A 144,179-nucleotide genomic window follows, 5' to 3' on the forward strand; every position below is an offset into this window, starting at 1 on the left:
GTATCGGCACTATGAGTATAGAAACGGGTCGTTCACATCTGGAATTCATTGGAACCAGGGTGGTTCTAAAAGTAGTCTCGTGAAATGATCAGAAGGTATTTTGGTTGTGAAGTGGATTATTTGGGAATACTGGATGTGTGGTTGTTCGGTGGCAGGGAATGTGTGAAAGATGTCCTGAACTTCAACGCATACATCTAGTAGGTGTATACTTCAAAAGTATGTTCCTATACTTTACTTTCGAGCACCGATTCGACAATTGCGCTTTCACTGATTGATGCAAAAGGCAACCTGAAAGGTTTTTATTCTTGTATTGGCACGTACGACTTGTTTAAAGAAGATTTGACAGGAGTGTGCGGAGCTTGTGACCCTTTAAGCTGTTCCATTTTGTGACCCGACTATAAACTGTTGGACTGGTGCTTTGCAGGTAGGGCGTTGCATCGCAAGTGTCACCTTCCCTCAGATGCATGTTAAAGCGGTTCTCCAGTCTGTCGGCATGATTTGGTGGATGTCAAAGATCGCACGACGTCTTTCCTGAAGTGGGCGAGTTATCGCCGGCACCCTGAACATGTTACAAATTTCTGTTCAAATCGGTGCCAGCCAAACTACAGGCTCAGCCAGCTAGTTTGTGAAAGAATTGGGCCACAAACCTCCCCTGGCCGACCCCACATGAAGGTCGAATTGTCATCAAGAAGTGGTAGTTTCACGGAAAGAAGTGTAACAGATTTGATGAATTGGGGAAATGGGAGCACAAAGGCATGGGTGTGGTGCAGCAGTAAAAATTGCTATCACCCAAGTAAGTGAGACTGCCATTTAAAGATGGAATTGGAATGAATTTGGGTTACTTATGGGCGTTGATTCCTGAAGGAACACCAAAAGTGTGTTTGGCTGTCGATAAATGAGTGAGTCCGAATTGAATTAGATATACAGTCGTGGCCAAAAATATTGGCACGCTTGCACCTTTTTCGAACAATGCACCATTTCTTCCAGAAAATTGTTGAAATTAAAAATATTTTTGTATCTTTATATGTATTTTTTTGGTTTGCAGTGGAACAAAACAAAAGAGCTGAAAAATTACTAAATCTTAGCTTATTCTACACACAAATCCTAAAATGGCCTGGACAATATTGTTATGGTTTTCCGCCGCCCTTCCCACCCTTACCAAGGGGAGATTAAGCCCCTTGTTCTTTCTGGGCCGGCGTAACCGAGACTTGAAATGCCCCTCCCGGGCAAACGCAAGGTAGGGTTTCGGGACAAGTCTCGCACGTATCTAAATACCCGTGCCGCCACGGAAGCGGGGAACCAAGCCTCGCACGAGCCACGTGTAATTTGGTTACACCGAGCGGATTGCGTACCACGTGGTCCGTGCAGTTACCGTTAATATTGGAACCCGATTAGAGCGGTGCTATTCGTACCACGCTTAGTCAATGATGGAAAACATGAGACGGTCGAATAAAAGAAATAACAGGTTTAATTATTATTTACACAAGTATGTACAAGTCGGTAGAAAGCAGACACAGAGCAGAACTTAAGCAGTCTTATACTTAAACCCAGACACGGTCCCGATCACACTCGCAAAGGGGAAATGCAGGTAGGATGGTGTTCACGCGCTGCCTTGGTCGTCCAGGAACGGCTTCACCCGGCGTGGCTCTCCACAGTCACAGCACGTCTCGCAATGAAGGCAAGCAGGTGGTGGAAGGGATACTTTTAGCGCGTCTCTCGAACAAAGGGCAGATGAGGCAGGAGGGAAATGTACGCGTCTCTCAGCGTGGAACAAAGTAAGACAAATGATGAATTGCGAAAGATGATGGGAATGGAGCCTGTGATGGATGCTGTGAAGAGAAACAGGTTAAGATGGTTTGGTCATATGTTGAGGAAGGATGAAAGTGACTGGTTGAGAAGAGTGATGGAAATGAATGTAGAAGGAAGTGGAGGATGGGGAAGACCGAGAAAGACTTGGCTAAAGATGGTCGAAGAAGAAATGCGTGGAAGGGGGTTAACAAGGGGAGATGCAGAAAATAGGGCAAAATGGAGAACATTGTCATGGGGACCGCAAGGCTAACCCCCACTCTTGCAGGGAAAATGGCCTTAAAATGCCTGTTGTCTCAGTGTGGCTGGGCGGTTTTCCACAGCGCGTTTAGTTGCCGGCGCGCTATCACTCGCGTAACCCAATTGAGGCTCTGCCTCAAGCTCAACCGAGCATCCACTTTGGTACGAGCGCTTATATTTAGTTCATGCGCGTCTTTTCTCCAAACTCGTAACTCTCATCAATACTCAGTCAAGCGCCTCCCTTCGCAGAACTGCAAGCTCACCTCTCCACAGAAGGACTCCTCTACTGCTCATAACTGACTGAACTGCTGGTGGGGGCTTCGTGCAACGGGTTTTATTGCCACGCCCTGAGCCCTCTCGAACGTTCCAGCCACTCCCTTTGAGCCCTGATTGGCGGCTCGCGCTTACCGTCAGCTTCTCTGCCGCCCTCATTCGGTCCCTGCTCGATTTGCCAGGCCTGCCTCGTGTTCATTCGTGCCAAAAAGCCAAAGGCAGCATAAAGAGGCATGAGGCGGCATAAGGCAATGGAGGTGGCATAAGGCAATGAAAGTAATGAAAAGGACCTAACTCTCATTATTCTACTCAACGCAAAACTAACACAGGAAAAGGACTATGCTCACAAATACTAAGAAATAACTGCACTATCGCGAGGCTACGTGTTGTTTGTGTGACTAAACTATGAGGGGGGAAATTAACCTTTATTGTACAAAACTCAAAACCGCAACAATATTATTGGCCCCTTTTCGAAGTTGATAGAAATACATTTCAAGCAGGTGATTCTCCTTTACTCTGGAATTGAACTCACCTGTGGTGAGTTGCAGGTGCCTATAATATAAAAATCACATTCAACCAGTTTGAATCGAGAAAAGGAGTCATTCTGCAGTTTTGTGTCACTGTGTGTATCGCAATGAGCATGGAGAAAAGAAAGTAAACCAGAGAATTGTCTGAGGAGGTCAGACACAAGATTGTAGCCAAGCATGGACAATCTCAAGGCTAAAAGTCCATCTCCAGAGACCTTGATGTTCCTGTGTCCACCATATGCAATGTTATCAGGAAGGTTTAGGCCCATGGCACTGTCGCCAATGTCCCTGGACGTGGCCGCAAGAGAAAACTTGAAAGATTGTAGTGAAGGATTGTTTGAATGGTGAAGAAAGCACCTCGATCAACTGCCAAACAGATTCAAGCTGACCTTCAGACACAAGGTACGACAGTTTCAACTCACACCATCCGTTGTCAATTCAATGAAAGGGGTATCTATGGTAGGAGACCCAGGAGGACCCCACTGCTGAGAGAGACAAAAGAAAGCCTGACTGGAGTCTGCCAAAACATACCTGAACAAGCCAAATTCCTTCTGGGAGAATGATTTGAGGACAGATGAGACAATTAGAGCTTTTTGATGAAGCACGTCATCTCTATATTTACAGAAAACAAAATGAAGCCTTCATAGAAAATAACACCTTCCCCACAGTCAAACATGGAGAAGGTTCAGTGCTGTTTTGGGGTTGCTGTGCTGCCTCTGGCACTGGCTGCCTTTAATGTGTGCATGGCATCATGAAATCAGGAGATTACCAAGGCATTTTGGAGTGCAATGTTCAACCCAGTGTCGCAAAGCTGGGTCTCCGTTGAAGGTCATGGGTCTTGCAGCAGGACAATGACCCAAAACACACTTCAAAAAACACCCAGAAATGCTTCAAGACAAAACGATGGACTGTTCTGAAGTGGCCAGAAATGAGTCCAGATCTAAATCCCATTGAACATCTGTGGGGAGATCTGAAAGCAGCAGTTGGGAGAAGGCACTCTTCAAATCTGGGAGAACTGGAGCAGTTTGCACAAGGAGTGTGGTCCAAACTGCCAGTAGAGAGGTGTAGGAAGCTCATTCATGGCTAAAGGAAGCACTTGACCAGTTATTTTGTCCAAAGGCTGTTACCAAATATTAAGTCTCGGATGTCAATAATTTTGTCAATGCCATTTCTTTGTATTTGTTGATTTAAAAGGATTTATTAAGTGCTGAATCTAAAACAAAGGTTCTCTAATATTAACGGTGAAATAAAAAATTGTGGAGACCAAATACTTTTGTCAATTTCAAATTATTTTTAGAGAAAATTGGGAGTTATTTGAAAAAAGTGCGAGGGTGCCAATATTTTTGGCCGTGACTATATTATTTCCCTCCCCCAGAGTAAGTGAGAAAAGAAACGGGACAAATACAGCAATTTATAAGGGGAAATCGAAGCCCAAAGCTAATCAGGAAAATCCAAAAAATAAAAAATAAATATATAATTGGAAACAAAGACCTAGAGGTCATGACTGCTGAAAGCAATCTCAAAATGGAGATGATCGCCAGAAAGATTTAAAAAAACGATGAAGTCAACAAAGGGAGAAAACAATTCCATGTTTGAAAACCCAAAAGGATTCCACTGCTAACTCGGGAAACACAAAACGTGTCAAATCCCCTTGAGAAAGATCAACTTGAAAATTTCTAGAAAGGAATTTGAGGACCCAAAATAACACAACAAAGAGGTGGATTGCACACAAAATCAATGACTGACCTTTGCTCAACTCTTTGGTGACCCCAGTCATCCAGCCATTGTGATGCGTTCCACTCATTCTTTGTGATGAAGCATCTGCTGAACTCGAGCTCCTGTTGGAAACTGGAATTATCAAACCGGTCAATGTGGTCCCTTGGGTCTCCAACTTGGCGGTGCCAGGAAAAGTGTAGAGGGCTGCGTATCTGTGTGAGCCTTCGTGCAGCAAACAGGGCTGTCATCCCAGACAAATACACCCTGCCCACACCTGGGGACAAATACAACCTGCCCACATCCCGATACTCTACCATGACGGCACCGCTCCGACAGCTGCTCAGAAAGGACGAGCCCCATGTTTGGATGCCAGCCTGTGCTGAGGCGTTCCCCCTCTTGAAGTCTTGGCTTGCCACACCAGCTGTCCTGGTTCACTTCAACCTCACCAGCCCCACCCTCATCACCTGCGATGTTTCGGCCGCTGCCGTTGGGGCTGTGCTTTTGCAGCTGCTGGATGGCATGGAGAAGCCTGTCACCTTTGCCTCTCGGGCTCTGACCCCTACAGAACAAAGGTATTCTGTGGGTGAACGCGAAGCGCTGGCCTGCATCTGGGCTTGTGAGCAGTGGCCTATGTATCCATATGGCTGAGCATTTACCCTCCGATCCTACCACCAAGCCCTCAAAGTCCTGTCTACCTTGGACATGGGCCACAGACCACTCCGAATGCACTGGTGGTCCGGAAGCGTCCACCAATACAACTTTCAGCTTAAGTTCACGCCCGGGAGGGACAATGTGGTGGCAGACCTATGTCTGTGACATCAGCAGCCATTTCTCCGGCGCTATCAAAAGCATTAATGGAATTTAGCCGATGGCCTCATCGACAGTAGAAGCACGGAAAGCTTTATTCAACCACACCTCGTCAGGCGAGATTTGCTAAAGTTTTACCAGTCGGGCGAAGCTATCTCTATTGTCTCAGCATCGCTTTCAATAAAGACACTTTGATTCTGCGTGGTCAATTTAACCCTGAAAGGACGAAGCTACCAAGACGTGCAACTGTCCGTACTCCCTGAGCTCTGCGTAGACGTTATCCTCGGGCTAGAGTTCCAGAAACGGCATGACAGCGTCACACTGAAATTCGGCGGTAACCTGCCACCTTTAGTTCTCTGTGGACTGACCACACCGCGTTGACCCCCCCCCTCCCCCCCCAACCCCTCCTCCTCCCAGAACTGTTTGCCAATCTGATGGCGGAATGTTGGCCTATTGCCACGAGGTCGCGTCTGTACAGCTTCCACAACCGCAAATTCATCGAGAAAGAAACACCTGGGCGCGCCCAGGTCGTGGTAACTAAAGACAAAAACCACAAGAAACGGCTCACGGTTGACTATTCTGAGACCATCAACCGATTTACGATACTCGACGGGTACCCGCTACCACGTATCGATGACACAGTGAATAAGATCGCCCAGTATCACGTCTTCAGCACCATTTACCTGTGTAGTGCTTACCATCAGGTACCCATAAGGAACCAAGATAAACCCTATACGGCTTTCGAATCAAGCGGAAGTCTTTACCAGTTCACGCGAGTCCCATTTGGCGTCACGAACGGTGTAACTTGCTTCCAACGTATCATGGACTCATTTATCAAGGAAGAGAAACTCGCTGGAACGTTCGCTTACCTAGACAATCCGACTGTCTGTGGCATGACACAAACCGAGCACGACGTCAACCTGAAGCAGTTCCTCAAAGCAGCCGAAAGGAAGAACATCGGCTTTAATGAGGATAAGTGTGTGTTTTCGACCACTAAACTCAGTATACTGGGCTATGTAGTAGAGGATGGTCAAATGCGGCCAGACGCTGAGCGTCTTCGGCCCCTGCGAGAGCTACCCGTGCCGCATAACATGAAGTCCCTCCGCCGGATCCTCAGACTTTTTGTCTACTACTCTCAGTGGATTCACAACTATTCAAGCAAAATTTCCTCCCCCCCCCAGTGCCAAAAAACCTTTCCCCATCTTGAAGGAGGCTGAAACCACATTCCACCAACTCAAACGGGACATTGAAGAGTCAGTGGTCAACACAATCGGCGAGTCAGTACCCTTTGAAGTTGAGACCGACACATCCGAGTTTGCTATTGCCGCAACGCTTAACCAGGCAGGGCATCCAGTAGCCTTCTTCTCCCGCACACTCCAAGGATCCGAAAAACGTCATGCATTGGTTGAAAAGGAAGCTAAGGCTATCATCGAAACTGTCTGCCACTGGAGACACTACCTGACGGGAAGGCACTTTACACTGAAGACTGACCAATGCTCTGTCAGCTACATGTTTGACAGAGGACAGAAAGGCAAGATAAAGAACGACAATATCATGCGTTGGCGCATGGAGTTACCTTGCTTCGATTATGAGATTATCTACCATCCGGGGAAAGAAAATGTACCTCCTGACAAATTCTCAAGGTCATACTGCTCATCTACATGCCTGGACCATCGTTCACAATACGACCTCCACCAGTCCCTATGTCACCCAGGAATCACATGCATGTACCACTTCGTGAAATCTCGAAACATACCTTATTCCATGGAAGATGTTCGACGGATGACCGTCTTGTGCAGAACCTGTGCAGAGTGCAAACCCTGGTTCTATCGGCCAGAAAGGGCCCACCTCATAAAAGCCTCCTAGCCATTCAAACGCCTTAACATTGATTTTAAGGGACCTTTGCCAAGCACTGACAAAAAACAGTACTTCCTCACTATCATCGATGAGTACTTGAGATTCCCCTTTGTGTTCCCATGTGCGAACATGACAAGTTATACGGTGATCAACTGCCTTTGCCAACTTTTCGCCCTTTTTGGAATGCCCTCCTACATCCATTCGGACCGGGGACCGTCGTTCATGAGCCGAGACCTCGGTGAATTCCTCAAAAGTAAAGGCATCTCTAGCAGCAGAACCACTAGCTACAACCCGCAGGGTAACGGCCGGCTGAACGTTACAACGGAACAGTCTGGAAGGCTATCACCATGGCCCTGAGGTAATGCCAACTGCCTACCCAGTGTTGGCAAACTGTCTTGCCTGACGCCTTCCACTCGGTCCGTTCTCTCGTCAACAGCAACTAACGCTACCCCACACAAAAGACTGCTAAGTTTTGCTCGCCGCTCCGTGACCGGTAGCTCGGTACCGACTTGGCTATCCACGCCTGGACCTGCCCTACTCAAAAATCATGTGCGCCAGAGTAAGACAGAACCACTGGTCGACCAAGTGGAACTCCTGCAGGCGAATCCGCAGTACGCCCAGGTCCGCTATCCAGACAGCAAGAAAATCACTATCCATCCGGCATTTGGCCCCGACTGGAGACACAAAGGGATGGGAGCAACAGAACGAGGCACAGTGCAATTGGAGAATGGGGTTGGCAGAGATTCGACTGCAGCGGACGATCCTAGCTCTGCGCCCACTAAAGTCTCTGGAGATGCTACTGAACAACAGCCGCTACGATGATCACAATGTGCCCAGCGGGCCCCCGACCGTCTTGGAGGCCTCTGAGTAGTGTTTTTCCAAGCAAGGGGAGAATGACATAAATCCAGTTTTCTTGATGCCTCACTTCCTGTGTACCTCACTTCCTGTGTACCTCACTTCCTGTGTACCCCACTTCCTGTGGCCTCACTTCCTGTGTCCTCACTTCCTGTGTACCTCACTTCCTGTGTCCTCACTTCCTGTCTTCTGGGATCGTTATTGCATAAAAGCGGGTCAGCCGACGGCATGCAGCCTGCCTACAATCCGCTCCATGCTACGTTCCCTCCTAAGAATTTCAAGCCCTGCTTCGGCCTCTTCTTGTGCACCTGGCCACCATTGTGTTGATTAAAGCCTACCTAAAGGCCAACTTGTCTTTTCTGCTCTGCCACAACACTTACTCTCCCACTCCGTTGACACCCCGGCCTCGACCATCTGCTCTGATATTGGGGAGCACAATGTCATTTAGCTGCCTCACTCTCTTCTCTAAACCATGGTGTCTCTCCCAGAGCTCCAGCAAGCCTCTGAGCAGGACACCACCCTCTGAACGCTCTGCACCTACATCAGGACAGGATGGCCATCCCGTGTGCCCGAGGAGCTGTTGCCATTTGCCCGGGTCAAAGAGGACCCGTCATGCTGGAACATTGTGGTCCCAAGAGTCCTGTATGCGTGTGTTTTGGGGATTGTGCATGAGGGTCATTTGGGCAGAGTAAAGCTCAAACAGAGGTGTTGGGACCTAGTGTGGTGGCCAGGGATTTACCGGGATATTGAAACAATGGTAAAGGGCTGCGCCGCCTGCCTGGTCAGTGGCAAAGGTGGCCCTCCAGCCATGCCTCCCCTGCAGCCACCCATCTGGCCAACCCAGCCATGGGAACATATACAATTAGACTTTTGTTGTGAAATCCACAGTGTTCCTCATTACCAGAACTTTCAGGTGGTGGTCTATGCCCTAGACTCCAAATGGCTGGAGGTAACTCCCATGGGGACAGTCACTACTAGAGTAATGGTGGGCATTCTGGACATGCTTTTTGCACCATGGGGCTGTTCTATGCATTTAGTTCCCTATTCCAAGCGAACTCGTCATTTAGCTGCCTCAGGCCATCACCACTGACAATGGGCCTCAATTCTCCTCAGCAGAGTTTTCTTCGTTCCTGGAGGGCCGTGAGATTTGTCACATCTGCACAGCGTTCTACCATCCCCAGGCTAATGGGGGAGTAGAGTGTTTCAAGCAATCACGAAAGAACAGCATCCGAGCACACCTGGCCCAGGGCTGCACTTTTCAAATGGCTTTGCTCCAGACAGTTATACAGGCACTTCCTTGGACTTAATGGTGGAGTTTCTGCTCTGACATGCATTGCCAACTGTGGTACCTTGTATAGAAAGGTGTGTTTCTTTCTAAATCATGTCCAATCATTTGAATTGGCCACAGGTGGACTCCAATCAAGTTGTAGAGACATCTCAAGGATACAACAACAGGCATTTTAAGGCCATTTTCCCTGCTAGAGTGGGGGTTAGCCTTGCGGGCCCCATGACGATCTTCTCCATTTTGCCCTATTTTCTGCATCTCCCCTTGTTAACCCCCTTGCCCGCATTTCTTCTACCACCACCTTTAGCCAAGTCTTTCTCGGTCTTCCCCGTCCTCTACTTCCTTCTACATTCATTTCCATCACTCTTCTCAACCAGTCACTTTCATCCTTCCTCAACACATGACCAAACCATCTCAACCTGTTTCTCTTCACAGCATCCATCACAGGCTCCATTCCCATCATCTTTCGCAATTCATCATTTCATTTTCGCAATTCATCATTCATCATTTGTCTCCCTCTCTCTCAACGATACTCCGCACATCCACCGAACCATTCGCATTTCCACCCTTTCCAGCCTTCGTTGCTACTCTACATTCATTACCCATGTCTCGCTCCCATAAATCATAACGCTTCTCACACATGCAGCATACACCTTTCCCTTCAGTTTCAACGACACTCCCCTCCTCGTCAGCACGCCACTCAGTTCCCGAAACTTCTTCCATGCACATCTCACTCCAGCAACCGTTGCCGAATCTGATCCACCTTCTCCATTCAGCATGTCTCCTAGGTAGCAAAATGTTTCCACACCTTCCAACTTCACGCCGTCTCCAAGATCCAACTCAACATTTCCTCCATCTGCAGCTCTCTCTGTGCACACCTTACACTTGAATGCAGCTGCCACACTGGTTATTGACCCTCTCAGACCACTACATTTTTGATGAACCCACTCAGCGCACATTGTACATTGAATGGAGTTCACTCCGACACCCTTCCTGCACACAGCACACGGCCACTTCCCAGTTCTTTCCACCTCACCACATGCTTTACCACTTGCCATCACCTTCATTTTTCTGATATTCACCTTCAGACCTTCAGACATCTCAAGGATGATCAAAGGAAATTGGATGCACGTGAGCTCAATTTGGAGTGTCACAGCAAAGGGGCGTTGAATACTTATTGACTCGAGAAATTTCAGCTTTTCATTTTGAACTAATTTGTAAAAACATATACTTTAAATATTCCACTTTGTCATTATGGAGTATTATGTTTGGATCAGTGATAAAAATCTCAATTTAATCCATTTTAAATTCAGGCTGTAACACAATAAAAGGTGTAAAAAGTGAAGGCGTGAATACTTTCTGAAGGCACTGCAGGTAAATTTCACGAGAAGGGGGTTGCTGGTGGACTATGTGAGCCCTGCAGAAACCTGGGGGAGATTGGGTGGGAGGACAAAGCACGGAAATAGCAGGAGCAGAGGATGCAAGACCAGAAATGAGGAGGTATAAGACAGAGAGACAACCGACCTTTGATGTGAAAGTCATCGGCTCAGAGACTTGGCTTCATCGCAGGAGATTCCAATAATCTTGAAGGCCTTGGTTTCCATGGCGTCAAGTTGAGCAAGGTGTGAGCCAGCCCAGAGGGGAGAGTTGTGGATGAAGGCCTTGTAGGTGGAGAAGAGTTCAGGTATGCCAAGGAAGGACTTTGCACAGATGGAGGATGCCCAGTCGGAGGCTGGCTTTGGAGACCAACTTTTAAATGTGGTTTGGCAAAGAAAGATCATGGCTGATAGTGAGACCCAAGAGTTTGAATGACAACTTTCTCAAGAGGATTGTTAAGAAAGTAGATAGGAGGGTTTTCCAGATGGTCCTTTCGGAGAGAGGGGTGGGTGTGTGGGATTTCTCAGGATTGAAAGATATATTTTGTGTTTGACCAGTTTGTGATTCCATCAAGGTCTGCAGAGGGGGAATATGTTGCCTGCCTCTCTGATGGATGAGGGATGTCACAGCGAAGGCTGGAGTCATCAGCAAAGTGAAAAGAGGATTTTCTCGACAGTCATAGATCATGTATGAAGATTAGGAAAAGTTCTGGACCCAGAAACTGCCTTAACAGGGAAAGGAGATGAAAGGATCCAGCTGAGAGCCAGATGTTGGTTACAAGAGTAGAGGAAATCAGTACCCCAAGAATGGAGTTGGCCTTGGATTCCATAGGCAGAAGGTTTGGAGAGCAGAACAGGGTGCTAGACTGTATTGAAAACATGAGATATGTCCAGAGAGACTGCTCTGATCCCATGTCTGACATTGAGTGCCTCCATCCATTGTTGGGGGAGCAGAGGCAGCAGGTCCGAGGTGGAGTGACCTGGTCCGAAATGATGATTGGAAGTCATTGGAGAAAAGGAAGGATTTCATATCAACTGCGATGATGGATTCCATGACTTTGCTCATGATTGGAAGTAAGCTAATAGGTCTGTATTTTGAAGGGATCTGTTTTTGCACCTTTTTATGTAATGCAGTGATGTTGACTGGATTCCAAACAGATGGAAGATGTCCTAGGCCCTCGGGCAAAGTATAGGGTGAAAAGGGCAGAAATAGGAAGTGCAAGAGCAGTAGATCAGGTGTTTAGGTCACGTGAGCTGATGCCTGCTTGTGCATTTGCAGAATCAAAGTTAAAGGTTGTCAAACACGTCTCAGGTGCAAAACAAACTTCCAGGAGGAGATGATGACATCAGCACGGGTTTCGGCAAAGCTGTCGAGCTAGATCAGCCAATTCTTCCTGATCGTTTGCAGTGATTACAATTCTGTGTCACAACAATTATTTGCAGGTGCTTGAGGTTTGGTTTTCAAAAATGTACATTTTTTAGCACAGTATATTCAAAATACAGCCCACTCTTAATCTGGAGGAGGAATGCTTTGTGGTTTTGTCGGAATGTGTTTTGGCGATTACACAACAAACTTTGAGGAAGTTTCTACTTCTTACTTTAAATGACAAACTCAGTTCTTTGTCACAGTTGGAGTTCTTGTGGAGCAACTTCACCATCAATCCGTGTGACTGGTTCAACTCGTCATGACAAACCTGCAGTCGACTCGTCATCTCTTCTCTTTTCTCCTGCTATCGTTGCTGCTGCTTCTACTACTTCGTCCAAACTCCGCGACAAACCCAGGTTTTAAAGTTCGAATCACCAACGCAGGACTCCAGTATGGTAAGCACCTTATAAAGGTCTTCTTTCCGGTCTCCTTGTAGCAATTAATTATAATGCATTCAATTTTGGAGACTTGAACTTTATGATTTCATTGCTGCATGTTTTGTTGCACCCTTTTGGGTACACCTGCAAAGTTTGTTCGTTGTAACGTTGAGAGAAGATAAAGCAGTCAGGTGTAAAGGATCCGTTGTGTGAGGGAGCAAAGCGATTGACGGGAAGGTTTGCAAAGGGGTGTCCCCAATGCCATGGCATGGGAATTTTGTAATTTTAACCTAAAATTTATACATTCTATGAACTTTTTTATGCACAATTAAAGCCCTTTCCCTGAAAATGTCTGCTGCTCTTCTTCTGCTCCGATCGGAACATCTGATCATGTCCTTGTTAAAGTGGACATCTCTCTGACCATCCTCAGGGAGCCTGCTCAGCGTCGACGAGTCTGGCATTTCACTCAGGCCAACTGGCACGGTCTTCAAGCAGCCATCAATCATCTGGACTGGTCTCCCATCTCTACCACCTCTGACATCAACTCATCCTGGGAATTCTTCCAAAGTAAATTGCTCTCTCTCATGCACAGATTTATCCCATCTCGTCTTCAGTTGTCATACCCTTCCTCCCGTCCATGGTACACGGAATCTTGTGGTGAGGCTGTTGCCCAGAAACAACTTGCCTTCGTCTCCTGGAAAGCAAATCCAACGGAAGGAAATCTCATTTCCTTTCACAAAGCCCGAAACAAGTGTGTGTCCACCCTCAGGAGAGCCAGGAAACAATATCTCTCCGTTCTCAAGACCGAACTCTCTTATCTGTCTCCCTCTTCCAAATCCTGGTGGCGTCTGGTCAAATCCGTTTCTGGTGTTTGTTCCCCCTCCATCCCCTCCCTTACCTCAAACGGCTACACAGCTGACTCCGCACGTGAAAAAGCTGAATGCCTCAACTCTGTGTTTGCCTCTAAATCTTGTGTCCCAAACCCATCCCTCTCTGTACCCACCATACCCAGTCGTACCCTGCTGCTCCTGGACTCCGTGTCCTTTCCTCCTGACAAGGTGGAAAAGTTTCTGTCAACCCTCGACTCTGATTCTGCAACTGGACCCGACGGCATCAGCCCACGGGTCCTAAAATCCTGCTCTGCTGCTCTATCTCACCCTCTCTCTGTTCTCTTCACCCTCTCTTTTGCTCAAGGTCAACTGCCATCTGCTTGGAAATCAGCCAACATCACCGCTTTGCACAAAAAAGGTGCAAAAACAGATCCTAGCAACTACAGACCAATCAGCCTTCTCCCAATTATCAGCAAAGTCATGGAATCCATCATTGCTTCTGATATGAAATCTTTCCTCTTCTCCAATGGCTTGATCTCTGATCATCAATTTGGTTTCAGACCAGGTCACTCTACTCTGGACATGCTGCTTCTGCTGTCTCAACAATGGATGGAGGTCCTCAATGCCAAACAGGAAATTAGAGCTGTCTCCCTCGACATATCACGTGCCTTCGACACGGTCTGGCACCCCGCTCTGCTCACCAAACTCTCCTCCTTTGGTATCCATGGAAATCTCCACGCATGGCTGGCGGACTTCCTCTCTAGTCGTCGTCAACGTGTGGCCCTGAATGGGTTTCTCTCATCTCCTCTTCCTGTTCAGGCTGGAGTTCCCCAAGGCAGTGTTCTGGGCCCCGTGCTTTTTCTGGTCTTCATCAATGATCTCTCTGACTCTCTCGAAAATCCTCTCTATCTCTTTGCTGATGACTCCACTCTCTGCCGCTCCATTCCTCTTCCCTCAGATCGGCAGTCTGCTGCCTCCTCACTCTCTGAAGACCTGGACAAAATCACAGACTGGTCAAACAAGTGGAACATGTCTTTCAATCCTGACAAATCTCACACTCTTACTATGTCTCTCCGAAAAGATCGACTGGACAACCCTCCCATCTACTTTCTCAACAATCCTCTCCAAGAAGTTCTGTCGCTCAAGATTTTGGGTCTCACTATCTGCCATGATCTTTCTTGGGAAAACCACATTTCCAAGCTGGCCTCCAAAGCCAGTCGCCGACTGGGCATCCTCCGTCGTGCGAAGTCCTTCCTCGGCACACCTGAGCTCCTCACCACATACAAGGCTTTCATCCGCAGCTCAATGGAATACTGTTCTCCCCTATGGGCCGGTGCTCCTGCCTCACACCTAGCTCGGCTTCACGCTGTTGAAACCAAAGCTTTCAGAATTATTGGAATCTCCCGCGATGAAGCTATCTCTGAGGGCCTTTCACTCACTCACCGCAGGCAGGTAGGTGGTCTTTCTGTCTTCTACCGACTCCTCTCCGGCCTTGCACCCCCAGCTCTCTCTGTGCTCTGTCCCCCAAATATTCCTACAGGTCGCACAAGATCTGCCAGCAACCCTCTGATGGTTAAACTGCCGAAATCTCGGCTCTCCGCTCACCTTCACTCTTTCATTCCTCTTTTCTCCCGCCTCTGGAACAAACTCCCTCACTCCCTTCAATCCCACTCCTCCCTCCAGGTCTTTAAAACAGCTGTTCACCACCATCTCTTATCTTCCCCCATCCAAAACCTTGATCTTTTCTACCCCCGCTAATTCACCCCAGATCCACCTTGTTTGAAATTCCAACTTCTTTCCTGGAAGTCCTGGCAGTGTCCATATGTTTTATACCTCTCCCACTGCCCCCTTCCCACGCCCCCCCCCTCCCCCCAAAGCCCTCGCCCTCTCTCAGATCTCTCGATGTCTCCATGTCTCTCGGTCCCTGCTCTCAAATGTTGTGTTTGTGTCCTTCCCCCTCTCTCCCCATCTTGTCTACCGCTCCCTATGTTATATGTTTTATGTGTCGGTTTGTCTTTCTGTGTGATTAATGTTCGCTCTTTCACGAGCCTCGATATTGTATACAAAAAAAAAAAAAAAAAAAAAAAAAAAAAAAAAAAAAAAAAAAAAAAAAAAAAGCAGAATAATCATGTTTTCTTGATGAATTTAAGGTTTTTTTTAAACATGTAACTCCTGAATATACAGACTTGGCATTTAATATGGAATATTTTTTTTGTGGGGGTGAACTTACTTTTCAAGATGACTTAGAACCAAAAGTTCATTGGAATTATGTTGAAATTATTCTAGATTTTGTTAATGTGACCTTTAAAAGAAACAAAAACCACATTTGACATTTCGAAGCAAATAAATTGATCCTTGAAAGTGATGTAAACTGATATCGAACTCAATTCACGGACAGTACTGTGTTAAACTTCTGTACGTTTTCCAGAAGTAGCTCTTTATTTTGCACATTAGCCAAAAAAAATTTCAACAAAAACAAAAGCTAAATTATGATTGGGATTACGGACAGTAAAATTACAGTTCAGTACTTCATGTAACCCCCACGAGCATTCAGGAGAGCACATACACGTCGAGGCATGCTGTTCACGAGATTTGCCAAGGTTTGGACAGGAATCGCTTGCCATGCAGTGACAATAGCCTGCTGCAATTCACGCACAGAGGTCGGCTGCTGGTCCAAGTGGTCGATTTGACGCGTTAATTCTGCCCACAAGTTCTCTATCGGATCATATCCGGGGACATGGCAGGCCACTCCATATGCTCTACACCATGGTCAGCAAGAAAGTGTTGGATCATGCAAGCACGATGAGGCCGTGCATTGTCATCTTGGAAGACAAAGTTTCCTCGAAAGGCTGCACGAGCAAATGGAAGCAATGTTTCTTTCAGAATGACCCTGTACTTGAACTGGTTCAGGTTTCCATTCAGAACAACCAGGTCAGTTTTGCCCCCTGCATGAAAAGCAGCCCAAACGGTCACCCCACCACCTCCAGCTTGGACTCTTGGCACTATACAATCTTCGTTGTGGGCTTCATGCACTTGTCTGCACACCTGGGCGTGGCCATCTTGACGATAGACCAGAAATCTAGACTCGTCACTGAAGGTCACGTGATTCCAGTGTCCTGGCAGCCATTGACGGTGCTCTCTGGCCCACTGCAATCGGCGCTGGCTATGTTGTCTGGTCACTGGTCAGGCGTGGCTTTCTCAGGGGACGCCTGGCACGATAGCCTGCTTGAACCAGTCATTGGTTGACTAGCCTTCTGGATACAGGCACATTTGTCAGTTGCTGCCACTAAGCCCTAAGCCGATTAGCTGACCTTTTACAGCCATGGTGGACTAACCGGTGCAGCTGGCGATCATCTCTCCTTGTGGATCTGCGTGGACGTCCTGGCCTCTGTATTGGAGTAGGGACACCCCTCTGAGCATTTCGTTTCAGGATCGTTGACACCTGACCTTGAGTGATGCCATACTGCCGAGCAATAGCACGCTGTTTCATGCCAGAATTTCGTAAAGCCACCACTCCATGACAAACAGCATTGTCAAGTTGACGGACCATCTCCAGAGGAAGCGGCAATAACTTTTGTAGACGTGCAGCAGTTGTTTTCCACTAATACAGAACGCAACAACCCTTATATACCCGATTGTGAAGCCAATCGTCAAATGTACCTGTCCTTACATTTTGTCACGCCACCTGTGATATAATCCTGTTATTGACTTCTTGCTGTGAAAGACAATCAGTGACATGGTTCTTTCAACAAAGACATCACCGAAGGGTAAAATAAACTCACCAGATTGATATACTGAGTTCAGAAAGTAAACCCGTCAAGAAAAAAAAAATATTCCATATTAAATGCCAAGTCTGTATTTTGGACTTTATATTGCATGCATATAGCACATGTTGTAACGATAAAATATAAACTCACATTTTAAGATAAATTTCGACTGAAGCAGCTGAAGTGAGGCCATGTCTTACTCAGAAATTCAGACTTGAGGTAGATCGACTGCAATGACCTCATGCGATGGTTGGCACGTAGCATGAAGATTTCGGTATGTCGGTGTCCTCGCCCTGGCCAACAGCTTATTTATTTGCGTGCGACTCGTGCATGCGGCTGACGATGTTTGGCTCTGAGCAGGGTTTCCAGATCTGAAAAGTTGAAATATTGTATTGGAACCTCGAAAATATCGTATTTTCATAAACTAGGGCATGCCCGTACTATATCTATATCTAAAATTATATCCCCCCCTCTATTTACATGAAATGGTTTGGTCCATGAAATGTTTTGGTCCATTCGCAACGCCAAAGCGAACGGCGAACGCTTTACATGAAATGGTTTGGTGCATGAAATGTTTTGGTCCATTCGCAACGCCAAAGCGAACGGCGAACGGCTTGCGAGTACAGTGACAATCCCCCCGGGGTTTTTATTAGTTTTAAAACATAGTTTAACGCCAACATAGCGCCAACATAGTTTGCAAACGTGAAATAAATGAATACGCTCTCAAATGTGCCATCCGAGGCAGAGTGTGTCCGCCACGTTCGGCACACGCGATAGTTCGCTGCTCTCTGATTGGTTGAATCGTTTTTTGGACATAGCTCGGTAAGTAATTGTCCGATTAATATGAAACCTTGAAAAGGCACATCCTCGGGTCCCCAGCAATATACCTGGCAAGTTAAAAGTATATCGGACCCGTGGTTGTCGAGAAACAGCGGTCACAGACAAACAAACGTACAAACGTACAAACAAACAGAGATTACTGGAATTATAGATAGATAACGAGAACAATGCAACTGTGTCGCCAATATGCCTCCGCATCGTCCCACAACGGGTAGATGCCATCACTCTGCATTAGTATGGGTAGGTGGTAGGGGATCACGTTTGTGAAGTTTATGTGTTCGGATAAGTTTCGTTTTTCTATCCAAGATGGCTGAGTAACTGTGACAGGTGACTCGCTTTTTTTAATAGCGCATATTGACACACATTTCCCAAACGGCCCGACTAACAGGCTTGTTCCAATTCTCTCTGCACTATTGAGTTCCCGTTCACCGATAATTTATTGTCGATGTTATAACACATAGAAAATAGATATATACTGTCAATTCAACATAAACTAGAACAGTGCGACTGTGTTTCCAATATGCCTCTGCATCGTCCCACAACGGGTAGATGCCATCACTCTGCATTAGTATGGGTAGGTGGTGGTAGGGGATTACGTTTGTGAAGTTTATGTGTTGATCAGATAAGGTTCGTTTTTCTATCCAAGATGGCTGCCATACCACGTGACCTATGACATCATCATTTTCAAACTATATGCAACAGTGCTGTTAGATATTTGTAAAATTTCGCATCGATAAGGTGAGTGGTTTCAGAGATATAATTATTTAATATTTTCCTTAAATCCAATATGGCTGCCAAACCATGTGACCTATGATGTCATAAATTTATTATTTCAATACAAATGGGTCATAGATCATGTGCATGCAATTTCAGATTTTTAGGATAAGGAATTTGATTAAAACATTTTGGCTGGTATACCACTTCACCTATGATGTCATCATTGTCATGCTTTTGTTCCCCGTTGGGAGTACTTGACAATGTGCCAAGTTTCAAATTTTTCCATTCAGCGGTTTCCGAGAAATAATATTTTAATTATTTGCTTTTAATCCAAGATGGCTGCCATATCACGTGACCTATGATATAACAATTATCATAAAAACATTCTGCATGGGCGTCACTCCTACCCTGAAAGTTTTGTCTCAATCGGACATATGGTTGCTGAGAAAAACGAGGTTTAGCCCGTATCGACGGGCGGACGGACGGACAACTCAAAAACATAACGCCTCCGGCGACTTTGTCGGTGGAGACATGAAAATTATCGTAAGTTCAAAAAAGAGCCGAGCGTTGCGGGCCATTGCAAGCATGAAAACCACACGCGGTGAAGTTCAGAGTACTGTTTTATTCAGAGTCAAATGTCAAGATCACCTGAAATATGTAAACTACCGATTAAAACGACTACCCTTACTGCTTGCCAGTGGGGAGGGTGACTGTGACCATTGGAGGACTAAAATCAATACCCGTTAAAGGGTGGATGAGCTCCCTTCGGGAGCCAATGGCTGTCCAGTAAGGAGATGGTGTCTCTTAAAAAACACCTATCCGGTTGGACTGTTTTTTTAGGTAGTAGATTGTAGACAGCACCCGCTCTGGGTGGTACTACCGTTCTGACTTAGGAGCGTTAAAGTGGTGCCCAGAACCATCTTTCACTCTCCTTGTCAGGATTGCTGCTCTTACTTTCTGTCTCACTCAAACTATAGCTACCTGGCTATAAAGTGGTGCTAGCTTCAACCTCTTCCTTGCAAACAAACATCACACACTTTTCATCATACACTTTCATTCTCTTTTATTTAAGGCCCGGCCTTGTTGAAGACTATATAGTCCATGACTGGAGCCTTCAACATAAAAAGAGGAAAAAAAACATTTATGAAGTCAGAGTGAAAAATTTTAGACTAAGTTGTTTTTCATCTATCTATAATTCCAGTAATCTCTGTGTGTATGTATGTATGTATGTATGTATGTATGTATGTATGTATGTATGTATGTATGTATGTCTGTGACCGCTGTTTCTCGACAACCACGGGTCCGATATACTTGAAACTTGCCAGGTATATTGCTGGGGACCCGAGGATGTGCCTTTTCAAGGTTTCATATTAATCGGACAAGTAGTTACCGAGCTATGTCCAAAAAACGATTCAACCAATCAGAGAGCAGCGAGCTATCACGTGTGCCGAACGTGGCGAACAGACTCTGCCTCGGACGGCACATTTGAGAGCGTATTCATTTATTTCACGTTGGCAAACTATGTTGCCGCTATGTTGGCGTTAAACGATGTTTTAAAACTAATTAAAACTAATTTGCGATTCTTTCGCTTTCCTGCGCGTTTGTGCATGCTATGGCGATTTCTTTACCAAACTCCGCAAGCCGTTCGCTTTGGACCAAACCATTTCATGTAAATAGAGGGGGGGGGATTGTCACCGTACTCGCAAGCCGTTCGCTTTGGACCAAACCATTTCATGTAAATAGAGGGGGGGGGATATAATTTTAGATATAGATATAGTACGGGCATGCCCTAGTTAATTCAATGATGTCAAGCAGTTGTGGTTGTGTTTACTTGCTAAATCGAAGGTTTTTCAAGTATATTGGTTTGTCTTGTGCATTATTCTGTCCATCTGTTTGTCTGTCTGCTATTCTGTCTGTTTGTCTGTCTGTCTGTTATTCTGTCTGTTTGTCTGTCTGTTTGTTATTACTTGGCCAAAATTTTTTTTTGGACAAGTATGTTGATCACTCCTGTTTGTGTGTGTGTTTGTTTGTTTGGCCGCTCACTTATACTTGCGTACAGGTCACAATTTTAAATCGATCTTCACGAAACTTAATGGTAGATTTCGTGATCCGACAAAATCCTTTATTTTTGAGGTCAAAAGGTCAACATAGGCCAAAGGTCAACCACTTTTCTCAAATTACTAAAATCCTCAATTTTCATCTGATTGACTTGAAATTTGAATAGGATTTTCATATCAGCGAACTGAATTCAACCACCAACTATTTCTGAGATCAACATAGGTCAAAAGGTCAACATAGGCCAACGGTCAACAACCATTTACAATTTCTAAAATCCTCAATTTTCATCCAATTGACTTGAAATTTGAATGGGATTTTCATATCAGCGAACTGAATTCAACCACTTTTCTCGAATTTCTAAAATACTCAATTTTCATCCGATTGACTTGAAATTTGAATAGGATTTTCATGTCAGCTAACGGAATTCAATCACCAACTATTTTTGAGGTCAACATAGGCCAAAAGGTCAACATAGGCCAAATTTCTAAAATTGTCAATTTTCATCCGATTAACTTAAAATTTGAAGACGATTTGCATATCTGTTCACTGAATTCAACCACCAACTCTTTTTGAGATCAAAATAGGCTAAAAAGTCAACATAGGCCTAAGGTCAACCACTTTTCTCAAATTTCTAAAATCCTCAATTTTCATCCGATTGACTTGAAATTTGAATAGGATTTTCATATCAGCTAACTGAATTCAATCACCAACTATTTTTGAGGTCAATCTAGGCCAAAAGGTCAACGTAGGCCGAATTTCTAAAATCGTCAATTTTTATCCGATTAACTTAAAATTTGAAGACAATTTGCATATCTGGTCACTGAATTCAATGACCAACTATTTTTTAGGTCAACCTATGCCAAAAAGGTCAACATAGGCCAGATTTCTAAAATCCTCAATTTTCATCCAATTGACTTGAAATTTGAATGGGATTTTCATATCAGCAAACTGAATTCAACCACCAACTATTTTTGAGATCAAAATAGGCCAAAAGGTCTACATAGGCCAGTAGTGTAATAATGTTGATCCTGGGACACCTCCAAATTCCCATTGACTTACATGTTAATTACGTGTACTCATGTTTCAGTCATAGCACTTTAATCCTGGGACACCTCCAAATTACCATTGACTTACATGTTAATTACGTGTACTCATGTTTCAGTCATAGCACTTTAATCCTGGGACACCTCCAAATTCCCATTGACTTACATGTTAATTTTCCTCTCTCCTCATTAACCCAAAGCACCTCTATTTCTCTCACCCTGTTCTTTACGAACCTTCTCACCTTTTGACATGCTATCCTTATTCATTAGACCACTTAAACACCTGTGATCCTTCTGACCTTATGGACCTTTTAACCTTTTACTCTTGGTTCTTTTTCAAGATATTTTAACTGAGCTAAGATAAAATGGTAAACCTCCCTCAATGTTCTTGCACACCAGTTTTTCATTATAAACAGAGACTCAACGAACATGAATGTTTTACCTGAGAAACCAGTTTTACTCTTCTCTTGCCTGAAGCAAAAATATTATGTCTTAGTCAAGTGATATTTTTAAACATTAAATCCCATAAAGAATGTTAATTCCCTTCCTTGAAGGGACACACCCGGAATTTTCAAGAAACTCATTGCCTCCATAAAACCACCTTTAGAGGCCATTTTTCCCCGCAAGCGGAACACGTAATTAGAGGTTGGCCTTTTTCGGGAACTGTGGTTGTTGTTGGTTTTCGGTCCCCTTTTTGAAGCAATGTTTTACGGCCGGATGCCCTTCCTGACGCCAACCCTTTTTGCCGCCTTTAACGACAAGCAGGGAATTACCAGTGAACTGGTACTCAATGATGTCATTAAATTTCCCCATTCCAGCTATATTAACGGAACCCCACTTGAGGTGGCTTCATTTGAAAAATGTTTTCCAACGTTGAAGATGGCATTGAGTTTGAAGCTTTTTCGCAAGACAGGTAAGTTTTTTTGGTTTTAACGATTAATTATTCATTGTTTTATATAGAACATGATTAACAATTTATTGTCGTTTTTAACAGCCTCTCAATAATTACTGTTTTTTCTCTTTTTTTAACAGCCTCCCATAATAAGATGGCTGGGTGTTTGGACAGCCTCTGTTCTGGACAGTTTGTCTCAACAACAGAACAAATGACTGACAACGAATTTCACAACCTTGAAGTTCCAAGGAGTGCTAATTCATTCCCTACCCATGTGAGTTTAAAATTTTCATCTTGATAAACTCTATTTCTCTGTTAGATTCAACTTTACGTATTGCAAATTTTACAGTTTCTCGCTTTGTTTTCCAACAGAACATTACTTCAATCGCTGAGATGATAGTTGAGATCGATGATCACAATCACGACCACGACCATGATCACAACTCTGATTGGGGTTATTTTGAGATACCTGCGACCTGTGATACCCTAAATTTTCATCTCAGCAGCATTTACACCAAACTCAACTTTTTGGAGGTATGTGTATGTGTGTGTGCGATTCATAATACTCATAATATTCATTATTTTAAATCGTTGAGGTATATAACATATTTTTCTCCTTGTCCCTTGTATTTAATAGAAAGAGATTCAAAACCTGAAGACATCTGTTGAACCAACCTTTGACTTGTGCTGGGAAGAAATTGATGACTTGTGCTGGGGAGATGTTGAATGTATACCTCAAGAAAAATGTTTTGTGAATATAAAGATTTTGTTTTCAATATTATATGAATATATTTGCTTTGTATACAACTATTTAATAATTAATTACAAAACGAGAATAAAGGAAAAAGGAGGAGGGAGGTGCGTTCCCCACCCTTGATTCCCCCCATCCCACCCCTCCCCTCCCCTTGTGTGTGTGGGGAAGGTGGGGGTGGGATGAGGGGGGATCAAGGGTGGGGGACGCACTGGGGGTGGGGGATGATGGGTGTGGTCTGTGTGGGCGGGGTCTGTGTGGGCGGGGTCGGTGTGGGCGGGGTCTGTGTGGGCGGGGTCTGTGTGGGCGTGGCTTATGATTTTTAATTTATTTAATTTTTTTTTTTTTTTTTTTACCACTAATTAAATTAGCTAATCTGGGTGGGGTGAATAGAAATGTTGTTTAATGAATTATTAGCTTTGTTTTATGTAATTCTTGTGAATAAAATGCCCCTAATATTTCTTCCCCATTCATATCATTTAATTTGTAAGTCCAAGGAACTGTATCCATTACATCAATGATTTTAAATAATTCACGAGTCCATTTTTGTGTATAACCTTTTTCAAAATGGCTTTTCCATTTGTATATTCTTACCATATCACCAACTTTGAACTTGGGTTTTTTCAAATTAATCTCCATTTCATATTTTAATTTTGTGAATGTTTCTGATGGTTTTGATTTTGTTGATGAATGAACTGTATTATTGTATTTATCAACAATATCCTGAATTAAATACACCCATTTTTGAGAACCGAGTTGTGTGAATTTTTTATATAATTTTTCTTTTAAAGTACGATTAAAACACTCAATAACAACTGCCTTTCCTTCATTAAAGGTACTGTATAATTTAATACCCTCCCCCTTAAGAAATTTCATGAATATTTTGTTGTAGAACTCTGTTCCCTCGTCAGTCCATAACTTCTTTGGTTTTCTTTTACTTTTATTAAATATCTGTTGGAAGGCTAACATCAGAGTATAACCTCTCTTGTTTTTCAAAGGAACAACCCAAGCAAATCTACTCCTCAAATCAATTACGGTTAAAGCATACCTGTATCCCTTATCATTATTCAATTCAATTAAATCAGCGGACCAGATGTGGTCTGTGTCTTTTGAATAAACTTTCCTTCTTTTAAACTTTGTGATTATAGGTTTGTGTAATTCATTAACCAAAAGCTCCTCAGTCTTGATGACATCATTAGAGCTTAATAGTTTTTTGAGGAATAACCAAGACCAAGTTTCAATTTGACACTTATCATTTTTTTTACAATAAACCGATCAACTTTCTCTCTCAATGTAGGATTTCGTATCAAGGACAAATTATACAACATTTCTCTGTCTTCTTCATGTTTTTCATCCAATGTAGTGGTATTCCCATAAGCAATATCATGCTTCATACACACTTCATCAACCCTATTTATAGGTTTAGACCAAGGTTTAGGATTGTCAGCCACATCTAATCTTTTATCCAGGTTTGTTCCTGGACCACAGAAAGAATACCCTGGAAGGTGTAGTTCCCCTGGAATTCCAGTTGTTGTAAATTTGCTACCTGACAAAAACTTTTGTATGTCTCCTCCACTTTTAGGAGAGATGAATTGACACTTTTTAGAGCCACACACTTGACATATTCCTTTTTGATAAACTCTATTATTTTTAGCTTTAACATACAATACACTTTTAGATTTAGTTTTCTTTTTACATTTAAGACAATAACTCATATTTATTTATCAGAAAAATTCCGACAGAGTATCAAAACCTCTTTGGTTTTCAACATATTGTTGAGGATATGGGATTTGGCCTCCATCCATATCCGCTTGTAAATATTCCCCTATTTCCCCAATACTCCCCAACTATCCCCAATCCCCCATTCCCTAGTCCCATTGTCTGTAAACAACACTCTGTAGAACCGAACTTCCCCTATTTCCCCCATTAAATGTCGCACCCAGGTTCACCGCATCTCACGTAGACAACTATAGGACATCTTGCTAGTTATTCTTAGTCTATGTCAGTTAAGGACTCGTTTCCATTAATTCTGACTCTTCGTTGCACCAGAATGTGATTGTATGGCACCATTAGTAAGTTTAGGACCTCCCAATACCTCCCCGCATCTCTTCCTCATGGAACAACAACACCAACAACAACAACAGCGGCGGCGGCGCGGGGAGTGCGCGTCCTCACTCCGGCTTGGTTAGCCGCCATTGAACATGTGCTCCGACGGGGTTACCACGCAGGGGCTCACTGTCAGCTCCTCGTCAAGGGCGGAGCCCGGTAACCCCCCGCACCCAATAAGAAGCGGCGGACCGATTCCATCTGGGGCGGAGCTAATCAGCCGAGGGCGTGTCACTCCCCGCTGGACATGCGCAGGAAGACGGAGGTGACGTCAGATGCGCCTCAGCTTGGAGAGAAAAGGACGCCACCTCCAGCGCGACGATACCTCCCCGCATCTCTAGACCGGACCGGGTCGATTCTGCCCCTGAGCCAAGGTGCACCTTGAGCTATCGACTGCCTGCCCTTCCTTGCCATCAATCCCTGTGTGAGCAAGTCTTGTCCCGTTTGTCTGTGGTCTGTCGGGAATAAGATAAGACTGTGTCTAAGTGCCCATCTTGCTGTGCTTTACCTCTTGCCGTGTAATCTAACCGTTCTGCATAACCAATATTATATCCTCCTCCGGAGGTCTTGAGAACTGTACCCCTTGTGTCGTTGCCTTAATCCCAGCTGTTGTGTCCTTTCCTTCATTGATTTAGCATAGCGCGATTCGGCCAACGTTCGAGTGTAATCGGGTAAACTGCGAACACGGCGGCCATTCCGCTCGGCCCATCATAACATCTAAGTCGTGTCGGTAACAATTGGTGTCGGGAAGTGGGATTGGACCCGAAGCGCGGTTAACGCGCTCAAAATTAAAAGTGACCGAAATTTGATTGTGTTTTACAAAAATAAAAACCCGAATTTTGAAAGTCGCGCTATGGCGGATCAAGACGGCTGGGTTCCGGTAGAGGAGAGTGAGGCAGGGTCGATCCAGGACCAAATTGAGGGACATGAGGAGAGCGAAGCAGTGAGGGTTGCAGGGTCGCAAAATGGCGTCGTCGCGCACGAGGTTGCGGGCGCGCAAAATGGCGCCTCGCACATAGCTACGGCGGCCGCACCCGCTGCACAAGTGGGAGAGATGGCCCAAATGCAGGCCCTCATGGAGCAATTTATGGCGCAAATGCAGGCGTCCCTCAAACTGCAGAGTGAGCAATTGGGGGTAATGGGAAACCAAATGGGGGTCATGGGGGGCGAAATGGGGTCCAATAGCGAGAAATTAAGGAATGACATGGGAAACCAGATCGGGGGTTTAAGGAATGACATGGGGGCCCAGATCGGAGGGTTAGGGAGTAGAATAGAGGGATTAGACAATAGATTAGGGGAAATACAGGAGGGGTTAATGGGGGTAGAAAACAGAATGGCCGTTCAGGAGAATCAAATGGAAGGGATGAAAAAGGGGTTAGAGGGGTTAGAAAACAGTATGGAAGGCAAATTGAGGGACATGAGGGACCAAGCGGAAAGGGAAGTTAAACAAATGGGGCAGCAGATAGAGGGGGTCAGAATGGGGGTAGAAACTAAACTGGATGCTCACAGGGAGGAAATGGAGCAGATGAGGGTGGCATCTGGGCAGGAGATGCAAGTGATGGGAGAAGAGATCAGAAGAGGGGTGAGTGACGAGGTCGGAGGAGTGCACGAGGAGGTGAGGCACTGTAAGGAGCACATGGAGAAGGAGGTGAGAAAGGGGACTGTAAAGTTACAAGGGGGCATAGAGGACCTGACGCAGGAGGTGGAACAGCTGATGGAGGGACAAAAAGGACTAACGGAGCAGGTTCAAAGGAACACTGCGGTATTAGGAGGGTTAAAAGCGACACAGAAAGAACTAAAAGACGACTTGATAGCGACGAAGAGGGAATGTCAGATGGTACGTGAGGGACTGACAACGAGGTTGGACGAGGTGACAGAGGTAATGGAGACGAAGGACCGGCAGGTGAGGACGCACATGGAAACAGTCAAGGTAGCCTTAGGGGACGAACTTGAGGAGACGTACCGGGAAATAAAAGAGGTAAAGCAGAAATTAGAAGAAGTGGAAGAAGGGGTGAGCGAAATTAAGAAGCGACGGAGAGGGGATAAGAAAGAGATAAAAGAGGAGGTAAAAGAATTGGTCCAAAGTCTGTGTTTGGATCGTGATGATGTGCTCATTAACCGGATGAGGGATTCGCAGGTGATGGAGGAGAACCGAAGAGGAAGAGGACCCGGTGTAAGTGGTGACCAATATGGTCGTGCGTATGATGCGCCAGGTGATTTAATGAGCCTGGGGGTCGAGATGGATCCGGGTGTTCGTGAGAGGCCGTTGGTGAAGTGTGCGACAGGTCTGGTGTGCGAAAAAGGAGGTGTGCGAGAAAGTTCGACTCTGGGGTGTGTGAGGAAAAAGTGCGTGCCAAAGAGTGAGGGTGCTGGCGAGAGTGAGTCGGTCGTAGCGCGTGTGCGAGGGAGCACATGGAAGCGCGGTGTGGTAAGTGTTACAGAGGGTGTGACGGGAGAGTGTGCGCAAGAGTGTGCGCGAGAGAGGTGTGTAACGGACGGGTGCATGAGGAAAGAGTGCGCTGTCAAGAGTAAGGGTGAGTGCGCTGTCAAGAGTGGAGGTGAGAGTAGTAAGAGTGACACGGAGCGTGAGTTGGTTGTGACAGGTGAGAAAGGAAGCACACCTGGAATGGTAGAGCGTGAGTGGGAATGCACGCTGGAATTGGTAGTGAGGCACGTGGTTGGGTGTGCGAGTGAGAGCACACCTGTGATTGTCACAGAGGAGGTGACCGAGGAGGGGGCGCGAAGAGGTGTGTTGGTGAGGTGTGCGAGCGACGAATGTGTGCCAAGGTGTTCGGTGGTCAGGTGTGTGACCAAGTCGGTGAGCGGAATGGGTGTACCGAGGTGTGTAAGGAAAGGTACGAGGAGCATGGGGACAGCAGGAGGTATGAGCAAGAAAGGGGTAGCGTATGCTTGTGAGCATGCAGGTGAAGCATCGACGGTAACCGGGTTAGAGGTTAGAACGACTTATAGCCGACTCGGGCCCTCGGTGCGCGTCGGGCAGCTTCGCGTGCCGCGAGGACCAGCGGGGATCCGAACCACGGCGGTTTCGAAAGAACCGCCGTACGCGATCCACGCTGGGCCTCGCTTTGAACGGCCGCGTCCGTGCTCCACTAGGCGGAGCGGCCAGCCCGATAGGAAGGGTTGTCATGGCGACCACTTTTTGTTGAGGCATTCCGGCAGGTCGAGATCGGGCCATGGGATGGCTCCACGCCGAGGTGGTGCGTGGGATCTCGGCCCGGGTAAACCTCCTTCCCTGCACCGAATGCGGGACGTATCCAGCCGCTGGCACCAAACAACCCGCATTCATTGCTCGGCTTTACGAAGCCGGGCTTTGGACAGGAATTGGCGCACCGAGAGGCATTAGTGAGTAGACTGTGTGATGAGGTTAGTGTTTTGGCCCCAAAATTAGAAAAAAACAAAATTTGATGATTGGCAAAGGATTGGCAGTAATGATTGGCAGATGATGGGTAGTGATTGGCAAATTTTTGATTTGTTGAAATTTGATGTGCAAAATTGGTAGTGGGAGATGCCCGATGTGGTGGGATGGCAACTCTGTCATCCCTCAGAAATATGGGGCAAATGCGCACTAGCTTATGGGGTTTATGGCAGTGAAAACTAGCCCGGGTGGGTTAGGTTATATTGTTAGGGATCTAGCGAAGATGACATTAGGTGACGTTAAGATTAGTTAGTGACTGATACCTGTAGTGGGGACGCAGGTAGTTTAGTGTGGATGATAATGACGAGGGAGCGCAATAGTTTAAAGGGACGACTGGGAAGCGCAAGTTTCAGAGGGGAGTAGTTAGATGAGATGATGCCGTGTGGTTGAGAATTGAACAGGTGTGATTGCACAGGTGTGCAACTGGACAGGTGTGTGGAGCAGTGTATGAGTAGTGAGTGTTGTGGATCAGCGCGAATGCGCTTGGGGAGAGAAGGGTGCAGGTGGCACCAGGTGTGAGAGCACAGGTGTGCAAGTACAGGTGTGTGGAATATATGGAGCAGAGAATGAGTGGTGTGGAGAGAGTTGGAGTAAGTGGTACGGAGTGGTGTGCATGGTGCGAAGGTGTGAATGGGGGAAGAGTGGACCCCTTTCACGAGTACCCGGGGCGGGTAGTGTAAGTGTTAGGTAGAGGGTATAGGTAAATTGTGGTTGGATATTGGCATTTGTGGTGCGGTTGCAGAATGGTATTGTGGATGGGTGCATTAGTGTTGTGGAAATGGCTGGGCGTGTAGCCTGTTAGTGTGTGTAGTTGGTTTGGGCACTCCACCACTGTGAGGATGTCGGCCAGGTGAGGCCGCAGGTGGGCTCTGGGAGCCGTTAGTGTCAGTGGGTGCCTGAGGATCCCGGTTGTGGATCGGGCAGCCCGTGCCAGAGAGGGCACTGAGGGGGTGAGAGAGCGAGAGGGCCTTCCCCAGTTAGTTAGGTTAGGGTGAGGAGCAGGTAAGCTCGGGTGGCAACTACAGTGGTGGAGGTGTGCAGGTGGGTAGACCTGCTGGGAGAGCTACACGTCACAGCCCAGAAATTGTGCGAGGGCACCGGGAGATGAATCGGGGGAGTGAGACCCCAAATTGAAAAGCACCACTGTTTGGTCAATGGGAATTGGTTTTTAGAACCCATAGTGTAAGAGGGCCAATGGTTTGGCAGGAGAAAGACCCCGGGTAATGTAAAGTTGTTAAAGTCATTTAGGAAATAGTTAGGATTGATGAACCTGTCGCAACATACGCAGCCACTTACCTGAGGTGATGATGATGACTCCACACCTGTGTTCCTTTGTTCTGTGTTGCAGGAAATGAGAATTGCTGTTGGATTTGTGAGACGCATCACGACGTGGATGAGACATTGGGGTGATTCCATCTCTCCCTCCTTAGGAGGGACTGATGATGAATTGGTGATGGCAAATTTTGATGTTGAGTTGGAGATGGCAAATTTGATTGGTTAGGAGGGAGAGAAGACGAATTTGGTTTATGGGAGGAACGGGGAAGACAGTAGGGACGTTTGTTGATTTGTAAAGTAGATGTTTATGGGTAGTGTTGTGTTTTGTGGATACAGTAAGGGGTAAGGGAGGGGCAATGTAGGTTACCTGGTGGGGGTGGGGCGTACGGTAGGAACGTACCTGTCTCACCTGGTTCCCATGTGCCCCCAGTGTGCATTACCTTATATTGCGTGCACTTTTGCGCCCTTACCACCTTACTCACTTGTCTTTTCTTTTGTCTCCCACCTCCGAGGATCTGGCTTTGGGGCAGAGAGAGAGGAGAGAGAGGTGCTGGCTCCGCAGTTGTGGGCCTGTACTTTCGCTGCTTGCTGCCTGGATCGATACACCATATGGACCGCAATTTTTGTGGCCGCCCACCATGGACCGCAGTTCTCTTGCGGGCAAGCACCACCCGTTGATGGACCTATGGGTCAACGTGGCACCTATGCCATACAGGTGAACCACTTTTAGTTGGCCCCCTGACACCACAATACAGAAATGGACGCGGTTGGCGCCTTTCTTTATTTTTGAAAGAAGCCAGAAGGCCAAGTGCACTTCAGGAAGGCAAGACCAGCGGCAGAACATCGGCCGGCTGCGACACCACCGGTGACGTTGAACACTTTATTGGTGCACCGGATGGTGCTGACTGTACATGATGGGGTGGTGCTTTTGGTGCTTGGATGGGGTGCTCTGCACATTATTAAAGGCCATAAGGCCACAGGGCACTCGTGGGTTGGTGTATCGATGCTGGCATGCGTGCTCTCTCTATGCATAACATCTGCATGTGTTCCTCCAAAAACAGGTCCTGGATCGTAGTGTAAATATCAGTGTAGTCTTGTGTAAATAATGCTCCCTACCGGCTGTATGTTTAGTTTGAGGATTCTTTCCGCGATTCGGTTATCCTGTGGGTGTGTTTCTGTGAGGAGAAGGGTGCAACGTCGCAGGGGGACATATTTACTCATTTGTGAACATCTGTAAAACTGTCGCACTCAGGGTTGAGTTAATAGTAGAGGGAACTACATCTGAGTGCCACACTAAAGTAAGTAAAAATTTATCGGGTCGGGACGCCCCGAGGTAGAGAAGGGTGCAATGTTGCGGATATGGGATTTGGCCTCCATCCATATCCGCTTGTAAATATTCCCCTATTTCCCCAATACTCCCCAACTATCCCCAATCCCCCATTCCCTAGTCCCATTGTCTGTAAACAACACTCTGTAGAACCGACCTTCCCCTATTTCCCCCATTAAATGTCGCACCCAGGTTCACCGCATCTCACGTAGACAACTATAGGACATCTTGCTAGTTATTCTTAGTCTATGTCAGTTAAGGACTCGTTTCCATTAATTCTGACTCTTCGTTGCACCAGAATGTGATTGTATGGCACCATTAGTAAGTTTAGGACCTCCCAATACCTCCCCGCATCTCTTCCTCATGGAACAACAACACCAACAACAACAACAGCGGCGGCGGCGGCGCGGGGAGTGTGCGTCCTCACTCCGGCTTGGTTAGCCGCCATTGAACATGTGCTCCGACGGGGTTACCACGCAGGGGCTCACTGTCAGCTCCTCGTCAAGGGCGGAGCCCGGTAACCCCCCGCACCCAATAAGAAGCGGCGGACCGATTCCATCTGGGGCGGAGCTAACGAGCCGAGGGCATGTCACTCCCCGCTGGACATGCGCAGGAAGACGGAGGTGACGTCAGATGCGCCTCAGCTTGGAGAGAAAAGGACTCCACCTCCAGCGCGACGATACCTCCCCGCATCTCTCGACCGGACCGGGTCGATTCTGCCCCTGAGCCAAGGTGCACCTTGAGCTATCGACTGCCTGCCCTTCCTTGCCATCAATCCCTGTGTGAGTCAGTCTTGTCCCGTTTGTCTGTGGTCTGTCGGGAATAAGATAAGACTGTGTCTAAGTGCCCATCTTGCTGTGCTTTACCTCTTGCCGTGTAATCTAACCGTTCTGCATAACCAATATTATATCCTCCTCCGGAGGTCTTGAGAACTGTACCCCTTGTGTCGTTGCCTTAATCCCAGCCGTTGTGTCCTTTCCTTCATTGATTTAGCATAGCGCGATTCGGCCAACGTTCGAGTGTAATCGGGTAAACTGTGTGAACACGGCGGCCATTCCGCTCGGCCCATCATAACATCTAAGTCGTGTCCGTAACAATATACATTTCTATCTTAATTTTTAAAACACAAAGAATCCTCAGGAATGCCTTCACTCTCTCCTCCATTTATTTACAAATAAAAACTAACTAAAGTCAATAGCATCATCAACCACATAATCTTTTCCTTCTTCTTCTTCTTCCCCACTTTCTCGTGTAAATCTCCTCCCTGAAATTGAACTCATCTCAGCCGTTTTTAAAACCAATATCTTCACAAGAGTCATTCTTTCTTTATTTTCCTCTTCGGTGCGTTGAGATTGATTTATTTGCTGTAATACATTCAATCTTTTACGAATCTCACTGATTTCCATCTTTTTATACTTTTCCTCCCTGTCCTCCTTCTCCTCCTTCTCCTTCTCTCTTTCCTCCTTCTCTTCTTCAACTCCTTCCCTTGCTACCCTTGAGCTTGAGCCCCAAAGAATATTATACATGTACTCATCTGGATTTTCAGATATTCTTGTATCTATAATTATTTTTTTCATAATAGGATACCAATAAGATTTGTTGACGATTTCTAAAAGAGTTTTATATTTCATAACTTTGAGAAGTTCATTTTTATTTAATATTTTTAACAAGTCTCTATTTGTGGGTTTGACAATATCAGTATAAGGCCAGTTTTTAATAACAAAATGTCCATGGATATGTTACAATTCGTATGGTATGTAAAACCGAGCCCCCTTTTCTTGTAGGTATCCCTGAATACAAAAATTATAATTCTCTTGTAGTCTTCTTCCTGCCATTTATGTATCAGAAATATATGTGAGATTAATATTATGACAGGTAATACCACCCCATCTTCCCACTACCAAATCGGTTTGTATTCCTCGGCTTTCTATCCTTATCTCATTACCATCCTTCTTTGTTATATAAACTATTGTTTTGCTGTCATATGATTTTTTATTCTTAAAATCATGTATTCGTTGTTTACTAATTGTACTTCCACATAACTCCTCATCCTCACCAAGTGGATAATATTCTTCTTTACGAGACTGATTCAAATCATGTAGGTCTTCTAAGTTTATTGAAAAATACCAATTATACCCGAAATCAGACATATCATACCCCCATTTATTAATTCTCATATTAACTATATGTCCTTCTTTATAAAATTCAATTGTAAGTCGGTGGTTAAATTCAATGAGGAAAGGTGTATGGTTAGTATAACCAGGTGTTGTGGTTGTAAATTTTACTTGTTTCACAAAACGTGCTGTTTTCTTTAAAGATATATATTGTGATAAATCACTGAATCTAATCAAGTCATTCGCATCTGTAGGGTTTGGATAATTGATTAATTTATAAGTATTCTTCATATTAATATTTTTACTTATACTATATTTTTGTCGTTCAGCCTGTGCCTTTGTATAATAATTTGATAAATCAATATCCTGAGAGGATTTTCCAAAGATAGAACCATCTTTTCCAACATAGGTCATTTATATTAGATAAAAAATGATATCATAAAAATTTTCATTATTGTTGAGTTGAAATAATACATATAAACATAATTGACCACAACATTTAGAATTAATTTCTTGAACTTGGAATGTTTGATAAACACCATTCTGTAAGAATTGTATTACTTCAACAGGTGGTGGAATACCATAACTATCAAAATAATATTTATCCTGACCATTATGAATACAAACCCAATGAGTACCATTCTGTGTGTCTAAATTCATAATAATATTCTTTGTATTCTTATTTATATGTATTAATTCATCTCTCATACAAATAACCACATTATCAATTTTTAGTATTTTACAATACTTAGCTAGTTCTATATTTGACGTTGTATTCTTTCCAAATTGTTTAAACCATTCATCCATTTATTTATGAGAAAGATACAATCCATTACCCCGTTTAGTTAGTTTAACACCCGCTTGAGCGATAGAGGAAAGCATTTCTCCAACCAACAATCTAACTTTATCAGGCAGTGGGTGAGTAAAATCCACAATTACACCACTTCCACTAATTTGTTTCTCCAACTCCTTGTTATGTCTTTCCAATTCTTTTTGAGCTTTTAGTTGTGCCTTCCTTTCGTTAGCAGTTTTTACCGCTGTTGAAATACCACCAGTCAATGCTCCCGCCGCACTTAAACCAGCAAGTAAAGGAATTAGAAACGGGAGAAATCCTCCACTCGTTTCCCGTGTTGAATATTTCTTCAACATAGGTTTTGTCATTTTAATTTTAAGTGAACCAGTATCATTTAGTGTTTTTACTTGTGTGTGTGTGAGTAAAACATCAATTCTTACAGCTCCTTTTCTTTGAATTGTATTAACATTAATAATACAAGGCTTTTGATTTTGAATACAAGATGTTAATTTATTAAGATTGATTTGATTAACATATACCCCAACCATTTATTTATGAGAAAAAACCTATGTGATATTAATCATAACACCATTATCTGTATTAATCTGCAATTCTGTTTCCTCCAAAAGTAAACAATAAGCATCAACTTCTTCATTCTCTCCTCTTTCAATGTACAGAGAAGTATCTACTCTATTAGACTTTATAGTTTCCTTTTGAGAACTCAGGTCAATTGAGTAGATTGTATAAAGTTTTTGAAACGCAACCATATCCAAAATAGGATCATTATTACCATTACTTTCACACACCTTTTGGTAGGACTTGTAGGCTTCCCCATAATCATTTTTTTCCCAATCAATTTCCAATCTATCTCGTGGGTAAAATGTGCCATCAAGAGAAACCCGAAGTTGTTTCACCTTGGCATTATCACACAACGCATTATTCTTATCAGTACCTCCATCTCCATCTGGTTTCTTAAAAATGAGCCATAGGTATCGTGGTTTTCCTTCCAGTACACCCAAATTCCAAGTGTAGGTAGTGTGTTCCAGTTTAACGTGTTGACATCTTCTTTTAAGGTATGATACATTCAGTGGTTTCTTTGAGTTAAGTCTTCTATTTAACATCTCTTCCGTTTTAAGATTAGGAGTATATTCACTGATATACCAACACAAATCATTAATAACAAATTTATTGTTGTCTCCAAAAGCATTTTCAACCCCAAAAAGCAACCTATTTACATTATCATTCCTTTGTAGTTGAAATCTAATTTTAAGACCATACAAAACTTTGTCATAATCACAAAATCCAAATATACCTTTCAGAGGTACTGCTACGGTAAAACTATTCTCTGGTTTTGTGTCATCATTATACATTGCCTTCCTTTGACTATAACCAGGGTCAGCATTTGTTCCCGTTGACATATCAGGAATAAAACCTTCAACAGCTCCCTTACCCATTCTATCACTAAACGAATATAGTGTAAATTTCATCATTTCAGATGTAGCAGCGACATAATCAACTGCTTCAACCTCTTGTGTTCCAATATAGAGACGGACACTATCAAACATTTTCCAGAAGAAATCATTTACGAGTGTAGCATTAGTATTATTCGCAGCCTTAGTGAATTTAAATTTACACAGCAAGAAACTATCAGCTATATTCAAGTAAGTTTGTTGATTATTTATTTCAAAACTTTTTGTTCCATTTGAATTCCAGTCGATTCCTGTTATAGCATTCACCTTAAAATAATCTTCCTTTTTAGTGGAGTTTGAAATGATAATCGTATCATCCAAATCATAGATACTATCAATCGCTTCCATACTTGTATTTATATAGCATTAAAATTGTTGAAACCCTGACCCAAGTATTTTAATGATTTTTTGTCGTTCTTGTGAAGATAGTTGAGTTTTACCTTTTTTTATTTCTTTGATTGTTTGTAATTTATGAGACTCCTTTTGAGCATCTTTTATACTCTTTATAGCACCCGCAACTGAACCCACGGCAGAAGCAGTTGAACCAATTAGATCTTTATGTTTAAGGATGGTTGAACCAATACCCATTAGAGTATCAATTATCCCATCTCCTTTATTTCGAAATTGATGACCTACACCTCGTTGTCTCTTAGGTTTATAGTATCCTTTACCCACATACCTTGTATAGTATGGTGAAAGGAACATGCCCTCCCCTGTAATTATTTTATATTTTCCCAACTCGTGTTTTCTCACAATAACCATTATTTATTTATTGAAAAACTTCACGTAGGTGAATTCTGATGGATATAATTTCATCATTAAAGGATATCATACGATTATCTTGGTCGGTTATCCTAAAATTTACTCTGTATATGGTTTTTCCTGACACAGGTAAATAGACAAGATTTTTTGGTTCCATATTAAATTTATAACCAATCGGGGTTGAGTATGCACTGAATGAAAATATTGTATTTGTTCTTATTCCATCGTTAAAAGCACCATCAATCAAATCACTATGAATTAATACTGAATTTATACCAGAGGATATTTGAATGACATTATCACTGTAAAACGTCCCGTTAGTTTCAATCTTTTTTGAAGAGAAACCCAATAGCTCTCTGAACGAATTTTCAATCGTGAAATCAACTTTATAATTATTTTTAAGTTTAATAGTTGATTTTGAAGTGTGTTTTTGAATAGTTATTACAATATTTTTTGGTTCATCACCTTGTTCTTTCATAAGGCGGGAGACTTCTGAAGATATTTGAGAAATCTCGTAAGCTCCGGGCGAAACGGTTATAGTTTTATATCCACTTCCTGGATTATAACTAAACTTGTTGTTTTTCTCTGTGATATTAAACAAGGTATTATAAGTTTCCATCGACAATAAAGATGCCTCATATTCTTTTGTGTGGTCAAGTTGTAGTGGGTAAGGGAATGATGCTGTGTAATCACTCGTTGTAAAATCAAAACTAAGAATTGTGCTTCTCATCTTATTTAATATCTAATAAAATATCTTTGTATTGACATTTATTAATTATTTTCATGTTCATCAACTGGTCTAAAATGGCTGAGGCTTCATTAAAACAATTGTTGTTTCCAGCCTTCTTACTACCCAACAGTAATAATAGTCTATTAACTAATTGCGATGGGTCATTTGGAAGAAAGCTAACACCCGAACCAAGCTTACTTAAAGCATCAATAATATGTTTCTCCTTCTCATTCTTCTTCCTTTTACCAGCAACAGAAACTCCATAATCAAGTGTGTTTAGTAAATCAATATATCCCCTATCTTCCTCTCTTTCCATATCAAGTGGTTCCTCAAAATATTTTGAACCATTTAATCCAGAGTTTGTTAGAAGAAACATTAATCTTGGAGTTAATTCAACATTTGGTTGAGTAGAACTTAAGAATACCAATTTATCATTAAATATCAATACCTTTTCTTTCACAATATAAAACTGTGCTGGTTCTTCTGTTGGAATGAGACCTGCTCTGGTTTTTGAACCCACCGAATATTCATTGTTTTGAAGAGCTTCCACAACATAATTAGGGGGTTGATTTACCTCCTCAAGTTTCTGAAATAATCCTTCATCATCATATTCTAATTCTCCAAGTTCTTGCTCTGTCATTTGACTAAAATCTTTGATCATTTGAAGTTTTTTTGGAGTAAATTCTACTGTGGGAACTGCAGGTGAGTGTTGAGTTTTCAAAAGTGGTTTAAAGAATTTCTCTTGTTTTCTTTCAAAGGCTTCTTCACCAGTTAGTTTCTGTCTCCGTTTCTTCTTTATCTCTTCCTGTTGTTTAACAACTTTTGAAACCAACTCTTGATGTTCTTTAAACTTTCTTGCTCTTTCTTCGGTATTCATTTTCTGTATTTATTTATTGAAAAATATCATTTAGTATCTCATCTTGTTTCACAACAATATATTTATATTTTCCAATCGTGTGTTTCATATAATTTTCAAATTCCTTCTTACTACATAATGTAGAGCAATTATCTCTCCAAAAATTATTTACATCTATTGAATTTAACTTAAATAAAATAAAAGTATTGGCATTGTTTCTTATTGAACGTCGAGGGAGTTGAAAATATGACTGACTAAGATAAATACAATTACAAGAAGAATGTCTCCCTCTTGTATAGTAGCTGTCCATTACTGTTTGGTTTCTCTCATTAACACAATCATCAAAGATGACGAGGTTCTTTTTTGATTTATCTAAATCTTGAGGTGAAGGTATATCATCCGTATTATCACTGAGAATACAAGTTATGGGTTTCGATTTTGATTTCTGTGTATCACAAAATAATTGTATTATATCTTCAATATTATAATCATTTAGTTTGTTTTGAAGTTTAAATAAACCGATAATGTCTTCCTTTTTAAGACCCGCATTAAAACCCTGTGAGAGTAGTTGATACTCGGGTTGAAAACTTGACTTTGTAAAAATTATTAAATTATCATAATCTAAAAAATTAGGACCAAGGAGCATCTTTATAAGTAAACAGGTTTTTCCACATCCGCTTGAACCAACTATTAGACATCTCAATGAATTTGGAATGTTTTTATGGTTATTAAATTTTATCTTATTTTCCCAAACGGGTAAAAAATCATTCATTTATATATTTGAAAAACAAGTCATCTAACTTTTTTTGAGCTATTTTAGAAGCTGCATATTTTATCCTGAGTTCAGGTTTAATTTTAAGATAATCCATTATTTTATTTATAAAGTATCTTGCATTAACATTTCCATTAAAATTATTTTGAATCATAAATAACAATAAACCCTTATACATTTCCCCAATACAAATAGTCTCTTCCCTTGTAAGAAATGGTGTATTATCACCATAATACTTAACATTCATCTCTCTTATTAATCCTATAAAGTATTTCATTTTTGGTTCTAATTTAAAAGAGTTATATATTTTTCTATATATTTTTTTATCATCAATTAAAATTAAATCACAGAAAATACATTGTTTATATGAATCCTCATTATTAAGCCCTCTTCTATCACAAGCCGGACAATTCTCTAATTTATCATACTAGGGCATTGCCCGTACTATATCTATATCTAAAATTATATCCCCCCCCTCTATTTACATGAAATGGTTTGGTCCAAAGCGAACGGCTTGCGAGTACGGTGACAATCCCCCCCCTCTATTTACATGCAATGGTTTGGTCCAAAGCGAACGGCTTCCGGAGTTTGGTAAAGAAATCGCCATCGCGTGCACAAACGCGCAGGAAAGCGAATGAATCGCAAATTCGGTTTTATTAGTTTTAAAACATAGTTTAACGCCAACATAGTTTGCAAACGTGAAATAAATGAATACGCTCTCAAATGTGCCATCCGAGGCAGAGTGTGTCCTCCACGTTCGGCACACGCGATCGTTCGCTGCTCTCTGATTGGTTGAATCGTTTTTTGGACATAGCTCGGTAAGTAATTGTCCGATTAATATGAAACCTTGAAAAGGCACATCCTCGGGTCCCCAGCAATATACCTGGCAAGTTAAAAGTATATCGGACCCGTGGTTGTCGAGAAACAGCGGTCACAGACAAACAGACGTACAGACGTACAAACGTACAGAGATTACTGGAATTATAGATAGATGGAGAGTCTGGAAATTCTAAATATCCTTCTATCATATTTATATAGTTAATTTTTACTTAAACTAAACGCAAGTTTTTTTTAACTAATAAATACAATGTTTCAAAACACAAAAGACAAATTTCAATCAATCTCTACTTCGGTGGAAGATATAGAAAAAATATGTCAAAGATGTTAAATTGAACAAAGATAAATATGGAAATTTTTGGGTAAAACCAGTTATGGAAAATAACATGAGTCCCTCTATTTCATTTAAAGGAAGAGCTCTAATTATACCTGGAAAGACATCCATTAAAGTAAATCTAACAAAAGTTTCTCCTCTACTCCTGGCAATTTATTCAAAGCTTGAAAAAGTGATCGATAGTGATACTTTGAAAAAGAATGACAAGACCATTAATAATTCTAGAGGAGACATTTGTATTTTCTTTAATAATCCAAAGGGTGTAGATCTAAGTAAAATGAATGATGTTAATATTTCTGGTGAAATGTCATTTCGTTCTATGATAGTTAGAGATTATTTAAAGATAACTTTTGATATAAAAATTGTAGAGATTGAATCTGTTAATGAAAGAAAGTATATAGATATTGATGGGAATATTTTTCTTGCTAATTAAATATGAGTCAATACAGCAGTGAAGATTTTATTATTTCATTGGAAGATTTTATCATGACAAAGATAAAGGCCAATAAATTGACAGAATGTGTTTGTACTCCTTATAATGAAAAAATGATCACAACAAGTGTTGTAAACCAGATTAACAATATACTGGATGAAGACCTTCTTCCTTTGTTTAATCCAATGACAACATATAGTGTTAAAGAAGCTGCGGTTGAAGAAATAAAAAAGGAACTTCCAAGTTCAATTCGACATAGTATTGTATGGCTTTTGTATCTTAAAAAAATTGTTAAGAATGTTGAATCATCAGCGAGTTTGGATCTCATAATCAAGACTGAAGTTCTTAAAACAATTGAAATAGAGACGTTCAAGCTTAAAGATGCCAAACTAATTTGTTATCCACAGCCACAACCGCCACCTAAAAGTACTTCATTGAACTCAGATGATAGTTATGAGAGTAGCTTTATTGATGACTCTGAGTATGATTCTGAGTATTCATGTGATAGTTATGGCTCAGATGATTCTGAGTATTCATGTGATAGTTATGGCTCAGATGATTCTGAGTGAAAAAGTGTTTTAGTTTAAGTACAGCGATATATAAAAAGGAGCTGTAAAGCTCAAAAGTGTTTTACTTTAAGTACAGTGATATATATAAAACACCACGTTTTCTCACGCTATAAATATGGTTTATTGTGATACTTGCGAGAAGGAAGTAAAATATTATAAACAACATATTCTCACCGCAAAACATACATACAACATTTTTAACAAACTTTCCCCTCTTCCACCTGAAACAAAACACTGTTCTACATGTAATAAAAATATCCTCAAGAAAGGCTTCAAAATACATCTTAAAACAAATCTACATTTATCAAATTTTATCACAACTAAAAACTCTGATGGAGCATTCAAAGGACATATTAAAATAAGAGTCTTTAACTTCAAACCTCCTGAACCAGAGTCTATAGTTGATGCTGTAGAAATAGTTAAACCTGCTGTTCAAACGTTGATTGAAAAAACACTAAAGGAAATGAAACCACTTAAATTTTATATGGGAGTAAAATTAGAAATGACAAAGGATGAAGGAGTTATAGATGCACCATACATGAGAACTGAGCCACACTTTATATCTTCATATCAAGATTTTAAAACATCAGGAGTCTATGATGAACTTATTAAACAAGAGCAAGATGTGGATAATTCAATCGTAGGAAGTGGATTCAATATAGGAAAGATTATTTACATAGACATTCATATTCTTAAATCAGATCCTCTAAAAGCTTCTTCTTACATTGATTTACCCAGTGTTATCAAAAATAGAAAAGCAGTTATCAATATCAAAAATAAAGATAATAAATGTTTTCTCTGGTCTATTCTAGCACACTTACATCCTCCACATTTTCATGGTGAAAGAGTATCTCATTATAAAAAATATGAGAATACATTAAATACGAAAGATCTAAAGTTTCCTATGGCTTTAAATGATATTCCTAAATTTGAAAAGATGAATAATTTATCAGTTAATGTTTATGGTCAAACAGAAACAAACAACATTCAGGTTTTAAAGCTTTCTGACAATTGTAAACAAACTCATATTAATCTTCTATATTTTAATTCAGAGGAAAATTCACATTATACATACATCAAAGATCTTTCTAAATTGGTTCGTACACAAGTATGTGAAAGAACAAATAAAATATATATTTGTACACGTTGTCTTAACTTCTTCAATACACAAGAAAGATTGGATAAACACTCAAATTATTGTGGTGAACATAAATCAACGGTAATTAAAATGCCGAAAGAAGGCTCAAAGATTTCATTCAAAGATGAAAAGAAAACAATAAAACATCCATTTGTTATATATGCTGATTTTGAAAGTATTCTAGAAAAAATAGATACTGCTTCTCCAGATCCAAAACAATCATACACAAATAAATATCAAAAACATACTCCTTGCGGTTTTTGTTATTATATCAAATCATCCGTTGGTGATGAATATTACAAGTTAGAGGAGTATAGAGGCTCAAATACCCCAGAGGAGTTTGTGAAACGACTAGAAAAAGACTGTGTTCGATTAACCAAGATAATGAGAGAAACCAATAAACCAATGTCCTTAACAAGTAAAGAAAAAAGAGAATTTAGACATCCAAAGGCTGCCTGTCATATTTGTGAGAAGAAAATTGGTAAAGGTCTAAAGGTTAGAGACCATTGTCATCTCACTGGTAAATATAGAGGTCCGGCTCATCAAAGTTGTAATATTAATTATCAACTCCCCTCTTTCATTCCTGTCTTTCTTCATAACAACGCTCATTATGATACACATCTATTTATCAAGGAACTCTCAAAGACTTCTGGAAGTATCTCAGCAATTCCAAACACGGATCAGAAATACATTTCATTCACAAAAACAATTCACACATCTCCTATTACTCATATCAGATTTCTTGATACATTTAAATTCATGGCAAGTCCATTGGCTAACTTGGTTCAAAATCTAAAAGAGTTTCCATGTCTTTCAAAGTATTTTTCAGACAAAGATTTACTAACACAAAAGGGAATTTATCCCTATGACTATATGGACTCATTTGAGAGATTCAATGAAACACAAATTCCTTCAAAAGAAAATTTATATAATAAATTAAATAATAGTCATATACCTGATAAAGATTATGTACACGCACAAAATGTTTGGAAAAAATATAACATCAAGAATCTTGGTGAGTATCATGATTTGTATCTCAAAACTGATGTTCTTCTTCTAGCTGATGTCTTTGAGGCTTTCAGAACAATCTGTCATTCTGGATATGGATTGGATCCTGCTCACTATTACACTGCTCCTGGTCTTGCTTGGAGCGCGATGTTGAAAATGACAAAACAAATTTGGATTTAATAACAGATGTTGACATGCTCTTGATGATTGAAAAGTCAAAAAGAGGTGGAATTTCACAAGTCTGTTCAAAGAGATATACAAAAGTAAATAACAAATATCTTCCAAATTATGATTCAACAAAAGAGAGTTCTTACTTAATGTACTATGACTCAAATAACTTGTATGGTTGGGCAATGTCTCAGGCTCTTCCTTATGGAAAACTTAGATGGGTAAAGGAAAAAGACTACAAAAAGGTTTTACAAGATGTATGTATCTCTACACAAAAAGAATTGGATGATTCAAAGGTTGGTTATTATTTTGAAGTTGATTTGAAATATCCAGAGGAACTCCATAACCTACACAAAGATCTCCCATTTGCTTGTGAAAAGGAAATTCCAAAGAATGAGTGGTTAAGTGATTATCAACAATCATTTAATGTAAAGGGTAAAGCGTCAGAGAAGCTTCTAACAACACTATACAACAAGAAAAATTATGTTCTTCATCAAAGAAATTTGAGACAATGTCTTTCAAAGGGTCTCCGTGTTGAAAAGATACATAGGATTCTAAAGTTCAATCAAAGTTATTGGTTAAAAGGGTACATTGATTTTAATACACAAAGAAGAACAGAGTCAAAAACAGATTTTGAGAAAGACTTTTATAAATTGATGAATAATGCGGTCTTTGGTAAGACCATGGAAAATGTGAGGAAAAGACAAAATATCAGACTATCAACATCTTGGAAACAAGCATCAAAATTAATTAATAGACCGAGTTTTACGAGAGTTGAGGTCTTTACTGAGAACTTTTGTGCGATCCATTTGATTAAAGAGAGTATTGAAATGGACAAACCTATTTATATTGGAACATCAATTCTTGATTTGTCAAAGTCATTAATGTATGATTACTTTTATAATAACTTGAGGAAGAAATATCAAAATGATGTTAATCTACTTTATATGGATACAGATAGTTTTATTTTGAAAATTAATACTGATGATGTTTATTCAGACATGAAAAAGGACATTAATATCTATGATACAAGTAATTATAGTCCAGAGAGTGAGTTGTTCTCTTCTAAAAATAAAAAGGTGATTGGAAAGTTCAAGGATGAATTAGGAGGAAATGTTATGAGTGAATTTGTGGGATTGAGGTCCAAGGCTTATGCTTATAAATATATTGTGAATAACGTTGAAAAGACTGATAAGAAGTTAAAAGGTGTAAAGAAAAATGTTATCAAAGAAACAATAAACTTTAAGGATTATTATAACTGTTTAACAACAAAGAAAGAAGAGTTTAGAAAGATTAATGGAATAAGAAGTTTTAACATCAATTATATACAGAAGAGATAAATAAGAAAGCATTAGGAGCTTTTGATGATAAGAGGTTTATTTTAGAAAATGGGATTGATAGTCTCCCTTATGGTTATATAAGTATATAAGTGATAAGATATATATAAGTGATAAGATCTATATAAGTGATATATATATTAGTGATAAGATATATATAAGTGATAAGATATATATAAGTGATAAGATATATATAAGTGATAAGCTAATGGGGTTAGGGATTTTAAGGGCTACCGCCGCCTTTTTTATTAATATATAAATGATAGAACCAAGTATCAACCAGACTAAAGAGTGGAGGTGTAATCAACCTTGGTATATAAATGGAAAACATAATGAATGTGAAAAATATCAAATAGGTATAATTGAAAAGGCAACTGGTAAAAAAGTTCACAAAACAAATAAGAGAATTAATTTAAATACTGGTGAGTTGGGTAAAAAAGATGGAAATATTTTTGAGTGGACGGAAAACTTTAATGGTTGTCAGGAAAATATATACTTTAATTTAAAAATGGTATGTGGCACTGGAGGCACCCAAACAAGAACATTGAGGGAGGTTCATCATTTTATTTTAACTCAGTTAAAATATCTTGAAAAAGAACCAAACTCAAACATATACTTTGTCAATATATTAGACGGTGAAGAGAGTTGTAGGAGAATTAAATTATTTCCCACACATAAACAAATATTTGTCGGGTCGATGTTTGAGTGGGTTATATTCACCAGATGATATTAAGAGTAAAAGGTTAAAAGGTCCATAAGGTCAGAAGGATCACAGGTGTTTAAGTGGTCTAATGAATAAGGATAGCATGTCAAAAGGTGAGAAGGTTCGTAAAGAACAGGGTGAGAGAAATAGAGGTGCTTTGGGTTAATGAGGAGAGAGGAAAATTAACATGTAAGTCAATGGGAATTTGGAGGTGTCCCAGGATTAAAGTGCTATGACTGAAACATGAGTACACGTAATTAACATGTAAGTCAATGGGAATTTGGAGGTGTCCCAGGATCAACATTATTACACTACTTAGGCCAAATTTCTAAAATTGTCAATTTTCTTCCGATTCACTTAATTTGAAGACGATTTGCTTATCTGGTCACATAATTCAACCACTAATTATTTGTGAGGTCAAAAGGATGCTCTACCGACTGTCATTCTACTTTGTTCTATTTTGCCAAGTGTCGTTCTATGAGTTATTTTTCATTACTTGGCAAAAAAAAAAAAAAATTTTTGCAAGTATGTTGATCACTCCCGTTTGTGTTTGTTACTTGGCAAAAAAAAAAAAAAAAAAAATTGCAAGTATGTTGATTACACCGTTTTGTGTATTTGTTTGTGTTTGTTTGTTTTTTTGGGGGTTTTTTTGTATACATGTTTGTTTGTTGGTTTGTGTGTTTGTCTGTCCGCTCACTTATACTTGCCTACAGGTCACAGTTTTTAACCGATCTTCACAAAACTTCACCAAACGGTAGAGTTTGTGGTCGGAGAAAATCCTATATATCTTTGAGGTCAAAAGGTCAACATAGGCCAAAGGCCAACCACTTTTTTTCAAATATCTAAAATCCTCAATTTTCATCCGATTGGCTTGAAATTTGAATAGGATTTACATATCGGCGAACTGAATTCTTTTACATATCGGCGAACTGAATTCTCATATCGGCGAATTTGCATATCGGCATATCGGCGAACCAACTCTTTTTGAGATCAGCTTAGACGAAAAGGTCAACATAGGCCAAAGGTCAACCACATTTTTTTGAATTTCTAAAATCCTCAATTTTCATCCGATTGACTTGAAATTTGAATAGTATTTTCATATCAACTAGCTGAATTCAACCACCAACTATTTTTGCGATCACCATAGGTCATTAGGTCAACATAGGCCAAAGGTCGACCAATTTTTTTCGAATTTCTAAAATCCTCAATTTTCATCCGATTGACTTGAAATGTGAAAAGGATTTTCATATCAGGTTAGTGAAACCAACCACCAACTATTTTTGAGTTTAACATAGGCCAAAAGGTCAACACAGGCCGAATTTCTAAAATTGTCAATTTTCATCCGATTAACTTAAACTTTGAAGACGATTTGCATATCAGGTCACTGAATTCAACTACGAATTATTTTTGAGGTCAAAAGCATCTAACCCCTGACTATCTCCTCTCCTTCTCCCTCCTTTGTGCTTTGAATATTTCCCTATTGATTCTTCTTTTTTTGCAATTGTTTTTATGTTTTGCTATGCATTATGTTTTGCACTCTGTCAAAGCGTCTTTGGGCTTCCTGAAAAGCGCTATATAAAATAAATGCATTATTATTATTATTATTATTAAAAGGATGGTCTACTGAGTGCCATTCTACTTTGTTCTGTTTTGCCAAATGTCGCTCCATGAGGGATTTTTCCTTCTGTCTGTTTGTCTGTCTGTCAATCGTCTACAGGTCACAATTTTAACCCAATCTTCACAAAACTTCAGCAAATGGTAGAGTTGTTCATAAGGAAGAAGCCCATTGCTTTTGAGGTCAAAGGTCATCCTAAGGTCAAATTTCTAAAATTGTCATTTTTCATCTGATTGATTTGAAAATGAAACAGCAATTGCATAGTGCCTTATTGAATTGGGAAAGCAACTGTTTTAGGTCAAAATGATGAGAACATTCCGATGTTCTCATCCCAGCATCCAGTGTTTTCATGGGTGAAACTGCACACCAGAGTAAGAAAAACTTTGTGAAATGTAAACTGGAAATCGAAGGTCCAGTACTTTTTGGACTTGTCAGAATTTATCGTTTATTTATCGTTTACAATAATTATCTTACGTCTGGAAATCCTGGTTCTAAGTTATATCATGTCAGTCAACCAATGAGAAACATCCAACGTTTCGTGGGACAATGCTTGTAAATGGGACAGCATTTGTCATTGGCTGCCACGTACTTTGAATAGCGGCTGTCGCCAATCAAACGCAATGAGATAACGGTTATGATTTTTCATGCAGGATCGACGGAAACTGTCCAAAGGCCGACAGAAACCTTGTCATAACATGAAAATCTATGAAAAACTTCGACGAGATATTATTTGGTGAAAGCGGTATTTTTTGAAGGTGGATGGAGGTTATGTTTTCACCACTATCTGTCTGTCTGTTTTTCTGTGAGCACTATATCTCAAATAGTTGTGGACGGATTCTGGTAAAACTTGTTGGACAGGTTGGGTGAATGCCAAGGGCGAATTGATTCAATTTTCGTTAAAATCCGGATCCGGATGCGAGAAACTTTTAATTTTTCAAGTGACTCTTCACCATTGAAAGATGGGGCCAAAATCGATTTATAGCATGATACTTCAAAAGGTTGTGGATGAGCTATGACAAAACTAGGTGGATGAGTTGGTTACTGGACAAGAACAAGCCCATTTGATTTTGGTTAAGTTTCGGATCCAGATCTGGCCTATCAGTGGGATACAAAACGTAAACTGTTCAGCCTGGCGGAGGTTTGCTCTCTACCGAGTGTTGTTCCAGGTAGTAATACAATTGGTAGGCTGTTCAAGTATACAAAAAGCGATAGTTTACCGCCAAAAGTAGTATAAAGTTGGCAACTAACTAAGCCTTGACACTCAATTGTGATGGCCATATTACGCAAGGTATTAGGTTAAGGAAAGCATGGAGAAATAAAAAAAAAGGAAGTGTAATGTGCAAGAAGGGAAAACGTGCAAGACTTGTGGGTCAAAAGTTTCATTATTTTTCATGTAGAACATGAGTGATGGGTCAATTTGGCTTACAGGATGGCCTCGACCCTATAGTCTAGACTGTAGAGGTATGTGCACTCACCTCTAAGCTGTCTAACCTGGGTTCAAACCTCAACCTAACAATAAACCATCGGCCCGGTGTTTCACAGGCAGATTGATTCATCATTGTGTGTGCTGTCCCTTGGGTGGGGGTTAACCTGGGTGTCTCATCTCGCGGCCTTAGTTGGTGAGTTGGTGGAGGTCAAAGATCCCACGGTGTCCTTCGCGAAGCTACAAATTATAAATTGAACAAAAGCCGAACTTCGCAAAAAAAAGAAAAGCCGACACCTTGAACAAATTATAAATTCCTTCTCTGACCACTTAGTCAAACGTCAGGCCTGACAAGCCAAATAATTCTGACGAGCTAAATAATGGGCCAAATAATTCTCCTGGCCAACCCCTCAAGAACATGGGAATAATTGTGGCTGTTAAAAAAAGATAAAGAAGAAGATTATGGTTCGATTCATTGTTATGAAATGGAGGTTATTTGGCTGGAGGAAATGGCATCTGTTAGCTTATTTCGACTTACCTCCATTCCCATTTCCATGCACCTTTCCATTGCAATGCAAACCATGGTGACTGTCCATGTATTCGTATGTTCTGCTGTCTCGCGTTTCCTGCGGCCGCTTCCCGCACTGCGTTTGAAAAGCTCCATACGCAGGCAATGCTTAACATTCAACCAGAAGGATCCCTGGAGGCTGTCGGATGAATTACATCCCGGGACTGTCACAAGATGCTGAGGAACTCCATATAAGCTGAGGAACTCCAACTGCTTCCAGACGAATTCCTTTGAGACTGATACCTTGGAATCTGGAGAGCTTGATCAATGCCATAACCATGAAGCAGCTAAATAAGTCGCAAGAGCTGATTGCATCTACAACTAGAACGGCACTCAGTAGAGAGCATACCTCCACCAGGTGAACAGTTTCTGGTTTTTTATCATGGAGTAGACCAGAAAATCACAATACAGAATCACATTTAATCAAAATCATCCGTCCACATCTTTTTGAGATATCCTGCTACGTATAGTTTTTGGCCCTATCTCCCAATGGTGAAGAATCACTTAAAAAATTGTAAGAAAATAAAAACGTCTTTTGAGATTTTTCTGTCTCAATCCCACAACAAATAAAATACACAATTACAACAACCTATACTACAAATCTACAACTATCCCGAATATATACATCTTCATACAATAATTGTTACTATTGCCACATAACAAAAATGTCGAAATATGTCGTGATGGCAATCCGCAAAAGGATTGTGGTGTTGTGTTGTGGTGTCATTCCTGCCTTGTCGTTCCTTCCTACCTTGCTTGATTGTTTTTTGGGGGATTCCATTCCTTGTTTTTTTTTTTACATGTTTGTTTCTGACTTGTATCACCTGAAAGACGATAAGATTATATGTTTACCATCATTGGTAGGGAGGTACGAATACGAGTCGAAGCTCAAATTCTAATGTTACAGCCTAATACAAAATAAACAAGAAAGAGCAATCAGAGATTGCAGACCCTCACCAGGACATGCTTTTGGTGTTTTTTAAAGCTTTTGCGTTAAAACAAATATGGCGGCAGAACCACGTGACTGATGACGTAATCGGTTGTTTTTTTTCTCCACCAATTTATCCCGAGATGACGTTCAATAAATTTCATCTTGATCGGATGAAGTTTTCTACTTGTCGAATTATGACGTCATAATGGAGGACCCTGCGACATCATCATTAACATATGTTATTCCCCATGGAAAGTTCTTTACAATGAGCCATGTCTAAATTTTTTCTATGCAGAGCTTTCGGAGAAATAGAGGTGCAACATTTTTTGGTTTTTCTAAGATGGCGCCCGTACCACGTGACCTATGACATCATAATTATCATTACATTTTTTCTCAGGAGGAGGTGCAACTATGGTGAAAATCTCCTGTTAATGGGACCAATGGTTGCAGAGAAAATCATATTTATTCTGTGCGGACAAACAGACAAACAAACAAGATATATGTCATGCATAGCACAATACTTGCGAAATCCCTAAAATAAGTTGTTGGCCTATGATGACCTCAAGAATAATTGGTGATTGAATTCAATGACCTGCTATGCAAATCCTCTTCAAATTTCAAGTTAATCGGATAATAATTGAGGATTTTAGAAATTTGGCCTATGTTTACCTTTTGGCCTACGTTGGCCTACGTTGACCTTTTGGCCGATGTTGACCTCAAAAATACTTGGAGGTTGAATTTAGTGACTAGATATGCAAATACTCTTCAAATTTCAATTCAATCGGATTAAAATTGAGGATTTTCGAAATTTGACAAAGTTGGTGACCTTTTGACCCCCAAAACAATGGGCTTCTTGTTTATGACCATCTCAACCATTTGGTGAAGTTTCTTGAAGGTTGGTTGAAAATTGTGACCTGTAGGCGACTGACATAAAGACAAACAGACAGACAGAAAAATGGACAAACAGACAGAATAACGCACAAGACCAACCAATATACTTGAAAAATCTTCGATTCGACAAACAGACAAACAGACAGGCAGACAGACAGACAAACAAACTCAAATGCAATACCCTGTCCTCTGGTGGGGGTAATAAAAACACTGCTTTATCACAAAGACATCAAACAAAATGTGAAATGCATGTAGTACACACAACCCTCACTTGTAACAATAAAAAAAATGTAATTCATTGCCTGTGTGTGTCTTTTTTTCTTTTTTTTTTGACTGCTCAGCTAAAGACACTGGGGTTTCCGTCCTGTCTCAAAAATTGAAGACTCTGCATATCCCAGACATGAGTGGAAAAAAGGGCGTGTTCTCCTATAAAGTATACCAGTAAGTACAAGCACTCCTTCACAAGGATATCATGAATTTTTGGCTAAAATGATCAAAATCGATTTATTTGGAGAAAAATGATGATACGAAATGGAAACAGTCCACCCCTCCATCGATGACTCTTTAGAATTCTTTAGAAGTATTTATTACTAGCTGAAGTACCTGGTGTTGTCCAGCTATATTCAATGAAATGTGTATTTAAATATCTCCTGCATGACAAATTGGGGAATGAACAGATTCCGTTAATAGCTTGCATACATATGACCTCAACATATGATCTTCACCAAACATATTACTCGATCAACAACAACAACAACATGCATTTTAAGGCCATTTTCCCTGCTAGAGCGGGGGTTAGCGTTGCGGTCCCTATGACAATCTTCTCCATTTTGCCCTATTTTCTGCATCTCTCCTTGTTAACCCCCTTGCCCGCATTTCTTCTTCCACCATCTTCAGCCAAGTCTTTCTCGGTCTTCCCCGTCCTCCACTTCCTTCTACATTCATTTCCATCACTCTTCTCAACCAGTCACTTTCATCCTTCCTCAACACATGACCAAACCATCTCAACCTGTTCCTCTTCACAGCATCAATCACAGGCAATATTCCCATTATCTTTCGCAATTCATCATTTGTCTTCCTCTCTCTCAACGATACTCCGCACATCCATCGAACCATTCGCATTTCCACCCTTTCCAGCCTTCGTTGCTACTCTACGTTCATTACCCATGTCTCGCTCCCATAAATCATAACACTTCTCACACATGCAGCATACACCTTTCCCTTCAGCTTCAACGACACTCCCCTCCTCATCAGCACGCCACTCAGTTCCCGAAACTTCTTCCATGCACAACTCACTCGAGCAACCGTTGCCGAGTCTGATCCACCTTCTCCATTCAGCATGTCTCCGAGGTAGCAAAATGGTTTCACACCTTCCAGCCTCACGCCGTCTCCAAGATCCAACTCAACATTTCCTCCATCTGCAACTCCCTCTGTGCACACCTTACATTTGAATGTAGCTGCCACACTGGTTAATGACCCTCTCAGATCACTACAATTTTGATGAACCCACTCAGCGCACATTGCACATTGAATGTAGTTCACTCCGACACCCTTCCTGCACACAGCACATGGCCACTTCCCAGTTCTTTCCACCTCATCACATGCTTTACCACTTGCCATCACCTTCGTCTTTCCGATATTCACCTTCAGACCTTTTGTCTCCATACATTCCTTCCACTTGTTCATCTTTTCCTTCAGTCCATCCATACTTTCCGCAATCAACACCAGATCATCTGCATACAACAACTCTCACGGTAAACCCTCCTTTACATTCTGAGCCAGCACCTCCATCACAGCTACAAATAGTAGTGGACTTAGTACCGACCCCCTGATGCACTCCCACCTTCACCTCAAACTCACCACTGTTCCCGTCCTTCGTCCTTACAGCTGTGCGCGCTCTTTTGTACATTGCCATCACTACTCTGATCAACCATTCCTCCACTCCTAACTTCCTCAATGCCCATGTCAATACTTCACGTGGAACCCTATCGAATGCTTTCTCCAGATCAACAAACCCAAGAAACAGCTTCTTTCTCTTCTCCATGTACTTCTCCTGCAAGTGCCTCACAATAAAAAGCGCATCTGTTGTGCTCTTGCTGGCATAAATCCAAACTGCATTTCGTCGATCTTCACTTTCTTCCTTAACCTCCTCTCCACCACCCTTTCCTATACCTTCATTCCATGCTCCAACAACTTTATCGCTCGGTGCGAGCCACACTCCAGAGGGTCACCTTTCCCCTTGTATCGAGGGACGAGGGTACTCAGTTCCCAAATCACTGGAATGCGGCCTTCTTTCACCACCAGATTACAGATCTCTGTCATTCTCTTCACACTCGATCGCTCCCGGGAAAAACCCAGGCTGTGTAAGTAACATATTCACTTGATGCCTGAACACAGAAGTGTTTTAATAAGCCTGTGTAAAGCAATCTTTTTAATAACAGGTGCACATGTAAACACTGACATGATTAAATTTGTGTTGTTGACAACAAATCATGACAACCTTAACATACGATCTTCACAATACATATTACTCAATCGCTCCCAAGAAAAAAACGCAGGCAGTGTATAAGCACAAGATCCTATTGAGGCCTGAAGGCCAATTATCTGGTTTTATTATATATCTGGCCAATTATCTGGTCAATTTTTTTTTATCCAAACATAGCCCGAGACCTTCCTCTGGATGAAAGAGGAGGCCATGCAAATGCATACAAGTTCATACAGGTACAAGTTCAGTCACCTGTACCGAGTAAAGTAAATCATGTTTAAAATTCTGTTGGGCGCACCAAATTGAACCATGGCCACAGACCTCTGCAATGGATCTTGGAATGAAAACATCTGGACTCGTTTGACGCCGGATCCCAGACTGATCTTGGAGCTGGGATAATAAATGGTGGGCAGCTCGCCTGGCAGCTTCAGGAGAGGGTGAGATGTGAAACCAGAAGGAACTGCTGCGTGCTGAGGCACATTTCATTTTTAAACCAGCATCCAGTAACGAGGGAATTGAGACTGCTGCATGCGAATCGGGACTGTTTCCATGCATCCAAAGCCCTGACTGAAGAACCAGCTTCGACCTGTGATGAGCTGGTCATTTTTATCTACTGGCTGGATACCCGATGAATGCTGCCTTGCTGGTGTCTCGGAGACGACATCCAAGCAGCCATCACCTCTCTGGTGCATCGAGACAGTAAGCCGCCTGTTCATTTCATTGTCTCTCTCTCTCTCTCTCTCTCTCTCTCTGTCTCCCTCTCTCTTTCTCCCTCTCTCTCTCTCCCTCTCTCTCTCTCTCTCTCTGTCTCTCTCTCCCTCTCTCTTTCTCTCTCCCCCTCCCTCTCTCTCTCCCCCTCCCTCTCTCTCCCTCTATCTCTCTCTCCCTCTCTCTTTCTCTCTCCCCCTCCCTCTCTCCCCCTCCCTCTCTCTCTCTCCCTCTCTCTCTCTCTCACTCTCTCTCTCTCTCTCTCTCTCTCTCTCTCTCTCTCTCTCCTCTCTCTCCTCACTTCAGCTGCTGGTATGCATTTTTGGTTCTTAACAGCAGGCAGTTTCCGAATTCAAAGTGATTCAGTTTGATCTGTGGACTCGGATTCATCTGTTTCCTTCGGTGATACCAAGTTCACCATGAGAATTTGCAACGAGACTGGCACGGCCGGATTTCGATCTGTACACACCTGCTGGACAAGACCGTTTGAACGTGTGAACAACCGACCCCTCAATCATTTGCAACCTGCTGAAGTTTAATTTAATTAAGGAACTGGTTACCTGAGATAGGTTACCACCCTTGAAAGTCTTGAGTTAACTCATAGCAGCATTGATATCTGTGATGTATGCTTTATAATCTCGGGATTTTAAATTATTGTGTGTTTCTTTTAATCAGTATTAATAACAGTTATAAAGGTAGATAGGCGGGATTAATATATGTTACTTTTAAAATCTCATTCTGTCTCATGCCGTACGTTGGTTTCACCTGTATAGCAACAGACAGGACATATTATTGTCCGAAAATCTTTTCTACTGTGCCACCCTCCGGGTAACTGGTGCACTTGCATCGGTGCATCGAGGAAGCGCATAACAGTACGCGCACTCACCTTTGGGCAATCTTGCCTGAGTTCAAATCTTGGCCCAGCTACAAACTATCATCCCAGTGTTTCGCAGGAAGGGGGTGATTTATCAATGTGTACCATCCCTCCTATGGATGTTAAACTGGGCGTCCCATCTGACGGTATTAGTGGGGAGATGTTAAAGATCCCACGGTGTCCTTCATGAAGGGTAGCTATAGCTATCCTACAGGGGCATTACATCGGTAATTTTAATTTATTTATTTGTATACCGGCCTTTAGAGCCCTTCCGCTGTTGTACAACAAGGGCGGGCATTATATATAAGTGCTGGATAATAACCCAGTGCACATGTTTTATGTTCGTCCCGTGTTGACGTCCCGTTGGGATGATGTCGGTTTTGTCTGTAGCAATTTATTAATTCCAAATTATTTTTAAGCGGTGAAGCCACTTCAATATTTGGTATGTCTGTCCACCCTCAAAAGTGGACGCCCGTAAAAAATGAAGAACAACCTTTCTCATCCACCGTGTTTAATTCTAAAGAGTTCTAAAGGGTAATTCTGAAGGGTAATCCTAGAGCGTTCTAAAGGGTAATTATATGGGGTTCTAAAGGGTAATTTTAGAGGGTTCAAAAGGGTAATTATATGTGGTTCTAAAGGGTAATTTTCGAGAGTTCTAGAGACTAATTCTAAGGGGTTCGAAAGGCTAATTCCAGTGCCGTGTATATTGAGAGTCTGACCAACTGAAATACTGGCGCCATGTTGCATACCTAACTTCGCGCGCTGGCACTGCGAGATGTATGTCAGCTGTGGCAATCCTGTAGTTCTGTGACGAGGGAATCGATGTTATTACTGTTTGGTCGCAGATTTAATGAGGAACAACTAATTCAAGTTAAAGTGACGTGTTGTTTGTTATTGGAATAATAAAATCTGCAAGCGGCGTCATTTATTCACACGAATTGTTTGCCTGTCGCGGCACACGATTTATTGTCCGCTGCATACAGCATACTGATAAATTTTATTTCTCTTGGCATGAAATTGTAATTTGATAAAATGGAGCTTGTATACTAGTTTTCATCTATTATCTGGAAACGTAACATACAATATTCCCATAATGCTACGAAAGTACAATGTCTATTATTTTATTCATTAGCTTGGGTTCACAAATGTTGTTATAACTTGACTCGCACCATAATCAGCAATAAAAAAAGTAAACAGACTCAGAGGTGCATTGTTTATTTGTTATTCTTGAAGAAATCCACCATTAAACATTATAACCTTGGTGATATATTTAGATAAAATAGATATATATATCAAATGTGTACGTGCATATACATATATCCAGTGCCGTTAATACACAGCACTGCATATATCCTATTTCAATTTCTTGACAAGCGCTCGCATTGCCATACTTTTGCTGCTATGCTCTCCGGTTGTAACTTTACGTTGCGTTTTACGGCTGTGTGCTTGTCCTCTTGCAAAAATATACAAGCGGACAGTGAAGAATCTCGTCGAACAGGCGGTTTTTGACATCATGACATTTGGGAACGTCAATATCTGACACGAGGTCATTGCATTGCTTGACAAGTCGCTGCACTAAATTCTTACCACTGAGGCTTTCTCTGGCTTTTCTGAAGAATTGTTCTGCATGTAGAAAAAGTGCCATTCCGAGGTCAGTGCAACGCATAAGAAAAATGTAACGTTTTCAAAGAACACTTTACTCAGGAAACTGACACAAACAGTGACAAATATTGCGTCATAAACAAGTATTTCATTTCATTTCACGTCATAAACAATTATATGGGGTTCTAAAGGGTAATTTTAGAGGGTTCCAACGTTTAATTCTAAGGGGTTCTAAAGGCTAATTCTAGAGGGTTCTAAAGTGTAATTAAATGTGGTTCTACAGGGTTCTAAAGGCTAATTCTAAGGGATTCAAAAGGGTAATTCTAGTGGGTTCTAAATGGTAATTCTAAGGGGTTCTAAAGGCTAATTCTAAAGGGTAAATCCAGAGGGTTCTAAAGGGAAATTATACAGGGTTCTAAAGTGTAATTCCAGAGGGTTCTAAAGGCTAATTCTGAAGGGTAATTCGAGAGGGTTATAAAGGCTAATTGTAAATGGTAAATCTAGAGGGTTCTAAAGGGTATTCCAAGAGGATTGTAAAGGGTAATTCTTGATAGTTCAAAAAGGTAATTCTAAAGGGTAAATCGAAATGGTTCTTAAGGGCAATTCTAGAGGGTTGTAAAGGGTAATTATATGGGGTTCTAAAGGGTAATTATATGGGGTTCTAAAGGGTAATTTTAGAGGGTTCTAACGGTTAATTATATGGGGTTCTAAAGGCTAATTCTACAGGTTCTAAAGGCTAATTCTAAGGGGGTAAATAAATGGGGTTCTAAAGGGTAATTCTAGAGCGTTCTTAAGGGTAATTTTAAAGGATAATCCGAGAGGGTTCTAAAGGGTATTTAAATGGGGTTCTAAAGGGTAATTATATGGGGTTATAAAGGGTAATTTTAGAGGGTTCTAATGGTTAATTCTAAGGGGTTATAAAGGGTAATTCTAAGGGGTTCTAAAGGCTAATTCTAACATTTAATTCTAAGGGGTTCTAAAGGGTAATTCTAAGGGGTTCTAAAGGCCAATTCTAAAGGGTAATTCTAAGGGGTTCTCAAGGCTAATTCTAAAGGGTAATTCTAATGGGTTCTAAAGGCTAATTCTAAAGGGTAATTCGAAGGGGTTCTAAAGGCTAATTCTAAGGGGTTCTAAAGGCTAATTCTAAAGGCTAATTCTGGGGGGTTCTAAAGGCTAATTCTAAAGGGTAATTCTAAGAGGTTCTAAAGGGTAATTCTAAAGGGTAATTCTAAGGGGTTCTAAAGGCTAATTCTAAAGGGTAATTCTAAGGGGGTTCTAAAGGCTAATTCTAAAGGGTAATTCTAAGGGGTTCTAAAGGCTAATTCTAAAGGGTAAATATATGGGGTTCTAAAGTATAATTATATGTGGTTCTAAAAGTTAATTCTAGAGGGTTCCAAAGGCTAATTCTAAGAGGTTCTAAAGACTAATTCTGAAGGATTCCAAAGGCTAATGCTAAAGGGTAATTCTAGTGGGTTCTAAATGGTAATTCTAAGGGGATCTAAAGGCTAATTCTAAAGGATAAATCCAGAGCATTCTAAAGGGGAATTATATGGGGTTCTAAAGGGTAATTCCAGAGAATTGTAAAGGGCAATTCTCGATGGTTCAAAAAGGTAAATCTGAAGGGTAAATCGAAAGGGTTCTAAAGGGCAATTCTTGAGGGTTTTAAACGATAATTCTAGAGGGGTGTAAAGGGTAATTATATGGGATTCTAAAGGGTAATTATATGGGGTTCTAAAGAGTAATAATATGGGGTTCTAAAGTGTAATTCGAAAGTGTAATTCTAATGTGTAATTCTAAAGTGTAATTCCAAAGTGTAATTCCAAAGTGTAATTCTTAGGTGTAATTCTTTTAAGTGTAATTCAAAAGTGTAATTCTAAAGTGTAATTCTAAAGTGTTTTTCTAAAGTGTAATTCCAAAGTGTAATTCTGAGGTGTAATTCTTTTAAGTGTAATTCAAAAGTGTAATTCTAAAGTGTAATTCTAAATTGTAATTCTAATGTGTAATTCTAAAGTGTAATTCTAAATTGTAATTCTAATGTGTAATTCTAAAGTGTAATTCTAAAGGGTAATTATAAAGTGTAATTCTAAAGTGTAATTCTAAAGTGTAATTCTAAAGTGTAATTCTAAAGTGTAATTCTAATGTGTAATTCTAAAGTGTAATTCTAGTGTTTTTCTAAAGTGTAATTCCAAAGTGTAATTCTTAGGTGTAATTCTTTTAAGTGTAATTCAAAAGTGTAATTCTAAAGTGTAATTCTAAAGTGTAATTCTAAAGTGTAATTCTAACATGTAATTCTAAAGTGTAATTCTAAAGTGTAATTCTAAAGTGTAATTCTAAAGTGTAATTCTAAAGTGTAATTCTAACATGTAATTCTAATGTGTAATTCTAAAGTGTAATTCTAAAGTGTAATTCTAAAGTGTAATTCTAAAGTGTAATTCTAACATGTAATTCTAAAGTGTAATTCTAGTGTTTTTCTAAAGTGTAATTCCAAAGTGTAATTCTTAGGTGTCATTATTTTAAGTGTAATTCAAAAGTGTAATTCTAAAGTGTAATTCTAAAGTGTAATTCTAAAGTGTAATTCTAAAGTGTAATTCTACTGTTTTTCTAAAGTGTAATTCCAAAGTGTAATTCTTAGGTGTCATTCTTTTAAGTGTAATTCAAAAGTGTAATTCTTAAGTGTAATTCAAAAGTGTAATTCTAAAGTGTAATTCTAGTGTTTTTCGAAAGTGTAATTCCAAAGTGTAATTCTTAGGTGTAATTCTTTTAAGTGTAATTCAAAAGTGTAATTCTAAAGTGTAATTCTAAAGTGTAATTCTAAAGTGTAATTCTAAAGTGTAATTCTAACATGTAATTCTAAAGTGTAATTCTAGTGTTTTTCTAAAGTGTAATTCCAAAGTGTAATTCTTAGGTGTCATTCTTTTAAGTGTAATTCAAAAGGGTAATTCTAAAGTGTAATTCTAAAGTGTAATTCAAAAGTGTAATTCTAAAGTGTAATTCTAAAGTGTAATTCTAATGTGTAATTCTAAAGTGTAATTCTAAAGGGTAATTCTAAAGTGTAATTCTAAAGTGTAATTCTAAAGTGTAATTCTAAAGTGTAATTCTAAAGTGTAATTCTAAATTGTAATTCTAATGTGTAATTCTAAAGTGAAATTATAAAGTGTAATTCTAAATTGTAATTCTAATGTGTAATTCTAAAGTGTAATTCTAAAGTGTAATTCTAAAGGGTAATTCTAAAGTGTAATTCTAAAGTGTAATTCTAAAGTGTAATTTTAAAGTGTAATTCTAAAGGGTAATTCTAAAGTGTAATTCTAATGTGTAATTATAAAGTGTAATTCTAAAGTGTAATTATAAAGTGTAATTTTAAAGGGTAATTATAAAGTGTAATTCGAAAGTGTAATTCGAAAGTGTAATTCTAAAGTGTAATTCTAAAGTTTAATTCTAAAGTGTAATTCTAAAGTGTAATTCTAAAGGGTAATTCTAAAATGTAATTCTAAAGTGTAATTCTAACGTGTAATTCTAAAGGGTAATTCCAAAGTGTAATTCCAAAGTGTAATTCTTAGGTGTAATTCTTTTAAGTGTAATTCTTAAGTGTAATTCTAAAGTGTAATTCTAAAGGCTAATTCTAAAGGGTAATTCTAAAGTGTAATTCTGAAATGTAATTCCAAAGTGTTTTTCTAAAGTGTAATTCCAAAGTGTAATTCTTAGGTGTAATTCTTTTAAGTGTAATTCTAAAGTGTAATTCTAAAGTGTAATTCTAATGTGTAATTCTAAAGTGTAATTCTAAAGTGTAATTCCAAAGTGTTTTTCTGAAGTGTAATTCCAAAGTGTAATTCTAAAGTGTAATTCTTTTAAGTGTAATTCTAAAGTGTAATTCTAAATTGTAATTCTGACGTGTAATTCTTAAGTGTAATTCTAAATTGTAATTCTTCAGTGTAATTCTTTTAAGTGTAATTCTTAAGTGTAATTCTAAAGTGTAATTCTAAAGGCTAATTCTAAAGGGTAATTCTCAGGGGTTCTCAAGGCTAATTCTAAAGTGTAATTCTAAATTGTAATTCTTAAGTGTAATTCTTTTAAGTGTAATTCTAAAGGCTAATTATAAAGGGTAATTACAAAGGGTAATTCTAAGGGGTTCTAAATGCTAATTCTAAAGGATAAATCCAGAGCGTTCTAAAGGGAAATTATATGGGGTTCTAAAGGGTAATTCCAGAGAATTGTAAAGGGTAATTCTCGATGGTTCAAAAAGGTAATTCTGAAGGGTAAATCGAAATGGTTCTAAAGGGCAATTCTTGAGGGTTTTAAACGATAATTCTAGAGGGTTGTAAAGGGTAATTATATGGGGTTCTAAATAGTGCTGTTAGCTAGATTCAAAATCCCGTCTCGGAACCGTCTCGATAAATTTTCAATTTTCATAACGGGATCTCGGATCGGCTCGGTTCCCGGCAAAGTAAAAAAACAAAATAAATAAATAAATAAATAAATAATAAGGCTTCAAAAATAATGGAATTTCATTACAATATATAAACAACAATGAAAAAAATTCATTTCTGATGTTGAGTACTTAAATTCCGACTTAGCTTCCATTTACCGGGATGAAATAAAATACACCGCCTACATGCAGATGATCGGCCACCGATGGGACCGGGTTATCTCATTACAGTTTGTATTGTCGTGTAATTTCTTGCTCGGAATGTCAGAGAGAGGGAGAAAATGTTTCTGCCCAGGCATATTCGAGTCCCGGTTGGAGTTTCATTATCGTTTTGTGAGTTGTGATCGCCAAGGGGCTCGCTCCCCCCCCCCCCCCCCCCCCCCCGTTCCCCTCCCCTCCCCCGCCCGGCATTGCCGGGTACTTCTGCTAGTAAATTATAAAGCAGGCGGTGTAGTGATCACCCCCCCCCCCATCCTTATTTTGACTCTGTGACTAAAGTAAACGTAATCAACTTATCAGGTCTAAAGTGGAGATAAGATAACCAAAATACTTTCACATTCAAACCGTCACACCAAACCCCGAGGGATTCTTACAATTTATAGATTTAGCGTTGCAATTAAAACATAAACGTTCATCAAAAACTCATTTCATAAAACTACATAATGTATTGTACTTGTATTAATACATTGTGTGTAGAATAATCCGTTATAAACGTGTTTTTAATCTAAATAAACATCGTCCCTCCAATCACGGGGCCTCGAGCGAGTCCCTCGATATTAATGTGCAAAAGACCATAGCAACCACATTCCGTAACTCGTCTCCAAGGACGGACACGTGACCGCAGCGTAAAGCGGAGCGAGGCGGAGTGATACAGCGGAAGGATTCAACGGTTTAAATAAAGCAGCGACGCGGCGGATTTTCATTGTGACCTTCATCCTGATTTCGTTACCTCCGCCACCAAAGGTGGATGGAGGTTATGTTTTCACTCCTGTCTGTTTGTCCGTTTGTTTGTGAACACAATATCTCAAAAAGTTGTGGACGGATTCGGACGAAATTTTGTGGAGATGTAGCGTGTGTGACAAGGACGACATGATTAGATGTTGGTGAAGATCCGGATTCGGAATTCGGATTCGTTTGCAGTGCATTGTTTGTTGACAAGGGGAAAATCCTGGAACAGTGAGTTTACTTTATCTATCATCGTTTGTGTCAGTTCAGCTGCACTTGCGAAAAATGATGCTTGTGCAGAAGCAGAGTAATGAAAGCAAGGCTCAATAAATGCCTCTATTATGGAAAATATCTGCAAGAAGTTGGAATTTTAACCGGGATTTTTTTACCGAGAAATTGCGTTAATCAATTTATCTCGGGACCGTCCCGAGACCGTCTCGAAAGCCGAAACCGCCGGGATTTCGTCCCGGTCTCGGCTCGGTTGACAGCCCTAGTTCTAAAGGGTAATTATATGGGGTTCTAAAGGGTAATAATATGGGGTTCTAAAGTGTAATTCTAAAGTGTAATTCCAAAGTGTAATTCCAAAGTGTAATTCTAAAGTAATTCTAACGTGTAATTCTAAAGTGTAATTCCAAAGTGTAATTCTTAGGTGTAATTCTTTTAAGTGTAATTCAAAAGTGTAATTCTAAAGTGTAATTCTAATGTGTAATTCTAAAGTGTAATTCTAAAGTGTTTTTCTAAAGTGTAATTCCAAAGTGTAATTCTTAGGTGTAATTCTTTTAAGTGTAATTCAAAAGTGTAATTCTAAAGTGTAATTCTGAAGTGAATTCCAAAGTTCTAAAGTGTAATTCTAAAGTGTAATTCTAATGTGTAATTCTAAAGTGTAATTCTAATGTGTAATTCTAAAGTGTAATTCTAAAGGGTAATTCTAAAGTGTAATTCTAAAGTGTAATTCTAAAGGGTAATTATAAAGTGTAATTATAAAGTGTAATTATAAAGTGTAATTATAAAGTGTCATTCTAAAGTGTAATTCTAGATTGTAATTCTAAATTGTAATTCTAAAGTGTAATTATAAAGTGTAATTCTAAAGTGTAATTCTAAAGTGTAATTTTAAAGGGTAATTATAAAGTGTAATTCTAAAGTGTAATTCTAATGTGTAATTCTAAAGTGTAATTCTAATGTGTAATTCTAAAGTGTAATTCTAAAGTGTAATTATAAAGTGTAATTCTAAAGTGTAATTCTAAAGTGTAATTTTAAAGGGTAATTCTAAAGTGTAATTATAAAGTGTAATTATAAAGTGTAATTATAAAGTGTAATTTTAAAGGGTAATTCTAAAGTGTAATTATAAAGTGTAATTATAAAGTGTAATTATAAAGTGTCATTCTAAAGTGTAATTCTAAAGTGTAATTTTAAAGGGTAATTATAAAGTGTAATTATAAAGTGTCATTCTAAAGTGTAATTCTCGATTGTAATTCTAAATTGTAATTCTAAAGTGTAATTATAAAGTGTAAATCTAAAGTGTAATTCTAAAGTGTAATTTTAAAGGGTAATTATAAAGTGTAATTCTAAAGTGTAATTCTAATGTGTAATTCTAAAGTGTAATTCTAATGTGTAATTCTAAAGTGTAATTCTAAAGTGTAATTATAAAGTGTAATTCTAAAGTGTAATTCTAAAGTGTAATTTTAAAGGGTAATTCTAAAGTGTAATTATAAAGTGTAATTATAAAGTGTAATTATAAAGTGTCATTCTAAAGTGTAATTCTAAAGTGTAATTTTAAAGGGTAATTATAAAGTGTAATTCTAAAGTGTAATTCTAAAGTGTAATTCTAAAGTGTAATTCTAAAGTGTAATTCTAGATTGTAATTCTAAATTGTAATTCTAAAGTGTAATTATAAAGTGTAATTCTAAAGTGTAATTCTAAAGTGTAATTTTAAAGGGTAATTCTAAAGTGTAATTCTAAAGTGTAATTCTAAAGTGTAATTCTAAAGTGTAATTCTAAAGTGTAATTCGAGATTGTAATTCTAAATTGTAATTCTAAAGTGTAATTATAAAGTGTAATTCTAAAGTGTAATTCTAAAGTGTAATTTTAAAGGGTAATTATAAAGTGTAATTCTAAAGTGTAATTCTAAAGTGTAATTCTAAAGTGTAATTCTAAAGTGTAATTCGAAAGTGTAATTCTAAAGTGTAATTCGAAAGTGTAATTCTAACGTGTAATTCTAAAGTGTAATTCTAAAGTGTAATTCGAAAGTGTAATTCTAAAGTGTAATTCGAAAGTGTAATTCTAGATTGTAATTCTAAATTGTAATTCTAAAGTGTAATTATAAAGTGTAATTCTAAAGTGTAATTCTAACGTGTAATTCTAAAGTGTAATTCTAAATTGTAATTCTAAATTGTAATTCTAAAGTGTAATTCTAAAGTGTAATTCTAACGTGTAATTCTAAAGTGTAATTCTAAAGTGTAATTCGAAAGTGTAATTCTAAAGTGTAATTCTAAAGTGTAATTCTAGATTGTAATTCTAAATTGTAATTCTAAAGTGTAATTATAAAGTGTAATTCTAAAGTGTAATTCTAAAGTGTAATTTTAAAGGGTAATTATAAAGTGTAATTCTAAAGTGTAATTCTAAAGTGTAATTCTAAAGTGTAATTCTAAAGTGTAATTCGAAAATGTAATTCTAAAGTGTAATTCTAAAGTGTAATTCTAGATTGTAATTCTAAATTGTAATTCTAAAGTGTAATTATAAAGTGTAATTCTAAAGTGTAATTCTAAAGTGTAATTTTAAAGGGTAATTATAAAGTGTAATTCTAAAGTGTAATTCTAAAGTGTAATTCTAAAGTGTAATTCTAAAGTGTAATTCTAAAGTGTAATTCTAAAGTGTAATTCGAAAGTGTAATTCTAACGTGTAATTCTAAAGTGTAATTCGAAAGTGTAATTCGAAAGTGTAATTATAAAGTGTAATTCTAAAGTGTAATTCTAAAGTGTAATTCTAAAGTGTAATTCTAAAGTGTAATTCTAAAGTGTAATTCGAAAGTGTAATTCTAAAGTGTAATTCTAAAGTGTAATTCTAGATTGTAATTCTAAATTGTAATTCTAAAGTGTAATTATAAAGTGTAATTCTAAAGTGTAATTCTAAAGTGTAATTTTAAAGGGTAATTATAAAGTGTAATTCTAAAGTGTAATTCTAAAGTGTAATTCTAAAGTGTAATTCTAAAGTGTAATTCGAAAGTGTAATTCTAAAGTGTAATTCGAAAGTGTAATTCTAACGTGTAATTCTAAAGTGTAATTCTAAAGTGCAATTCTAACGTGTAATTCTAAAGTGTAATTCTAACGTGTAATTCTAAAGTGTAATTCTAAAGTGTAATTCTAACGTGTAATTCTAAAGTGTAATTCTAAAGTGTAATTCTAAAGTGTAATTCTAAAGTGTAATTCTAAAGTGTAATTATAAAGTGTAATTCTGAAGGGTAATTCCAAAGGGTAATTCTAAAGGGTAATTCTAAAGGGTAATTCTAAAGGGTAATTCTAAAGGTTAATTCTAAAGGGTAATTCTAAAGTGTAATTATAAAGTGTAATTCGAAAGTGTAATTCTAACGTGTAATTCTAAAGTGTAATTCTAAAGTGCAATTCTAACGTGTAATTCTAAAGTGTAATTCTAACGTGTAATTCTAAAGTGTAATTCTAAAGTGTAATTCTAACGTGTAATTCTAAAGTGTAATTCTAAAGTGTAATTCTAAAGTGTAATTCTAAAGTATAATTATAAAGTGTAATTCTGAAGGGTAATTCCAAAGGGTAATTCTAAAGGGTAATTCTAAAGGGTAATTCTAAAGGGTAATTCTAAAGGTTAATTCTAAAGTGTAATTCTAAAGTGTAATTATAAAGTGTAATTCTGAAGGGTAATTCCAAAGGGTAATTCTAAAGGGTAATTCTAAAGTGTAATTCTAAAGGGTAATTCTAAAGGTTAATTCTAAAGGGTAATTCTAACGGGTAATTCTAAAGTGTAATTCTAACGTGTAATTCTAAAGTGTAATTCTAAAGTGTAATTCTAAAGTGTAATTATAAAGTGTAATTCTGAAGGGTAATTCCAAAGGGTAATTCTAACGGGTAATTCTAAAGTGTAATTCAAAGGGTAATTCTAAAGTGTAATTATAAAGTGTAATTCTAAAGTGTAATTCTAAAGTGTAATTCTAAAGTGTAATTCTAAAGTGTAATTCTAAAGTGTAATTTTAAAGGGTAATTATAAAGTGTAATTCTTAAGTGTAATTCTGAAGTGTAATTTTAAAGGGTAATTATAAAGTGCAATTCTTAAGTGTAATTCTGAAGTGTAATTCTAAAGTGTAATTCTAAAGTGTAATTCTAAAGTGTAATTCTAAAGTGTAATTTTAAAGGGTAATTATAAAGTGTAATTCTTAAGTGTAATTCTGAAGTGTAATTTTAAAGGGTAATTATAAAGTGCAATTCTTAAGTGTAATTCTGAAGTGTAATTCTTTTAAGTGTAATTCTTAAGTGTAATTCTAAAGTGTAATTCTAAAGGGTAATTCTAAAGTGTAATTCTAAAGTGTAATTCTAAAGTGTAATTCTAAAGTGTAATTCTTAAGTGTATTTCTAAAGTGTAATTCAAAAGTGTAATTCTAAAGTGTAATTCTAAAGTGTAATTCTAAATTGTAATTCTTAAGTGTAATTCTTTTAAGTGTAATTCTTAAGTGTAATTCTAAAGTGTAATTCTAAAGGGTAATTATAAAGGGTAATTCTAAAGTGTAATTCTAAATTGTAATTCTAAAGTGTAATTCTTAAGTGTAATTCTAAAGTGTAATTCTAAAGTGTAATTCTAAAGTGTAATTCTAAATTGTAATTCTAAAGTGTAATTCTAAAGTGTAATTCTGAAGTGTAATTCTAAAGTGTAATTCTAAAGTGTAATTCTAAAGTGTAATTCTAAAGTGTAATTCTAAAGTGTAATTCTAAAGTGTAATTCTAAAGTGTAATTCTTAAGTGTAATTCTAAAGTGTAATTCTAAAGTGTAATTCTAAAGTGTAATTCTAAAGTGTAATTCTAAAGTGTAATTCTAAAGTGTAATTCTAAAGTGTAATTCTAAAGTGTAATTCTAAAGTGTAATTCTCAAGTGTAATTCTAAAGTGTAATTCCAAAGTGTAATTCTAAATTGTAATTCTTAAGTGTAATTCTAAAGTGTAATTCTAAAGTGTAATTCTGAAGTGTAATTCTAAAGTGTAATTCTAAAGTGTAATTCTGAAATGTAATTCTAAAGGGTAATTCTAAAGTGTAATTCTAAAGTGTAATCCTTAAGTGTAATTCTAAAGTGTAATTCTAAAGTGTAATTCTAAAGTGTAATTCTAAAGGGTAATTCTAAAGTGTAATTCTAAAGTGTAATTCTTAAGTGTAATTCTAAAGTGTAATTCTAAAGTGTAATTCTAAAGTGTAATTCTAAAGTGTAATTCTGAAGTGTAATTCTAAATTGTAATTCTAAAGTGTAATTCTAAAGTGTAATTCTAAAGTGTAATTCTAAAGTGTAATTCTAAAGTGTAATTCTAAAGTGTAATGCTAAAGTGTAATTCTGAAGTGTAATTCTAAAGTGTAATTCTAAAGTGTAATTCTAAAGTGTAATTCTAAAGTGTAATTCTTAAGTGTAATTCTAAAGTGTAATTCTAAAGTGTAATTCTAAAGTGTAATTCTCAAGTGTAATTCTAAAGTGTAATTCCAAAGTGTAATTCTAAATTGTAATTCTTAAGTGTAATTCTAAAGTGTAATTCTAAAGTGTAATTCTGAAGTGGAATTCTAAAGTGTAATTCCAAAGTGTAATTCTAAAGTGTAATTCTAAAGTGTAATTCTGAAGTGTAATTCTAAAGTGTAATTCTAAATTGTAATTCTTAAGTGTAATTCTAAAGTGTAATTCTAAAGTGTAATTCTAAAGTGTAATTCTAAAGTGTAATTCTAAAGTGTAATTCTAAAGTGTAATTCTAAAGTGTAATTCTAAAGTGTAATTCTGAAGTGTAATTCTAAAGTGTAATTCTAAAGTGTAATTCTAAAGTGTAATTCTAAAGTGTAATTCTAAAGTGTAATTCTAAATTGTAATTCTAAAGTGTAATGCTAAAGTGTAATTCTGAAGTGTAATTCTGAAGTGTAATTCTAAAGTGTAATTCTAAAGTGTAATTCTAAAGTGTAATTCTAAAGTGTAATTCTAAAGTGTAATTCTAAAGTGTAATTCTAAAGTGTAATGCTAAAGTGTAATTCTGAAGTGTAATTCTAAAGTGTAATTCTAAAGGGTAATTCTAAAGTGTAATTCTAAAGGGTAATTCTAAAGTGTAATTCTAAAGGGTAATTCTAAAGTGTAATTCTAAAGGGTAATGCTAAAGTGTAATTCTAAAGTGTAATTCTAAAGTGTAATTCTAAAGTGTAATTCTAAAGTGTAATTCTTAAGTGTAATTCTGAGGTGTAATTCTAAAGTGTAATTCTAAAGTGTAATTCTAAAGTGTAATTCTGAAGTGTAATTCTAAAGTGTAATTCTAAAGTGTAATTCTAAAGTGTAATTCTAAAGTGTAATTCTGAAGTGTAATTCTAAAGTGTAATTCTAAAGTGTAATTCTAAAGTGTAATTCTAAAGTGTAATTCTAAAGTGTAATTCTAAAGTGTAATTCTGAGGTGTAATTCTAAAGTGTAATTCTAAAGTGTAATTCTAAAGTGTAATTCTAAAGTGTAATTCTGAGGTGTAATTCTGAAGTGTAATTCTGAAGTGTAATTCTAAAGTGTAATTCTAAAGTGTAATTCTAAAGTGTAATTGTAAAGTGTAATTCTAAAGTGTAATTCTAAATTGTAATTCTAAAGTGTAATTCTAAAGTGTAATTCTAAAGTGTAATGCTAAAGTGTAATTCTGAAGTGTAATGCTAAATTGTAATTCTTAAGTGTAATTCTCAAGTGTAATTCTAAAGTGTAATTCCAAAGTGTAATTCTAAATTGTAATTCTTAAGTGTAATTCTCAAGTGTAATTCTAAAGTGTAATTCCAAAGTGTAATTCTAAATTGTAATTCTTAAGTGTAATTCTAAAGTGTAATTCTAAAGTGTAATTCTAAAGTGTAATTCTGAAGTGTAATTCTAAAGTGTAATTCTAAAGTGTAATTCTAAAGTGTAATTCTAAAGTGTAATTCTAAAGTGTAATTCTAAAGTGTAATTCTGAAGTGTAATTCTAAAGTGTAATTCTAAAGTGTAATTCTAAATTGTAATTCTAAAGTGTAATGCTAAAGTGTAATTCTGAAGTGTAATTCTGAAGTGTAATTCTAAAGTGTAATTCTAAAGTGTAATTCTAAAGTGTAATTCTAAAGTGTAATTCTAAAGTGTAATTCTAAAGTGTAATTCTAAAGTGTAATGCTAAAGTGTAATTCTGAAGTGTAATTCTAAAGTGTAATTCTAAAGGGTAATTCTAAAGTGTAATTCTAAAGGGTAATTCTAAAGTGTAATTCTAAAGGGTAATTCTAAAGTGTAATTCTAAAGGGTAATGCTAAAGTGTAATTCTAAAGTGTAATTCTAAAGTGTAATTCTAAAGTGTAATTCTAAAGTGTAATTCTAAAGTGTAATTCTGAGGTGTAATTCTAAAGTGTAATTCTAAAGTGTAATTCTAAAGTGTAATTCTAAAGTGTAATTCGAAAGTGTAATTCTAAAGTGTAATTCTGAGGTGTAATTCTAAAGTGTAATTCTAAAGTGTAATTCTAAAGTGTAATTCTGAGGTGTAATTCTAAAGTGTAATTCTAAAGTGTAATTCTAAAGTGTAATTCTGAAGTGTAATTCTGAAGTGTAATTCTAAAGTGTAATTCTAAAGTGTAATTCTAAAGTGTAATTCTAAAGTGTAATTCTAAAGTGTAATTCTAAATTGTAATTTTTAACTGTAATTCTAAAGTGTAATTCTAAAGTGTAATTCTAAAGTGTAATTCTAAAGTGTAATTCTAAAGTGTAATTGTAAAGTGTAATTGTAAAGTGTAATTCTAGATTGTAATTCTAAATTGTAATTCTAAAGTGTAATTATAAAGTGTAATTCTAAAGTGTAATTCTAAAGTGTAATTCTAAAGTGTAATTCTAAAGTGTAATTCTGAAGTGTAATTCTAAAGTGTAATTCTAAAGTGTAATTCTAAAGTGTAATTCTAAAGTGTAATTCTGAAGTGTAATTCTAAAGTGTAATTCTAAAGTGTAATTCTAAAGTGTAATTCTAAAGTGTAATTCTAAAGTGTAATTCTAAAGTGTAATTCTGAGGTGTAATTCTAAAGTGTAATTCTAAAGTGTAATTCTAAAGTGTAATTCTAAAGTGTAATTCTGAGGTGTAATTCTGAAGTGTAATTCTGAAGTGTAATTCTAAAGTGTAATTCTAAAGTGTAATTCTAAAGTGTAATTGTAAAGTGTAATTCTAAAGTGTAATTCTAAATTGTAATTTTTAAGTGTAATTCTAAAGTGTAATTCTAAAGTGTAATTCTAAAGTGTAATTCTAAAGTGTAATTCTAAAGTGTAATTGTAAAGTGTAATTGCAAAGTGTAATTCTAAAGTGTAATTCTAAAGTGTAATTCTAAAGTGTAATTCTAAAGTGTAATTCTAAAGTGTAATTCTAAAGTGTAATGCTAAAGTGTAATTCTGAAGTGTAATGCTAAATTGTAATTCTTAAGTGTAATTCTCAAGTGTAATTCTAAAGTGTAATTCCAAAGTGTAATTCTAAATTGTAATTCTTAAGTGTAATTCTCAAGTGTAATTCTAAAGTGTAATTCCAAAGTGTAATTCTAAATTGTAATTCTTAAGTGTAATTCTAAAGTGTAATTCTAAAGTGTAATTCTAAAGTGTAATTCTGAAGTGTAATTCTAAAGTGTAATTCTAAAGTGTAATTCTAAAGTGTAATTCTAAAGTGTAATTCTAAAGTGTAATTCTAAAGTGTAATTCTGAAGTGTAATTCTAAAGTGTAATTCTAAAGTGTAATTCTAAATTGTAATTCTAAAGTGTAATGCTAAAGTGTAATTCTGAAGTGTAATTCTGAAGTGTAATTCTAAAGTGTAATTCTAAAGTGTAATTCTAAAGTGTAATTCTAAAGTGTAATTCTAAAGTGTAATTCTAAAGTGTAATGCTAAAGTGTAATTCTGAAGTGTAATTCTAAAGTGTAATTCTAAAGGGTAATTCTAAAGTGTAATTCTAAAGGGTAATTCTAAAGTATAATTCTAAAGGGTAATTCTAAAGTGTAATTCTAAAGGGTAATGCTAAAGTGTAATTCTAAAGTGTAATTCTAAAGTGTAATTCTAAAGTGTAATTCTAAAGTGTAATTCTTAAGTGTAATTCTGAGGTGTAATTCTAAAGTGTAATTCTAAAGTGTAATTCTAAAGTGTAATTCTGAAGTGTAATTCTAAAGTGTAATTCTAAAGTGTAATTCTGAGGTGTAATTCTAAAGTGTAATTCTAAAGTGTAATTCTAAAGTGTAATTCTGAAGTGTAATTCTGAAGTGTAATTCTAAAGTGTAATTCTAAAGTGTAATTCTAAAGTGTAATTCTAAAGTGTAATTCTAAATTGTAATTTTTAACTGTAATTCTAAAGTGTAATTCTAAAGTGTAATTCTAAAGTGTAATTCTAAAGTGTAATTCTAAAGTGTAATTGTAAAGTGTAATTGTAAAGTGTAATTGTAAAGTGTAATTCTAAAGTGTAATTCTAAAGTGTAATTCTAAAGTGTAATTCTAAAGTGTAATTCTAAAGTGTAATTCTAAAGTGTAATTCTAAAGTGTAATGCTAAAGTGTAATTCTGAAGTGTAATTCTAAAGTGTAATTCTAAATTGTAATTCTTAAGAGTAATGCTAAAGTGTAATTCTAAAGTGTAATTCTAAAGTGTAATTCTGAAGTTTAATTCTAAAGTGTAATTCTAAAGTGTAATTCTAAATTGTAATTCTTAAGAGTAATGCTAAAGTGTAATTCTAAAGTGTAATTCTAAAGTGTAATTCTGAAGTTTAATTCTAAAGTGTAATTCTAAAGTGTAATTCTAAAGTGTAATTCTAAAGTGTCATTCTAAAGGGTAATTATAAAGTGTAATTCTTAAGTGTAATTCTTAAGTGTAATTCTAAAGGGTAATTCTGAAGTGTCATTCTAAAGTGTAATTCTAAATTGTAATTCTTTTAAGTGTAATTCTAAAGGGTAATTCTCGACTCTCGAGGGCTCTAAAGGGGAATTATAAAGGGTTTAGTTTGTTTCTAGGCTTTGCCTATTTCATATTAAAAATTCCAAACTGACATTTATGTTCTGATTTCTTTTTTTTTATTGTCATCCTCAATATTAAATTGTTTACATATCTTTGGAGCTTGGTTTTCTGCTTTGTCTTGTTGCGAAAAGTCCTGCCAGTGGCCATGGTCCACCTCCATCAACAGACCGAGACATTACAATACTTATTGCGATGCGATAACCCATCATGATGACTACGAGATACACAAACACACCGTACAAACATCATAGTATTTAATTATAGTGTGCATCGCATTCCTTACTTTGCTGCCATGGTAACAACTTCACATTCCAGGATCCCATGGTGTCCTTCGTGAAGAGTTCGTGGTTACTGCTCGCTCGTTCCGGTACCCACCGTTATTATCAATTCTACCTGTTTCCTTTCGGCACAATGAACTCCGGTACCCATCACCGACACCATCAACAAATTCCAAATTCCTGCCCTATCTTCGTCGAACATTAGGCCTGGCCAGCTGGCATGGAAGATATAAAAAATAAATGTTTATTTAAATAAAGGATAAACCTGTGTAAAAGCTGCACCTTCACAAGTAGAACTTGGTTTCTTATTTTAACACTATTATGTTTTCTTATTTTAACACTATTAATTAACTTGTTCTTGTTTCCCTGAACAGAATTTCCCTACAAGAACTTTCATTGCCCAAGTCAGACATCCTCCCTGTTCCAGGCACCTCCCTGCTCAAGGTTTCCATTGCGAATGGATTTTTTAGGCTGAGCGGACGTTGGTCGTACAAGGCTTTATTCGTGTGAGTGTTTCATGGTTGCTACCCGCATTTAATGTAATAAGTTCAATGTTCAATGTAACTCACAAATGATGGCCTTGTGCTGAGGGCAGTGTGGGCATTGGTCACAAAACTTCATTCGGTCGGGGCAAAAAAGAACAATCAACATTGTGTTCGCGTTCAATGCATTCGCATTGCCTTTAACGTTCTGACTAACTTAAATTAAGTTACAAACAAGGTGAACTTGATATCCAAGACGGTGACAGCAACAGAGTTAGGTCTTGATATTATCTGCATTCAAGAACATATAATTTACTATGAAGATTTAATGATTACGTACAACAATGTGGGAAGTGGGTGCATGTTATTGATGAGGACTGCAGATTTAAACGCAAATAAATCTTCAATTGGAGGAGTACACAGGCATACAAGGCTCTAAACTATGGTTGAGTCTGGTGATGACTTTGAAATTTGAAATGACTTTGAAATGACCTTTAAATTCAAAATTGATGGTGGCATCCACTCACATATTCTTCTTCATCATATGAATGAAGAATCTAGCATGGATTAACAAAACAAATTCCATGAAAATGTTTTCAAGAGGACTTTTTCATGTTTGCCTGGTCTACTATCAGGTGTCCTCCAATTTACATAAGGAACTAACAGAAATAATTAAATAAATACCCAAACATAACTTAATGTTGGTTTCTGGAGACATGAACGCATAAATAGATGCGAATGACACAAAAATATCAGTTTACAATAAGGAAACAAACTTGTTTGTTTCTCCTTGATTTAATAGTGGGCGATGGTGTGGGCTTCTGGAATTGAATACCAGATATCAAAAGAAAACTGGCAAATTATGGACATTCACTGCGAAGCATATAGCATGTTCTTCCAAATATGTTCAGATCACAGAATAGTGACAGCAAAGATTTGTCTTAGTATGCGTGCCAATGAAGAATGCAATCACAAGAGTTTGCAAAAGAAAAGTTTGCAAAATAAAACTTTGCAATAGAAAAGTTTGCAAAAGAAAACTTTGCAAAATAAAACTTTGCAATAGAAAAGTTTGCAAAAGAAAACTTTGCAAAAGACCTGCTAGAAATTTGAATCGCTTGGTGAAACAAATGTAAAAGACCCTGTTTCTTAATTTACAGTAAAATAATATTTTCCCCAAAATCGCTGCAGATAAATATTTGCCCAAAAAAGAAAAGCAGAAGCGTTTTTTCCCAATGGAAAGTTGAGGAAGTCAAAGGGAAGAGAGAGAGAGTCTTTACAGTTACATGAGGAACAAAAAAATGATGTGAACACCTGATGACAGGACAAGGCTGGAAGAGAGAAGAAAAATATGTCCTCAAAAAAATAGAAACGATAACACTTGCTGCAGAGCAACAAAAGAGCCAACTACAGAATTGGCATTTAATATGGAATTTTTTTTTTTCTTGACTTGGGTTTACTTTCTTCACTCAGCATATCAATCTGGTGAATTTCTTTTACACTTTGGTGATTTATTTGTTAAAAGAACCATGTCACTGATTGTCTGTCACAGCAAGAAGTCAACAACAGGATTATATCACAGGTGGCGTGGCAAAATGTACGGACAGGTGCATTTGATGATTGGCTTCACAGTCGGGTATACAAGGGTTGTTGCATTCTGTATTAGTGGAAAACAACTGCTGCACGTCTCCAAAAGTTATTGTCGCTTCCTCTGGAGATGGTCCGTCAACTCGACAATGCTGTTTGTCATGGAGTGGTGGCTTTACGAAATTACGGCATGAAACAGCGTGCTATTGCTCGGCAGTATGGCATCACTCAAGGTCAGGTGTCAAAGATCCTGAAACGAAATGCTCAGAGTGGTGTCCCTACTCCAATACCGAGGCCAGGACGTCCCCGCAGAACCACAAGGAGGGATGATCGCCAGCTGCACCGGTTAGTCCGCAATGGCCGTACCAAGTCAGCTAATCGGCTTAGGGTTGAGTGGCAGCAACTGACAAATGTGCCTGTAGCCAGAAGGCTAGTCAACCAACGACTGGTTCAAGCAGGCCTGACCAGACAACACCGCCAGCGCCGATTGCAGTGGGCCAGAGAGCACCGTCAATGGCAGCCAGGACACTGGAATCACGTGATCTTCAGTGACGAGTCTAGATTTCTGGTCTGTCGTCAAGATGGCCGCGTCCGAGTGCGCAGACAAGTGCATGAAGCCTACAACAAAGATTGTATAGTGCCAAGAGTCCAAGCTGGAGGTGGTGGGGTGACCGTTTTGGCTGCTTTTCATGCAGGGGGCAAAACTGACCTGGTTGTTCTGAATGGAAACCTGAACCAGTTCAAGTACGGGGCCATTCTGGAAGAAACATTGCTTCCATTTGCTCGTGCAGCCTTTCGAGGAAACTTTGTCTTCCAAGATGACAATGCACGGCCTCATCATGCTCGCATGATCCAACACTTTCTTGCTGACCGTGGTGTAGAGCATATGGAGTGGCCTGCCATGTCCCCGGATATGAATCCGATAGAGAACTTGTGGGCAGAATTAACGTGTCAAATCGACCACTTGGACCAGCAGCCGACCTCTGTGCGTGAATTGCAGCAGGCTGTCACTGCATGGCAAGCAATTCCTGTCCAAACCTTGGCAAATCTCGTGAACAGCATGCCTCAACGTGTACGTGCTCTCCTGAATGCTCGTGGGGGTTACACGAAGTACTGAACTGTAATTTTACTGTCCGTAATCCCAGTCGTAATTTAACTTTTGTTTTTGTTAAAAAAAAATTTGGCTAATGTGCAAAATAAAGAGATACTTTTGGAAAACGTACAGAAGTTTAACACAGTACTGTCCATGAATTGAGTTCGATCTCAGTTTACATCACTTTCAAGGATCAATTTATTTGTTTCGAAATGTCAAATGTGGTTTTTGTTTCTTTTAAAGGTCACATTAACAAAATCTAGAATAATTTCAACATAATTCCAATGAACTTTTGGTTCTAAGACATCTTGAAAAGTAAGTTCACCCCCACAAAAAAAATATTCCATATTAAATGCCAAGTCTGTAGTATGGGCCATAGTGTCACGGTAGAAAGCCGACAAAGGATAGACGATGTATGCAAGGGTGACCACAATAAGGAACAAATTGTGAAAGAGGAAACAACACTTCTCAAATTGAGTTATCATATGTAACCACCAACAGGGGCAAACAGTAGTCAACAAACCTGCCTAATAAAAACTGGTGATTTTACACTCAATGGACTGAGGAAAATGACGAAAACATCAAACTAGAAGGGCATTTGGTAGACCATGTACCTCTGCGATGCTGTACAGTTTACGTTTTGTATCCACTAATAGGCCCGATCTGAAGTCGGACCTGATCCAAAATGGAATCGTCGTGTTTTTGTCACCTAACCAACTCCTCCACCAAGTTTTGTCATACCTCCTCCACAACTTTTTCAAATATCGTGCTATATATCGTTTTTGATCGTATCTCTCAATTTCGGAGAATCACAGAAAATTCTAGCATCCAGAAGTCAGATCCAGATATTCACCAAAATCTAATCAAATTCATCCATGTCACACACCCAACATGTCCACCAAGTTTCGTCCCTGTTCACAGGCAAAGAGACAACCGACAGGGGCGAAAACATAACCTCCGCCCACCATAGGAGGCGGAAGTTTAAAAAAAAGGTGATCTGAGTGTACCTGAGAACTATTGAGGCATCAGCTTCACACCAATGCTAAAATTTATCATGGCATGATCTTCTATAGAAAGGGGAATTGAGGATACAGAATTCTTCCATATCTTCAACGGAGTTCTCCAACATGACACATTAGCACCATTTTTATTTGACATAGTCCTCGACTACGTCATGAGAACAGCAGGAAGTCCATATGAATCTCTGTGCTTCACACTAACAGAATGAAGAAGCAGAAGACCATAGAATCCCAAGAGCGCTTTTCTATGGACAACTTAAATTTGGTGAACGATCATGTGGTGGATAAAGAAAGCGCTATAAGGATGTCCTTAAGTCTACACTCAAGTCTTGTGCCATTCCAGTTGTCACCAAGGAACGTCAGGCCGCAAACAGGTCAGCTTGGCATAACATTTGCAGCAAAGGCCTGGACCACTTTGAATGTGGGAGATTAGCTATCGAGAGACAGCTGAGGCAAGAAAGGAAAACCTGCCAATGTCCATCTCCACAAGGACCGGTCTATTCCTGGGATGTTTGTGGTAGATGCTGTGGGTCCCGCATTGGAATATACAGCCATCGCACAATGCTTTGTGAGCATGCCAACGAAGGGAAGAGATTCGTCGAAAATGGTGACTCCCACTATCATCATTTTCATCAAAGACTGAGTACATTTTATTCGATCAAGAGGGAGAACTTAAAGCGACCAGTGAAGAAGCTTTCAAAAGGGTGTCTGACCTTCATTATCTTCGGTCCTGGATTAACAAAAGTAACAAAGATTTTGAAGTGAGGAAAGCCAAGGCTTGGATAGCGCTCAATAAGACGAATATTAATATTAAGTGCCAGTATGCTTCTATATGGTGCCGAGAGTTGGACGCTAATAATGACACGAGGCGACTTGATGGCTGCGATACAAGGTTGTTGAGGGAAGCACTGAATATAAGCTGGAGAGGACATCAAACAAATGAAGAGCGATATGACGGTAATAGAAAGAAAAAGAAGCACCTTTAGAGGCCATTTTTCCCCGCAAAGCAGGGTTTGGCCTTTTTTTGGGCACCATGGTCCCCTTTTTTGAAGCAATGTTTTATGGCCGGATGCCCTTCCCGCCGCAAACCCTTAGTCGCCTCTTGCGGCACACAGGGAATTACCAGTGAACCGGTACTCAATTTGCGGACCTCGGAAGGAGGACAGGCTGAGTCAACCCCCCTGGCGTTAATTCAGCGATCGACTGGGATTCGAACTCAAGATCCCAAGCCGGCACCCTAACTGCTAAGCCAACACCAGGCTATATGACGGTAATAATAAGTGAAAATTAATTAAAAAGACTTGCTGGCCATTGTTGGAGAAGCAAGCAGGAAATTGGATCGCTACTTCTGCTATGGGAGTCAAAGCAAGGCAAGAGGTCTCGTGGCCGCCCTGTTCTCAACTACGTGGATCAGCTCGAGAGGGAGACGAGTCTGACTCGGGACCAGCTAGGAATTCTTATGGAAAATAGCGAGGACTGTTGGAAATTCATCATAAATCCCTGACTTTGCTCGGAAGCGTCAAGAGAGGGTTTGAGGTCGACCTCGACCAACTGTGCATGGGCGGTCCAAGCTCTGCCCATCTCCCGGCCGAGGTTGTGATGTGTCACCGCCCGTGTAAAAATAATGTGGTACAGCAAATATCTGAGAAATTGGATCAGGAGGTTGAATATGTGTGAGGATCAAACAAACGTACTCACTTTTTCATAAAAAATATATCGATCATAAAGCATAGTCAGAGGAGTTTTTTTTATTTTATTTTTTTGCTCAAGATAAGGAAGAAGAGGCAGTCATCAGTTGATTTGCTGTGTACATTGCCCTGATGTGCTTTGAGTATCGCTTGTGATTTATCTCTTAAATAAATGCAAGTTTGGACTACACCTGCCTAAAGGTTGGATATTGCTCGATCTTCAAATTTTGGGTTCTGTGACAGAAACTGACATTTCCTTGGCAATTTGCCAACGATCGAACACTGAGACCAAACGTTATCTATCTATAATTCCAGTAATCTCTGTACGTTTGTACGTTTGTATGTTTGTCTGTCTGTGACCGCTGTTTCTCGACAACCACGGGTCCGATATACTTTTAACTTGCCAGGTATATTGCTGGGGACCCGAGGATGTGCCTTTTCAAGGTTTCATATTAATCGGACAATTACTTACCGAGCTATGTCCAAAAAACGATTCAACCAATCAGAGAGCAGCGAACGATCGCGTGTGCCGGCGTTGCGAATGGACCAAACCATTCCATGTAAATAGAGGGGGGGGGTTCTGTGGTCGTTGCGAATGGACGAAACCATTTCATGTAAATAGAGGGGGGGGGGATTGTCACTGTACTCGCAAGCCGTTCGCCGTTCGCTTTGGCGTTGCGAATGGACCAAACCATTTCATGTAAATAGAGGGGGGGGATATAATTTTAGATAGATATATAGTACGGGCATATATATAGTACGAGTGTTGTGGAAAACCATTCAGGTCCGCACAACTTTTAGTCCAACGGTTTGGTTTAATTGCATTTAGATCATCACATCATTCCTGTAAGTAGAAATACACAATAAGCATACGATGCGACATCTCATAAAGCCATTCATATCAGTCAATGCAAGCAAGCTAGATATTCTATAAAGGCGTACCATTAACGAGGCTACCGATGTAACATGTCACAAGGGAGAAGTCCCGGAGCACTGACACAGCAACGGGTCTTATAGTCACGCCCCTAGTGGGGACAACAATGACAGCGAGCAGCGAGCATCCCCACCCGGGTTCAGTACGGATACGATTTCACTACATTCACCCCCCCGTCAGAATTATACGGCCGCGTGGCTAAAAGCGAGTGAGCGTCAGCATGGGCGCGGAGTATTAGTCGGCCCAACCGTAGCGGGCCGGGCGGCGAATTTCTCTGCCAGCACGCGTTCGAAATTCCCCGGGTACGGCGTCTCGTAACCCTGTATCCCCGGTGTCAGAGACGTCAACAGGGTCGGGTGATGAAGGGGGTAACGCCAAGTCGTCGGACCCGGGCAGTCTCGACGGGGGGAGGGTCGGTGGACTGTCGGCGATGGGAGCGTCGGGAGAGGTCATAGTCTCATAGACGGGTTCGACTGGTTCGTCCGATTCCCTACTAAGGTCGTCGACCCCGCAAGGGGCAAGATGACGAACGGAGACAGTAGTCTCACGACCATCAGACGTCATCACACGAGCATGCTCAGGATTAGCCTGGAGAATCTGCACTTTGTCCACAAGGGGGTCGTACTTGCTCGCGCGAACTGCCCGTTTAAGGTAGGCCGGCCCGGGCCCAGCGAGCCAACTGGGCAAAGACCGTATACACCCCGAGCTCCTGGGGTGGTGGAAAAGACGCTCGTGGGGAGTTTGGTTAGTTGCCGTACTCAGGAGTGCCCGGATTGAGTTCAACGCCGCAGGTAGCGACCAAGCCCATTTATCGAGGCCCCGGCCGTGGGTCCGGAGATGGAGCATGACGGCCCTCCAGATAATCCCGTTGAAGCGTTCGATCTGCCCATTAGCCTGGGGTCTATACGGCGTGGTGTAACTAGACGCAACGTTGTTTTGGAGCAGATAGCCGCGCACCTCCTGAGACAAGAAGACTGCACCCCGGTCGGTATGGACATAGGCCGGGTAACCGAACATTGAGAACAAGTTCTGTAAGCAACGCATCACCGTGGCAGCAGTCATGTCCGCGCACATATAAGCAAAGGGGAATCGTGAGTACTCATCAACGATAGTGAGCAGATAGCGAGAGCCGCTCGACACCGGCAAAGGGCCCTTGAAATCCATCGCCAAGCGTTCCCACGGGCGTGTAGCCTTCACCAGAGTCCCCATAGGGGGGTTATAGAAACGCGGTTTGATTTCCGCGCAGATAGCGCAGTCGCGACAGATACGGCGGATATCGTCAATCGAGTAAGGGAGATTCCCACTCCGCACGAAATGAGCGAAACGCGTTACGCCGGGATGGCCCGCAGTAGCATGCAGCACCCGTAGGCCCTCCAACGAGGTGATACCAGCACATGTAGTGGGGCGCGATAAGGCATCGGCGGCCTGGTTATCCTTCCCTGGGCGATATTTGATGGTGTAACAGAAGTCGGCGAGTTCGATACGCCAGCGAGTGATTTTCTCGTTCTTAATGCGCTGGGCGTGTAAGGTGTCGTACATGAACGCAACGCTTTGCTGGTCCGTGATGATTTGGAAGCTCCGCCCGAGTAGGTACGGGCGCCATCGCTGAATAGACTCGACGATCGCATACGCTTCCTTTTCAACGGACGAGTGCCGCCGCTCAGCGGAGGTAAGAGTCCGTGAAAAGAAAGCCACGGGACGTCCCCCTTGGGAGAGGGTCGCCGCGATGGCCTGATCCGAGGCGTCACTTTCGAGGACGAACGAGCCGCTCTCGTCAATGGTTGCTACGGCGGCTCGGGCGATGTCGGTCTTAAGTCCTTCAAAGGCCGTCAATGCGGCCGAACTCAGGGGAAAGGTGTCGCAGGCCACAAGGGGGCGAAGTTTCGCGGAGAAATTTTGCACCCATTTGGAGTAATGGGCGAACAGCCCAAGGGCGCGTTTCAGGGAAGCCCGATCGCAGGGAGGGGCCATGTCGAGCAAAGGTCGCAGACGTTCCTTATCCGGAGAGACAGAGCCATGGGTCACGGTGTACCCCAGAAGATCTATGGTGCGTAGGGAGTATCGGCACTTATCCTCGTTCATAGTTAAGTGATACCGTTGCGCGACCTCAAGGAAGCGCTTCAGATTAGCGTCATGGTGCCCTTGGTCATATCCACAAACCGTAAGGTTATCGAGGTAGACGAAAACATCGGTTAAGTGCTCCCGCGCAACGAGGTCATCCATGGCCCTCTGGAAACAAGCGACCCCGTTCGTCACCCCAAAGGGCAATCGTGTAAATTGGTACAACCGCTGCCCCGACTCGAAAGCGGTATAGATACGATCCGCCCTAGAGATAGGGATCTGGTGGTACGCACTACGGAGATCGAGAGTACTATAGACCGAATACTGGGACACCTGTTGCACTAGCGCGTCCATCCCCGGAAGGGGGTAGGCATCCAGCTGTGTAAAGCGGTTAATCGTTTGGGAATAGTCGATTACCATGCGTTTGCGATGGGCCTCACTGCGCACCACTAAGACCTGGGCACGCCACGGTGACCTACTAGGTTCTATGATGCCGTCTTTCAAGAGCTGAGTCGTTTCGTCCGCAATGAATTGCATGTCCGCGCGGGAGTAGCGTCTCGATTTTACCGCGACAGGGGTACAGTCGGAGGTTAGATTGGGGAACAGCGAAAGCGGACGGACGTCCATTTTCGCTAGGGCGCACACCGTTAGCGCGTCGTCCGCCCCCACAACAAGAGTGTCAGGCCCACCGAACTCCATTACCAGACGTCCATGCAGCTTAAGAAAATCGTGTCCTAGCAGAATATCAGCACATAATGCGGGTAAAACCATAAGGTGTACATCAGGGAAAACCCGTCCCTTTAGCACTAGTTTCAATCGGCATTCCCCTTTTGTGCTAAGCCGGAGTCCCTGGGATGCCATGAAGATCCGTCGTGTAGACCGCCCGATCCGCCATCCATGCCTGAGCACAAGTCGCTGGTCGATAAAACTATCCGTAGATCCGGTGTCCACCAAGGCCTGAACACAATGGCCCTCAACCATAAGGGGAATAAGGGCTTGAGCCAGGCCAGACGAGGCAGCTGGGAGCGGGACTGAGCCCCCCGAATGGGTCGGACCAGCCTCGCGGGTGGATCCTACACCAGCAGCAGTTTTGCGATCGTGGCCGGAGTCTGCGTTGACCATGGGGAATCCATTATCGTCATCAGAGGGCTTTCCCCAGCATTCCGGTGTTTCGCGATTCAAAATCCGATGAGAAAAGGCCTCAGTAGTATTTGACATCGCCTTTTGACACTCCTGGCAGATAAAGGCTTCCGTTGTAGCCGAAATCGCCTTTTTCGTTTGGTCGCTTTGACAAAAGGCTTCCGTAGTATTCGAAATCGCCTTTTTCGTTTGGTCGCTTTGACAAAAGGCTTCCGTAGTAGTATTCGAAATCGCCTTTTTCGTTTGGTCGCTTTGACAAAAGGCTTCCGTAGTATTCGAAAGCTGTTTCTTCCCTTGCGTGGCTCGAGGTTTGGCCAAGGACGCGGCCTTTGTCCCCGATGGAGAATGAGACGGTGGTGGCTTTCCGGTGGCGCCAGTCAAGGTTGTCTGAGCGCCCAGCGGGCCGCAGCGAGGGGCCCTCCCCTTCGAAGACGGGTAAGGCGCTGGGCTCGTGGGTTCTGCTACAAGCCCGTTCAAGGTTGCCGCGCCTGCGCGACCGCGGCTGCGCGAGTCGAAGGGCCGCGAGCCGCGTGCCGATTTCTTGCAAACTTTCGCGTAATGTCCCTTTAGCGAGCACAAATGGCAAATAGCGTCACGTGCCGGACACACGACTCGGGCATGACGAGGCCCTCCACAAAAAAAACATGCGGCCCCGCGCAAGGCCTTGGGTCTGCTGGTCGTAACGGCAGCTGTCAGGGTAGGGTCATCCTCCGGAGCATCCCGGAGTTCAGCAGGTGGATCCACGTCCTCGTCAGTGGTCCTCTCCGGCCGGGCGTGTAGTGAGGTGCCCGCCAAAAGGCGCGTGCGATCATAGGCGTTCGATTGCATCCGCGCTTCAGTATACACCGTCGCTTGCTCAACCGCCGTAGCGAAGGTCAGGTCGGTCTTCTCCAAGAGTTTGAGACGTAGTTCCTGAGAGGAGACCCCTGCTATGAAGGCATCTAAAAGTCGATCATCTTTAGCCTGCTCGGGAGTCCGTGGCTGGGCGCTGTCCAGCATGAGCTGCCGGAGCTCCTGGGCGTAATGATCCATAGGCTCGTTGGGTTGCTGCCGTCGCGTCTGCAGCAAATAACGCGCATACACAGGGCTTTTTTCTTTTATATAAAGCCGCTTGAGCTCCGCGACGGTAAGATCATACGTCGTGCATTGAGCGACCGCGTGGTAGACCCGGTAGTCGATTTTTGAGTGTAATATTGCCAGCTTCGCGGCAGGCGTCGGAGCGGTATCAGGCTCATTAAAGAGATGCTCCAGTTGCTTGAGCCAGTGCTTGAGTTGCAAGCCTCCGTCCGTGGCTTGTGGGTCGGCGCTGAAAATGGACACCGTCAACGTCTTGTTGCCAGCCATGTCAGCAGATCATAAATGCAATTAAGTGTTGTGGAAAACCATTCAGGTCCGCACAACTTTTAGTCCAACGGTTTGGTTTAATTGCATTTAGATCATCACATCATTCCTGTAAGTAGAAATACACAATAAGCATACGATGCGACATCTCATAAAGCCATTCATATCAGTCAATGCAAGCAAGCTAGATATTCTATAAAGGCGTACCATTAACGAGGCTACCGATGTAACATGTCACAAGGGAGAAGTCCCGGAGCACTGACACAGCAACGGGTCTTATAGTCACGCCCCTAGTGGGGACAACAATGACAGCGAGCAGCGAGCATCCCCACCCGGGTTCAGTACGGATACGATTTCACTACAACGGGCATGCCCTAGTTTTATTAATCAGTTGTCATTGATAAAAAAATGTATATTCCATTTGATTATATTTATCTCTTAAATCAATATTCAGGTATACGTGAATGGAAGAAGAGGAGTGAAGCAGCACTTCATCAATTACATCATAAAAAAACTTTTCTTTGTTGCTAATTTCATTTATTTTCTCCTCTTAGACGTGACAGTGGCTCTTTCGATCTGTCACTGAATAGCGTCGGCCTGACCACCGTGTTACGTTTTACGAAAGATGTTGGTGGCCGGCCCACTGTTCAAGCCGTGGGCTGCTCGGCAACCGTGGGAGACGTCCATGTGAAACTACACGGAGGAGCTAGGTCAGTTGTTTGCATTGCACTTCACATGACCGACTGAACCATGGTACAATGGGGTGGATGATGGTGATGATGATATGAGTTCCCGTACAAGGAACTTCAATGCAAGAGTAGGCCATTAGGCCCATGAAGGTCTGTACTGGTGTTGCCAACCTGTGGTTGTTTGTCTGTGCTCTATCCTTTTCAAATACTGAGTGTAAAACGAAGCAGCACCGGAGGGGGCCCGGCGATGATGCGTGCCGAAAAGGGGTACTCCTTAGTTTTCACTCCATTTCTTTTTTTGATTGTCCGGGCGATATCTCAGGCACCTTTTGAGCTAGGAAGCTGATATTTGGACATGACAATGACCAACTGATTTGGCTATAAAGGATATTTTTGATTTATTGATTAATCAATTAATTATTTAATTATTCGATTAATTGTAGCATTAATTAATTTTTAAAAGTTACAGATTCGGATGAAACGGTGGTGGTTTTGATATTATATGAGCCAATTGATTAATAGTTTAATTATTTTACCATTATTATTTATTTATTTTCATTATTAATCACTTGTTTGTTTTTTTCTCATCTGGGCAATATCTCAGGCACCTTTTGAGCTAGGAAGCTGATATTTGGAAACAACAGTGACCAAGTGATTTGGCTGTAAAGTGTATTTTTGATTTATTGATTAATCAATTCATCGATTTATTATTTAGCGATTAATTAATGAATCAATTATTTATTTTTTCGATTAATTAATTGTTTAATTAATTTTCTAAAAGTTATAGCTTCAGATGAAACACTGGTGGTTTTTGTATGTTATAAGCCAATTCATTAAGAAATTAATTATTTTACAATTATTGTTTATTTATTTTAATTACGCAATTAATCAATTAATTATTGTACACCGCTCCTTCCCAATTCCGTCTCCATGTGCTGCATGGCGGCATTCCCTGGACCCAAAAGTGCTCCGGCAATGTCGCACGCTGAAGGATATGTTATTAATTTATTTGGCATGGGGGAGGTGTGCTTCGAATGTATTGTTACGGGCGACCCCCCTTTACCTCTGGTCTCGGTGGACCTCCGAACCCCGAGAGGGTCCCCGGCAGAAAGATGTGTTATCCCTGGTTGAAACCCAGCAAATAACGTCCCTCAGTGGAACCAGCAAATGAAACAGCCGAACCAATGATGCAACCACACCAAGTTATAAGCAAACCAGACTATATTATAAATCACACACAAAGAGCCATACAGCAATGGGGCAATCACCCCTACTTTCAAATCTTACGATAATAATAATATCCTTGTCAAGCCCCCTTAACCTCACCCACGGCACCTCCCCTAATGTCTCTGCTCCCCTCCAAGGCGAAGTCCCAATGTCTCTGTGCACTCCCGCGATTGGGGAGTTGAGGCCCGGTGGTCAATTGAGGCGTGGACGAGCGAGACGATCCCGGGGTCACGTGCTCAGCCCCCAGCAGCACAGCGGTGGCGAGGAACAAAGATGCGCTCCCTCCCGCGATCGGGGAGTCAAGGCCCGGTGGTCAAGTGAGGCGTAGACGAGCGAGATGACCCCGAGGTCACGTGCTCAGCCCCTAGCAGCACAGCGGTGGCAAGGAACCTCACAAAGATGCGCTCCGACGTACACGTTGCGGTTCAACCCGCAAGCCTCCGTATAATTCTCACGTGTCCCTTTCTGGCACAGCCGTTCCCGGCAATCCACCAGGGAATAATGCCCAGCCGACACGACGAAAGCCTGTTCGCGGCCGGGTGCTCCCAGGGCCCAGATGGCGGATGGCTTTCGCTCCAACCCAGATTCTCAAGGCCTGGATCCTCCGGGACCTCAATGAGAATACCCGATGACACAGGCTCCACGCACTCCGGCGATATTTCTTATCGACCGAACTTCCCTTCCAGAACGCAAAGTTCCCTCGCCCAGTACGTCGAACGCTCGGCCCGGAGCTTCAACCACCACGTCCTTTTTTTCCTCTTCGCCCCACCTCTTTTCTTCGCTCCACCTCTTCTGGTCTCGATCCAGATTTCCGGCCACATTTTACCAGGAGCGCTTTTAAATTTTTTACTCACAACAACGCTTTCCCTTAAGTCACAATCAGCATAATATCTAGAATACTTCGAACCAGCAACAATACTCATAACAACCATCATTAAAGCCGAGTCCGTAACACTTCCCCCCTTCAGGAAAGAAAGTTTGACCACAGCGAAAACTTTCTTTGCAGGCCAACTTGTCAACAAACCACCTATTGCCTCCTGATAGCACTTTTTCCCAGGGAGGCCGAGCTGAGTATTCCCTACATGGACGCCTTTAGGAACGTGAAGTTCACGGTTAGTCCGTGCAGGAACGTTTACGACATGGACGCCTTTAGGAACGTGGCGTTCATGGTTAATCCGTGTAGGAATTTTGGCTCAGCTGCTCCGCAGCATTCAGTGCTTCAACTCTTTCTAACTTCCCTAAGATTCACGGTTGGACCACCTGTCACTGTAGTCACATGACCCTGATAGTCACGTCTCCTTCTCGGCCGCTACCCTGATAGTCGTCCTTTCGGGAGCTGCCGTAACTCTGGGAGCCTCCATAGCAATATCGGCTGCGGCCACCACCAACACTACTGCCAAGTTGTCCTCTTCTGTAGCCCCCTCGACGCCGACGAAATGCCTTTCCTACTGTTATGGTCCGACCCTCCAACTCCTGGTTGTTCAGATCCTTTTCTGCATTTCTGGCGTCCTTTGAGTTTTCAAATGTGACAAAGCCAAACCCTCTTGACTTTTGGCTCTCCCTGTCTTTTATCAGCAGCACTTCCAAAAGCGGTCCATATTTGTTGACTCCAGAACCTCTTCCTTTGTTTTGAAGTTCAGTCCACCTACAAAAGGCTTGCCAACTTTGCCTCCATCCCTGACTGGTGTGGTGTTACTTCCCATATCGGACTTTTTCACAACCATCAGGTTACTAGAAACTTGACCCCCAGCCAAATCATTCCCAACCACAACTGATACTCCCTCTACAGGAAGAGTGGCTTGCAACCCCACGGTGACCGGTCCTGACACCAAATCAGACTCTAGATTGATGACATGAAGGGGAGCGCTAACCCAGCCACCGATCCCCTGTAACCGAACACTATCACCAGTTGCTGTACTCTCCGACAATGGCAAAATGCCTTCAAGCATTATGGATTGATGTGCTCCTATGTCCCTCAATACCCTAACAGGTCTTGGGTTAGTCGAGTCTCCCTCCAGTGAGACAAACCCCTCATAAATAAATGGTTGGTAACTCTTCTGCGGGCGATTTCTCACGTTTGCCATCGCATTCGGAGTTGTACTAGTCGGACTCCGCTCCTGATTTTCCTTTCCCAAAGCATGACAGTGGGACATCAAGTGTCCTGGTTTATGGCAAAAAGCGCAAGTAGGCCCGGAGGAGAACCTCATGGTCTGCCTCGAGGCCCACGGAGGATACGTCTGCCTTGAAACCGTTGACTTCTGACCTGTAGAAGTCGTGATATCAGAGGGGTCCTCCTCTCGAGGCCGCCCCCATGAATTTTCGTTCTCCACCCCTGCTGTACCATAGCTCCCCTGGCTATGTCTAGGCGAGAAGTTAGGGTTGTGGAACCCCATCCTGTGGGTTAAGGCATCGTCATCTGCCATGGTCGCTGCCTCATACAACTTTGGTACTTTCCTTTCCTCCAGGTGTATTTCAATGTCCTCGTGGACACACTGTTGGAACTCCTCCACCAGGATCAATTGTCGCAATAGTTCGAAGTCTAGTACGTCGAACGCTCGGCCCGGAGCTTCAAACTCTACTTGTTTTCTTTTTAATTTGGCGTAGGCAAGGTGCGTTCTATCCCGCCAAGATAGGTGAAATCAGTTTGTGCTGCACTTATGAAAAGAGTGAAAGATCAAGCTCTTTATTGGCTTTCATTAGTGTCAAAGATGTATACAGATTGAATGTCCGCACACACCAAGAACAATTATCGGAGATTTATTATCTGGAGAAGATTCACTTGATTATACGAGGTTTACAAGAAAGTTAGCAGTACACTACACCGGTATATACGACAACGGACTGAAGACAACATTTCAAGCAAAACTTCTGCCCAACTTGGTTGAATTCAGTCCTTTTATAGTATTTCTGCGAACAAAGGAAAGTCTCCTGGAGCCTCGATGAGTCAGACTGAGGAATGAGGGGTCAAGCGTTTGAGACAAGTTGGCGCCATAGACACGGTAGAACATCTGTTTAACATTCCAACACAGGCCATAAAGATAAGCAGCCTTAGGTGAAAGAGTGCAGACATGGTGTCTTCGTCATACTGGCGCCACCGGAGGAGACTCTGTCTCATCTTGTCTGGCAAAACAGCTTCATTCGCCTTTTGTATATTTCTTCCTTGCACAGATTAATCAATGTAAGCTTTATTCCTATAAGTATTCCTTCGCACAGCAAACACACATTTTCTATAACTCATAATGCAGATTGATCAAAGATTTATCACTGAAGTATATGCTTCATTTTTATTTGCAATATATATTATATATATATATTGAAGACCATAATAACTGGTGTTTTTGTCTTGATCCATGAGGATTTAAACAATCAGTAGGAAGAGGCCATCATTGGAGGTTTGCCATTGCCTTTAAACAGCAACAACAAATGACACTTATCAATCCCGAGAATTCAATGAAGTGAAAAACAAATTTGAAACAAGATGCCAGGGATAGCTCGCCAAAGGCATTGTTACTCTAAAGAAAAAAAATGCAAGAGTCACATTAATCTTAAACGTATAAACCCTTTATAATGTGTACAGTGTGTCAGAAATCTCTCCCCACTACTCGTGCCTGCCATGGTTTGCTGGTTTTAGAGTGTAAGTTCCCAGCTTCTGGTGAAAATTCAATGTTGTGAACGACTCACTTCAGTTGTTTCGGGGCCGGTTTGATGGCCGAGAGGTTTGCGCACACTCACCTCTAAGATGTCTGGCCTGGGTTTGAATCTCGACTCGGTGATAAAATGTCAGCATGATTAAGGCACAAGGGTTAAATTGACACCTCATTTGTTGAAATTGAAAATATCTGCCACTTGGCAAAGAGCAGGGCACGTGGCACCTTGCAGTACTTCCGGTTCAGTGAGCATTATGTCAAAGTATAAAGAGGTGTTAGAATTCTCTATGGGCCAAGGTGATGAAATCCCCCCCCCCCTCCCCTTCCCACGCCTCCCCCTCCCCTCCCCTTCATCCCCCACCCTCCCCTTCCCACGCCTCCTGCCCCCAAGCCCTCTCCCTCCCACACTTCTCCCTGCTCTCAAATGTTGTGGTTGTGTGCTTCCCCTTCTCTCCCCATCTTGTCTTCCGCTCCCTCTTTTGTATATTTTGTTTGTCTGGATGATTTGTTTGTGAAATAAATGTTAGCTCTTTCACGAGCCTCGATTCAGTATACAAAAAAAAAAAAAAAAAAAAAATCATTTCACTGATGTCTTAAACATACAGTACGTACACAACATACAAAACTTACATTCTAAAGGTGCATTTTTGTTTCTTGTGTTGTAGCTGGTTTTACGATCTATTCCGAGGTCCCATTGGGCACAATATAAGGGACAACCTGAAAAGACAGGTATGTGTTTTGTATAATTTTGATGAGAGAAACATTTAAATGATACTTTGTGTCATAAAGTATGTAGACCCACATGGTTTGTTCATGTTGTTTCAAAATAACATTGTAAAACTGTTTTCAGATTTGCCCCATGGTCACCAATTCTGTTGACAAAGGACTTGATGAAATCTTGCAAACCTTTCCAGGTGAGGCCTATTTTGTAATATTGGTCTCTCTCTACTGGGTGAAAAACAAATTTACTTTTCTTGAGTAAATTCGCATTTCCTGTATACAATGTCATACTTGTGGCTCTTGGGTGTTTTTTCTTCTTTTGAAATTTTATTCAGTGAAGAAGAATGTTGATGAGTTTGTTATGGTTGACAACTCGCTGACAAGAGATCCGGAGTTCTTGCCAAAAGCAGTTGACCTCAGCTGCAAGGTCAATCTAACCTACACATATCACTGGGCGATTTAACATGATGACATTTTGTGATATTATTCCTTAAACCTCATTTTTTTTTGTATACAAGATCGAGGCTCGTGTAAGAGCTAACATTAATCACTGTTCACAGAAGAGAGAGAGAGTTCATGGGAGGTGGAGTTACAGGGAGAAAGGGTCACTACACACTCTTTGACCCCATGCGAGGCATCCTTATTGGCTCCTGTTTATTGCAACGTGCCACTAATTGCGATCTTGAGGCAGCAGTGCGATGTCACGGTTCAGTAGGGATGTTGTAGTTGCCGACTGGCAATGTTGTTTGTGTCATGATGATGTTGCAGGTGCGTGGCGTTGTTGTAGATTACGGTGATGTTGATGGCGGGTGGCGTTGTTGTAGATTGCGGTGATGTTGCAGGCGGGTGGCATTATTCTATATTGCGGTGATGTTGCAGGCGGGTGGCATTGTTGTAGATTGCGGTGATGTTTCTGGCAGGTGGCATTGTTGTAGATTGCGGTGATGTTGATGGCGGGTGGCGTTGTTGTAGATTGCGGTGATGTTTCTGGCAGGTGGCATTGTTGTATATTGCAGTGACGTTGCAGGTGGGTGGCATTGTTGTAGATTGCGGTGATGTTGCAGGTGGGTGGCGTTGTTGTAGATTGCGGTGATGTTGCAGGTGGGTGGCATTGTTCTATATTGCGGTGATGTTGCAGGTGGGTGGCATTGTTGTAGATTGCGGTGATGTTGCAGGTGGGTGGCGTTGTTGTAGATTGCGGTGATGTTGCAGGCGGGTGGCATTGTTGTAGATTGCGGTGATGTTGCAGGCGGGTGGCATTGTTCTATATTGCGGTGATGTTGCAGGCGGGTGGCATTGTTGTAGATTGCGGTGATGTTGCAGGTGGGTGGCATTGTTGTAGATTGCGGTGATGTTTCTGGCAGGTGGCATTGTTGTATATTGCAGTGATGTTGCAGGTGGGTGGCATTGTTGTAGATTACGGTGATGTTGATGGCGGGTGGCGTTGTTGTAGATTGCGATGATGTTGCAGGCGGGTGGCATTGTTCTATATTGCGGTGATGTTGCAGGCGGGTGGCATTGTTGTAGATTGCGGTGCTGTTTCTGGCAGGTGGCATTGTTGTAGATTGCGGTGATGTTGATGGTGGGTGGCGTTGTTGTTGATTGCGGTGATGTTTCTGGTGGGTGGCATTGTTGTATATTGCAGTGATGTTGCAGGTGGGTGGCATTGTTGTAGATTGCGGTGATGTTGCAGGTGGGTGGCGTTGTTGTAGATTGCGATGATGTTGCAGGCGGGTGGCATTGTTCTATATTGCGGTGATGTTGCAGGCGGGTGGCATTGTTGTAGATTGCAGTGATGTTGCAGGTGGGTGGCGTTGTTGTAGATTGCGATGATGTTGCAGGTGGGTGGCATTGTTCTATATTGCGGTGATGTTGCAGGCGGGTGGCGGGTGGCGTTGTTCTATATTGTGGTTATGTTGCAGGCGGGTGGCATTGTTGTAGATTGCTGTGATGTTGCTGGTGGGTGGCATTGTTGTAGATTGCGGTGATGTTGCTGGTGGGTGGCGTTGTTGTAGATTGTGGTGATGTTGCAGGTGGGTGGGGTTGTTGCAGATTGCAGTGATGTTGCAGGTGGGTGGTATTGTTGTAGATTGCGGTGATGTTTCAGGTGGGTGGTATTGTTGTAGATTGCGGTGTTGTTGTAGATTGCGGTGATGTTGCTGGTGGGTGGCGTTGTTGTAGATTGCGGTGATGTTGCAGGTGGGTAGCATTGTTGTAGATTGCGGTGATGTTGCTGGTGGGTGGCCCAAAGTATGCACACGTACAAATAAAATAACTAACTCAGGATTCCCTCTATGTTGAATGCAACTCCCCTGAATCAGTTTCACAACCGTAACGATGTTTATATGAATAAAGCAAGAGTGTGTGTTTGTCTGTCCGTTCCTGAACTACTTCCTCAGTTTTGAGGATTGCCCCGCCAAACTTGCTGTGGAACCTTTTTGGGTTCTAGCGGGTGTCTTATGGTTGGTGGGAGGTTTCATAAATTTCTCAATACAATTATGATTTTGAGTTTCCACCTGTGTGAAGGTGCGCTCTCTCCGTATGTAAACTCATTCACAGGTTCGGCATTTGCAGTTTCGCCATTTACCACATGTGGAAACATTTGCTGGTTCGATAATATCTAAATACAATTGAGATTTTCGGTACTAACACCATCACCATCATCATTAAAGGTACATTGATTTTACATGGTACTTGGTACTCCCATACATTTGGGGCCAGCTCCACCAAATTTTCTTTGCAGCTTTTGGAGCCTCTGCGTTTGTCGTAAAGTGCGTGAGAGTTTTCATAAAATTTCTCAAAACCTTTTTTTTTTTAATGCTCCCACCTGTGCGCTAGAACAGGTACCTCGCTAGTTATAACATAAATAGTATCCAAGATTGTGTCATTTGCATTTTAACATGGCAATCTCTTTTTTCTAGGGAAGTTTTAAAAGTATTTCCCATCCTGAGGAACCTCCATTCACTGCCCTGCCGATGAACATGGACAATGCCACAGACAAAATGCTGTACTTGGGTGTATCGGAATACCTCTTCAATACAGCTGGCTTTGCTTTCCATTCTGCTGGTGCCTTGAACTACCTCATCACCAATGACATGGCAAGTTTCCGCGCACTTAATGGTTTGATCCTGCCTGGAATACCGATCTGTAGAATTCTGGAGCATATAAGAGGGCAGCAGTAACATAGAGCTACAAGAGCAATGCAAGCGAAATGTTAAGAACTTGTGAGTCTATGCATCGCACTTTTGCATGCAAAGTTTCAGGCCACTAAGTTTCATGGTTTTGGAGTTATGGAGGAGACACACCCACAACCTTACAGAGAAAAGAAGAACCTGACAGAGATCTTAAAAACCATCCCAGTGAACATGACCACAAACGAACTACAGTTAGAGGGGGCTCAGTGACGATCATGAAAAGAGCCCTCGGAACACAACCCTGAGAACAACAAAAATTCGACAACTTGGTCCATGAACCGTGATCCATTACCGGAGAGGAGGTGAATACTTTTGAGAACTGGGAGGACTCTGTTCCACCTCCTGAAACCTGTAAATGGAGATAACAACCAACAACACACACACACACACACACACTGACATTTATTATTTGGATATGTGCATGGATGGTCCATTTTGGAATTTAAATTCACTTACCATTTAGCCTGGTGTTGGAGCTAGCGGCTAGGGTGCCAGCTTCGGATCCTAGAATCCTGGGTTCGAATCCCGGTCGATCGCTGAATTAACGCCAGGGGGGTTGACTCAGCCTGTTCATCCTTCCGAGGTCGGCTAATTGAGTACCAGTTCACTGGTAATTCCCTGTTTGTCGTAAAAAGGCGACAAAAGGGTTGGCGGCAGGAAGGGCATCCGGCCGTAAAACATTGCTTCAAAAAGGGGACCAAAAAAAAAAACAACAACAACCACGGTCCCCGAAAAAGGCCAACCCCCGCTTGCGGGGAAAAATGGCCTCTAAAGGTGTTTTTTTTTTTGTTGTTTTTTCACCATTTGCTCAGTGACTCTCAACAGTGAATGTGCCTGCAAATGGTTTCAATTAGCAGTGAATATGGCCATGTGTGCTGTTTGACGTTGAATTTTCTCCTTTTTCTAGATACCAAAGGAAAGTCCATTCCGCCTGAATACCTCTTCAATTGGATGGTTTATCCCAGAGGTAACACCAACACCATTGCTAATTTTCTGAAGTCTTTAATTGCCAATTATGCAATATATACATGTAAAAAAGGAAGAAGAAGAAATGGAGGATGTGGTAGAGGTTACATTGAGATGCTGCACTGCGACATAACGATGTCATCAATATTGTAAATGAACCAGGAAGTACAACCATTTTTACGGCGTAGCCCATAGGGAAATGCCGTCTGGAACAGCAGTTGTCTGTCCGCCCGGGTGTATGTACGTATGTATGTATGCATGTATGTATGCATGTACGTATGTATGTATGTATGTTCCTCCCGCTGGCATTTTGTGGGTTTATTCCTTTCATTGGGATTTTGGTCTGATTGACATGACATTTTCACCGTAGGAGCGCCTCCTCCTGTAGAATTTTTCTTGACAATGATGACGTCATAGGTCACGTGGTATGGGCGCCATCTTGGGAAAACCGAAAAACTTTGCACCTCTCTATCTCCGAAACCGCTCCACGGAAAAAATTGAACTGTGGCTCATTCTAAAATACTCCCGATGGGCATGAATAACTTATGTTAATGATGATGTCATAGGTGCCTTTATTATGACCTCATTAAACGACAAGTAGAACACTTGATCCGATCAGTATGAAATTTCTTGCGCATGATCTCGGGATAAATTGATTGGGAAAAAACAATTCATGATGTCATCGGTCACGTGGTTTGGCAGCCATTTTTTTATGGCATAGCCCAGAGGGCAATACTGTCTGGAACAGTGTTTGTCGATCCGTTCGGTGTATGTATGTCCCTCACAAACGTCCACCAATCAGAGCTGAGGATCTGCTCACCTGACGGGGGACAGCAGATCCTCCACTCAGCCGATCCAAGCCTGGCTACGCCGTTATTTGACTATTGGTCTTGTTTTTATTTCTTATGGTTTCTAAGGCTCATGAAAGAGCTGTCACACAAATCACGAATTTATGAATCCCCTTTTCGTTTTTTTTACAGTGTATTAAACTCAATGCAGTTTATATGATGATTGTGTTGGTGCCCCTTCCTCTCTTTGTTGATCTCTCCAGGTGCAGAAGCAGTATCCAAACATGCTCATGGAGATGAGGGTGCTTTCTAATGCCCCACCTGCTGTTACAATTCAGCCCAAGACAACCAAACTTTCAGCATATGCTGATATTCTGACCTTTGCCATACTACCAAATGGTTCCAGGGCATTCTTGTTTTCACTGAATGTGGTAAGTTGTCAAGAACAGCTGCGAGATTGTTTCTGGGCGCCATGACAGCTCAATCCTAGGATTTATTCTCATCGGTGTTGGACTTAATCTAAGTAAGTGGTGTTCTTGAGTGATGCAAGCTCTAAGCACTGGATCTTGTGGTACACCGTCCTTCTTTTGGGATATAAAGCCGGTTATCCCTCCTGCATATAGTTTATGGATGTTAAAACTCCCACATTATCTGGCAAAAAGAGTAGGATGTTGTTGGTTGGAGCAATGGCAAAATTATCCGCTTTGGATTAGCTTCTCTTTTTCTGTATACATGGTCGAGGCTCATGGAAGAGCGAGAGCTGAATAGAAGGGAACAAAATGGAAAATGGGGAAACACTAACAGCAGAGTAGACGGGAGAGTGAAATCAAGGGGAGGGGGAGAAGGACACATGGGGGTACAGCTTTCTAATTAGCTCTACCTGTGTTAGGTAAAAGTGTTGGGAGGTGTATACGGCACTGGCATGTTGCAGGTCGTTAAGATATTTCTTAATTATCTGATCATCTATATCTCCTATCCTTATCATGGAGGTTTGTTAGTGTGTGCGTGCCTTAAACTCGGAAACTGTCAGATGAGGCGACACCGTGTAATACCTCAACAGAAGCGTGACCTGTGAATACCATGGTGATTCTTTCCTGGGGGAGAGGGGACATTTTTATAAATAAATAAAAATACATATAAATATATCCCTTACGGGAGAAGGGAGGTTTACACCATACGCAGGGAGGTGGACACTTCTTTTGACCCCCCCCCCCCACCCCCCTATGGAAACATTCCAGACCTTAGAATGACATGTGGATGGGGAGGGGGGCACTTTCGTACTGCGTCCAGTCCATCGCAAGCATTTTGAATCGTGCTAGATGTTATAACAACAACCTGTTGAGAACAGATCCAGCTTGTACCTTGTAAATAAATAAAAAATAGAATTAAATATTTATTTTATTATAAATCAATAATATATAGATCAATTAAGAAAAGTTTTGCCTTCCCTATCTCCTCCCTCCCCATCCTCATCTCTAATAATAAGTTTGTGTGTTTGTGTGCGTCTCCTCCATGACTCCAAAACCATGAAACGGAGAGGCGTGAAACTTTGCTTGCATACAAAGGGAACTCCAAGGAAGTGTATGAATGAAAACTGGGTGTTGTGGTAAATTTAAACACCCCTCATGAAGATAATTAACGGAGTGCTCATCATTTTAAAAAACAAAAAACGCTTATCCTTGATCAGCCCGCTTTCACATCGCAGGGGTCTTCAACCGCTATTTATTTCAGCCTGTTCAAAAATGCCTTGCATTGGAACCATAATGTACTCTCGCTAACTAATTCAAGTATACAATTGAAATCTGTCTTCGGATTTGAGGATCGGAGCATGTGGACTGATTAATTGTCTAAATCTGGGGTGAAATCTATACATTTTAAAGAAATTAAATATTCTTATAACTTAGCGGATTGACGTATTTATATTAATCAAGCAAGGCTGTGACCCCTCCTTTTCCATATTTACACAAGAAAATGTGAAATCGCCAAAGCATTAAACTTTACTTTTTATACTATTTAGACAATTATATTGAGTGAAGAAAAGTTTAAGGAATGTGCCGAAAGTGTAACTCCATTGAGTGCAACAATAATAATTAACCAGCGGAATTGCCGCAAATGCTCGCGTGGCTTTGGCTGGATTCTCCGTGGTGAAATCATCGGGAGTTCGGAAGCCAAGAATTCGAATTAAAAGAACAATGAACATAACAGGAGGATTCGAATGAGTAAAGCAATGGGACAAGTGAACTACGAGATCAAGAGAGACTTGGAAAATATTGTAATAATAGTTTAATTCATTTACTCTTAAATAAATGTTCCACTCAATTTTCGAGGCGTTGCTCCTTCACTCCACTTCCTCGCTCTCTCCCTTTTTTTCTCACTCACCCCCCCCCCCCATTCCTTGCTCCCCCTTCCTCCTCCTCCTCTCTCTCTCTCTCCCTCTCTTCTCTCCCCCCCCCCCCCTCCTCTCTTTCCCCCCACCATCCTCTCTTCTCTCCCCCACCCCTCCACCTCCTCTTTCACTCCCCCTTTTCATTCTTCCCCACCGCTCCTTACTCCCCACTCCCTCCTCCTACACCCTTTCTTTTTCTCCCACCCCTCCCTCTCTCCCCCAACCCCCTCCCTCTCTTCCACCCAGCCCCCACCAATCTCTCTTCCCCCTTTTCTCTCTTCCCACCCCCTCTCTTAGCATTCTCCTCAGCGAATCGACGCATGGTATTTGCTAGTTATATATAAAAAGAGGCCTTACAGCCTCTTTGCCTAACTTACGAACCTGTCTTACCTTCAACGTCGATAGTACTCAACATTGAATGCAATGGATTTCAATGAAGGTAGAACTGATTACCCTTGAACCATTGAATGTGCAATGCACCAAAAATTTCATTTTTACCTCGTATCCCTCGGTATTTAGTGAAATGCCACTTGAATTGCTCGCACAGCTCATTGGGCACAGCCCCCACATCTGCCGTGACATCAGGCACGGCTCATATGGCATGCACATCTGCCCCAGATTGTTCCGTTTGAAAGTTCATGAATACAGTTGAGAGAAAGTCATGCATGGTTTCCAGAGATGCAGTCTTGGGATTTAATTAGGTTTACTCTCCATGAAATGGAGAGTAAACCTATTATTACTGCTGGAGTTTTTATTATTATTATTCTTCCACCCTATTTTGCACCTCCGAAAACTTCATAATTAATGTTCTCAGCAACCTTTGGTCGGATTGACAGGAAATTTTCATCAAATGATCGTCGCGGCTGGTAGAATTTTTTAATGCTAATTTTGACGTCATAGGTCACGTGGTGAGAGAGAGAAAAAAATGAGATTTTTTCCCAGATGCGTAGTTAAAAAAAAATCAGAATGCAAAAATTTTCGAAGTCATACGTCACATGGTTCGGCTGCCATCTTGTTTTTCGTGAAAAACCACGAAAACCCCTTTTTCTCCGCAACGGTTGAACGGATCGAGCCCAAACTTGGCATGCATATTCACACGCCCATGACGAACAAAAAAGCCTTTCGAGCACGACGTCATCCGACACATGGTTTCAGAGTTATGACGTTTTTAAGCACAAACTACAAATGGTATCACCTCCATAATTTGTGAAGATATCGAGTGGAAACTTTACACAAATGTTCCTCATGGGGGGATGTTTCAACGTTACTTGAGACGTTTTGATAAGTCATATGGTTTGGCTGCAATAAATAATGGAAGGAATGTTTTTATTTAAGCTTCTAACTCTTGAACCACTGCATGGATCGACTTGAATTTTTAATGCAATGTAGCTCTCATCAAGCGGAGCAGGTGTGTAAAATTTCAAGATGATTGGATGTACGGTCTCGAAGCTATGTCTTTATTGTTGAAAGAAGAAGAAACGCACCATTTTGTTCCCCCCAGGACGTGATCACGATCACACGACCTCTCGCGGTCATTTTAACCTCAAATAAAATTATAATTGAAGATTTGTCAACAGCTGAGGTATATTAACAAACGAATAAAACAGATTTGGTCAAATTCTGACTTTTTTAACTCGATCGCATTTGACACAGAGTTGTGAAATGCTCAAGAAGAAGAAACCTCATTTGGCTTCTCAGATAAAATAAATAATTCTGGCTCTGCAATTTCACGTTTATTTTATTTTTTAAATCACTTTTTCTGCAAGCATTGCACAGATTGACGTGAAATTCTCACCACAGGTGCGCCATAGGATGTTTGTTTGTGTGTGTGTGTGTGTGTGTGTGTGTGTGTATGTGCGTGTATGTGGATGTCTGTGTGGGTGTGGGGGTGGGGGGGGTGGTGGATATGTGTGTGTGGGGGGGGGGGGGGGGTTGGGGTGTGTGTGTGGAAGGGGGGGGCGGATGTGTGTGTGTGTGTGTATCTGTGGAGGGGTGTGGGTGTGGGGGTGTGGGTGGGGGTAAGAGGATGTGTGTGTGTGTGTGTGTGTGTGTGTGTGTGTGTGTGTGTGTGTGTGTGTTTGGGAATGTGCGTGTGTGTGGATGTGTGTTTGTGTGTGTGTGTGTGTGTGTGTGTGTGTGTGTGTGTGTGTGTGTGTGTGTGTGTGTGTGTGTGTGTGTGTGTGTGTGTGTGTAGGGGGGGGATGTGTGTGTGCAGGTGGAGAAACTATGTTTGAGGTTTACAGTTTAAATAAAGTTGAATATGGGATGTTGTGAAATTAACATCATTTACAGCAATCCTTTAAATTATTTATATTTAAGTTTAGGAACAACCGATACTGCACAATTAATTAAGTGAGTGTGTGTGTGTGTGTGTGTGTGTGTGTGTGTGTGTGTGTGTGTGTGTGTGTGTATCGGGGTTGTATCCAAGGGGGTTGTGTCAAAGCATGTCCAATGAAAGTGGGGTTGGATCAAAAGTGGGGTTGTATCAAAAGTGGGGTTGTATCAAAAGTGGGTGCGAGTAAATCGGTCATCACTGCCAGCAGTTTTAAAGTGGTAGTTCTAGTTGAATTTAATATACCAAAGACCTGATGATCCAAGACCTACTCGCTGTGATCCAATGATGAGAATTAGCCGAGCAATAATCCATTGCAATTATAAGGAGAAATTGACTTTGAGTAAGCCTAAACCATTTGGCATGGCACTTGTAGAGGGAATAGTATCGCCTCGCACACTCGTTCTGAACAAAAATACTGTTGTCATCTGAACATGCTACTATTATTGTCCACTGGTATGATTGCCCACATATCCATGCACCAAATTATGTCCCATACATTGCCTTCAGAAAGTATTCACACCCCTTGACCTTTTCACATTTTGTTGTGTTACAGCCTGAATTTAAAATGGATTAAATTGAGATTTTTTTTGTCGCTGATCTACACATAATAACTCGTTATTGTCAAAGTGGAATTTTTGTTAGCCATTTTTACAAAATAAGTAAAAATGAAAAGCTGAAATGTCTTGAGTCAATAAGTATTCAATCCTTTGTTATGTCACTCCAAATTGAGTTCAGGTGCATCCAATTCCCTTTGATCATCCTTGAGATGTCGCGACAACCTGATTGAAGTCCACCTGTGGCCAATTCAATTGATTGGACATGATTTAGGAAGAAACACACCTTTCTATACAAAGTCCCACAGTTAACAGTGCATGTCAGAGCAGAAACTCTACCATGAAGTCCAAGGAACTGTCCGTAGAACTCTGAGACATAATTGTGAGGAGCCAGACATCTGGGCAAGGGTGTATAATAATTTAGAGTGTTGAAAGTTCCCAAGAGCACAGTCAGCTCTATCATTAGGAAATGTAAAGAATATGGAACTACCCAGCCTTATTAGAGCTGGCTGTCCGACCAAACTGAGCAACCGGACAAGAAGGATCTTTGTCAGGGCAGTGACCAATAACCCAATCACCCTTCTGACAGAACTACATCGTTCCTTCGCTGAGATGGGAGAACCTGCCGAAAGCACAACCGTTTCTGCAGAACTTCACAAATCTAGGCTTTATGGGAGAGTGGCCAGACGGAATCCACTTCTGAGGAAAAGGCACATGATAGCACGCCTGGTTTGCAAAAACGCACGTCAAAGATTGAGAGCATGAAGCAAAAAAAAAGTAAGGGGGTGAGACTAGAAACAGAAGAAAAAGAACCACCTTTAGAGGCCATTTTTCCCTGCAGAGCAGGGGTTGGCCTTTTTCGGGCACCTCGGGCCCCTTTTTGAAGCCGGATGCCCTTCCTGCCGCTAATCCTGTTAGTCGCCTCTTGCGACACACAGGGAATTACCAGTGACCTAGTGCTCAATTTGCCGACCTCGGAAAGATGACAGGCTGAGTCAACCCCACTGGTGTTAATTCAGCGATCGACCGGGATTCAAACCCAGGATCCTAGGATCCCAAGCCGGCACCCTAACCGCTAAGCCAACGCCAGGCTGGGTGAGACTAGAAATAAACTAAATTATTTATTTATAGCTGTCTTGAGCCTTGTCACTTTGGAACCACACGGTCTTCACGTTGTTCTGTGCCTACCTGTTCCGTAATTCATGCTTTTTACATTCGGATATGGTTCAGTTTCTGCATGGTAAGATCCAGGCAAAATAAATTCAACAAACTCAACAAAAAAAATGAACAACTTACTGGACATTCTACCAAATTCCACCAATTGTCTCACGGGATGACGTCATCTGACATACAAATCAGGAAAAAATCCAAAATCCTTCTCCAAGATGGATTGTCTTTCAAACCCCAACAACAGTATAAACGAATGGTTTTATGTGCTAATAACGTCACCAGCAGTCTACACAGTCGAGATTTTCCTTGTATTTTATTTGATTTTTAAAAGAGTACTGTAACATTTTTATTTCTCCCACAATTATACTTTGTTATCCTTAGAGTGCAACATTGGATGCCAAGTTGGCCTTTGCAGATCCCATGCTGAAGGGTGTTTTAGACCTCAAAAGGTAAGCGACTTTCAACAATCACTGATTTACAATTTTATCCTTCCAAAGAAACTTTATATTTTGGGTTCTGTGTTTTCTCTTTCACAGTTTATTGATGAAACAACTCAACTCAACTGTTGGAACTATACCTGTGAGTTGAATCCACTAAAGGCACAATTTTTTTGTCATCCTCACTATAATTTGATTGTTTATACTATGAATGGACGAGGAGTTTGCGTGCGTGTGTGTGTGTGTGTGTGTCTGTCTGTCTGTGTTTGTGTCTGTGTCTGTCTGTCTGTCTGTGTGTCTGTTCGGGCCGTTACTTTTTTTACCATTTGAGTTTTGTCATCAAATTTTCACCAAAGCTTTATCTATCTATAATTCCAGTAATCTCTGTGTGTGTGTGTGTGTGTGTGTGTGTGTGTGTGTGTGTGTGTGTGTGTGTGTGTGTGTGTGTGTGTGTGTGTGTATGTGTGTATGTCTGTGTGTTTGTTTGTTTGTCTGTGACCGCTGTTTCTCGACAACCACGGGTCCGATATACTTGCAAATTGCCAGGTATATTGCTGGGGACCCGAGGATGTGCCTTTTCAAGGTTTGAAATTAATCGGACAAGTAGTTACCGAGCTATGTCCAAAAAACGATTCAACCAATCAGAGAGCAGCGAGCTATCACGTGTGCCGAACGTGGCGAACAGACTCTGCCTCGGACGGCACATTTGAGAGCGTATTCATTTATTTCACGTTGGCAAACTATGTTGGCGTTAAACTATGTTTTAAAACTAATTAAAACTAATTTGCGATTCTTTCGCTTTCCTGCGCGTTTGTGCACGCTATGGCGATTTCTTTACCAAACTCCGCAAGCCGTTCGCTTTGGACCAAACCATTTCATGTAAATAGAGGGGGGGGATTGTCACCGTACTCGCAAGCCGTTCGCTTTGGACCAAACCATTTCATGTAAATAGAGGGGGGGGGATATAATTTTAGATATATATATAGTACGGGCATGCCCTAGTTATGATAATACGGAGAAGGCAAATTAATAATTCCGTCAAAAGGCCAAAAGGGTAAAGGTCAGCGTCACATAAAATCATTAATTTTCATCTCATTGACCTGAAATTTAAATTTACCATTTGAGTTTTGTCCCCAATTTTTCAACAAAGCTTTATTATGATAATATGGAGAAAGCAAATTAATAATTTGGTCTAAAGGTTAAAGGTCAGCATTACCTAAAATCATCAATTTCCATCCAGTTGACCTGAAATTAAAATTTAGCACATGAGCTTTATCATCATATTTTCTAAAAAGCTTTATTATGATAATATGGAGAAGGCAAATTATAATTTGGTTAAAAGGTTAAAGGTCAGCATCACCTAAAATCATCAATTTCCATCCAGTTGACCTGAAATTAAAATTTAGCACATGAGCTTTATCATCATATTTTCTAAAAAGCTTTATTATGATAATACGGAGAAGGCAAATTATAATTTGGTTAAAAGGTTAAAGGTCAGCATCACCTAAAATCATCAATTTCCATCCAGTTGACCTGAAATTAAAATTTAGCACATGAGCTTTATCATCATATTTTCTAAAAAGCTTTATTATGATAATACGGAGAAGGCAAATTATAATTTGGTTAAAAGGTTAAAGGTCAGCATCACCTAAAATCATCAATTTCCATCCAGTTGACATGAAATTAAAATTTAGCACATGAGCTTTATCATCATATTTTCTAAAAAGCTTTATTATGATAATACGGAGAAGGCAAATTATAATTTGGTTAAAAGGTTAAAGGTCAGCATCACCTAAAATCATCAATTTCCATCCAGTTGACCTGAAATTAAAATTTAGCACATGAGCTTTATCATCATATTTTCTAAAAAGCTTTATTATGATAATACGGAGAAGGCAAATTATAATTTGGTTAAAATCGCTCTTTCACGAGCCTCGATCTTGTATACAAAAAAAAAAGAAAAAAGAAAAAAAAAAAGGTCAAACACAAATTGTCAATTTTCACCTGATTGACCTGAAATTTAAAGAATTTGCATGTCGGGTTACTGAATTGGTTCACCAATCAAAAGGTAGGAGTCGATTGTTGTTTTGTTTTTTATCAAAAGGTCATGGTTGCATAAAATCGTCAATTTTCATCCAATTGATCTGAATTTTTAAGAATGTGCATATTAGTTCACATAATTGGTTCACCAATCAAAAGCTGGAAGCTGCTTAATTTTTTTAGGTCTAAAGCTCAAAGATCAAGGATGCATAAAATCATCAATTTTCATTTTGTATTTTTTTTGAAACTGCTTTCGTTATTTTGGGCATCGGAAAGAGGAAGAAGATGTCTGAATCCAAACGGATGCGGACGGGCTTTGCATTTTCAGATGCTTTCTAGTTTTGATTGTTTTGCTTGTTTGTTTATTTGTGTATGTGTGTGTATGTTTGTTTTGTCCAAGTGTGTGTGTGTGTGTGTGTGTGTGTGTGTGTGTGTGTGTGTGTGTGTGTGTGTGTGTGTGTGTGTGTGTATGTGTGTATGTGTGTTAGTTTCGCCCATTTGTGTATTTGTTTGTTTGTATGTTTGATTGTCTTGTTTGTTACCAAACGAGGACGGAGATTATGTTTTCACTCCTGTTTGTGTATTTGTCTGTGTGTAAGTTTATCTGTGAACAGGATATCTCAAAAATGTATGCACAGATTTGGCCAAAACTTGGTGGACAGGTTGGGTGTGTGACAGGCACAAATATATTCGATTTTTGTCTCATTCACCATCATCAGCTGCATCCTGTAGATGTGCAAATGATTTTGATGAATAGGTGTAATGTTACTGAACGTACATGCGTTAAAATCATTACCAAATCATCATTATTCTGATTCTTATTCTCATTGTTATTTATTTCCGTTTTTGCTTTTACTCTGTTCACTTGATAGGTTGCATCGATTAAATTGGGCGTCCTTTTCATCTTGCACTATTCAGTTCTGCCAAAAGTAAATGGTAAGCATCCATGTTACACAAAGAAATGTCAATATTTCTGTTTATAATCATTGAATCGCACACAAAATGGATTCCCCATCAATTCTGGGTTCTCTCCACAGATCGACTCAATAAAGGAATTCCTTTGCCTGACTTAAAGGGAGTGGAAATAATTAATCCTCTTCTTCGTAGCGAACAGGTATTATTGTGTTTCTTGTTCGTGGTTGTCTTATTACAGTATACACTAAGAAGTGTTCATGCATTTGACTTTATTGAAATTGACGGTTTTTGAGGACTTGTCACAAATGGTGAGAGAGCACGCACAGCTGTAAGGACGAAGGACGGGAACAGTGGTGAGTTTGAGGTGAAGGTGGGAGTGCATCAGGGGTCGGTACTAAGTCCACTACTATTTGTAGCTTTGATGGAGGTGCTGGCTCGGAACGTAAAGGAGGGTTTACCGTGGGAGTTGTTGTATGCAGATGATCTGGTGTTGATTGCGGAACGTATGGATGGCCTGAAGGAGAAGATGAACAAGTGGAAGGAATGTATGGAGACAAAAGGTCTGAAGGTGAATATAGGAAGGACGAAGGTGATGGCAAGTGGGAAAGCATGTGGCGAGGTGGAAAGAACTGGGAAGTGACCGTGTGCTGTGTGCAGGAAGGGTGTCGGAGTGAATTCCATTCAATGTACAATGTGCACTGAGTGGGTTCATCAAAAATGTAGTGGTCTGAGAGGGTCATTAACCAGTGTGGCAGCTACATTCAAATGTAAGGTGTGCACAGAGAGAGCTGCAGATTGAGGAAATGTTGAGTTGGATCTTGGAGATGGCATAAAGCTGGAAGGTGTGAAAACATTTTGCTACCTTGGAGACATGCTGAATGCAGAAGGTGGATCAGACTCGGCAACGGTTGCTAGAGTGAGATGTGCATGGAAGAAGTTTCCGGAATTGAGTGGTGTGCTGACGTGAAGGGGAGTGTCGTTGAAGCTGAAGGGAAATGTGTATGCTGCATGTGTGAGAGGTTTTATGATTTATGGGAGCGAGACATGGGTAATGAATGCAGAGCAGCAACGAAGGCTGGAAAGAGTGGAAATGCGAATGGTTCAGTGGATGTGCGGAGTATCGTTGAGAGAGAGGAAGACAAATGATGAATTGCGAAAGATGATGGGAATATTGCCTGTGATTGATGCTGTGAAGAGAAACAGGTTGAGATGGTTTGGTCATGTGTTGAGGAAGGATGAAAGTGACTGGTTGAGAAGAGTGATGGAAATGAATGTAGGAGGAAGTCGAGGACGGGGAAGACCGAGAAAGACTTGGCTCAAGATGGTCAAAGAAGAAATGCGGGCAAGGGCGTTAACAAGGGGAGATGCAGAAAATAGGGCAAAATGGAGAAGATTGTCATGGGGACCGCAAGGCTAACCCCCGCTCTAGCAGGGAAAATGGCCTTAAAATGCCTGTTGTTGTTGTCACAAATGGTAAAGGTAATATGCAAATTGCTTGCCACCAAATGTCCAGGTTTCAAAAGGTAAGTGTGGAATATAAAGTTAATGTTTTGAGAAATTCCAAAAAAAAAAAATCTTTTGTACACCAAGTCGAGGCTCGTGTAAGAGCTAACACATAAACATATAATAAAGGGATCGAGAAACAAGAGGGGGAGAGAGAGGGAAGCACACCAACAATAGAGAACAGGGACATTGGGAGATCTGTGGAAGGGAGAGGGCTGGGGGAGCGGTGCACGGGATAAACAAGATGTACACTACTAGGACTTTCAGGAAAGAAAATAGGGAATTTGAAGGAGGTGAATTTGGGGTGTATGATCGGGGGTAGAAAAGATCAAGGTTTTGGTTGGGGGAAGATAAGAGATGGTGGTGAACAGCTGTTTTTTGTAGACCTGGAGGGAGGAGTGGGATTGTAGAGAGTGTGGGAGTTTCTTCCAGAGGTGGGAGTAAAGAGGAATGAAAGAGTGAAGGTGAGCAGAGAGTTTTCATTTTGGCAATTTCACCAGAAACGGGTTGTTGACATATCTTGTGCGTCCTGCAGGAATATTTGGGGGACAGAGCCCAGACAAAGCAGGAGGAACTAGGCAGGATAGGAGTCGGTAGAAGACAGTAAGACCGCCGACCTGCCTGCGGTGAGCGAGTGAAAGGCCCTCAGAATTGTCTTCATCATGTGAGATACCAATGATTCTAAAGGCTTTGGTTTCAACAGTGTGAAGCCGAGTGATATGTGAGGCAGGAGCACCAGCCCAGAAGGGAGAGCAGTATTCCATCAAGCTGTGGAAGAAAGCTTTGTATGTGGTTAGGAGCTCAGGTGTGCCCAGAAAAGACTTCGCATGACAGAGGATGCAACTGGCTTTGAAGGCCAGCTTGGAATTGTAGTTTTCCCAGGAAAGATCATGGCAGATCATGAGACGCAAAATCTTGAGTGACAGACCTTCTTCAAGAGGATTGTTCAGAAAGTAGATGGAAGGGTTGTCCAGTCGGTCTTTTCGGAGAGACATAGTGAGAGTGTGAGATTTGTCAGGATTGAAAAACATGTTCCACTTGTTCGACCAGATTGTGATTTTGTTCAGGTCTGCAGAGAGTGAAGAGGCTGCAGACTGCCGATCTGAGGGATGAGGAATGGAGCAGCAGGGACTGGAGTCGTCAACAAAAAGATAGAGAGGATTTTCCAGAGAGTCGGAGAGAAATGGTCCAGAACACTGCCTTGAGGAACTTCAGCCTGGACTGGAGGAGGAGATGAGAGAATTCCACTTAGTGCCACACGTTGACGAAGACAGGAGAGGAAGTCCGTGAGCCATGTGTGGAGATTTCCATGCATACCATAGGAGGAGAGTTTGGTGAGCAGAGCGGGGTGCCAGACCGTATCGAAGGCACGAGATACGGCCATCTTTTATTTCACGCACTGAAAATACCTAAATTGTACAAATCGATTTCGTTATTGATATCACAAGAAAGACAGGAAGAAATACTTCCCACCTTCTTGCTAAACTGCTTAAACATTTTCCATTTGACCCAACTCTGTTGGACAATCCCAACTCAACTCTGTTGGACAATCCCAATTCCTCACCAACCTTCACACCAATTTGCCAATCATTTGAGGTCTGGTAGAGTATATGTCCTTTGCAGTCCGCCTTGCGTGAATATTGTTGAATTTCATGTGAGAATTTCGGAGTTATCATATTACATCAGGTATACCTCTGCAAAGACAGGTCGGTGCGATCGCAACTGTCTGATAATCAAGGATGGAAGGAGATTCTCCTACAAGGAGGAATGATTTGAATAACTGGTAATTTGCCTTAAGGATGCGATGAACGACTACCTAACAACCTTTCTCTCTTTCAGGCCTGTGTTCTTATTGGATTAAACCTGAAGTACCTGGGTTGAAGGTCCTGTGATGGGGTTGGGCCCAAAGGGTTATGGTGTGGGGTGGAATGAATGGGTGTCATGACATGTCAGAACATTGTTGAAGAAAAGAAAAAAAGATCAAGAAACAGCATGTAGTACTGTCTATATACATTAGTCTTGTTATCCCAAATTGATGCATATGGTGAACTCGTAGTTACATTGAAACATTCGTTATACCGTGGAGCCCCATCCAAAAAAATGGCCCCTCCAAGTACTCATGAGCAACTTATTAATTGCTATGACGTCATCCCCAAAATAATAACAAACTCGAAAGCATCTGAAAATGCAAAGCCTGTCCGTGTCTACTTTGTATAGACACTTCTTCTTCTGTATGCTAAACATGATGAAAAGATATATATATATATACGATTTTAGGTGACCTTGACCTTTTGACCTCAAAAGCAATGGGCTTCCTGTCTCAATATGTAAACCCTTCTCAAATTTCAAGTCAATTGGATGAAAATTTACGATTTAATGCAACCTTGACCTTTGATCTTTTGATCTAAAAAAACAATTGGCTTCTAGCTTTTAATTGGTGAACCAATCCAGTGACCCAAAAAGCAAATTCTTTAAATTTCAGGTCAATTGGATGGAAATTGACGATTTTATGTGACGCTGACCTTTTGACCAAATTCATTCATTCATTCTCCTCCATATTCTCATAATAAAGCTTTGTTGAAAATTCGATGACAAAAGCTCCAATGGTAAGAACGTTACAGCTTGGACACACACACACACACACACACACACACACACACACACACACACACACACACACACACACACACACACACACGTATACACAAATACACACACACACACTCATCTACACATATATACATACACACACACACACACACACACACACACACGTATACACAAATACACACACACACACACAGACACACACACACACACAGACACACACACTCATCTACACATATATACATACACACACACACACACACACACACACATAAACACGTATACACAAATACACATACACACACACATAAATACACACACATAAATACACACACATACACACACATCTCGTTTTTTCATTTCTGTTCCTCACAATTCTATCTCTCCTTTATTCACAGACACACACACACACACACACACACACACACACACACACACACACACACACACACACACACTTAATTAATTGTACAGTATCGGTTGTACACATCGGTTGTACAATTGTTGTATCGGTTGTACAATTAAATTGTACACACACACACACACACACACGTACACACACACGTACACACACACGTACACAGACATACACACACACACACACACACATACACACATACATACATACAAACACACACACACACATACACACACCCCCTACACCCCCTACACACACACACACACACACACACACACACACACACACACACACACACACACACACACACACACGTGATTGCAAACCCCCATCTCCCACTGCACGAGAGACGAGCTAAGCATTCACCTTATATCAATCAACCAGCAGTTCCCATTCAGCCATAATCGCGCCCACTCCGCAATGTCTCAAGTTATTTTAACATTAATTTTAAATCTACATTTAACCGTTCATGAAATGAGTGATTGTTTCTCAAAATTGCTGTTATAACAAAAATCACCAGGAGCATTCTTCATAATTGGACTCTCCTGTACATATAGAAAGTTTTGAAACATTTTCACTTTACTTTTCAATAAATCCTCATTAATATTACAATAACATTATTTGATTTAAATTTGAATGACAATATTTAGTTAACTGCTGCTCACTGAACACTTTTTGGTCGCTTTGGTCTCAATAAGAATGGTCTCTTTGAATCAATTTAACATTTTCTTTTTAACACAATTCCTATTCTCACTTTCCATTTGATTATTCATGTATGATTGTGAATTCTTTGCCAGCTTTGGACAATAAAACGTGTTGAAGAGCAGTCTACTGCAATCATTTCAGTGCACCCCCATTCACCTCTCCTCGGCCCTCCCTCCTTGCCCAAAATCAAATCTTCCAACTCCATAAATATTAACACTGTAAGATCGAGAACACGCAATGATTCAACTTGGAATGGACATGTTGAATAAAAACAACGGAAAACTAGAAATCAGCTCAAAATGCAATTCCCCTCCGTGTCCGCTTTGTACTGAACTGAGCTTGGGAAAAAAAGCTCAAATAAATTGCACATTTTATTAATTTGTGGTCTCTATAGTCTCATAATAAAGGTTTGTTGAAGATTTGATGCAACAAGGTCATATAGTAAAAATGCCAAGGCCTGGACAGACAAAATGAAGCACAATCTCTCCTATAATCTCTATATATACACACATACATTGCCTATAGAAAGTCTACAACCCCTTAAATTTTTCACCTATTGTTACCTTATAACCTGGAATTAAATTGCATGAAATCAGACTTTTTCCACCTTTATTTACACATCGTAACCCAGAACTTCCAAGTGAAAAACAAATTCTACAAATTTCAGAAAATTAATTAAAAATACAAAACTAGAATATCTTGGTTGGATAAGTGTCCACCCCCCTGAGTTAAAACTAGGTGGAAGCACGTTTGAAAGCAATTACAGCTGTGAGTCTGTTGGGATATGCCTCTACCAACTTTGCACACCGTGATTGGGCAATATTTGCCCATTCTTATTGACAAAACTGTTCAAGCTCAGTCAGGTTGCGTGGGGAGAGCTGACGGACGAAATCTTCAAGTCATGCGACAGATTTTTTATTTGGATTTTTTTTGATCAGGGCTCTGACTGGACCACTCAAGGGCATTTATCTTTTTCTTTCTTGGCCACTCCAGTGTAGCTTTGGATGTGTGCTTCAGGTCATTGTCATGCTGAGAGATGAACTTCCGTCCCAATTTCAGCTTTCTTCAGAGGGCAGCAGGTTTTCCTGTAGGATTTTTCTGTATTTTGCTCCCTCCATTTTCCCTTCCATCCTGACAAGCGGCCCAGTCCCTGCTGATGAGAAACATCCCCATAGCATGATGCTTCACAGTAGGGATGGTGTTCTTTGGGTGATGTGCAGCGTTTGCATCAAACGTAACGTTTTGCATTGTGGCCAAAAAGTTCCATCCCGGTTTCATCAGACCACAAAACCTTTTGCCACATGGTCTCAGAATCTCCGGAGTGTTTTTCACCCCTCAGCCCAAATTGGGCGAAGGGGTATTGTCGTCACGGGCGTCGTCGTCAATATATATTATTTTATTGTCGTCCGGGCGTCCGTCAACTTTTGGTTTCCGTCAATTTCAAGGAGAACGGCTTGTCCGATTAAATCCATTTTTGCAGTGTGTGTTGGGGTTGAGTAGAGGAAGGTTCCTTTCGAAAATGGGCGCGCTGCGATTTTCAATATGGCCGCCAGGGCAGCCATCTTGAAATTGGTTTCCCTCAATTTCGAGCAGAATGGCGTGTCCGATTAAATTCATTTTTGCAGTGTGTGTTGGGGTTGAGTAGAGGAAGGTTCATGGGCGCGCTGCGATTTTCAATATGGCCGCCATGGCAGCCATCTTGAAATTGGTTTCCGTCAATTTCAAGCAGAACGGCTTGTCCGATTAAATCCATTTTTGCAGTGTGTGTTGGGGTTGAGTCGAGGAAGGTTCCTTTCGAAAATTGGCATGCTGCGATTTTCAATATGGCCGCCACGGCAGCCATCTTGAAATTGGTTTCCACCATGCATGGGCTGAGGGGTTACGCCCGCTTTGCGGTGCTATTTTTTGAATATTTCAAACAGGACTCAAGGTGGGTTTTTTTGAGTAATGGCTTCCTTCTTGCAATCCTACTGTAGAGGTCAGATTTGTGGATTGCTTGTGATATTGTTGTCACATACACACAGTGACTAGTCTTTGCCAAAAAGGCCCGTAGCTCTTTCAAAGTTGCCATTGACTTATTGGTGGCCTCGCTGATCAGTCTCCTCCTTGCTTGGTCATCCAGTTTGGAGGGACGCCCTGATCTAGTCAGGGTCTTGGTGGTACCATACGCCTTCCACTTCTTGAATGATTATCTTGACTGTGCTCCAAGGGATATTCAAGGCCTTTGAAATATTTTTATGCCCATCCCCTGTTCTGTGCCATTCCACAACTTTATCACAGAGGTCTTTTGAAAGCACCATGGTGCTCGTGGTTGAGTCTTTGCTGTGAACTGCACTACCCAGCAGTGTAAACCCACAGGAACAGCTGATTTTATTCTAAAATAATCTGAATCACTACAATTTAACACAGGTGGAGGCCAATTAACTTGGTGTGTGATTTTGAAGGTGATTGGTTACACCTGAGCTAATTTGCAATTGCTATTATATAAGGGGAGTGGACACTAATCCAACTAAGATATTCTAGATTTGTATTTTAAATTAATTTTCTGAAATTTGTAGAATTTGTTTTTCACTTGGAAGTTGTGGGTTACGATGTGCAAATAAAGGTGGAAAAAGTCTGATTTAATGCAGTCTTAATTCCATTCCTATAAGGCAACAAAAGGTGAAAATCTGAAAGGGGGTCCAGACTTTCTATTGGCACTGTGCATCGATATATATATATATACACAGACTCTCCTCGAGTTACGACGGGGTTATGTTCCGACAAGCAGGTCATAAGTCGAATCACCCCCTCATGGACTTATTATCATGGACTAATGGACTATGGTCCGTATTCCACCATAGCATCATTTGTTAAAAGTCATACAGCCTAAATCCCATAATCTAATCCAATCCATACACTGTACAATAAGTAAAATAAATAAAAGGGTTGAAATAAAAGACTTTATGACATTACAATGCGTTTTATTGTAAAAAAAAAAAAAAAAGCTTACAAAAATACAGGTACATAATGAGGTACACAAATAACGTGGAACTGCAATAAGAAGTGATAAAGTACCCTATAACATAAACACATATAAGCACACAAATCAGTCCTTTGAACAAGATGGCTGGTCATCCATCAGTGGTGAGGCAGAGGACAGAGAAGGTGCATACCAGGATCGTCTTCCTCTTCACTCGTCAATAACCCGAGATATTGTATAAACCGTGAGCATACATGTTAGGTTAAAGAACAATGATGGGGGGAAAAAGCACTTTCTTTAGGAGTTTCACGATGGAGATGCTTACTCGATGGAGGTTAAACCATTGGTTGATGTTGGAGAAACGTTACCCTCAATGTCGTCACCAAAGTTCTATCAGTAATCCAGTTAGCCCTCCCTTCACTATTTGAGCTTGACAGAGATGTATGCTTACAGTAAAATACGATGCGAGTCACATTTGAAAATAAATCACAGGCCTACCTGCGTGACACGAAAATTCTTCGCATCATCTACACTTTCGACTGTGTAGATGATGCGAAGAACGAGTGCTCTGGCCATGGCGTGGAAAAGCATACGCTGATGGTTCTCTGTCCAACTGCCGAAGTCACGTGAGATGGCGGCCATGCTTTTACCGTTCTCGAGCTGCACGATTATTTTCATTTTTAACTCTATGTCGATCGCCTTTCTCTTCTTTTTCTCGGATCCATCAGTGGATGCACTCTTCCTATTGTTAGACATGATGATGGCAGTACGGTACACACACACTTATAGGTGATGGAGTGTAAGGGATGTTGTTAACGTGAGGGACAAGGAAGGAGCAACTGGGATCTCTGCGCCGGTCGTAAGTGCGAGTCATCGCAAGTCGCGGAGAGTCTGTATATATACTGAACAGCAAAATAAACGTCAGTCAGAATCAATATTTTGGAGTCTTTATTTTCAAGTCATGATCAACACGAATTGAGATTTAGGGTCAACATGAAACAATACAGGTATGGTCACCACAGTTCAAACAATAATGTGAAATGTTCTGAATAAGAAAAACAAGACCAGGTGAGAACAAGGGAGGTCAAAATCAGTATCTTGTGTGACCCCCGTGAGCATTGATGACAGCCATACATCGTCTGTGCATGGAGTGGATTAATCGGTTGATGAAGGCATTTGTCACTTGGGCCCACACTCTGAGAAACGCCTGACTGAGTTGAGCTGCAGTTGTGGGCCTTGGTCGAACGTCATTCAGTCTTCTTTGAACCTCGTCCCTCAAGTGCTCTATCGGGTTTAAATCGGGGCTGAGTGCAGGCCAGTGCATGGTTTGGATGCCATTCTGTTGCAGGAAGTCCCTTGTTGCTCTGGCAGTGTGGGCACAGGCATTGTCCTGCTGGAAGACATGATTTCTGTGACGTCCTAAATGTGGCACAAAGTGAGGTCTGAGGACTTGATCGATGTAGCGAGCAGCGGTGACACCATTGCCTCTTGCTGGACCAATATTCTGGAACACCACAGGACCGACTTTGTGATTGAGAGCAATAGCACCCCATACCATGATGTTTGGACCACCCCACGAGTCTCTTTCCATCGCACAGTCATCTGAGTAGCGTTCCCCACGTCTACGCCAAACTATCACTCTGCCATCTGCCGTGGAAACACAGTATCGGCTTTCGTCTGAGAAAAGAACGGTTCTCCACTGCTGGTAACACCAAATTTGATGCTGCGTTGCCCACTGTAGTCGGTCATGGCAGTGTCGAGCTGTAAGAATGGGGCCATGATACGGCCTGTGACAACGGAAAATTCCTGTTCTTCAAACGTCGACGGACTGTATCACCACTATTGTGTCTATGGTGGGTTCCAACTGTTTGTCTTGCAGTTTCTGTAGCCCTGGTAAAGCGATCCTGGATGTGATGACGCACAATCTGTCGATCCTATCGTGGTATTGTTACCCTCAGTCTGCCACTGCGTGGGCGGTCATCGGTGCTGTTGGTGGCCTTGTATCGTTCCTGTAACCTGTAGATGGTTCTCACGTTGACATGGAAAGCATTGGCAACCATTCGTGCAGTCTGTCCAGCATGCAATCTTCCAATAGCCTGGTCCCTGAATCCTCGTAAGTCTGGGCATGGCGCTGGCATCGAAACACGATTGATGAACACACGTTTTGGGGTGCCTTTTATAGGGAAAGTCACAAGGAGACGCACGTGCATTTTGATTTCCATGGGAATCATGCACGACTTTGTACCATGGTCGTTTTTTTGCCTGCGTTTTGGTGACCTGTTTTTATCCACGTGTGCACCACTGTCGGTAGTTAGGATTAAATTTAGATACAGACGAATGTAAATAACGACATATCTAAACGAAATGCATTGATATTTCTATGGGAAATGTTCAGGAATTATTTTTATGAAGTGACGTTTCTATTGCTGTTCAGTATATATGTGTATGTGTATATATATATATATATATATATATATATATATATATATATATATTATATATATATATATATATATATACATATACAATATACATACTAGCAGAAGTACCCGGGCGTTGCCGGGCGGGGGAGGGGGGAGAGGGGAGAGGGGAGGAGGAGGGGAGAGGAAGGGGAGTGGCTCACGTTTCTGAGTGAATGTGGCTCACGTTTCTGAGTCGAGTGTGATGCCGATCAGGAAGAAGAAGAAGCCGTACTACCAAATTCGTACACTTCCGGAATTGTTTGATTTATTTGTGTTCAAATGTCTGGTGATTGTTTTGTATTTATTTATGCGAATGTGTACTTGTATATAACTGTCATCTATCTATAATTCCAGTAATCTCTGTGTGTGTGTGTGTCTGTGTGTGTGTGTGTGTGTCTGTGTGTGTCTGTGTGTGTGTGTTTGTCTGTGACCGCTGTTTCTCGACAACTACCGGTCCGATATACTTGAAACTTGCCAGGTATATTGCTGGGGACCCGAGGATGTGCCTTTTCAAGGTTTGAAATTAATCGGAGAAGTAGTTACCGAGCTATGGCGATTTAGCCGTTCGCCGTTCGCTTTGGCTTTGCGAATGGACCAAACCATTTCATGTAAATAGAGGGGGGGGGGGGGTTCTGTGGTCGTTGCGAATGGACCAAACCATTTCATGTAAATAGAGGGGGGGGGGGGTTCTGTGGTCGTTACTGCCACGTGGTTTCAAAGTTTTTTTTTGTTGTTGTTGTTTGCACGCATGCTTTTTTGCACGCACGTACGGGCACCCACGTACGGGCACGTCCTAGTCTATCTATAATTCCAGTAATCTCTGTGTGTCTGTGTGTCTGTGACCGCTGTTTCTCGACAACCACGGGTCCGATCTAATTGAAACTTGCCAGATATATTGCTGGGGACCTGAGGATATGCCTTTTCAAGGTTTCATATTAATCGGAGAAGTAGTTACCGAGCTATGTCCAAAAAACGATTCAACCAATCAGAGAGCAGCGAGCTATCACGTGTGCCGAACGTGGCGAACAGACTCTGCCTCGGACGGCACATTTGAGAGCGTATTCATTTATTTCACGTTGGCAAACTATGTTGGCGCTATGTTGGCGTTAAACTATGTTTTAAAACTAATTAAAACTAATTTGCGATTCATCGTAACTGCGATATGCGACCTTCCGGACAGTCAAATGAGGACGTCACTTCCGGACTTACGGATAGTCATAGTGACGACGTACTGATGCTGAACGTGGCGAGCAGACGCTGCCTCGGACGGCACATTTGAGAGCGTATTCATTTATTTGACGTTGCAATCTGTGTTGATTGTTGTAAGGTACGATCGATTGTAGTACACGTTTATAATAACTCTGCCGATACAGGCCCGATTAACTGCAGCGCCATCCGAGCTGCGGCGTCGGGACGATACATTCATTGTACGGTCACATCACGCACTTACGGGCACGCCCTAGTCTATCTATAATTCCAGTAATCTCTGTGTGTATGTGTGTCTGTGACCGCTGTTTCTCGACAACCACGGGTCCGATATACTTGAAACTTGCCAGGTATATTGCTGGGGACCCGAGGATGTGCCTTTTCAAGGTTTCATATTAATCGGACAAGTAGTTACCGAGCTATGGCGATTTAGCCGTTCGCCGTTCGCTTTGGCTTTGCGAATGGACCAAACCATTTCATGTAAATAGAGGGGGGGGGGGGGTTCTGTGGTCGTTGCGAATGGACCAAACCATTTCATGTAAATAGAGGGGGGGGGGGGTTCTGTGGTCGTTACTGCCACGTGGTTTCAAAGTTTTTTTTTGTTGTTGTTGTTTGCACGCATGTTTTTTTGCACGCACGTACGGGCACCCACGTACGGGCACGTCCTAGTCTATCTATAATTCCAGTAATCTCTGTGTGTATGTGTGTCGTTTGTCTGTGACCGCTGTTTCTCGACAACCACGGGTCCGATATACTTGAAACTTGCCAGATATATTGCTGGGGACCCGAGGATGTGCCTTTTCAAGGTTTGAAATTAATCGGACAAGTGGTTCCCAAGGTATGGTCACCGTACTCGCAAGCCGTTCGCTTTGGCTTTGTGAATGGACCAAACCATTTCATGTAAATAGAGGGGGGGGTTCTACCGTACTCGCAAGCCGTTCGCTTTGGCTTTGCGAATGGACCAAACCATTTCATGTAAATAGAGGGGGGGGGGGGGGGGTTCTGTGGTCGTTGCGAATGGACCAAACCATTTCATGTAAATAGAGGGGGGGGTTCTGTGGTCGTTACTGCCACGTGGTTTCAAAGTTTTTTTTTGTTGTTGTTGTTTGCACGCATGTTTTTTTGCACGCACGTACGGGCAAGCACGTACGTGCGGGCACGCCCTAGTTCATTTAAAAAGGCTTCGGCACTATCAAGCGATTTTTTAAAAAAATTTTTACTCCAAAAAAACCGAACTTTTCTTTTTTCAATTTTTTTTTTGTTTGTTTGTTTGCCTAGAACACTCCCAGGCACTCACTGATGAACCTCTGAAAGTTTGATGAAGATTCGTTCAGCCATCTCTGAATAAAACGCGGACACACACAGACAACTCTGTAACGTTTGGTTATTCAGACACAAACAAGTCAACAAGATGGCGGGCCAACGGACTGCCGTTTATTCGTCATGGTGTCGTGAACATGCCGTAAACCATGACGTGAACATAACGTCATGATGTAATGCGTATGTTACAACCATGTCGTAAACCATGACGTGAACATAACGTTATGATATAATGCGTTATGTCGCATCTCCCTTTGACAAACAACAAACGGAAAATTAAGTGAAGCATGGCACAGCAAGTAATAAAAGATGTAGCTGATGCATGAACGAACATGAACAAAATAAGTGTAAACATTTAGAACATACTGTCACAACAGTAAAACAGGGGTAGACTACCCTGAGTTACAAGGTGCTAGAAGAAGGGTTAGTCTGCCCTCAGTTTGTCACATAATCCTCTAGATGTTTGGGTCTGTTGATGACGCGGCCTGACTTCGTGGTGAGAGGATTCTGACCCTGTTCAGGCGGCAGAGAGGATGGCGTGTGTGTGACTGGCGAGGGTTGCCCTGTACGGGCTGTAGAGTGCAGGCTGCTGCTGCACGGGCAGTGCTGTGTGGTCTGAGCTGAGCTGGGAGCTGGCAGACCAGCTGGAGCAGTAGCACAGTGTGGGGTCGGTCTGGTCGGTTGCCGGGTTGCATACGTCAGTGCTGTGGAGCTTGGCTGATGAGCACCGTATGTTGAGAGGCGGAGGTGTTTCCTGTTTCGGCGATACTTCCTGCCATTACTTTCAACGATATATGATCTGGGCACACTGTGATGGGCTACAACTGTTGCAGGCAGCCAGTTGTTTGTACCTGGGAGTGGAGTCATCCTTACTGGGTCTCCTGGGAGGAGGGCGGGCAGGTCTCTTTGGACATGTTTGTCGTGGTAGACCCGTTGCTTCTCCTTGCTCTGATCGAGCTTCTTCCTGACCTCATCACAGTTCAGAGTAATTGGACGCAACAACTCACGAGAGGTTGGCAGCAGGTTGCGGGGTCTGCGAGACATGCAAAGCGTGGCAGGTGACATGTTGCAACTTTCCAGCGGCGTGGTCCTGTAGTCAAGGAGGGCCAGATGTTTATCACTGCACTTAGACCAGAGTCGCTTTACCGTCTGTATGGCTCTCTCAGCTGCACCATTTGACTGAGGGTATCAGGGCGAAGACGTCTGGTGATTGATGTGATAGTCAGCACAAAACTGGGAAAATTCTTGCGAGCGGAACTGAGGTCCGTTATCTGTTCTGAGTGTCTCTGCGATGCCGTGTCGACACATTTGTGATTTGAGGGCGTTGACAGTGACTGCTGTGCTGAGGTTTGTCAGAGCATCCACCTCGATGAATTTGGAGAAACAGTCGGTTGTGAGTAAGTATTGATTCCCTTCATATTCGAAGATATCAGCAGCCACCTCAATCCAAGGTAACAGAGGTGTTTTCAGGGGCATCAGAGTTTCTGCGTGCTGCTGACTTTGGTACAAACTGCACTGTGGGCAATCACTGACGACGTCTTCAATTTGTGCAGTCATGCCTGGCCAGAACAGAGCTTCTCGGGCTCTCTGTTTGCATTTGCTGATTCCCATGTGTGAGCCATGTATTTGTCGCATCATGTCTGGCCGCATTGTTGTGGGTACAACGATTCTCATGCCTTTGTAAACAATTCCATCCATCACCGACAGCTCGTCACGGTACTGCCAGTATGCACGGATGCTGTGAGGTGTTTCAGCTTTGGTGTCTGGCCATCCTTTCAGAACCATGGTGTGCAGTTCATTCAACTCTTCAGCAGTTCTCTGCTGGAACTGCGCGTAGCGAGACGGCACCACTGATATGAAGTCTACCATATTGATTAGCTCAATGTCCATCTCTGGTGTAGTATCTGGGAGGTTAGTACGGCTCAGGGTGTCGCCCAGTGGAATGTCCTTCCCTGGTTTGTACGTGATTGTCAAGTCATACGGCTGCAACTTCAGGAGCATTGATTGTAGCCTCATAGGTGCTGCTAGTAGGGGCTTGGTGTGAATTGACTGCAACGGCTTGTGGTCGGACTCGACGGTGATGTTTGATGTCCCAAATATGTAGTAATGGAACTTCTTGCAGGCATGTACAATGGCCAACATTTCCTTCTCCAATTGCGAGTATCTCTGCTCAGTCGGTGTGAGCGCACGGGATGTATATGCTACAGGGTGGTCATCTTGCAGAAGCACTCCTCCGAGAGCGTAACTGCTGGCATCACATTGAATGGTACAGCCTTTCTTGGCGTCGTAATAGGCCAGCACCGGTGCATTGCAGCACAACTGTTTCATCTTTTCAAAGCTCTCGGCTTGAGGTTTGTCCCAATGGAAGAGGACATCTTTGGGCAATAGGGCACGAAGTGGTGCATCCACTGTACTTAATTCTGGTAGAAATTTTGCCAAATACTGGATGAAGCCAAGTATTCTTCGGACATCTTCTTTGTTCTTGGGCTCTGGCATTGCTTTCACGGCCCTCACTTTGTCATCATCAGGTTTCAGACCACTCCCTGTCAAAATATGCCCTGCATATTTCACGGATGATTGTTTCACATGACATTTGTCAAAGTTGAGTTTGAGGTTGAAAGCTGTAGCTCTGTTGACAACTTGTCGCATGATGGAGTCATGTTCCTCTGGGGTCCTACCCGCCACCAAAATGTCGTCCATTATGGCACGAGCGCCTTCGATGCCCTCCAGCATGTTGTCCATGATACGCTGGTAGATTTCAGGAGCGGATCGGACCCCGAAAGGGAGCCTCAGCCAACGGAAACGGCCAATTGGGGTGTTGAAGGTGGTGAGAAGACTGGACTCATATGTGAGCGGGATCTGTAAGAATCCGGATTTGGCGTCAAGTACAGAGAAATACTTTGAACCTGGTATCATTGATGCAACCACTTCTTCAACTGTTGGAATGTAATAGTGTTCTCTCCTAATTGCCTTGTTTAGGTCTTTTGGGTCAATGCAGATTCTGATTTTGTCTTTCTTAACTACGGTGACCATGGAGCTCACCCAGTCTGTCGGTTCAGTGACACGAGCAATGTGCCCATCTTTTTGCATTTCTATTAGCTTGGCTTTAACCTTGTCGTACAGAGCTTTTGGTTGCCGACGTGGTCCATGGACAGCAGGGGGCACAGTGGGGTCGATTTTCAGAGAATACTTGCCTGGCAGTACACCTGTTGTGTGGAGAAGATCAGGATAATCACTAAGGTCACTGACCTTGTGAATTCTCTCAATCAACCCGAGTGCTGTGCTGGCTTGGCCGGAGAGAAGTGGTCGTTGCTTTACTCTGACGACATAAAACTTGACGTCAACAGTGTTTTGTTTGTGCGTCACAGGCAATGTGATGCATCCCTCAACAGCAAGGTCATGCTCCGAATAACTCTTTAACTTGCTATCGGTGGCAGACAATGACATGTGGGTCTTTAGACTGTGAAACAGCTCAAGCGGCATTATGGATACTGTTGCACCTGTGTCAATCTGTGTCTTCACGACCTTTGTTCCAATCTTGACATCAGTCCACCATTCTGTTGCTGCATTTGTTCCATGAATGTTGTTGACACTGTGCGTCAGGGTCGTGTCATCAGACTCGTAGTCACAATCAACAGCATGCGCAGCAGATCTTGACTGCTCTTTCAACTTCTGTCTACACACACGGGCGAAATGGCCTACCTTCTTACAGAATTTGCAGGGGGCCTCCCTGGCGGGACACTTGTAGTGTGATGATGAGTATCCGCAGTACCAGCAGTTTTGGTTGTCTGTCCACTGTTTTCTGGTGGGTGTCTTGTGATGGGGTGGCTGCTGTTTGTTAATGGCATACACCTTACTGTCTTCGTCCGCAGCAATAACTCGCAAGCTCTCCTGTGAGGTCTCGTAGTTCTGACCGATGCTGGTGGCCTTGTTCAGTGTGAGCTCGTCTCCTTCCTGAAGGCAACGTTCAGTCACCGCTGGATTAGCGGATCGCAGGACAATGGCATCCCGCAGCATGCGGTCCGTGTTGACGCCATATCCACAGTCTGTCACCAGCAGCCGCAGGTCAGTTACAAAGTTGTCAAAGCGTTCACCGGGCAGCTGTTTACGCCTGTTGAAGTTTACTGTTTCTCTGATTTCATTTTTCTTGGGAGCCACGTATGCAGTGTACTTGTCAAGTACTCCAGTTAAGGTTTCATTTTCTGCAGGCACACCTTCGGTTGCAGGAGTCCATGTGAATGTGTTGTAAATTTCTCTGCCTTTGTCGCCTATGTATGTCATGAGATAGTTTACTTTGACAATTTCCGTGGCCGTGGATAACGGTCCGTTGAACGTAAACACACAATGTTGTTTAAAACGTCTGAACTCCTTTTCAAGATCTGACGCTTGCCAGTTCATACGTGGCTTTTCTGAAGCATCCGCCATGGCGACAAAATAGTGCAACTCACTTGCGTTGACAATGACGTGGACGGTTGACGCAGCCGGATCCCGTGTTGGTAGGATTCGCGGGGCGCATGCGAACTTCAACGAGCAAAAGGAGGACCAATAATGCACAAATGACTTTCTTGTCTACGTAGATATAAGAATGATATTTTCATCACGCGTTCGCTTCATTTTCGGCGTGGAACGTCGACGAAAACCACTTCTGACACCATGTAACGTTTGGTTATTCAGACACAAACAAGTCAACAAGATGGCGGGCCAACGGACTGCCGTTTATTCGTCATGGTGTCGTGAACATGCCGTAAACCATGACGTGAACATAACGTCATGATGTAATGCGTTATGTTACAACCATGTCGTAAACCATGACGTGAACATAACGTTATGATATAATGCGTTATGTCGCAAACTCGTGTTTATATATCTTACTATAATTCACCAAATGTCCATCTGTCTGTCTGTCTGTCCGTTCGAAGGTACCGTAAAAACTGCTGAACCGATCGCAATGATATTTTGGGTGGATAATCCTGGGATCTCCAGGAGTAAAATAGGAAATATTGTTTTTCCAATTTCAGCTTTGGTCTCCAGCATTCTCAGGTTTGGACTCCCGCATAACATTCGCGTTCACATAACGTTCATTGTGATGATGTTTTCATTGTGACGTGTTGTTTTCCCGGGTGCCGCACAAACGGCTGCACCGATCGCTGCACGGCTGCACCGATCGGACTCGGTGACCTCGGACAAAGACCTTTTATAAGGACACGGGTTGAATCCCTGCTTGGGAGAATTCCAAACCCCTCCCCGCCATCACGGCCATCTCTCCAACTTACAATCCCACGAGATATGCGTAAAGGACGACCCAAAACCAATATAAACATCATTAAACATCATTCGTATATAAACATCATTAAAAGTAAATAATGACCTCGGCCAAAGTTCAAACGACATTTAGTCTCTACATGAGAGAATTCCACATAGCTATTTGGGCGGTGTATAAGCTAACAGATCGTTGTCTCCATCGAACTTGCCAAGGCCGTAACAGCTATCGGCTCAAAATCCTTTTAACTGTTCATTTGGTAATATCATGATTTGAAACACAATGGAATAATATTTACCGATATGAACAGTGATGTGGCTTTTATTGAAATTCTAAAGATACTGTTTAGATTTTGACGATTTACGTGTGATATGATTCAACGGATGTTTATATGAATCGTTTAAAATTTTAAAAACCTTAAATTTCTGATACTTTCCCTTTTCATTTGGGCCTCCCAATTGAAGCCCCGCCCGTCGGGCAGGTACCGTTGCTAGTATATATAAATCGGGATTTAAACTTAATTCAGAAATTGATCCAGACGTCTATTCTCTTTCAAACATTCAAACCGACAGAGGTAGTTATTTATCACAGCATCTGTAGAATTTTCACCCTTTTACTCAACTCCGTTTCGCTGTTATTTGGTGGAGCAAAAAGTCAACTGAGCTTTAGTTTATAGATATTTATATATGCATATACATAAACATATTGTCGCGCGGACCCTTTGGTTAAGACCAGGGACCGTGGATGGACCAGAACGGATTTACTTGAGGCGATGACCAAACACGGATTCGGCTATAAAACGCGGGAGGAAGATGAGAAGTGGAAGCTGTGGCAAAAGCGCTTATCTTCAGCGAACCGACGGCAGCTGCAGGGAAATTGATGTACTCGACACCGAATTAGAATGTACAAAAATAAACACGTTTATTCCCGGCACCCGATAACAAGGAAACGTGACGGTAATCAAATAAAGCTCCTAAATTGGGATCCCACACACCACACTCAACAACAGGACACAGGAATGAATTACGAAAATAACTGTCCATCGTGTAATTGTGAAATGTGGTGTGAGCTTATCTGTCCATCTGTAGTCGTGTCCGCCGTCCAAACGCGGCTCCAAGCTCCGGTGCGGAGAAATCCTCCGTCCGCCTCGCATGCTTTGCTAGGCCCGAGCCAACGCCCTCGCCGTTTGCACACGAGGTCCCGTTCACCACTCTAAGCTCCGAGCCTCGCTCACGCACAAGCACCGCTCAAAGCACCGAGCACCGCTCCACGCACCACGAAGATGGCGAACCAACGACCACCAGGACCTCTCAAGACCAAGAAGAAACGCAAGAGCTTCAAGCACGTTCAGACAGCCAGAGAGCACCAGTGCTCGAGCTGCGCAAGAGGGAAAATGTCGTTCGGCACGCCCTTATATAACCTGGGTTACGACGTCAGCCTTGGCGCGCCTCCCAATCAGCGCCTTCCACCGAACCTCCTAGTGCCTTCCCTCCAATCACAGGCCCCTGTGGCGTGGTCACGCGATGTTGCTAGGCAAGTTCGTGATGCGACCAGCGGCAGCCATCATCGGCAGTGTCCTGGCCTAGTTTCCTGTCCATTTTCTTCCAAAGTCATTGTCAGGGAAGGGAATTTAATTAATGTGTGCACTACAGGGCCTGTCTAAGTGTTTATATGGGTATGCATTGCCATAAGGGACAAAGGTTTGATTACCAGGTGTGACACACAGGGGCTGTTATCATTAATCCCTATCACTACCTAGCACACGAACATCCTGGTATGTTCACAGGTATACTCCTTAACCGAACCGACAAACCGCCTAGAACACAGAACTTATTACAGGGTTGATTCCCTATCGCGACAGACGAAGCATGTTACCTATTCAGATCTACCTGACTCTAGATATTCCTTTACCCTACCGACATAACAATATATGTATATATATATATATATATATATGTCAGAAACCACCTTTTCTGATCGAAGTAGAGTTCCACCAACAGGCTTGAGAATGACGAGACCTTTATTAAAATAACACTTTATACGGATCCGGAGGAGACAGACATCTACAGCAAGCTACAGCAAGAACATGCCAAGTCAAGCCTTCCTGAAAACACATTGATTCTCATTCATTTATATATGAATACGATTATCAGAAAATCTCCGAGAGAACAAAGCGACTGGCGAGAGTCCCTCCCCGTCATTCCTAGCCCCCACCGTTATCCGCTCTGTCATTCGGGGGAGTGCAGCACGCACCTTATCATTCGGACCAGATGTGATTTCAAAACTCCGACGAGGCAGAAAATATAACTCATTAAAGGGAGGGTGCATTCTTGGCTTCGACAAACCCATAAAGTATATGGGTTTGTTCAAAATGAGTAATTCAGAGCATGTTTATACAGAGTCAAGCGTCGCTGTGATTAATACAAAATATATATGGTTCACGATAGGTTTTATGTCTGCAACCTAAACATTCTGCTAGTGTTACGCAAAATCACGCGCATGTGAGCGTTCTCCTGCCCGCGGCTCGAGGCGCCGTCTGAGAATCATGATAGGGATTTTACGACCGGCCTTATCTAGCCTCGAAAGTGCACACGTATACAATTTGTCCAACACGACTGAAGCGAGCCTTTCCTCATTTTAAATGAAAGCGAAGCAAAAACCTCATTGTAACTCAGGCGTCACTGTCATTAAACAAAACAGTTAATGTTTTTGGCAATTTATCAAAGGATTTATGTCTACGATTCAAGCAGCCTACCTAAGGTTCGAATACATTTTATTAACTCATGAAATAACATTATAGAACAGCATTTTATAACATATCTTACGTGGTAATACGTCAGTCAACCGGCATTTATAATTGAGCATTAAGCAGTAACAAATCTGAGACCTGACATTCCTTCCTCTTGTCTCGTCGAGACAAAGTATCTCAAGAGACAACGTGCCACATCGGGCTTTATTGAAAGACCATCGTGTAATGCGGGTATCTCCCAAGGGCATACCGTGCGCCCATAGCGCCTCGCCCGTGCATTTGGGGAACGTGTCGTGTGGTGCGTGCTTGGAGCCTGAGGGCTCAAAACATGAAAGTTCATTAACGTTTCGGATCCACAACGAAGACGTCTGGTCCAGATGAGGTTCTGCTCCGCCAGAGGGTGCATCACTTCCCCTGCGGAACTGGCTCCCCCCACCCTTTGCAGACGCAGTCCTTGCAGATCTTCGAAGTTAATCAACGGTCATGCCCATGAGGTCCCTCACGTGTTGCTGTTCTGGGGAATACAAAATGTCGTCAGTATCTTGTGTCTCAATTTCCTGGTCAGGGTACAGAGCGTAAAAATCCGAATCCGAATCACTTGAAGCAAAGAGATCCGCAACATGTGGATCAAAGAGATCCGAAACATTTGAAGAAAAGAGAGGGACTTCCTTTATGTCAAAGTCTCCCATGGGCGCCTGGTCGGCTTGCGGGTCTAGGACATCCGCGTCGGGTCCCTCAACCGCCAGACCCAGCGTCGCAATCAGATCCATAGTTGGGTCAGAAGGGGGCGTGCAGCTGTCAGCTTGTAATACATAAGAGGCGTTAGCCAGTACACGCAAGGGGTTTATAGCACAAGTATCACAGTCATCACAGACACCGTTACAGGCAGCAGCCAGTTCCCACATGGGATCAACACAAGTATCACAGTCATTACAAAATTCAATGCAATTTTCTGGAGCGCCGGTCACGTCTGCCTTGTTGAAGGACCCGTTCAGGTCGACGGCCTCTGTGGTCAGAACCATAGTCGTTGTCGGCGGCTTCTTCAATTTCCATCCTGTAAAATACTTTCTCATACAGAGGAGGACTAGAGATTTCATTAGTGCCCCCCAAATTACTACCCCGATTATCACAGCCAGTGCGGTCAATAACCACTTCACTATGGTGCCCGTCCATCCCTGGAACCAGTCAGTGAGCCAGCTAAATGTATAAGAATTTTCGCGCGCGATCCGATCGATCGTCAGGGCGTGGCTAGTTTCCCTTAGTCTCACTATTGCGGCTGACACTCCTTCAGATGGATCGGGTATGTAAGTGCAACATTTTCCCTCTATTATTCCGCATACCCCTCCTTTCTCTGCCAAGAGCATGTCCAAAGCCACCCGATTCTGCATCACCATTGTACGCATGTGAATCACCGTATCCAATAGTATGTCATGAGCCGTAGCGGTGTCGTTTGCCACCTTTTCTAGGGCCAAAGCCAATTTATCTATCCGGAAACTATCCATGACTGTGCCCGCTCCTGGGAAGAAGAAACCAAACACCTTTTCCCATAGGCTCCCGTGTAGTTTAGTGGTTCCATCTTCGTTCATGACTGACCTCTTATAACGCCTGTCCAAGGACTTTGGGTCTAGCTCATCCAGTATCTCAACGTCAGGAAGGACTGAACCCAGATAACATGTGCCCCCCCAATTATTTGGTAAATAGGGGTAAGCCTTGTCGCCGCATATAAACATTGTCCCATGGGGTGGGACCAGGTGGGTGGATAAGCACTGGGTTCCCCTTACCACCCCATTAATCCTACTAACCCCCCTAGAGAATGTTATAGCCGTTATGTTGTGGTTGTGTTTATCTTGCAGTACTATTCGTAGTGTAATCCCCGAGCTCCCTTGTCCCAGCTTCCCGGGGAGAGTGTAGGCGCATTCTGATTCTCCCATACGCAAGTGGCCGGAACCCTGGAGGCAGACCGTCCCTTTCTGTGGTTTGACCCAGACGGGGGCAGGCCTCTCGGCCACATGGGCAATCATTGACGGGCGATAATTAAATTGTCGATTGCAACTCTTGCCGTTGTCAACCCCTTCTCTTTCCAGCGTGGTGACTAAACATGGGGAATCGATAGGTTGTGAGCAGAGGTCATTGAGGGACAGAGGTAGCACTATCATGTGTATTCCTGTGGTACCTGCTTGGGGAAAGTGCATGCACGACCAGCAGTGTGTCCTATTTTGAATTGTTGCCACCTCCCTGGCCACTTTCCAATATGTGTTTTCCCCCTTCTTTGGGGCCTTATTCTGGGGGTGTGGCGTGAGTATGTATTCGATGCATGGTGTGTATTTAGTTTCGCCCCTGGCCGCGCCAGGGGTCCAGACGCTGCACCGGACCTGCATAGTCATGCCTTTCTCTAGGCGCGTGCGTGTTTGTAGCTTAAAATCAGGGGTTCCCCATTTGTATCCTGGTTGGGCCAAGGTCTCAATGCTAGCTCGCCCGTTTTCCCGGAACTCTCGTACCTTTTGTAGTACAATGCCAACGCGTCCAGGCCCTGCCGACAGTGCTAGCCATTTTACGCTTACCCAATTTGTGTGCAGGGCTTTCTGTTCGAAACATGGTAGTGATACTCTTTGTCCCCATGTTACGGTGAGGTGTCGGGTTTCGTTTTCGCATCTATTGGAATCGGAGTTTCCCCTAGCTGCTGTCGCTATCAATAGTATTGTACCTATGATTAGGCCCATCCTTACTGTGGTTGCTGTGGTGTAGTGTCTGGTGCTTGTATGGCCAACTTACAGTGCGTGGCGTGGATCCACGAAGTCTTGCCCTCGCAAAAGACTGCCGTTGGTGTAGTCAGCAACACCTGGACTGGTCCCTTCCACCTTGGTTCCAAGGCGTTCTTGCAGGTGAAGTGCTCCACGAACACCTGGTCTTTTTCCTCTGGTGGAACACCTGGTCCACAAATCTCCTGGGAGCGCCTGGTCTACAGGTCTCCAATTCATAGATTCAATTCATTCAATTCATAGTTTCATAGAACACCTTTTCTCCAATTTCCTAATCCACTTTTTTTCAAGTGGATCCAATTTTATCCAATATTCAATTTTTAAATTCAATCCCATTTAATCCAGTCCAATTCAAATTAAATTCAATCCTTCTCTCAGCATCCCATTACCTGTTTCCAACATCAATAAAAATAAAATTATAAAATTAATAAAAAATCAATCATCTCAACTCTCAAATCGAATCAAAAAATAAAATAAACGAAAATTACTTCAGCGAGAGTTTCAACTAGAATTAACACAAACCAACCACCTTTAACCTCCATTAACACAAACACAAACCACCATTAACCTCGATTAATACAAACAAACCACCATTAACCTCCATGAACCTCCCCCTATTATTTATTTATTTTCACGAATAAACAAATAATAGAAATGACCTGGTCTACTTCCAATTTCAATTCTGGTCAGTTCTGGTGTCTGGTCACACACAATGTTTTCCTCACCCACTGTGATTCGCTCACAATAGATTCTCACTGTTATGTCTGAAATTAAGCTACCCTACTGGGTATTCGTGAAGGGGGTCCATCTTTCCCAACCCCTTCCTTCACACCAGCCACTTCACGTTGTCCACCATACTCACTGAATTGTCATCAATTCTGAAATTCGTCTCATGAAAACACATCCCAGAGTCTAGTGTAACAGCCAGACAAACACATAGACACGCTGAAGACCCCAGGGTACCCATCAAACTAGCTTGTCCCCAGATCAACAACACAGCGAAACATGTAATTTTACTAAAATAATCACTTACTCATAACTAGCTGGATAACTAGCATAACTAGCTCAACACCTGGAACTCATAACTAATACTCATACCACTAATTACTCATAACTAATAATTACTTCTGTAATTACTCATGCCAATACTTACTCAAAATAATGTAATATCCCAATCTTCACCCCTTATGCAAATCGAAGCACCCCGGACAACCCACAACCAATATCAACCACTGTAGCCGCCTTCCCCTCCAGGCAGCCACACACAGCCACATACATCTCCACCCACGTCACACAAGACAACAGCCAACGAGTGTGTCCACCACACAGAAACCTTTGGCAATGCAACAACCGAACTCCCAGACAACCAACAACAAAACCCAATCCATCTCCATGGCTCATCAAGCAGTTCCAACTTAATCCAGCTTCACATACCGATTTCCCCAAAAACTCGTGAAACTTCACCCCCATTCTGGAAAAACCCTGGACTAAACCCTGACACCCTAAATAACTTCAGACCCATCTCCAATCTACCCTTTCTGTCAAAAGTTTTGGAACGTGCTGTGGCCACTCAACTCAAACATCACCACTCTGCCAATAACCTGTATGAAACATCCCAATCCGGATTCTGCTCCAGCCACAGTACTGAAACTGTTCTCCTCAAAATCACCAGCGACCTTTTCTCTCCTCTGATGCCGGCAACCTCAACATTTTCATCCTCCTCACCTCAACGCCTCCTTTGACATCATCAATCACACCATCCTCCTCACCCTGTTTAGACCAGCTTGTGCCTATTAAACCCAAATCAGTTCACTCCCAAGCTTCACATGGACCACCTACTACTCTCAAATTATCCACTCTGGCTCCGGAATCCCAAAAGCACTCTTCTCTACAATAAACAAACTAAATAAACAAATAAATAAACAAACTTTACAACGTGAACAAACTCCTCAGCGCCCTGGATACCGCCACCTGTCATTCAGAGTAGACAACAGCATCTCCTTTCTGGCTTTCAGCATCTCCTTTCTCCTTTCTGGCATCCAAATGAAATTCTGGCTTCAAATCAACTTCCTCGAACTTAACTATGATAAATCTAAATTAATCTTCGTTTGCCCACAACCACTCATAACTTTGCCCCCCCAAAAAACAAGTCACATTCTTTGTATATTGCCAACATTGTTCATCGTTTAAGTATCATCCAGAACTAAATTTTTATAAACCATCAACTTGTAGATGCATTTATTTATATCCCATTAACCCAAGAACTCTCAATTGCTTGGTTATATTTTAGTAATGTCATATATCCATATTTCTTTTCCAAAATGTTCCTGATATACACATTAATCCCATCTGTCTTTGTTTCCAGATCAACTCAAATCAGGAAATCAACACAAATCCTTATTACCTCCAATCAATTCAAAATTAAATCAACAATTCAAAACCAGATCGGATCAGCGATCAGAAATCACTTTTCCAATCAACACATTCCAAGCAACAATTCATTCAAAGACCAAGCTTAAAAACACAACTCTCATCTTACTGTGACAAATAAGCAACCAACCTACTTCACACTAAAACAAATAACTTTTCATCACCCCTTTCTTCTCCACCGCCTCTTACACTTAAACAGATCATAATTACTCACTCATACACTGTTGCCCATCACCCAGTTGCCCCAGACCCAAACACAGGTTTGAAATCCCAGTAGGTTGTTCTTCAATCCCAACCATCATGTGATCCCAACATCTCTCCATTTATTTCGTTCCTCATGGGGTTGGTGTTTTATGGCCTTTACCTCTTACCCAATCACACTGCACATTATTCCCCGTCCTTGATGGATAATTTTACATCCAGATGGGCACAGCATCCCATTTTTGGCGACCCAGCCCTAAAACAAGCCCCTGGACTCCTTGCAGGCTGGACCAAAACCCCCGGACGAAGTTGCATCCCAGTACTGACTCTGCTGCCTTCTTGCAAACGACTTCAACTCCATGAATTTTACATGTTTCGTGAACGGAACAAAGCACTCTGTAATCGTCAGATTGAAACTGCCCCAAACCCGTCCATATAAACTCCATTGTTGTCCTGTCCATCTCTCTGTGTTACATTTACATTTTGTGACTCACAGCTCCTGCCTCCATGGAACAATGACGCCTGAGCACTCAATTAGCCCTCCCAGTACCAAAGACTTACAATCAGACCGACAGACAGACAAATAACAGAGGCATGTCGCCAGCCCCAGCACAGGACATCCCCTTTCCGGGCAGGCATAATATAATCCACAGCATCGAAATGCCAATTTCTATCCGGAGCCTCGCAAAGCCAAAATCCATGCATGCGTGCTCCATCATGCAACCCGATCTGTACTCGGTGCGCCCGGCGCCCCCTATAATCAGTGAGTTATAATAACCACAATATCTCTGGCACCCAACTCGTGATACCACAATTTAATCCACGTTACTTGCATCTCTTCATCCTCACAAATGTCCTCCATTTAACGTGACTCAAATCCATCTCAAATCCCCACAGCTCGATCGAACACGTTACTGTACTCGACCCGGTTAAATTAAATTCCAAGCGTACTGTACCTGACTGACGCTTCCACAACAACAAAAACTCGATATTCTCTGTCCACTAATTATGTACATGATTTTGGTTTTACCCACAATATAATGTCCCGATATTCTCCAGATTTAAGTCCTATATATCCTGTCGTTAAAGCAACACCCTGTAGACTGACTCCGCCTGTCGTTCTTCCAAGGTTAGTGAATTACCTCTGGCCTTTCCCTTGCATATCTCGAACAAAGGTCAACTAAACTTTAAAAGGTCAAACTTCGAATTGGTCAACACAAATGCATCGATGCATCTTCCAGCCGCCACTCCGCACTGTACCTTACTGTATGAACAAGACTTCCTGTTGGAACTTGGCTCCGGAAATTAATTACTCTGTCTTGAAATCGTTTATTTTAGCCATCTTGAATAAATCCATCCATCTATCCATCTTATAAATCCATCTTAAATAAAAATCCATCTTATAAGTAACGTATTCGTCCTGTGACATTGCCTGGCATATATGTCGCAGCCGGCCACTATTCCGACATGGCTCGTCTGACATGAACGTCCGACATCCAGCAAAGTCGAAATGACCCACAATGCATTTGGGCACACATCCTCCTCTGAGAGTGGGCGAGTTATCGCCAGCACTCTGAGCAAATCTCATACAGCACACCCGTGACCCGCGGCTCGCTCGGCTCCTGTCTGAACGCACAATATCCCTCTACCCAAACTTCCACGGAGCCGCACGGCGGAAACACAGGTTTGTACCACACTTTAGTTAAACGAACATTGCCAGGATTCTCGGATAGACGTTTAATTTCACAACACACATGACAAAAATCCGATTTAAATTCAGAGATCGCCGATCGACCTGGCACAACCATCTCAACGCGATGACGCCACGCCGCCCCCCCCCCCGTCTTGGCGCGCACCCTCGTGCCTCCACACGAATCCCAACACTCCCTGCACGCCGCTCTATTCGCGTTCGCGGCGGGGTTTACATCGCAAAAAACAGGATCTCCGACGCTTGACCTCTCTGATCCAAAATGCACTATATGACACCAATTCCAAAGGTGAGCTGCCTCAGCGATACATCCCACACATACAATACACAATATCTGCCATTGAATGAACTCTTCAATTCAAGTAAAACACACATATTGATTCGAATTCTGCAACCATCTCCAAGAAACCGCTTCATATCAACAGTAGATCGACAAGGGCACTCCGGGTGCTTTCCTGACCCGATTTATATCAATTCGCTTCCCAAACAACTCCCAAACAGATGAAAATCCGGACTCAGTTCAGGACCTCGCCTGTTCTCTCGGATAGACGTTAAAATGGACATTCCCGGCCTGAATTTCCCCCAAGTCGAGCAGATCGCTTACAAAGTTTCACACCGAAACCCTCTGCTTTGCACATGACACACAGACAAACACATTGGCCAGACACACACGTCAATTAACATCCCAATATACATTCATTCCTCATTCATATACGAGTGAGTCTCCCATTCTTCGCGCGAAACTCAGATCGACTCAAATCATGCCTTTCTCCAGCCACTCCCAAACAATCTTTGCTCATTCATGTTACGTCTCTCATTCAAGGAAAAGGATTTTTGGGACGGGTTGGACGGGGGTTGGTTGAGGTGAAAGAAAAAAAAAGGGAAGGCAGGGCGGGGTGTTGGGGTGTTGCCTAGAGCCCTGGGACTGAGCTCAGGTCTTGGGGGGGTGGGGGGTCTTGGTCTGGTATCTGGTCCAGCGGCATCACTCGCTGATTTACTTGTTTAACTACCTCCTTAATTGTTTTGTCCTGAACTTTGCTTCCTGAACTTGCTTCCTTTGGCTCTGAAGCTTCAAATTCCTACAATGCAGCTCCTGCTTCAATTTTCAATATTTCAAAACCTAACCTGTCCTTCTCACCCTGTGGCCACCTGGCCCATTTCCTGTGAGCTTATTTATTTTCTCTTGTCCACCAGATCCTGGCCTGCTTTATCTGGACCTCTTGTCTAGAACTTAGTCTAGAGCTTCCTGGCTTGACCTCGTAGTTGTCACTACCTTCTTGTCAAACCTACCTGGTACCTACGCATTTCACCCTTCCTGGCCATGTCCCTTTGGCCGTCTAAGTTTAGCCACAGCCCTTCGTTCCCTGGCATGCAATGGCATACCCCATCTTGTCTCTGGGCTGTTCCTTCCTGGAAAAATCTTGGCCACCTGGTTTCAACCTATATGGCTGTCCGACCTCATTTTCCCCTCCTGGTGCTAACTGTAACTTTAAGCTTACTGTTAAGTCCTTACTTGTATCCTTACTTGTTTATCCTGGTTTAACAAAGCTACGTCATTCTGAGGCCTAAATGAGCCTTTACTTACAATTTCTGTTCGGAGAGCAGGCAGAGCAGAAGGCAGAAAGGAACGGGCTGAACCCGCTCCAGGAAGGAAGGTACGACGTGCCGGCGTCCCGGCGTTCGGACAGCCTTCCTTCTGTCGCTCGGGGTCCGCTCTCTCTGTCCTCTGTCTGCTGCAATCCGAGTCACGGCACCAAATGTCAGAAACCACCTTTTCTGATCGAAGTAGAGTTCCACCAACAGGCTTGAGAATGACGAGACCTTTATTAAAATAACACTTTATACGGATCCGGAGGAGACAGACATCTACAGCAAGCTACAGCAAGAACATGCCAAGTCAAGCCTTCCTGAAAACACATTGATTCTCATTCATTTATATATGAATACGATTATCAGAAAATCTCCGAGAGAACAAAGCGACTGGCGAGAGTCCCTCCCCGTCATTCCTAGCCCCCACCGTTATCCGCTCTGTCATTCGGGGGAGTGCAGCACGCACCTTATCATTCGGACCAGATGTGATTTCAAAACTCCGACGAGGCAGAAAATATAACTCATTAAAGGGAGGGTGCATTCTTGGCTTCGACAAACCCATAAAGTATATGGGTTTGTTCAAAATGAGTAATTCAGAGCATGTTTATACAGAGTCAAGCGTCGCTGTGATTAATACAAAATATATATGGTTCACGATAGGTTTTATGTCTGCAACCTAAACATTCTGCTAGTGTTACGCAAAATCACGCGCATGTGAGCGTTCTCCTGCCCGCGGCTCGAGGCGCCGTCTGAGAATCATGATAGGGATTTTACGACCGGCCTTATCTAGCCTCGAAAGTGCACACGTATACAATTTGTCCAACACGACTGAAGCGAGCCTTTCCTCATTTTAAATGAAAGCGAAGCAAAAACCTCATTGTAACTCAGGCGTCACTGTCATTAAACAAAACAGTTAATGTTTTTGGCAATTTATCAAAGGATTTATGTCTACGATTCAAGCAGCCTACCTAAGGTTCGAATACATTTTATTAACTCATGAAATAACATTATAGAACAGCATTTTATAACATAGCTTACGTGGTAATACGTCAGTCAACCGGCATTTATAATTGAGCATTAAGCAGTAACAAATCTGAGACCTGACATATATATATATATATATATATATATATATATATATATATATATATATATATATATATATACAGTATATATATATATACATATATATATATATATATATGTATACTAGCAGAAGTACCCGGCATTGCTGGGTGGGGGAGGGGAGGGGAGGGGGGAACGGGGGGGGAGGGGAACGGGGGGGAGGGGAGAAGAGGGGGGAGGGGAGAAGAGGGGGGAGGGGAGAAGAGGGGGAGGGGGAGAGGAGAGAAGAGGGGGAGAGGGGAGAAGAGGGGAGAAGAGGGGGGGGGTGGGGAGGGGGAGGGGGAGGGAGGGGAGGGGGAGGGGGAGGGATGGGAGGGGGAGGGGGAGGGATGGGAGGGGGAGGGGGAGGGATGGGAGGGGGAGGGGGTAGGGTGGAGGGAAGGGGAGGGCCAGTCAACAATGACGTTGCAGTTATCATGGTCGGAGAGCAGCACAACAATCGCGACATCGTCCTGCATCTTTGCAACAGCACGGAGCGGATTTTGAAGACTCACCGATCCTGTGACGCCCTCCAGTACCGGCGTTGCGGGGCGGGGGAAGGGAGACCCGTACATTTCCAACCCGTACATTCGCCCTCTCGACTCAAGCTCACTCGGACAAAAGCCTCGCACAAATTACACCGTGAAGGCCCAATGGTCATGCCTATGCCACAAATCAAGTATGTGAGTGAGTCGGGCGCACTGAATTGAAAATATATAGAACGCTCATACTCCGTGAAAACTGAAGCCGCCGTGTCGCCATCTTGGTTAGCCCGACTCGCACGACTCGTGAACGTGTCCCAGATTTTAAAAGCCAGACAACTGTTAAAATGTCATTTTGTGCGGCAATAAACTGCTCCAATCGGTTACGGAAGGGTTGTGGAAAGACGTTTCACAGCTGTTTCAAAGACGTTTAATTCATATCGCACAAAATCGACACAAAACACGATCGCACAAAAGGTGAAAAAACGCAATCGCTTTTCGCTCTGAATTACGTGCAAACGTGTGACGGAAATCACCATCGCCCAGCATCGAGTGCCAACCAAGATGGCGCCCGGTAACTGCATCTCCACCTATGTGGTGTGAATGGCAATGGTCATTCGATATATTTTCAGTTCAGTGGTCTGGCGGCGGGGATGGAACATCACGTGATCGCTCTGAGCGAATCAGTCTGGCGGCGGGGATGGAACATCACGTGATCGCTCTGAGCGAATCAGTCTGGCGGCGGGGATGGAACATCACGTGATCGCTCTGAGCGAATCAGTGAGCTGCTCTGGCACCGGCTGAGATAATATTCCTCGCTGAAATGCGCTGAGGTAAATATGAATAAAAAATATGGATCGTCAAATATTTTGAGGTCGGCCATGTTCGTCCCAGGCTCAATGGCCATGTCTCTGCCAAATATCAAGCACGTGAGCCTCTCCGTTTAGGAGTCTATCGGTAACATTACACACACACACACACACAAACTGTGTTTTATATATATAGATAGATAGATATATATATATATAATATATATATATATATATATATATATATATATACAGTATATATATATATATATATATATATATATATGTATAATCTGATGGCAAATTTGAGGAAAAAGTTAGCAAATGGTCACATCTTATAGTTTTATGGGTGGTGAATCCAATTGTGTCACATGCAAGTTTGTATTTGTCACGGTTAACCAATTATGGGCTGAAAACAAAATGTCAAAATGGTTTGACAAAATGGGTTGCAAATGGTTTTGCAAACAAAATGGTTTGCGGATCTGCCGCTGGCCTTCTCGCGCCAGCGGGGGGGGGGGGGGGGGGGGGGGTTAGTCCCCTTGTCTTTGACTGGCCTGGCGTGACCTGGGACCAATGACGTCCCTTCCAGACAGCGCGAAATACGGTATTAGGACCAAATTCGCTATTACCTAAATACTCGCGCTGCCCTGAAGCGAGGAGACAAGCCCCGCATGAACCACGTGTGTCAATGATACGCCGAGCGGTTTGCGTACACGTGATTCGCGCTATTATTAATACTAGACCCGATTGGAGCGATCTTATTCGCGCCACGCTTAGTCAATGGCGAAATCACAAAGGCGATCGAATGGGAAAGGAAGAGCAGGTTTATTTACACTATACACAATGATTCAAGAGCAGAGACACAGAGCAACTCCTAAAACACAGTCTTACACTTAATCCCAAGGACACGGGCCCGTCTCACACACACACTCACACGGGGATTGCAGATGGCAGGACGATGTTCACCAGCTCGCCCAGGGATGGCTTCCGTGCAGCTCTCTCTCCGGTCCCGGCACGTCCTTTGGAGATGGTGAAGACAGGAGCTCTCCGCGTGTCGTCTGAAGGGAGCGAGTTATCACGGGGCGAATTGATAGGGAGCGGACTTCGACGCGGCTGGTGGTTATTCACTTGCGGCTATGGCCGCACTTACTCGCGTGGCTGGAAAGCGCAATAAGCGTTACCGGCACGTCTGGCTGCGCCCGCGTACTTGGCACCGTTCAACGCCTCTTCTTCTCTCTCTCTGCGCAAGTCCTTAAACAACGCGTGGATCCTCAGCAAGTTCTCAAACAAATGTTGCCGCGCTAGTCCTCGCATCAAGCCCTCTCCCAACAAGTCCTGCTGATAAGTCCTCTTACCACGCTGTAAGTCCTCTCGAGGGCTTTGCGCAGCGGCTTATATAGGCACGCCCCGCGAACCTTCTCGAACTCACCAGACGCGCTTTACCACGCCCTCTCACGCCATGCCGCTAGAGCCCTGATTGGCTGGTGGCTCTTACCGTCATCGCCTCCGCCACTCCCGATCTCAACGCCGCTAACCCCGACCCTGCGCTCCTCCTTCTCAGGCCTACCTCGTGTTACTCGACTAGTGGTCAGCCGAATGGGGCGCGGGATCAATTACGCCCATAGAGGTAGAATTGCACCCATCCCATATTACGCCCATTGAGGTAGAATTGGAGGTGGGATGCAAAATGAATGGAGGACCTATTCTCATGTCTTTACACAACGCAGGCACTAAGAGGGGAAATGGCCTATTCTTACACATACTAAGACATAACTATACTACAAATGGGCGTATGTTGCTCGTGTGACTAACTATGGGGGGCAACCCTTTAACCTTTAATGACTTCAATGTGCCAATCTCAAAACCGTAGCACTGCCCCCCTCCTTTGCCAGACTCATCCCCGAGTTGAACCCACACAAGTGAGAACGACCGGTTTTGAGAAAGGTTTGGGACTAGTTTTTAAATTGCGTGTGACACTTAGATGTGGTTCCCCTCTAACATTTAATCTAACTCCCTGTATGTGACAGTTTTACAACACTAGATATGTCCCACCTACTGCGTTGTGTGACTAACTCTAACCGACTCACACCCACAGCTAACCGAATTGCGGAATTGATTCTCAAACTGCACATAAAGCCGGTGGGTAGCATCTTATTTACAAGCACAACCTAATTATTTACATCTCTATAACCCAGGACCTGTTCTTTTGGTGGAAAGAAGTTTGGAGGAGAGAAAAAAACAATGCACCAATGCACCAATACACCAATACACATTTGACCAAAAAGTTCACATTTCAAATATCATATTTGCTGCTTGGCTGCAACTTCTTGCTTCCTGCTTCATCTTCGGTGTGCAATAAAAAATAAATAAACTTATAGGTCTTCTTTCCTGGCACACCAGAATACAATGTACAAACCGTGTCCGTTTTTATTGCCAGCAGGGCCAATCTCATGTGGTCTGACTGCGTGACATCGACGCCACTTAAAACCAGTGGTCCGCAGGTGCAAGGTAAGTTTGCAGCAAATGACTGCTCAGCAAAAAGGCAAGACCACAAAACGTGTGGTCCATAATGTGTATTGTGGTGCAGCAAAATGCAGCAGGGGTGCTGCACAAGTGTAGCCCGTTGCAGCTGCACAGTTCAGTGTTCATGCACACTCCCCTCCAAAATGGGTCCATGGGTGGGGAGAAAGACAAAGCACAGTTAGCAAAGGAAAGGACGCAAAGGTACACATCAATACGGGGCAATGAAACATGAGGGGCGCGGGAGAGCGAGCAGAGCAAGCTCGTCCCTAACCGTTCGTACCCCCCCATGTCAGCCACACTACAGTACCTTTACCCCTCCCTGTATTTACACTTTACAAATCCATCTCTACGTCCTGTCTCCCATATCCCCCTCTAAACAAAATTCGTCTTCCAATCCCTCCCAAGAAGGAAGAGATGGAATTACACACAATGTCACACTTCCACGTCATGATGCGTCTCACTTACTCAACAGTTTACAAAACCTGGTGTGGAGTTCCGTCTCCCTTGGTGAGTGGATGTGGATGGTGCGAAGAGATTTCTCATCCTACCTATCCTCTAATAACATTAACTCAGTTACACTACCCGGGGTCTTGCTCTGCCAATTCAGTTGGCCATCGTTACACTATGTGGTTCTAAAAACCAATTCCCATTGACCCACCCTAAGGTGCCTTCCGAATTTGGGTCTCACTCCCCAATTTTTCTATCTGTGCCTTTGCACAATTTCTGGGCTGGGTCGTGTGGCTCCACCAGCAGGTCTACCTACCTGCGCACCTCCGCCACTGAAGTCGCCACCCGAGCTTACCTTGCTCCTTGTGACTACCCTAAATCGGGGAATGCCCCTCCTGGCTCTCTCACCCCTCTGATGCCCTCTCTGGCATTGGGCTACCCGGGTCCTTCTCCTGGATCCTCGAGCCGCACTGAACACGACTCTGTCTGGCTCCCAGAGCCTACCTGCGGCCTCACCTGGCCGACAAACTACCAGTGGCGGAGTGCTCCAATAACCATACGCACCAACAAAGCCCACATGCCCAGCCATTCACTGACTCATGCACCCATCCAAGCACTTCCTGCTACTTCCTGCACCACAGGTGTCAATATCCAACAATTTACCTAAACCCTCTACCTAACTTTAAACTACCCGCCCCGGGTATCCGTGAAGGGGTCCATCTTCCCCCCCATTCACTCATTCGCACCATGCATTCCGCGCCACTCATTCCACACCATTCATTCCACACCATTTATTCCACACACCAAGTTCTCTTGCACACCTCTTGTGCTCTTATACCTTTTCTCCACTTGCACCCCATGCAAGTCAATTCACTCCACACAATTCCACTTGTCCTCAATACACCACTCATACACCACCTCTGGTTATCCCCGACCAATTCCTCATTTGCGCCTCAATCTCAAGCTCCACACATACAGTGATTCCCATTCAATTCCTCATTTGTGCCTCATTCTCAAGCTCATACACACAGTCATCCCCATTCAATTCCTCATTTGCTCAAGCTCATCCACACACAGAATTTCTCTACACTACTACACACACACACAGCATCATCTAACTAGCTACTTCCCTCTAATACTGGTGCTTTCCCGTCTCCCTTACCTTACACTAAGCACTCCCTCATCATTATCATCCTTTTAATCTCTCTACGTCCCCTCTACCTGTACCAATGTCTCTACTTAAATCTTGTCCCTAGCGCCATTTCTAAATCCCTAACAATTATCCTATCCCGCCCTCGGCTAGTTTACACTGCCACCCCATAATCTAATGCTCATGCGCCCCCATGAGGGATGGTAAAACGACCATCCCTCCCTCACGCCAGGAACCATTCCCCAACACTATCGCTATCTATACACTCCACTCGAGCCTCTCAGTGCGGAAATACATTTTCGTCATCACGGCTTGGCTTCGAAAAGCCGAGCAATGAATGCGGGTGGTTGGTCTCCTGTTGGTTGGGTCCGTCCGGCATTTTCGATTCAGGGGAGGAGGTTTTGTTGGGCCAAGGTTCCAGGCGCCATCTCTGCGCAGGGCCTTTCGGTCCCCTACACGGTGGCCCAACCTCCCACGGTCGGAGCACCGCGGCCGCCAGGGGGCGAAGCTCCGGCCTCTCCTACCCCCACCCCCCCCCCCTCGAACCGTCCCGATCGCCTTTCCCGCCAAGGCGCGGCACCGACCATACAGGGCAGGGCCCGGCACGAATCGTGCACGCCGCCGCGGCAATGATCCCCTTCGATCCCCGCTGCACACAAAGCACCCCGCGCACTGAGGGCTCGCGTCGGCTATCCGTCGCACTACGCGCTAACTCCCCGGTCTGGGTCGATGCTTGAGCCGCATTCTCACACTCACACGTGACCCGCTCCTTAGTCGCACACCGAGGCGCCCCCATACACTCCATTACTGCACTCTCCTGTGCACACTCTTCTCTTGCACACTCAGGTACACACCACTCAGGCGCACTCATGCCATTTGCACACTCCATCATCACACACCCTCACGCACATCCTGGCGCACTCATACTACTCACACACTCCGTTACACACTTGGCCATCGCACACCCTCGTGCACACTCTCTTGTTACACCCTCAGTAACAACCACAGGTGTGCACTCTCCGGGTACACACCCAATCACGCGCTCTGGTGTGCACTCCCGCACACTCTCTACAACACGCTCTGGTGTGCATTCTTGCACATTCTCTTCGGCCATCGCACACTCTGTTTCACACTCCATTTCACACTCGGTTTCACACTCTCGCTCCGGTGCACACTTTTTCCTCACACGCGCGCCATTCGCTTTCACACATCGCACCACAAACCTTCCACGAGCACCCGAGTTACGTCGCGATCCCAAGCGCACCAAAAATCTTTTCGCGCCAAACACTTTCGCGCCATACACACTCCTGCTCACCTTAAGGACCCTTCTCCGCGGCTTTCCCGCCAACACCTGTAAACTCTCATTGGGGTTAAGCAGCACGACATCACGATGCAAATCCAGACTTTGTGTACATTCCATTTGTTTTTCTGGTGATTCAATTTCTAACTCTGCCGTCTCTTCGGCCCCAATTTCAACTATAATTTCTTTCTCTTTATCTAGCTCGAAGACCGCCGGTGCACATAAAATTTTATTTTCCAATTTGGCGGCCGTCGGCTTTCCCACACCCCGAGTCACGATTTCTACACCCTCGGTCAACTTGACTGCGCTCTGCCCAAACTCGCTCCCCACGCGTTCCTTACACCGCCTCACCCCGTTGCGTACCACCGCAACCTTCCCGCTCGACCTGCTCCTCATGTTCTCCTCTATTCTTTTCATCGTGGTGTTTATCTGCTCTTTAAATCCATCCGGGTTGTACCTTGCTTCGTTCCTCATTTTTTCCATGTCGATCCCCCGGGTAGCCATCATTGCATCGAATCCCTTACTGTCACCCTCCATAGATGCACTGAAATGCACCATAAGAAGGCCCCAGTCCATTGGCACTGCGGGCCCGGCTATCGCCGTCACGTACGGGAGGCCGCCATTTTCTTTCCCAGCTGCCGCACCCTTTTCTGCTTCCACTACCACCAACTGTCTCTCTCGGTCCTGGGTTATCAATTTTTCCTTTACTTCTACCCCCACCGGCATCCGATCGCTTTGGCTAGCCATGGCACGAATACAATTTGGCTTTTAATACTAAATTTTGGTCGCTCGTAATTTTGGAGTCAATTCGTCCAAAAAAATTTGATAGGGTTCCAAATTCCACTACCCGACACCAATTGTTGCTGCCAATATGCACAATTGGTGTCCAAAATTTGGTCTAAATTTTTTTGTCCCAGGTTCCAAATCCCCACTCCTGACTACCAATTGTTGCGGATCTGCTGCCGGCCTTCTCCCCTTACCAAGGGGGGGTTAGTCCCCTTGTCTTTGACTGGACTGGCGTGACCCGGGACCTATGACGTCCCTTCCAGACAGAGCGAAATAGGGTATTAGGAATTCGCTATTACCTAAATACTCGCGCTGCCCTGAAGTGAGGAGACAAGCCCCGCACGAACCATGTGTGTCGATGATACGCCGAGCGGTTTGCGTACACGTGATTCGCGCTATTATTAATACTAGACCCGATTGGAGTGATCTTATTCGTACCACGCTTAGTCAATGGCGAAATCACAAAGGCGTTCGAATTGGAAAGGAAGAACAGGTTTATTTACACTATTCCCCATTGATTCAAGAGCAGAGGCACAGAGCAACTCCTTAAACACAGTCTTATACTTAATCCCAAGGACACGGGCCCGTCTCACACACACACTCACATGGGGATTGCAGATGGCAGGACGATGTTCACCAGCTCGCCCAGGGATGGCTTCCGTGCAGCTCTCTCTCCGGTCCCCGGCACGTCCTTTGGAGATGGTGAAGGCAGGAGCTCTCCGCGTGT

The 144,179-nt window shown here is 42.1% G+C and overlaps 1 protein-coding gene across 1 annotated transcript; it reads left to right on the forward strand.

The window, feature by feature from the left end:
- The first annotated feature begins 12,331 nt into the window (after positions 1-12,331).
- LOC137434981 (bactericidal permeability-increasing protein-like) lies at positions 12,332-110,325 on the forward strand. The gene is made up of 15 exons (XM_068128275.2): positions 12,332-12,563; positions 51,380-51,479; positions 72,936-73,067; positions 84,458-84,613; positions 90,132-90,195; positions 90,317-90,380; positions 90,522-90,613; positions 93,108-93,284; positions 94,288-94,347; positions 95,398-95,565; positions 101,961-102,028; positions 102,116-102,158; positions 104,929-104,992; positions 105,094-105,170; positions 108,314-110,325. Exons 1-15 carry the CDS (start codon positions 12,428-12,430, stop codon positions 108,353-108,355), a joined length of 1,443 nt encoding a protein of 480 aa, XP_067984376.2. The 5' UTR covers positions 12,332-12,427; the 3' UTR covers positions 108,356-110,325.
- The last annotated feature ends 33,854 nt before the right edge of the window (positions 110,326-144,179 follow it).

This window comes from Myxine glutinosa, chromosome 9, assembly GCF_964187855.1.
Source record: "Myxine glutinosa chromosome 9, kmMyxGlut1.1, whole genome shotgun sequence".
Taxonomy (NCBI): Eukaryota; Metazoa; Chordata; class Myxini; order Myxiniformes; family Myxinidae; genus Myxine; species Myxine glutinosa.

Bases quoted from the DNA above. Each gene is read 5' to 3' on its own strand.
- LOC137434981 (XM_068128275.2), top strand. From the start codon at position 12,428: ATGACAAACCTGCAGTCGACTCGTCATCTCTTCTCTTTTCTCCTGCTA. The intron at 51,480-72,935 runs GTAAGTACAAGC...TTCCCTGAACAG, and splicing joins TTCTCCTATAAAGTATACCA to AATTTCCCTACAAGAACTTT. The intron at 93,285-94,287 runs GCAAGTTTCCGC...TCCTTTTTCTAG, and splicing joins ACCTCATCACCAATGACATG to ATACCAAAGGAAAGTCCATT.